The following is a 130,705-nucleotide window of genomic DNA, read 5'->3' on the forward strand; positions in this document are numbered from 1 at the left end:
ATTTTCAGGGAGGGCTTATTTTAGCGCATGTGCTCAAAAGCCCGATTGGGCTTCTTATCCGGCAAGGTCTTATTTTGGGGAAAACAGGCTTTGAAGAGCATGTTGTCTGAGTACAATTCATTTTGAATAATAAAGGCAATACATATCTAATTTTACATGTCTGAACAGCAGCAAGAGTTGTTTTTGCACAACGGTTTAAAAAGGGAAAGATCCCTTCGGATGGAAGCGTTATAAAAAAAATTAGATTGTGCAGAGATGGAAAGACTAACACTAAAAATAAAGGAAAAGGAAGAAACAATACTTTTTAACAGGGAATTTGTTTTATCAATGGCTAACTAACAGAAACAGAGGTTAGAAACCAAAAAGGATGAAGAGAATTATATTTTAAAAAGTTTTTTTTAATACGGATAAGCTACTATGTGACTATGTGATTATTATCAATTATATGCATATTATGATTATCTTTATGTTTATCATCTTTCTGTTACTCAAAATGAGCATTTTTTTACCAGCACTGTACAATGAAAAGTGATCCTGCTAGGGTAGAGTGGGCAAAAAGTTGGGTTAGAACTGATCACCCTCCCTCGTAATTCAGATCTTCGGTCATAAAACTCAGTAGGTGACTCTAGACCAGTTATGTGTCTGAAACCTTTACCACAGATGGTGAACTTGAAGCATCCATACTGGACTGCACACAGGAAAGCCAGAAAATCAATGTAGCAAACACTTCTGTTCAAGTTTTCCAAGCAGCAGAACTGAATTATATTGAGTAGCCGTCTCCTGTTACATCTTCCACAACTTCTCCCCCAAAGTACTGTAGATCCTCCCTTGATGTGATTCCATAAGTCCATGAAAGTTGTTTTAATTAGTGACATTTTCTTCTCTTGGTGTTTTCCATAGAAACATTTCGGAAATAAATGCGAGAGCCAAGCAATAAAGAAGAGTTTTATTTTTGTGTCCTGCTTCTTAGCTTCTCCTTGGATCAAGGTAGCTGCTAAAGACATTCAACTTGACTCCCAACTCTTAAGCATATTGTTCAGCCTGGACTCATGAAAAGGCCCTTGGGAAGCACCCAAAGAATGGAAAGTCAATGCCTGTAAGTGATATAAATGGCAAAGAAGCTGCTGATAAATGTTGGATAGTTGTACTGCCATATGGGCCATTTTTGATGTCCACAAGGAAATGTGTCAAATGGAATGGAATTGAACGGAACAGAATAGGATAGAATAGAATAGAATTCCTTAGTGGCCAAGTGTGATTGGTCACACAAGGAATTTATCTTTGGGGCATATGCTCTCAGAGTACATAAAGAAAAATAAAATAGAATACATTAATCAAGGATCATAATATACAACACTTAGTGATAGTCATAGGTTAATAATAAGCAATCAAATTATTCCTTATGGGAAACAACCAGACAGGCATTTCTGCTGTTCCCAATCTTCCCTCAACCCACCTTCCAAGCATATTGAACAATTCAAGGTGTGCCCATTTTTCTTTGCTCGAGACAAAAGCAAACACAGGCAAGGCACACCTAGGATTATGCAAGCTGTTTTCATTCAAGGTGTAGTAGGAGAGGGTTGAAGATATCATAATACTGGGAAACCTGTTAGGTAGCTAGCTAGCTAAAAGAAAATACGACCAGACTATCTTAAGGACCACCTATCTCTCTTAATTTCTGCCCATCCTGTATAATCAGGCAGATCAGGCATAATCTAATGTTATCAGTGAGGACCAGGAAACACACTTTTCTCTCACAGCACTTGTCTCTGAACAATATCCTCTCTGACATCCCTATAGTCCACACCCTGAAAGTGCTTAAGAGGTATTTGAAAACCTGGCTGATTCCACAGGCCTTGAATTAAGATGAGAGGCATGTCTGTCATTGAATTTTTTAAAGTTGCTTTCAATGTTTCTCTTCTAGACAGGTATCATTCTTTTCCTTGCTTTATTATTCTGTTTTGAATGTTGTACACCAGTGGTGGGATTCAATTTTTTTTACTACCAGTTCTGTGGGCGTGGCTTGGTGGGCGTGGCAGGGGATGGATACTGTAAATTCCCCATTCCCTCCCCACTTCAGGGGAAGGTTGCTGCAAAATCCCCATTCCCTCCCAATCAGCTGGGACTCTGGAGGTAGAGAATAGATGGGGGAGGGGCCAGTCAGAGGTGATATTTACCAGTTCTCTGAACTACTCAAACTTTCCGCTACTGGTTCTCAAGAACTGGTCAGAACTTGCTGAATACCACCTGTGTTGTATACTGCTCAAAATCTTTATGGAGCTGGGTGGCCTTCTAAATTTGACAGACAAATGAACAAGACACATTGGTTCAAGAACAATAATTTAACATTGTTTGAAGCAGGACAGGTTTTTGTTATTTTATGTGGTTAAAAATTATGATTTAGTGTGATATGTAAAGCCATGCAGCCTGAAACAAACTCCATTGTGTTGAATGTTGAGAAAAGAACATGATTTGATGTTTGCAGCATAACAGATGTCTGAATCCAAACAGGCTAAACTACTATTTCCAGGTAGTCCAATTTGTACTAAACATATTCAGTAGCTGTGGAATATTAAACCGAAAACAAAAATAGAGGAAGGATGAGGAACACTGCTTCTATCTCTTGAGGCTGAATGGTTCCTTAGTTCCCCAAGTAACAGATCTGCTCAGGGTGTTGGTACAATATATTTTAAAACAGATCCATCTTGTACATTCTAGGCAAAGAGTGTTGTTCTTTTAGTTTCACCTGAATACATGGGGATACAGGTGAGCGGATAATGTTCTCCAGCCCCTGAAAGTGAGATATAACTCATTGGCAGTGGCGTGATTCAATTTTTTTTACTACCAGTTCCATGGGCGTGGCTTGGTGGGTGTGACAGGGGAAGCATACTGCAAAATACCCATTTCCTCCCGATCAACTGGGACTCAGGAGGCAGAGAATAGATGGGGGCAGGGCCAGTCAGAGGTAGTATTTACTGGTTTTCCAAACTACTGAAAAATTTCCACTACTGGTTCGCCAGAACTGGTCAGAACCTGCTGAATATCACCTCTGCCCATTGGCCTGGAAACAAATACCTCTCTTAATACCATTTAAGAGTAGTGTGGTACTGTTAGGTCTCACGGTACCTAACTCTGGTCTCAGGAAAATAAATGTGTTGAGAAATTGCACAAATCAAAGAAAGGACACCTCTAGGTGCTCTAACCTATCTTACTATATTTGAAATTATTAAACAAAGAAGCAACAACAAGAATCCATCCTTATCTTTATTTTCAGAAATGCCTTTCGTCATTTTTAGAAGATGAAGAAGGGTGGCAGTGATGCCTCATTTGGAAGGGATTGAAGGGAAATACTGTATATTCTTGAAGGGACTCCTGAGTGCTGGACACAGTGATGGACTTAAGTTATGAAGACAGGAAGGCAGTCTCTACTGTCAAACTGACTCCAACAAAGAGTTATTGGGATACTTTCAGTTGGGTTTCTACACCAAGCAGGAAATTCAATCAAAAACAAAGGATGAAATTTAAGGAAATCTACACCAAGAGTCCTTAGTGGCTTTTTCTATACATTCTTTAGTGGATTTTTCTATACAGTTCAAAAGGTCTTGGGAAATGGGAGCAGCCAATTTATTTTTTGCCTTCATAGAATCACTGAATTATCCTTCTAGTATTAACTCTCCCACTAAGAAAGCCTTATTTTGAGGGAATGGTATGACTCAAGACATCCAGATTTTGCAAAAGTGATTTTGATCCAAGATTAAAACATGTCCTTAGTACTGACAATGGTGCCTGTTCAATACTAAGAAAATCCTCTGCTCACTAAAATAATGCCCAGGATTTGCCTCTTGAGATGATTTTAATAAACTACCCTTTCTGAATATCTATCTCACTGATGGGAGGATCTTCCATTTGGGCAAGTAGAAATTTCCACTGATTCCTCAGTTCAAAATCTGTTTCAGAGGCATAATTGCTTTTGGGGACAGCAGCAAATGGTGACGCATCACTTTAGGAAAGTGCTGGATCAGATAGTTTTTTCAGACAGGATATGGCTTGTATCCAATGTAAATAGGAACTAATATCAGCAACACTGGAAGTTTTAAAGAAGAAATTGGCTAACCATTTGTTTGAAGTAATGTAGGGTTTCCTGCCTAAGCAGGGGGTTGGACTAGAAGACCTCCAAGGTCACTTCCAAGTCTGTTATTCTCTTCTCTTCTTATGGAAAAGACATTTCCATACTGAAATTCTCTGTTTTTATGTGAACTTTGCTTTGCCCAAAGAGTTACAGTATTCCATTTCTAGCCTGACTTTCAATCAAGGAACATCAAGATGGTAGGAGCAGCAAGGTCCATGCAGCTTTCTTCCAGCACTATCCAAAGCTCCTTATTGTGAGTTGTGTACAACTATGTTCCTGGTGCCTGAGGTCAGTTTATTGAACATATGCAAATGTTTCCTTATACTACTGGAAGGTAAATGATTTTCGTGTGTGATGCTCAATTATAATGTGCTTTAAGCTAATCATTATGGCTTGGCATGAAGTGGGAGTCCAGCTCTCGCGGTTTATGCAACAAGTAATAGCTTAGTGTGTGATCTATGAATCCAACCCCTGGTCCATCTGCTTAGAGGACTTCAGCCTAGGTTCAGGCCTTAGGTTTCTCTCCGCAGTCATTTAATGAGAAAGAAGACAAGTGAAAATAAAAGTCCTAATGCTTAGTGTTTATTATGAAAGTGTTTTCAAATCTAAATTCACAATATTGATTGATTGATTCCAAGAATTTCAGAAGAATGGTTATTTTTATATTTACGACAAAAAAGGAGAAAGAAGCAAAATCCAAGGCTACACACATTGTTCTCTTTTTGACCATGGAATATGCCAGTTAAGTTCTGATAGTTCTAGGAATTTCTCAGACTCTTCGATTGTCTTGAAATCTCAGCGGGGGAAATTACCACTTTTGGTCCTGAGCTGACCAACTGAATATGGCACAAAAAGGATGTTCCCTTTTGCGGTAGGTTGCACTTTCCATGCACACCTGTTGTGCCCCCCCCCCACCTCCACCGTATCAGATTTGCTTGAATCAAACTTCGTTTTGATCTGATTGTCATTAACCTCTGATTAGGATCACCTTATTGTAGCACTAATGGGCAAGGCTAAAGCGAAGGTCGAAATAAATACTACCAACATGAAAACAAAGGGAAGCCATTTCCCAAGTATGCAAAGCTGAGCCAGGCACTTAATTTTCATTTCAGTTAAAAACATGCTGCGATGGAACCTACACCAAGAAAGCTTCTCCAAAACCTCAAAGACAATTCCGAAAGAGAGAAACTAAAGCTGGGCAGTTTAGCAGCAGCATCCCATGTATCCAAGGAAGACTCTTGTAGTAGAATAAGAGCCCTTTTGATTGTTTTTTTATTTCCAGATGGCTGGATTTGGAATATTTTGGTCATTCCCACAGCAGCATACAGAACTTTTAATTTATGAGAATCCAGGAATACAAAGAACATAGCAAACAATAATGAAATAATTATTAATAACAAGAGAGAAGAAACTATTCCATCTGCTTCTTACAGAAAAACAAAGTTTATGTTATGGTGAATATGTGTACATATGTGTGTGTGTGTATGTGTGCTTGCACACACACACACCTGCACACACACACACCTATTAATCTGTGATGAGAAGAATGCACATTAATAGACCTAAATGCCAACTTTTGGCATGTATTGTTAAAGTGATGACAGGCTGTCTAATTGACCTGCACCATCAGCATACTGTGTAACGTATATCTTTTTATATAGTGTGTAAGACAAGCTAAAGAAACCGGCATTCAGTTAGATAATAATTTGCCCATCATTTATGGGAAACTATAGCATTCATGAGCACACAACCACGCTCAATTCCAGCTGTGGAATAACTGGAATCAAAGCATAGCTTCATAGGCCATCAGTCTGAAGAAGGCCCTCTAGGATCCCAGAAATGTATTGGATCATGTGTGAAAACGGATAGTTAATCTCCTGGTCTAATAATCCCAACTCGAGTTTTTATTCTGCTAGAAGATGAAAGAGACCTACCTCCATTTGTCAGATACAAGGAAGAAACCCGCTTCAGCATGTGACAGGAGTAGGGAGGAAAACACATGTTAATGCTTCTCAGAAGAATGGCTCCTAGCTAGATGTCATTAGCGACTAATATCTAATATTTTCTCCTTAAACAAAATGAGGAATGTGTATTTTTTTGTGTGGAATGTGCAAGGAAGAGAGAGGAAGTGAATTCTGGGATGTATGCACCTTTCCCTCCATTGTACATAAATTTTCAGTATGAACTAGTGCATGTGATTAAGCTCCAATTAATGGTACTATTTAAAAACAGTAGAAATTGGGGATATAAGAGAGGAAAGGAGTAAGTTGTCTGTGTAAGGGCTGAATTACAAGATGAGTGCAAAGATAAAGTCACCCAGACCTCTATGTTGGATCTTAGGTAAACCAATCCTATAGGAAATGGCAACCTGCATCAAAGAGGCAATGAATGAGAAAGTTACTTGAACCAACTCAAAAATGACAACAGATATGTGTATAATTTCTTTTTGGCATTTTTAATCTGGCACTCTACAGTTTGGATTGAAACTGCAGGTAAGGCGTCACACTTCCAACTTAACTGGATGTACACCAAAGAGACGTTCGCCTTTCAGATGTGTAGCCAATATTTTCTTTTCTTTCTTTCTTTTTAAAAAAACACACTGTTACTTATTTTAGTGTGTTCCATTGTTATTTGATAACAGAATAAATGTACACAATTATAGATCTTACTTCACTACTCCAGGGCTGGCTACTAAAACATTCAGTCAATCTAAAGGCTACTAACTCCCAGAGAGTTTTCTTCCATTTTTTTTCCTATTCTACACACTCCAGCCACTGCATTTCTTACTCTAGTGCAAAAAGGGACCAAACAGCTTTTACAAATAAGACCTTTTAAACTTGGGTTGTTTTTTTTTAAATAAAGAAGCTACATGAAAAAATATTGTTAGCGGCAAAGGAATACCAGGTGGATTCTAGGAATTCTTCCTGGGAATAATTCCTTATTTTGACTTGGGCTCTTTGCAGGCACAATCATAGGAGAACATTGAACTTATATACTTGTGAACACTATCCCCATTTTCTTACAAGCCCTAGAGTGCAAGAAGGGGCATCTTTCCAGTGGAGTCTTCATGGCATTGAGAGAGACCAATTTTCCTGTGACTTAACATTGTTTACTTATATTTTATAGCCTTAACACTCTACTATCTAACACTTTTTTAGTCCGTGAGGTGCCAACTAGTGAAGTCGGAGCCTCTTTCTTTTATTTATGTAATTGCAATGTTTATATGGACATGGGATTAAACAGGCCAACCCTCTGAATTAGTGTTCACTTTCAATACTAACTACCGTAACTGAAAGAACATCAAACGCATATTTATTTTGATAATCTAACTTTATCACGACTCAGGTTCTATTCTTGGTGCGACCCTTGTAATCTATCTGCTCAAAAGTCTTCAGCCTAGCATCAAAGAGTTGAGCTTGAGTCAAAGGGTGACAGCTTTGGAATGACAATATATAAATAAAAATAGAAACTCTGGGACCAATTAAGTTTTAACGGATGTCCGGGAGGGTATTAATACTAATTCACAACTCCTGTTAATTTCCCCTTTCTTAAATTCTTGAGGACAGGGCTATTGATGGGTTACGTAGAAAACATAAGGGAATGTTTTCAATATTTACATTTCAAGAGATTTTTGGCCACACAAGTAACTGTTTTTTTGTTTTAGTTTTTTGCCAATGTATTTGAACAGAATAGTCAAGTGACCAGAGTCCATCTTAAGACTTAAAATACCTTGGGGCCTGTGCAACAAATCAAAACATCTGGAAGATTGGGGACCAGCATACCTACAACTGTTGGGAATACCAACCGGGTTGGTTTCAGAAACAGTCATATGAACACTTTCTTCATATAAATGGTAATCAATAAATTATTTTGTCTTCTTTTTCCCTCCAAAGCTCTTCCCATATAATAAAGTCAGGTAAAATACTATTCAACTTTTCTCAAGTTATAGATATGCAGCAGCAAAAAACTAAACAAACAAAAAGATAAAACAGACCACCTTCCCAAACTGGCTTACAATTCATTTCTGGCTCGTTTAAATCAAAAGCAAGTGCCTCTTAAGCAGGAGGTTTTTGGTAAGATAATACCCATTCAAATGAGCCACTCGTCTTGCCACACCAACAGTAAATGTAAAAAAATTGGGCATTTTACTGTGATGCATCAAAACTAGCACTATGGATAATTCAGCCTCTCCTCTACATCATGCCTCTAGAGCCCACATTATTTCTAGAAAGACATTCTTTCCAGTTGCTGTTCTTTCCTTTGTGCTAGATCTTTCAATGCTAACTTTGGCGCAGGTGGCTTTGGGCCAAGCTAAATGTATATCTTCTAAAATAGTTTTGAAAAAGCATCAATGTGAAATTCATACCATTTGTTCCAGATGTGACCTGTGCAACTAACTGGCAAAGCAGATTCTGCACTCTTACTCACAATAGCCCACAAGCCGCTCCACCAAAAAAGGCTACTGAGATGGTTGGCGCTATCTTTGATTGACAAACTACTGTAAGTCCTGGTGGAGCTGAAACTAGGTATCTACAAACTTTGTGTGGAAGCCCTATTTGTGAGTGCATTTCTACTTAGAAAAGAAACCCCTCTCCCCATTTCCCTGACTATCAAGGTCTCTAACCCTAAGGTATTTTTTTTCCTATAATACAGCTATGAAGATAATTGAGGGGGACTGCTCTCCCTTCTGCAACATAAAAAGCTCCAGAAGAGCCTGGTTTCACTCTCTTGCAAAGGTGAGTTTGTGTTAAAAAAAATATCACAGGAATGCATGTGAGATACAATCCTCCTGATTTATCTACAGTGGTACTGCTTCTACCTGTGCCATGTATGGGTAGTTTTCACTTCAGCTAAATAAATATATAAATAAAGGTAAAGCTGGGAAAGGAGTGACAGTCTCCCAGCCAACTCTGGGCTGACTGGAAGGACTAGCAACAAAAGAACTGATTGGTAATTGATTGAATCATCCCAGCTCAGGTTGTGGCTGATACGCAGGACAAGGCAATGGAATGGTTTCATCAGACTCCACACAGCATTTTTGAACATCTGGAAGGGCTACCAAAGGAAGGAAATGAATATTGTAAATAATAAGAAAGTAAAAGCAAGAAATAAATATTATAATTATTATAAGCTGGTGCTTATAATACCAGTTCGATTGCACATGCTTGAAAAATGGATCCAAACAGAAAATTTGAGGTAATCTGCAAGATAGGAACCTATGTTGAAGATAAGTTAGTTCATTTAGCTGGAAGCCAAAACAAATTTGCCACTAAGGGTTAAATCAATTAAAAATGTGTTCTTATAGCACGCATAGTGAACGAAAATGAATGGTCAAACTGACTCTGTTACATAAAACTATCAAGATAACATTTTGAAATGGAAGAGGAATTAACAATTGTGATTGTACCAGCAAGTTCTAAAGTCAGCATCTTTCATCAAAAAGAAACTTCCCTCTCATTTAAAAAAAAATATCTAGAAAGAATCACAAACTTGTGTGATTTTGCAATAAGTGAAATCTTAGCAGGCAACTACAATATCAGAATACTGGCTAGAGAAACCAAGCACAACCCTCCCGCCCCCATCTTTAACCTGGCAATCTTTAATCCTAATGAAGTCCAAAAGAGAATCTTAAGGAAGTTTTCTTTTTCATTTGGAAGTCATCTCAAAGTAAGATATAAAGTAAATAATACTCAAAAACTACTGAAGAAAATACTGCTCCCATCTGGTCAGAGAGATATATAGATAGATACAGCATGCCTACATACAGAAAATCATGTGGCGCTGTCATTTACAAACAGGAAATAAAGCAGTGTGGTATTAGAAGCTTTAAATATTCCAAGTGTGTGTAGATATTTTTTCTGAGATTTAAACCCCCCTACACAGAAAAAAGAAGGAAAGAAGAACAAAGAGAGAGAAAAAAATCAACTCCTGCATTCACAACTTATTTGTTTTCTGTAGCAAACAGTTCACGTAGCAGTGTATACTCCAAGGATTAATATTCCTCTGCAGAATTGCTACCAGTGAGATACCCGTTTGTTCCGTTTGTCCCATTGATGGTAGCTGAGCTATGGGAGGTCTTTGACTGAAGAGTAGAGGTTTCCTCATCTGAACTGGACTCCACATCACTTCGGTCATCTTTTGCCTGCAAAAGGTGTAAGAAAAGGGGAAGTGGAGAGAAACCTTATTGGTATCAGTGGCATAAGAGAAAGGAGATCAGCTCTCTGTTCTGTTGTTTATTTACTTGTTATATTGCCAACTATCAGGAGTTTATGGCAGTTTCTCTGCCGCCATTCAAAAGTTGGGAAACCAACCGGCTTCCAGTTACATCTTAGCTATTTGCTTCTAAAGTGCTAAACCAGAGAAATTGAAGGAAAATTGCATCAAACTAGTAGGTACTGGGTGAGGACCAGGTTCTGGGATTTGTGGTAGAAAGAACACTTAATTGAGAAGAGCTTAATCCTTTCCCCTGTTCCTGCTACTTTACCTTCTACATCTGATCAGTTCAGGCTTTTCTCTCTCCCAGCCCATCTTATATCTGGTACTATAGCTCGGCTGGGAGGAAAAAGAGCAGTTTATAGAGTTCAAGGAGAAGTTAGAGAGCAGACTGATTCATTTGTTAGACTTGAGAATTAGGTTAGACTCGACCACCGGGTTTTGCAGTATTGCATATACGCCCAGTGGGACAGACAAAAACAAACAAACAAACAAACAAACAAAGAAAAGTGGCTGGATACCTCTAGTTTCATCCTTTCTCCCTTATGCTGTCTCCTAACCTCACCTTTTTAACTTCTATAGTGCAGTCCGTCCTTCCTCCCTCCCTCCTTCCCTCCCTCCCACAATGTCTCCCAGAATCTCTTCACGATATACTTGTCTCAACTTCTGTTGCATCTAAAGTAAGCTTTACCATTACTTTATTCCTGATATCACTCTGCATGTCCCTTGTCAATAAAGCTAATGCAGTCTGACACCCGCTTTGAGGAAGGCATGGCAGATAATCAGTAAATCTGATCCATGGATCGACAGCTTAAGCTTTCAATTTTTCTCCCTCTCCATATAGAGAGAGGAAGAGCAATAAAGGCATGTTATCACTTCTTGTACAACTACACTAGTTTACAGTATTGAAAGCTTATACCAGATATTCGTCTTGCAGTTGTTATTGCTTATGCCACTAGATTTGCCAAAATAGCTGTAAGAGATCTCAGCTGATAATTTTGATTACACTTTCTTTGTCTAGAGTTTCCATAGGTAAATACATTTTTGGGGGACAAACCAAGCATTTAATTGGTAATATCCCTAGTAAAGATATCAACAGTAAAAGAACAGTTTGGGTGTTGCAGAAAAGTTGGCCTCAATAAACAACAAACAACATAGGAAGCTTCTATGGGCATCACCAGTCATGGCTTCAAACTGGATTATGAAAACCAAAAAAACCCCCAACAACAACAAACCACTTGCTATCGTAGTAAAGGAGGAAAAAAACACCAGGATTTGGGATTCCAGAAAGCATGCAATCGTGCTTTTGACTGATCAGAAGAGAGATCAGAACTGGAAGCCATGTCTGCAGTGGCAGTCAAGATAAGCAGGAGAGGGTATGTGCCAAGAAGCAGCAGCAAAGAAAGTATTGCAGTTGAGAAGGGCATGAACACCAAGCCATTGATGTAAAATGGGCAATTTGTAATCCAACCATGTGGCTCTCAAATTCTTATTTTTAGGGTAGTTCTCAGAGCTACCTCTAATCTTGACCTTGAATGGTGCACTCTCCCCAAATTAGTAGTTGCCTGCCATATTGAGGTAGGAAATATGAAGACCGCATTTTAAGAGCTTATATAATCTTAACTTAGTTAGTCAGAGAAAACACATTGTAGAAAAATGGGGAGAAATCTGTAAAATTCCAGCCCCAACTGTATTCTTAATACCGTTCTGTTTACTCTGCCTCTCAGCTCTTCCCCAAGCCCCACTACCAAAAGGCTCCCTACTCATGCATCAATGAGAGCTCAATATACTATGAAGTAATGCACTATATAATAAAATCCCTGATCATGAATTGCATTTGGCATAACAGCAGGCAGTAAATTTTGAGCAGCAGAAAAAAACTAACTGCTAAACAGAAAAAGGAGCCTCAGAAAAAGGCCAAGCAGTATCAAAAGTGACAAAGAGATGGAGGGTTGAGTGAAGCTGCAAAGGTGTGAATTTGATGCATATAATGAATTTTAGTACTGCATAAGAAAGGAACACTAGCATCTAAAGCAGTGTTGGCGAATCTTTTCGGCACCAAGTGCTGAAATGGGAGCATGCGCGGGTGAGCGCTGGAAACCGGAAAAGCAGCTCCATGGCACGGATGTGCAAGAGTGCTGGAAACGGGAAGAGCAGTTCTGGAATCGGAAAAGCTGACCTTCCGGTTTCTGGCTTGTGCATATGCGCAGGTCACCTGGTCTTCTGGCAAGCATGTGTGCACAAAGATAAGCTGGCTGGCACACATGTGCGCACCGGAAACTGGAAACTCAGCTTCCCAGCAGGCATATGTGCACCAGAGAGCTGCTTTTCTGGTTTCCAACTTTCCCGCACTCACAAAGCTACGTGCCAAACCCCAGAAGAGTAACAGGCAAAGGCTGGCATGCCCAGAGAGATAGCTCTGCGTGCCACTTCTGGCACATGTGCCATAGGTTCGCCATCACAGATCTAAAGCCTCTGAAGTCTTGCTGGATGTGCATAGGGCACCTTTTATTACATGGCCAAATAGTAGATTGTTTAGGTTATGTATATTGAATTCAAATGTAGGAGGTAAGCCACTGACAAAGCAGCAATAAAATTCCCTGCCGGTTACTGTTCTTATGCTCACCAGACCAAAGGAAATAAATAGCCCTATCTAGTAACATTCCATAAAATGTTCACATGGGTTTGTGGGCCATTGCAAATACTTTTAATGGTCCCTCCGGTAAGTTAATGGCAGGATAGAAATAATAAGCTCAGCTGGAGCCAACTCCAGAAAAAAATCCCTCTTTTTCATCTTTAAATGCTTCCATCCTGAAAAGCTCCTTAGAACAGGAGGTCAAGAGAAGAAGAGTCAAATAGCTTTACATTTTTTCTGTCTAGGAATATGCTAAATAATGGTTGACTTTAGCATGATGTCAGGCTCATTCAACAAGCCAGTTGGTCCATTCATGTCGCGTCCAATGGATCAATGCTCAGTTGATTTGAAAAAAAAAAAAAGCAGACCCTGCCCTTGTGGAAAAACACTAAGGAAGAAAACAAAAACAATTTGCTGGCTGTAGAGCTGCAAAGAGCATGCAAAGTGAGTAGTCAGCTGAACAATTAAAGGACACAGAAAAGAAAGGAGAGAAGAGGCAAGCCCATAGAAAGAGAGAGAGATACTGTACTGTGTTCTTCCTACCAGAGAAACTTACATGCAAAGGATTCCACTTCCCAGCCTTCAGAGACAGCAAAAACGAAATTATGAAGAAGGTTTAGAAAGCACGTGCAGTTTTCCCATGAAACAAGAGGCTGCCTACCACAACATCCATGAAATACCTTCCAGTATGCGGCTCAGTCTGGAAGGCACAGAAACCGTACAGAACTCCAGCCATCAGTCTAAAGATGAGATGTCTGGGTAGATTTCTGGTTTCAGATTCTGCAACTAGATTCTCAGGACTATTTTGCATACTGCCTTTTTAATGTTATTGATTTGTTTGGTTTTATGTATTAAGTTTTCCACACGTATTGCTTTTTTAAAAAAAATAGAAAAAGACAACACATAAAAATCAATGCATGTTTGTAACTGCACAAGTGCTTTCAGAAAGAATTGAAAATACCCCAGACAAATGTACACATGCACAGGTAGAGAGATTTCTTCTAATCCTAAGAAACAGACCTGGTGATGAACTAAGCACAAAATTAAAACAACAACCCCTCAAACCAGAATAATATATTCAATCTAATACTCAAATAATAAATACATATTCAGATGGTCAAAAATAAATATTTCAGACTCACGGTGGCTAAACCACATGCAAATGTTTGCTTAGCCAGGGTTCATTGAATAAACCACAGTTGGCTGAGTTAGCACAACAGTTTAAACTACTTCCAGAAAACAAGGCTGAAGAGAAGCGCAATAGGCTGTTTCACCTTCTACTGCAATTGGGCAGTTTGAAGGAGCAGTTCAAAACAATCTTTCACCTGGAAACTAGAATTTAGTTCAGGAAACAGGTAGATAAATAGGGGGGAAAATACAGACAACTTAAAATACAAGAATACATGGCTCATTTGAGTTTCCTTATGTATAGAGCTCAAAGCTCAGCCTTTGAACATTTCAGAGAGTGGGATATCCACCTACAGATTCTATTCTGAGGTAAAACAGTCCTGGGTAATTATTTAGAGAAGCACAGTTTACTAGCTGTGTTAGTTGAATTCATATAATGTACCAAGATATAAATATAACAAGAACTGAGCTTATGTTTATCGGAAGAATATGTTTATTTTGAGTCTCTTTAGCAGCATATTTAAAGTCAGAAATCCTAACAGACTTCCACTGCCGAAAAAGTCAATAAAGCATGCAAGAATATTCACAGGAAAACTAGATGATTAAAAGACATCAAGAAAAAAAAACCCATCGCCATTGATCTTACCTTGCCTTTCAAAATAGCTTTATAGGCTGCCTTTATTATTAAATAGGACCAAAAGCAGTGGAGAATTTGAAGTATCAAAAGTAAAATGACAAAGATTGATAAGCCGGGAAAACCACCAACAATTTCAGGCAGTTCGAAGAATACGGTATTCAGTATCCTGAAAGAAATGGGGAAGAGTGAGATGCACAGTCAGGAGAAATAGATCATTTACCATCTATCACAGACATAATTAGCAGTCAAGCAGGTAGCAAGGGAGATTTCACACAGCTTCTATGAACTTGGAGATGAAACCATCAAAGGTTAGTTTTATATTCATGCAGAATTTACACATTTGATTCACAGAATTTATTCCTATTTGTTTAATCCCCACTCCCCTTTCCCTTCTTTTTAAAAAAATCTTTCTTACAATTATATCCTGCTTTTGCTCCACCTATTTCAAGAACCCGCTATAGAATCACACCCATTTCTGTTGAATTTGCTAGCCTACAACTACTTCCATGTGAGCTGCTTGATTGACTTCTGTTAAAATGCTGGTTCGCAATCTATATTTATACCACATCTATTTCACAACAATATCTTTAAGCAAGAAACAAAAGATTAAAAAGCAAAACATAATGTGTAGCGATAAGATAATTTGTTGAAATAAACTACCAAAGACTAAAATATATGCCTGAAGTTTAAAACCATGCCACATTCACAATCAATTATTTTTTTTTAAAAAAAGAAACAATACAGGCTGTAGCATGAGTCCAAAAGTTCAGATGAGTAAACCTCTGGTCCCAGTGACCGGCCCAGATCAGATCTTGCAACATTATCCAGGGACATGTATATTTGCCTTCATTTGTGGGGGGAAAAACAACTACCAACCAAATCAAAAGTATGGCTCATTTAGCACTCTAGCCTAAGTGCCAGAGGGAACAATGAGGTCTCTAATGTCTTCTATGAACGGTCAAAAGAGTCGAAACTATCGTCTTGGGAGGATGGTGTTCCACAGGATAGGTGTTATGACAGAGAAATCATGACATTTATTAGAAGGAACACAGAGCATGCCCACTCTTTTGGTTCTAGTGGGGCAAGCACAAGCAACTGCCTACAAGTGATCCAAGTAATTTCCTGCCAAATGTTGTCCTATTTTGCTTTAGGAACTTATTTTATTTTGCAACAATTCTTCACTGAGACTGCTCTTTTTTATCTTTACTTCTCCAAGATTTTTTGTTTGCATGTAGAAGGGCATGCATTATCTTGAGGGTAGATATTTTTAAAGGTATGGCTGAGTTTTAGATTTCTTTTTAAGAAATACATCAAACAAAAAAATAAATGTGGCATGAAAGACTAAGTCATATTTATTTCATTGAACTTGCAGGATCATTCATTGTGTATTAATTTTTTTTCCCTCCAAGGAAATGTGGTAATGGATCAAATATAACCAGCAGATGGCATCTTCAGCAAGTTAGCTTCAGTAGTCCATATTATGGTTTTTATTTTAGGGGGAAAGTCTGCGACACCAAGAAATGTGAAGTGTTAATTTGCTTGTATTTGTAATTCAATATTTGTGAGGAAACAAAATCTGGGGTTGCGTTGAAAAGTGGAACTGAACTTTATACAGGATGTGACTGAAGATTCCAAAAGTGGGAGACACAAATGGGAGACCCATCAGTAGAGTCCAGAAAAAAAGAGGGAGGAGGATGAATGAATTTCATTCATGAATTGCAATGAAACTAGAAGCAAGGAGAGAGATACTCTTACATAATGATCTTGAACGTTCTGGACTTAACACGAGGAGCTGCTAATCTCTGAGAAAGAGAAAGGAATATTTTCAAAAGGATGGTTAAATGAAATCTGATAAAATGAGTCAGATTTTTCCCATGGTGATATCTTCATCATGGTTCTCAATTCCAACTTGCTTTAATTCTAGTTAACATGGCTGGAAATGGAAGACTCAGAAGTTCAAAGAGAGACAGTTGAATTAGGCAGTGGCCTAAAGCAGAGGTCTTCAACCTTGGCAACTTTAAGACTTATGGACTTCAACTCTCAGAGTTCCTCATCCAGCTTTGCTGAGGAATTCTGGGAATTGTAGTCCATAAGTCTTAAAGTTGCCAAGGTTGGAGACCCCTGGCCTAAAGTATACAATAATGAGAAAAGGTAATGCAGACAGAAGTTGAAAGGAAGCAAGCGGAATTGCTAGGATCTACGATTGCTAATTGTTATGAATTAAAGATCATAGCTTTTCCTCAATGCACTAATTTCCATCAACTTAATTAAAAGCAAAATGTATCATCCACAGTCTTAAAAGACTTATGTTTTCAATGGTCTATGCAAACTTTTCAAATTTATCAATAAATGCCCATAAATGTATGAGGAATAATGGCATAACTGATACTCTATGTGAGAATGGGGACGATATATGATATATAATATAGATAGATGTTCCACTGGGGGAAATTGTGAATGGTGGAAATAATATCATGGGGGGGAAAAATCAAACATATTGACCTGGCTCACAAGTGGTACTTTGCTTAACTACTGTTCACTGAACAGATCACAATTAGCATTTCATACAATATCCTAAGGCCAAATTAAGGAATCCACCTTCTGGCTTGCCTATGATTGCACTCACTGTGATGGAAGAAATTTCTAGGTTCATGTTTTTAATGTTTCTAAGAGAAACTGAGTACACTTTCATTCATATGAAAGAAAATATCTGACTTTCTTATAGCTACAGAATAATATAGATTCACTGTTCAAAATTGTTTCAATTCTTAGCTCTCCGCAGAAATGTCAGAGGAAATGCAATTATATGAGTTTGAATCATATACTGTATGTACTTTCTTTAATTTAGATTTAATTATTCTATTTTAACAACTAGTATTAAAATCTTTGATAAATCCTACTGGAAAAGATTTCCTTTCAAATGCATTTTTTTTGCTTTCCATTTTTAAAATATAATGACTAAACACTTTTAATTACCCTTCATTCTATATGAAACACAGAACACTATGTAAGTATAAAAATACAGGGTAATAAATAATATAAATGCTGATACTAAAAAAGAGGTGAAACAATAAGATAGAAAATATCTAGCTGCACTCTCTTAATGGAAAGTTGTTATAGTTCACAGATAAGTTGGTTTTCATCATAATTTTGTCCCTTAGGATTAGTTAATTAAAAAAATATTTGAAAATGTGTCCAATTACTTCATGATACTTAATTAAATGCAATCCACAGAAGATTTAATAGCATGTACCTTTTTTTTCTGTCCATATAACTCAGACAAGAATGGGTAATATATTTATATTACAAAAAATACATTTTGTCTTTCCCAATTAAGTAGCTGCTTATTTAAAATTAACATTTATATGACAAAACGTACAGGAATCACCAAATCTTAATTTGTTAATTGCCCTATTAATTAAAATGGTTTTTGAACAACATTCTTCACAAATCTTTAGCACTGGTTGGAATTTATATGAATTGTAATTAAAAATCTAGAGATCAGGCCAGTTACCAGATTTAAGGAAACATTGTTCTGAGCGTAGCCAATTACAAAATGCTAATTTCCCAGAGGAAAAAGGTGAGATTAAAAGCAAACGTAACAGAACACAAAATTAGCAATCCGAATGCTGTTTTTTTGGTTTGTACATATATACATTTTTTTAAACCGAGTTGCTGAATATAAAAGACCTTGTTCCAAATCTCAATTACTTTATAGAAAGAGATTCTAGCCTCAAAATACACACCACAACTTCCAAAATCTAAGCAAACTGCAAAGGAAGTGTGAGGTTTGATAAAAAAAATTGTAATCCAATCTATAGCAGGGTGTCGGGTTGAAGGAGATGATACACTTTAAATATTATTCAAGCGCATATCTTAGATCAATTCTGCCGCAAACATTTGAATGTAGCTGAAAACCCATCCTCTACAGCAATTTTTCCCCCCTGCTGAGTAATCCAGTCCTGGTGACTTCTGCCATTTTCAAAATGTAATTGCACAGAGAGGAAAGCAGCAAGGAAAAATAGAAATCTGCTACTGTGCTTCCATTGAATCTCAACAGATGGATTAGGGAAGAGAATGAAAAATCCAGGCATCACCCAGTCATTCAAACTTTTATTACGGTCAAAGGCAGCATAAGGAGGGTAGGTACAGTCAATTAGAAAACATTTAAAATATTAATCATTATATAAAGCTAAAAGATATAAAATAAGCAGTTGAATATCTAAAAGGAGGAGTAAGAGCATTAGATGGCTGCAGGGAAGCATAAACTTTAGTATGGGGCAGATAAATCTATCAAATTACAGAGCACTCTAGCATGATGAACTAGATGCTCATTTAGTCTCGTTTTTGGCACAGGTGCACCACTGCACAGAACCTGGCAACATTGTATGTTGTAGCAGGGTCGGTATTTGAAAGCAGAAGGGAAGTATAGAATTACAACAATGATGAATGTCTCTGTAATATAGGCGCTATGCTCTGTTGTTTCATGTGTCCAGAGTCATGGGGCATTGTCTCTCTTTGGGTAGGGAGTCTCCCTGTATTGCCTTCAAGGACAACTTGGGGAGTGGGGGGGAGCATGAAATCAGAGTATAGGGCACACAGAGTTTTAACTTTTCTTAAAAAGAAATGAGAATTTATCAAGCCGTTGGAGTTACTTTTAGATTTGGTAAAGCTGTAGGGATGTTTAGAGGCTCTTTTAAGGTTAGGCTTCAGGTGCATGCCTTTCCACAATTTCTGTTGTCAGAGAATACAAACCCCATCCAATTTCTGTAACCTGCCACCAAAAGAAGTGGGCAGGGCAGAGGTGGTATTCAGCAGGTTCTGACCAGTTCTGGAGAACTGGTAGCAGAAATTTACAGTAGTTCAGAGAACGGTAAATACCACCTCTGACTGGCCTCACCCTCATTTATTCTCTGCCTCCCAAGTCCCAGCTGATTGGGAGGGAACAGGGATTTTACAGTAGCCTTCCTCTGGAGTGGGGAGGAAATGGGGATTTTGCAGTAACCTTCCCCTGCCATGCCCACCAATCCACGCCCACCAAGCCATGCCCACAGAACTGATAATATTTTTTTTTGAATCCCATCACTGGGACACAGCATCAAACTCCAGCAAGTTACACCTAAATGGTCACCTAGCTGAGAGTCACATCTTTCCCATGTTATTGTTGCCATAGTCACAACATTATAAAGCAATCTGGAACACCATTCCCCTAGAGATTAGAATGGCCCCTACTCTAACACTCTTCTGGAAGGCACTGAAGACCTGGTTCTGCCAGTGGGCCTGGGGAACTCAGAGCGGGATAGAGCCCATTAAATGGCTCATGTGATGAGTTGTCGCCTGAGGTGGGGGTTATTTTATTATATTATTTTATTAATTTATGATTCTCTTTTATTAGTTTTATTGTTTTTATCAGAGGTTTTATATTCTTATAAGCCGCCTTGTCTGAATAGGTGGCAATATAAATTTCCAAATCAATCAATCAATCAATCAGTGTAATAAAAAAGCAGATGTTAATTGGACATCTACTATTTTACTCTCTTCCTGTCCGGATTCACACTATAAAAAAAAAAAACTACAGTCCTGAAAACATTGCTGGCAACAGACCACCAACAGGTTTTTCCTACATAATCCTTGAACAGTCTTCCATAAAACCTGCTGACCATGTCTGGCAGAAACTTTGAGAACTGCAGCCCAACAAAGCCACGGGTTCCCAGATTGAGAAAGGTTGTTTTAGCATATGCTATCGCATGAGGAAAAAAAGTACACTTACTTACCATAAAGGATATATTCCAAGTCTAGTAATAATGAAAATAATAGCAAACATAAGAAAGAGGAAATCGCAGAGTTTTTGAAACTTGCAGTAGTTTGCCATTTTGGCTGCCTGTAAAAAGAAAAGAAAATAGGTCACTTTCTCTTTAAAGAACTTGCGCAGAAATTGTATCATATAAAATATTCAAGTATGCACTGTCAGTATTTGAATTTGTTACTGCCCTTACTACTTCTGCTCTGAAACTTTGTAGAATATTGAGAGGGCAAAAGTTGACGCTGCCCATTAACACTTCTCTTTTTTTTTTTATGTCTCTACTGCTGTATGCCATCTTTATTTCTCAATTATAATAAATTATAATATTGTATTTTTGTTTTTTTGACACTCCAAACTTAAATAAGCTTATTCAACACAGTCTGAATTTAACAAGATCTAATTCTTAGAAACAATTACTAGGATTCTTTTTTTCACACTTTTTTTTCATAATTTTTTCTTTTAGTCAAAAGAAGTTAACATATAAAACTCCCCAAAAGACAAAAAAAGATTTTTAAAAATCTCATTAATACCCCCCTAAAAATTGAGAATTTTGAAAAAGTGCATTAAAAAGAAAAAAAACCAATACATATACACACATTATCCCCCAAATTGAATGCTGATTAATATCTTGCTACAATATTGGTTCCCAACTCTTGTGACACAGGTACCCCCAAAAAATTTTAAACTAGTAAATCAATTTGCAAATTATTGACCTGTCTTCTACATACTATATTAATGACAAAATAGTTAATTGGAAAAAGAATAATAAAAATGTCAAGGTTAAGTTTTCAAAAGTCTCTGTTAACAAATTGTTATTGTAATCCACTCATAGAAAATTTTCCACTGCGTCTTATCTATCCCAAATAGAAAAGGGCGGCATACAAATAAAGGAAATGAAATGAAATGAAATGTGTGAATTACTGAAAGGAGAGATCGACAAACTCGAACTCTATCCCAGACTTCAAAATATAGATGAAAAGGGGAGAAAATTTGGCAGAAACAATGAGAGCAATTTTGGCAGAAGCACCAATGATAACCAAAGGCAAGATGATGGAAGGAACAGATGGAGGGTTTCAATTCTCTATAAGATATGGAATGAACAACAAGTTGCTAAGAGAACTCCACATAAGACTTATCAAGAAAACCCTTAGAATACAGATTCTAAAAATGGCAAGAGTTATTGGACTGCCATACTACTGGAAGGATACTGGATGATGAAATAAAATGTTACAATAAAATCAAGTTAAATTTAGTTAAACTTTGAGTATTATGTATAAGATAAAGCAATAATTGTTATAGTCAAATAAATGATTAACAATGATAATAATGCATTTATATATACTAGATTGATAATATGAAATTTTATATAAAATTGCAAGTGGACTATGGAGATGAGGTTGAAAATCTTTTTATAAAATATAAACAATTTTATATAGAATAGAATATAAAGATGTAATATCATTGGATGATTTTAGGACGACGTAATGAAATGCCATAATATAAATTTACTTAAAATTTAGTTATGCTTCACATAAAAAGAATGTAATAATAGCTATACTCAATGAATGTTTAATAATTATAATAATTGTATACATATGTATTAAGTTGATGATATTAATAATGGAAAAAACATGGATTTGGAAATTATTAGACAATGTTACCAATACTAAAATAATAGAATGACTTAAAATAGGATATAAAAATACTTTATTATTGGATATATTTAAGATGATTTAATGAACTATTATAATATAAATGAATTTATATTTAGAATACCTTGTTTAAAATGAAGACACAATAGTGATAATCAAACAAATGAAGAACTATAATAATGTATACAAACATATTTGATTGATGACATGTGACTTTAGATAAAGTTTAAGCTAATGACTATGGAAAGGACACACAAAAACCTTGTAACCAATCCACACACTGTACATAATTATATGTCTTGTTTGTTTATGTTTGTTTAAAAATAATATATATATAATATATAGGAAGATGGATTTGCCTAGTGACTTTCCTGATACTTTCACAGGGAATCTTCAAGAAATCCCCTTCCCAAATGGATCCACAGCCATCCAAAAGTCATCTGTTTTGCTTTTTCTTTTGTACTAATTCAATCACACCCTTGTTATTTGATCTCTTTTATATTTCAAATACTGAATACTTGAGCTTACATAAAGTTTTGACAAAGTCATTGTAGTTGATGACAAGTATTTTAGTTCTCCATAAAGCCCCTATTTTCTTGCAATGAGAGGAAGCTGGGACTAGGAGGAGTTTGAGCTGAGAGAGGTAGCTAGAACTTCCTCCTGACCAGTAAAATGTTGGCTGCAGGTTCTGAGAATATCAAAGATTGCAGAAGCAAATCTTGGGAGAATGGATAAAGAGATGCTGCCTAGGGAACAATCAAACAAGTGACAGCCTAGCTTGCACTTGCATAGTGGGTGGAGCAAAAGGCTCAAGAGGGAGTCTCCCTGAGTTATTGGGCTGTATAGTTGACAGTGGGAGAACTGTAACTTCAAATTTACAAGGTTCTTTAAATGTAGCTTTACAATAAAAAAGAATTAGTTTATCTGGTCATTTCCTGTCTGGTTTAGCTGCTAAGAATGATAATAGGCTCCATATCCTCTCCTAAACACCTGGGAGAATAAGAACCAACAGGGTAAAATTAGTCAGAAACATACCAGCAAAGATATCAGGAATGTTTTAATTTTTTTCAGCGCTGCTACATTTAGTTGTGAAGTTTTAAATTTGGTCACATTTTGCTTCTGTGGTTGCTTGCCCGCGTTAAAGCTTGCTCATATAATTATCTAGCAGTGTGTTTTAAATGAATTTCGATAATGACACAAATTATTCAGGATGATAAAAATAAACAACAAAAAAGGATTCTGAACAAGGTGCAGAAAGTCAATCTCACTGTGTTTATGAGTGCCACTGCCAAACAGTCCTTTAAAACAAATGTCAATACATTATGTTCCCAGGGTATATTGCCTGTTCCAGGTAGATACCATTTTGGACAGCAAAGAATTATTACAAATAACTCTCTCTTACCTCCAGCACGACATCAACAACATCATGAAGACACAAAGCCAGGGTTCCAACTCGTGTGAAGTTGACTACGTAAGAGATAATTAGTAACATGACTGCCACAATATGGTGTGTAAACATGATGCTAAAATCCTGGAAGATAAAGAGAGAGAAAATAAAGTACCATCACATAAACTAGTTCTAGTTTTCCATGTGTCTTTATTCCCTACCTTTATATTTTTGAAGAGTGAGGAAGTCAAATTTTTCTTTGGGTCAACCCATTCTCAACCTATCCCTGCCACCCCACATTGCCTCCAGCTGATCTTTGTGGCTGATGCCAACTGAAGAAGTCATGCTCAGCTGAGGCAGCTGCTGCCCTTGATGAGAATTTGGGGAGGCTGCATGAGGACTTCACGAAGGCCAGCAGCTATCTCAGCTAGATGCACCTCATCAGCAGTGAAAGGAAAAGAAGTGCAAAGGTCAGCTGGGGCTAACAGGGGTAGACAGCAGAGAGCAGGATGGCCAAAAGGGCAGAGATGTGGGGGGAGATTGGTGGGTGGAAGGAAGACACAAATTGTGTGTGTTTTATATATGTATATAGGAACTTGGCAGAGTTGTTAAGAGTCCTCTCTTCCAGGTATTCCAGACAGTGGTGGGATTCAATTTTTTTTACTACTGGTTCTGTGGGTGCGGCTTGGTGGGCGTGACAGGGCAAGGATACTGTGAAATTTCTAGTCCCTCCCCAATCCAGGAGCAGATTACTGAAAAATCCCCATTCCCTCACGATCAGCTGGGACTCCGAAGGCAGAGAATAGATGGGGGTGGGGCCAGTCAGAGGTGGTATTTACCAGTTCTATGAACTACTCAAAATCTCCTATCTGCTAGAGCCAAAATATCTATGCATGCTCATAAATACTTTTCACTTTCTTCAGGGATTGTGGACTTCAGATGGGTGTTCACCTCTCTCCAAAAGCAAATTAAAATTAAAAGGATCTGCTCTTTTCTCTCTTCACTCTTACCTTAGTGCAGATTGAACAATTTGCACCATCTCAAAGGCTGCAGCAGGATGTGCAGGCATGCTTTAAGGAGTTATAAATGGTGAGTTGACTGGCTCAAGGATTAAAAGCATTCATTTTGCCCTTTAAACTCCCCAAATTCTAAAATCTACAAAGAAAGTCAACATTTTTGGCTCCTTGTTCTGGGAGATGGCTTCATGGAATGGTGGATGACCAGACAGTCTGGATTTTTTTTATTTTTAAAATTAATACCTAGGAATATCAATGGACTTGATAAAGTGCCTTGCTTTTCATATATGATTTTAGTGTTCTGGGAAAGACAGTGTGGGTTGGACTCAAGTTCAAGTATACTCTTAGCTCAAGGGGGGAATCTGAATATAAATCTAACAAATAAAATAAATAAGCATATGGGGACATTCCGAGACTGCCCCCTGGTGTGTTTGATATAAAAATACACTTTATCCTCTTTCAGATACATGGGATATGGGAAGAAAGAGACACATATTCTTTTTATGGCATTATTGCTGCCATAATAGTTTAAGTTTCTACTATGCCACATTAGCAGGATTAGCACTGCCAAAACTGTTTCTCTCTAAAGATGACTGAGTCATTCTAATTATTGTTGGTTTAAATCAGGTCCCAAGAGACAGACAGTGTTCTAGGATATTTTGATAATTTTTCAGAAATCTGGAAAAGAAAATTACACACATGCACACCTCTATGGTACAGGGTAATTAGCAGCTACTGCAGTTCCAAAACTGGCATTAGCTATTCCAATACTTCATAAATACCTGTGCAAAGGAACAAATCTACTGTAGATTGCTCTTGGCTAGATTATGATTTGAATGTCAGTATTTCATCTGCTTTTGCAGGAAATTTATTTATTTTATTTTTATTTATTTAATTTGTCAATCGTTTACAAGATAATAGTTGTAAGAATAAACATGAGTATGAATGAAATGGGTATGAATAAATGGGGACAGTAGGACAGGAATGATAGGCACAATGATGTGCTTATGCACATCCCCTTTACAGACCTCTTAGGAATGGGGTGAGATCAATACTTGATTGCTCTATAGACGAATCTAAATTTCTTCCTCTCAACTTAATATTTTAGTACACCAATAACTTTATCAAGGTAACCCTTTTCTAAAATCCTTTAAATAATGACTTTAAGATAAGACTCTAAAAATAATATCTGGCAAAACACCAAAGTGTTTAAAGTTACACTGGTAAATTTGACTGATGTTTAGGTAAGATATTCTAGGACAATCATAAACAAACCCTTAATTCTTTTTGTACGCCATAAATGTAGCATAGTGCTACATAGGAAAATGCTAATTAAACTGCCCACACATGCCTCTTAAGCATACACAAGCTCCACATGATGATAGCCAATAATGATAATTCATCCCTCATGGCTCATTATGAGCTATACAAAAAAATAAAAAATGGCATCTGTTCCATTAGGTTATTTTTTGCAGAAGGCCAATCTGATCATATGCACCGGATTTGTGGATCCTGTTCATGAAACCTCAGCTAACCTAGTGGAATAAACAGATCAATTACTAAAAGACGCTTTGGAGAATCAAGAAGCAGTTAAATTGGAAGACACTTTTTTGTCAAGAGTTTGCTACTGCGTAGGGTGAGCACACCTGTCTTTTCAATGCAATGTGGTGAACCATTCATAACGTAGGATTATCCAGTGGTCAGATGCTATGCCTCCCCTCCTCAGCTAATATACAAAGCTGCGATGTGAATAAAACCACCAATATTAATTCCAAAAGACAGGTTTGGTTTGTTTTTTTTAAAAAAAACACAGTTGCTATGAAGATTGTTCAGTCTGTAATTCTGCTTGTCAGACTGCTATGGTTTTTTAACAGATGGAGGGGAAAAAACCTTCCATGTTCTTCCTTTGCGTTTCTTCCTTTTTAGACTCTTTGCCTGCATGACAATAAATTGACTTGAGGCATTCTTGCAACAGAAAAAAAGATTCTCTTCCCCATCACTTTGGCAAAGGCAGCATACAAGAAACCTGGACCTCTTGTAAGTCAAAGCCCAGGACAGTATGGCTGACACTTCAAACTTCCACAGGTTTGGTAGGGAGGAATGGAACAGTTCTCCTCCCACTCTTGTGAGGAAACAGCCTTGAAGCTTTTTCTGGTATATGAAATTCATGTGAAAATCTTCGCAAAAGAAGTCCTCAGGTTGTACTCAAGCCACAAGGGCCTATCTATCTGTCTGTTTGTCTGTTTGTGTGTATGTATATGTGTGTGTGTGTGTGTGTGTGTGTGTGTGTGTGTATGTATGTATGTATGTATGTATGTATGTATGTATGTATGTATGTATGTATATGTAATATTTGTGCTGATAAATAAAGGGAGACTAGTATAGATCTATTTCAAGCTATTTAGCTCTCATCAGCTAGCCATACCCTTACTGGGATTCGAACCTGTGGTGTATTGCATCTTAGGCAGACGTCTTAGCCATTAGCTTCTGCTGATAAGGAGGAGAGCCTGTGGCTTAATGGCTAAGACGTCTGCCTAAGATGCAATACACCACAGGTTCGAATCCCAGTAAGGGTATGGCTAGCTGATGAGAGCTAAATAGCTTGAAATAGATCTATACTAGTCTCCCTTTATTTATTTATCAGCACAAATATAACACAAATATAACACAAATATAACACAAATATAACAAAGGCAACAGTAAAAATATTTTTATTTAAGATTTATCTCTCCTCTTTTGCTTTTTTTTAGCCTTCCAGATTCCTTCACGCTCTGTATGGGGATACTGGTATGGACCTGATCCTACCATTTCAGAATTATATTACAATTATAACACCACTGCAGTTTTGATGTTCTGCTCTTTCCCCTTCCCGCTCATATTGTTTCAAACTTTGCACAGAATTGGGAGTGCAGAATTAATGTGAATTACTGTGGTCATAGGACAAGCTGAGTAGTTTACACGATTGTGCGATTTTGACAATGCAATAGAATGATAGTAACCAAGGCTGATTAGGAATGTGAAGGAAGGGGATCTTCCTGAATCAGTCTGAATTGACCAATATCCACTGCTCAGATCCTGAACCCCAGTGGCCACCTTATTTTGCCTATGACTTAAATTGGTGGTGAAACATGATTAAGTTTATACTCCTTCTAGATACTGCTGGATACTATTGGCTTAACTGCTGAGGAGTAAGATAGATGAGAATGATTTAAATCTGTCTCCCCATGGGTTAGAGCAGTGGTAGTCAACCTTTTTCTACTTACCGCCCACTAATGGATCTTTCTTGATGGAAAAATTTCCTTATCGCCCACTAGTTTTTGCGCAAGTGCGGAACATGAGCATATTTCTTTTTTTCAGATATGGGTTCTAAATTTGTTTCACAATTTAACAACTACTTTTACTCTTATGTTTTGATCTGCGCTCCACACAGTGCTTTTTTCCCTCCTCTTTTTCCTTTTATTACAAACACAAAAAACAATGCTGTATTAGGTGCCAATTTTTATTAAGTGTCACCATCAAAACAAAATTCCTTTTCCTGCCTTCTTCTTCTTTACCTTTCTTATAGTATTTCACTATATCAAGGATCTCTTTCTCCCTTTTTTATTTTCTCCTTCTTCCTTTACTTATTTCTTTCTTTTATTTTATAAGATAAAAAAACTTAATTTATGAGCCAGACTAAACACTGCTTACTCTCCTCCTTTATTTTATCCCCTTTTCTCTATTTTTCTTCCCTTTTTTGTTATTTTTTTATCTTTTCCTTTTTATCTCCTTTTTTACCTTCCTTAGGGCAATGTACAAAAGTAAGGCTAAGCTAGTTAGTCCACTTATTATTATTAGCTAACAACAATTCTCCCCTGCCTATAACTTTTCTTTCTCCTATTTTGCAACTGCTCTGCTCCGCTTTATTTTATAAGATAACAAAACTTATCTGCCTGTCCCTGCTATCAGTTTCCACTCCTCCCCTTCCTCTTCCCACGTGTTTGCTTGTTTGTGTGCACGCGCATGTTGATTTATTGATGTGTGCGCTCGCGCTTGCCCACTCACTCAAAAGGAGGTTTTAACCTCCGAAGTCCCTACCGCCCACTTGGAATCACAAAACGCCCACTAGTGGACAGTAAGGACCAGGTTGACAACCCATGGGTTAGAACAAGGGTGAACAACTAGGGCTCCTTTGCAACCTATGGGCTTCAACTGCCAGAATTCCTGGCCCACAATATATTGGTCAATTCAGAATTCTGTGAGTTGAAGTCCACAGGTCGTAAAGGGGCCCTAGTTGCCCATCCCTGGGCTAGAGTAAACAACAATCCAAGGATGAAGTATTTAAACAAACAAAAAAACACACACACACACACACACAGAGTGGATTTTACATAATTTTATTTCCAGTTTGCCACGCACCAAAACTGTGAGTGAGTGCATGCATGCAGCCTTCCAAGCATGCACTTTGCTCACATGTGCAGCTTGCACACATGCGCACAGCTTAGAAAACATGGCTAAATTGGATAGCATAGCGCCGGGGCAGGTGGGTGGACCCACCCCTATCCACAAGTCTCCACTACCAGTTTGCTCGAATCAGTCCGATCCGGCTATGACCCACACCCAAAAACTTGGTGCCAACCAGTTCTAATATGAGTGTAATCTTCTCTTGGGGGAAAAACCAAGTTTTAAAGCCTTATGGAAGGCTAAAAGGAAGGCCTGCCAAAAGACAGGGGACCAGGTGTTCCACAGAGCAGGGTCTGCCATGGAAAACAGTCACTTAGTTGAGTTGGTCGGCTACAGAAATGGAATGAATAAAGAAATAAATAAAACACACTCTTCCTACCTTCCCATCACATGATAATATTTAGAAGAAGGGAACCAGAGCGTGTCCACCCTATTTGACCCAGTAGGATAGGTAGATGTCCCCAGGGACATCTGGCCCTATAGAGCTTTAAAGGATGATGACCAGAAGCTCGTACTGCACCCAAAGTATGTCCATTACAGTGCAATTTCTAACTGTTTCAAAATTATAAATTATTCCATGAAATAATTGGAAAAATCTGTGACACCCCCCCCCCCCCAAAAAAAAAGGCTGTGACAGGCCTGAGAAGGCTTTGCAGCAACATCCAGCTCTGCAGCATATCTTTCCTTTCCAATGCTAGTCTTGGGAATTGCTGTGAGCTCTGAAGAAGACAACACTAGGCAGCTGAAAGTGAATACCCATTTTTATTCCCACTGGGATCATTTTAAATTCTGCTTCCGAGACCAGACATGCTGGGACATGTGTAAGATTCCCCCCTTCCCCTAGGTACAGTTGTGCTTTCTGATAAAAAGCAACAGTAATAACAAAAACATTACTAGGCTACCAATTATATAAGGATGGTTTTTTTTTGTGCCATGGAAATGAAAGCCACCCAGAATAGCCCCAAGGCGAGCTGGGCAGCAAATGAATTTAACAAAACAAATACGGTAAATCCAACTGCTAAGCAACCAATATGTTTTCATGCAACCTTCCTCAACCTGGTGTCCAAAAGTCAACTATGAAGATTTCTACCACCATGTTGAAGTTCAATATTGGAAGAATGTCATATCGAGTTATGCTACTATAAGTTATTTCTCAGTACATCTCCATTATTAGGTGTCCTCTAGATCAGGGGTCCCTGTTGTGACTCAGCAGTTCTGCTGAGAGGTTTTTCGGGATACAAAATTAAGTGTTGTGATTCAGCAGTTCTGCTGAGAGTTTTTTGGGAGGAAGTTTGGGAAATAAAAGGAAGGATGCTGCCACGCCCCAGTGGAGTCAACGTCGTTCCTTCCTGTGTTCAGTGTCTGGTACAATATTGCTTGCTTATTACTCGTGATTATGCCTGTTACCCTTGGATAAGTGCTTTAGTGTTTTCATGTAAACCTGATCCGTGGAGACGGTGGAAGAAGGGCAGCGTTTGTAAGAGCTTTTGTTTTGAATTCTTATCAGAGATTTATGTTTATGTTATTTCTGGGCTCGAAGCCAGTTTGAACTGAAAACTGATAAAGAAAAGTCCTTTTAAGTTTGCCTGCCTGCGTTTGGTAACGAGCCATCAAGGTGGGGGTGGTCAGAACACGTCCCCAACCCCCAGGCCACAGCCTACTACCGGGCCGTGGCCTATTTGCCAGCAGGCTGCATGAGCTGCAGGCCAGCACACATGGGCAGCTCAACTCACGCAAATGGCAGGCTGGCACATGCCCGTGCAACTCAACTTGCAATCAAGCTGCATGTGTGCGCATGCCAGCCTGTCACTGGTGCGAGTCAAACTGCACACGTGTGCATGCCAGCCTGCCACTCGCACATCCTGGTTTCCCTCTGCCCCCCAACCGTGCCACCAAGGCACAAAGGCTGGGGACCACTGCTCTAGATGAGTTAATTTCAATTCCCAAAATTCTCAGCAACGGTTGTGGAAGATAGAAAGACCTTTTATTTATTATCCTGCCTTTATTGTTTTTATAAGGGATGTGTGGACGATGGAATTCTGGGTGCTGAAATCTGTACATTTGAATATTTAATGATACATAAATTATAAGTATTTCCTAGAATACTTTAATAGAATCTGAATAAAATGGTCAGTATCATACTAATGGACCAGTGATCAATATTGCTATCAGTTCCCCAAAGATATTAAAACTACCTCAGCCTAGTCCAATAATGCTAGCAGATTATGCAATCTGACGGTATATTGTTTTCTGAAAATATAATAACCATTAACAGTTGCAGTCTTAACACCAAACGTATATTGCCCTGGACAATTAGAATTAAGATGCTGCTAATAGGGCAGTGCAAAGCATTCATAAAAGTGCTTTGGAAAGCATGTTGGCACAGATGAATTACTTATTTTTCTATGTACATGCAGACAATGTTTTTACTGGGATTATCCACAAAATAAAGCAACTATGCATATGCAGAGAGGTTGAGAGAGTTGGGAAACAACATTTAACTTAGTTATATTTCTGCCTTTATATCACTGTTTATGTTTTTATTGTAAATCACCCACTTAGGTGAGATGGGCTGTGTAGAAATGTGATGAATAATAATAAAAAAAGATGCATAAGTCTTGCAAAAGACATGGCTGGATTACTGCTTCAAATGGCGATACTGTACTTAGTGGTTGAAATGCTTTGCAGTCCCATTTCAATGCATATGTGTCAGTCAAAACGATGTTACACAACTGTAACAAACAGCATTGTTCTTACAAAAATGATTGTTCTTACCTTTCTTTTGATGTCAATGAACTGAGAAAACATTACGGACCAATAGAATGCCAGTTCAAGTATATAGTAGTAATGAATCTCAGGCATCAATGGCTGGAGAATAAAAATAAATAAATAAATAAGGTGTTAAAACCTCCACCAAGGTAAATTCAGTAATTTGTGGTAGGGGGAATCTTTATTAAAAATAGATTTCTGCATAACAATTTTGGAGATTTGGTGGATTAAAACAATATTTTGAACAAGGATGTCATTCAGTTTTAAAACTTGTTAAACTTTTAAACGGTTTGATGGGATCCAATTTAACATTGCAGGCGAAGGCAGTTCAGAATCACTACTTTATTGGAGCTGCAGCATGGGGGGAAAAGTCCCTGGCATTCTTTTGCAAATTCAGCTTTGATTCAAAATAAGTAGAAGTAGAAGACATTTACATAAATAGAAGACACTCTCATTGTGATAAACCTTCATTAATATCCCATAGGTTTTCCCTCCATTGAAAATATTGGTCAGTTCATCAAGGTCACTTTATTATTTTTTTTCTTTTTACTATCAAGTGAGACCAAGCTGTAAATCTGGTCGAGGTCAGTTATGATTTTACACTAAGATATTTTTTTCATCACCACTGCATAACAGTCATATTGAGGTTCAGATCTGGTATTTTTAAAAGAAGGTTGGAAGAGTCCTTGATCACCTTCCCCCTCCCCAGCCACCCCCAAGGGGTTGAGGGATTTGTAGCTTCCCCTTCTGCTTTGTCAACTCCAAAGCTTCCTCCTGAAAATAATATCTGACCTTGCCAAATAACTATTGTGAAACAGGAGATGACAACAGTGAGTGGACAAATAAAAAAGACCCTTCCCCAAGCCCCAGCTCTTCCTCCCTTCCAATATCCAGAGTCCAAACCAATGTTTTTCAAATTTAGCAACTTTTAAGATGTGTGGGATTCTGGGAGCTGAAGTCCACACATTTTAAAGATGTCAGGTTCAAAAAACACTGATCTAGACTGAATGAACGAAGTGAAAGATTGTATTTAAAGATGGCAGCTACAGCCATTTGAAAGGATGCCTGTACGTTTTCAACATTTTACATTCATGCTATGCAGCACAGATTTTTGTTGTGGTTTTACCTGATATGGGTAGCCAATCCAGCACTGCTTTGTGTTCCACAGCCAAGAACTCTTAAACAAAAAAGTAAATAAATAAATAAGACAGAGAAAAAGAAGAGAGAAAAAAACCAATAGATTAAAATGCTTCTAGAGCAATGCAACCAAAAGTCTTTTGGATATTTGAAACACATTCATTTGCCTTCCAGAAGGAATGAAGCTGGGTGACTTTTGGGGAAATCACTTTCTCTGAGCCCAACTGGTATGTTCTTCACCTTGAGTTATTAATTAATTAATTAAATAAATAAATAAATAAACAAACAAACAAACAAACAAACAAATAAATGTGTGATACAAACAAACAGCGAAACATTTGTCTTAACACGTCATATGAACTTAACCATTATGATTTGTAAATTAAAGTTTGTGGCTTAAGGTTTTATAGGATTCTAGCCAATTATGGTTTATTTAGCAAGCCATGGTTATTTGAAACATGACTTTGCACAATTAAATAATTCAGTATTACTAATACCATACCTCAAAGACTAATTATTTTCACTTTCAATGTTTTGCTTATGTCTCTGAGGTACTTCATACTCTAGATCTCATTATAAACTAAATTCTGCTATGTTCAATGATACTGAGTTCCATTAGTCCATAATTTTCTTTCCTAAAGGCCTCAAAAATAAAAAGTGGCAGTAATGGTTGATCCTTGATTTTTGTCCAAATGATTGAACTTAATTAAGCAGCCAGGCTATGGATCCATTTAAGAAATGAAACTAATAGCTATTGGCAGTCCTAAAACATGTATATATTATTTCGTACTAGAAGACATTCATATTCTGCATTTCTTATGAACCTTGTATCAACTACACAAGTGGGAGACATAAAATTAATAATCAAACTACCACCTAGCAATATGTAATACTAGTAATATTTACTAATGATATGCAGCTCAATTTTTTGTTACATTGTATGCACACTATATCTACCTACATTTACAATGAGAGAAAGATAAATGTATTTTTCTTAAGCTATAAATGATCCATTATGAAAAAAGTTGAAACCTGAAATTTGAAGTAAACGTGAACGTTTTATTGACTAAATTATCTTAATTTTTAGGATTGTGAAGTACAAAGTATTCAGTTTAGTAAAGGGCTAATTATTGATCTGGGCTGCAGATATGATTATCAGGCAACAAATAAGCAAGCATACAATGCAATGAATAAAAAAGGGAAAGCTAAAGTAATATGCATTTTTAGTTCTTTTTAACAGGGCGCTCAAAATTGAAATGTGTAACAACAAATAGCTATTTTGAAGCTTGCCATTATTTTCTTGGTGATTCCAGATTTTCAAATCTGAACGAGAAGAAAAATCCTCAAAAATTGTAACATAATGTTCTCACTGGCTCAACAATCAACCTCAAAGTACTTTTGCTTAGTTAAAACCTTGCAATCAGTCCAGTGGTGGGTTCTGGATCCCGCTGCAACTGGTACGGTTGCAACAGGGCCTGGCGTCTTCCACATAAATGCGCACAGCGCGCGCATGCATTGTACCTTCCAGCGACGCCTCCGTAAGCCTCTGCGGTGCTCCAGCTACTTGGAGGAGCATCACGCAGGCGCTGTATGCACCATGCATATGCATGGAAGCGCTGAAGGCTTTAAAGGACAGGTAAGAAGTTTGGGCAGGCAGGTGAGCTCTCCGGAGCACCGTTCTGGAAAGATACCTGGTGCTCCAGGCAGGCTCCGGTACACCCTTACCGGGGCGTGCCGCCTGCAACCCACCATTGAATCAGTCACCAAAAGAAACTGGTATAAAACTAACTGATAATTCTACTTTCATATAGGTCCTGGTCCAGTTTCCAAACATCATCACTTCACATTTCTGGCAATAGCAATCTGTCTTTTCCTCTAACTTGAAATAAAGAGGATAACATAAACATAAAGAAGAGGGAACAAAAATAATGGGCACCACCACCAACCACTAGTGCAATAATACTATTTCCATTTATTCATTATAGAAATGAAATGGTGCCAGCAGTGATATTTGCAGAAAAGAAACAATTTATGATAATTACTAATCCTTCAGTAAATAACAACAAAAATTATTGGGCTAGTAGATAATAAGGAATTTTGTTAAGATGGTTAAGTTCTGATTCATCAATATGTAGAAAGAAATGCTGAGTTTGCAATTCACCACTTGTTCTTCCTCTGTAAAAATTTTTTGTTGGTTTCTTCTATAAAACTATTTATGCATTTACCTTAACCAAAATATGTTTTAGAAAATCGTCCCTGATACTTAAAAGTTCTAAATAAATATTTTTTAAACTACTCAAGGCCCAGGCAAATGGCCAGGCTGAAGACCTATCCATCACCAAAGAAGTATAGATAGTCCTCAACTTATAACCATTCAAAATTACAAGGGTGCTGTTGTACTTCTGCAGTGGCCACATGATCACGTGATGAAAATTTGGGCAAGTGACATGCGGCCTTCTTGCAGAGGCCACTTTGCACCATTCTGAATGTGGCTGCAATTCTTACGACCTCTCAGAAAGGCATGGTTTTCCCAAAATGTGAGATTTGGGGGAAATTTTCTGAAGGATTAAGGGAATGGTGCCCACTTCCAGAACGATGGGAAGCAGCCTTTGTAGGAAGGTCACAGGTCATATCAGCTGGACACTCTTTTGGAAAGGGGAGCTTCAGAAACTCTCTGGTAGATGTTATTCATATCTGACAGCAACAAACTCCAGAGTTTAATTACAGGTTCCGTGAAGAAGTATTTATTTATAGGTCCTAGAATCTCGCTGCATTTAATATTATTGGACAATCCTAATATTGTTAAGAGAAGAAGAAAAATGCCCATTAACATTTCTCATATTATAGTATGCACAATTATGTATAAGTTTATCATGTTTCCACCTACTCTACCTAAACCATACTTATCATCCTTCTGCTTTAAACTTGCCTCCCAGGGGAGATGCTCTAGCCCTCTAATTTCCATCTTCTTACTACTGTACCTCATCAGAAGAAGAATCCAGCAGGCCCTGGCAGTTTGTGCCTTCTATGGGAATTTTTTAATTAATGAGTTGGGTATATTAATGGATTGGATGTATTAACCCCCAGGGTATTGTCTCTTTTTGCTTTTATTGTGTTGCATAGTATTGTACACCACCCAGAGTCATTATAAGTAGGCCAGCCTATAAATAAGTATGGGTAGTCTTCAACTTACAACTGTAATTGAGCCCGGAATTAGTCATAAATCATTGTTAGCTCTGTACATCACAGGCATCATGTGATCAGATGCAAAATTATGACCATTTTTTAAATCATAGTTAAGCTGCAGTTATTGAACAAATCCATTTTTCCTAATGGGCCTTTTTTTTTTACTAGAAACCAAAACTAAATGTGAGAAATTGGCAAAAAATTTTTTTGGCAAGTTGCAGACACATAACCGCAGGATGTTGCAAACAACTGTAATTGTGAGCAAGTTGCTCAGTGGCCAAAATACGATCACATGACCATAGCGTGTATGTGTATAGTTGTAACTCTAAAGTCGTTAAGCAATTGTTCGTAAGTTGAGGATAATCGTACTATGAACTATGATAATCGTACAGAGGGACAGTTGCTCAGTAATCACCTTCTGCTGTGAATTATCATCTTTTGTATTCCACCAACATCTGGATTTCTATTCTCATTTACAGTAGGCTAAATTTCCAGTATTCAGAATAAGAAATAAAATAAAATGTTGGCTTTCTAGTTCTATCTTCCTCAAAATGAGAATACCAGGAAAAATATATAAATATATGCATATGCTAAGCCTTGCATTTGCCAATGTGATTCAATCACTGATCTGCAGGACAAAAAGGTGATTTACATACAACAGTATTTAAGATATAATTGACTCATTCTGCTTGATCTTTATTATTTTTAACAATAGCAGAACCAATAATTTTTTTTCCTTCTTTCTTGACTTTTCCTGCTTAAGATATATAATATTAAGCCTAAGTGTTGCTAATTCTTCTCTTTTCTTCCACATGTTTATAATCCTCAAAAAGATTATTCACATTCTAGGCTTTTAGTGTTAAAATGTCTGTAGTTCATAATCATGGAATAATTTGTATCAAGCTGGTATATTACTGAAGGTCCAGGTTCTATCTTTTTTTCTTTTTCTTGGCCATTACCCTTAAATGAACAAAGAACTGACAATTCGTCAAAAAGCATCAGTTTAAAATAAAAGTGATAAAAGAGAAATCTATAGACCATCTCTAAAGCGATTTAGCATTCAGATAGATTTAGTGCTGACTCCAATGCTTTTCACTTATAGAAAAAAAGAATTTTATTTTCTGAAAAGCCCATTTTGAAGCTGTGTATTTTGAGGGAAAGTTTAGGAACATTCTCAGAGGAAGGAGAATCGGGATGTAAACAATTAATAGGCTTATTTGAAAGCAATGTATTTTTTTAAAGTGTAGAGACAAGCATCTTTGTTCTAAATCCCATATGAAAGCATTTCCCTAGGTAAAGTATATTTAGAAGGCCAATAAAGAATGTATGCTGCAGAATCATATCTTGTTTCTATTTGAAAACTACACACACGGTTCATCATTTCAGAAGTTCTCTAGAAAGTGTAATGAAGAGGTGAACCTCAGGATGGAGGTGTTACATTCCAGAGGAATAAGAGGCAACTCGATCCAGACATTATGTGTGAGGGTAAAAGGGTGGAAATCACCTCTCCCTAACAGTTCACAGCTCCCTAACATGTGAATAGTAGAGTTTTCAGTCTGAAACAAAAATTGTCTATAGATGTAAAATGATAAGAACTCTGCCATGTGTCATTCTGGGTTTTGGGCCTAACAGAAAGATCCTCTTGAATGAAGTTCAATATGTGAAAGCAACAAAAGGATAATAATTCCTCTGTTTCCTGTTTACCAAGAATCACAATAACCTTAGAAGAAAGCAGGAGACCTATTAGCTTTATTCTAATATATGTCTTAAGAACCAATCATGGCTCTCTTGTAGAAAATGCTCCAGAATACTTTTGCAGCATAGAATTCAGACCACTCAAATTCCAGCAACAAGCTTTAGAATTGATTGAAAATATTAAAATGATAGATAGCTTCTGTCTTTTAGGATCAATAATCAACAGTAAAGGAATAAGTGGTCAAGATATATACCACAGAGTAGTGGTGGTACACCAGTGAAGGCTTTGGAAGAGATATTCAGAGGCTGTGATATGTCGATACTTAACAAAGATCAAAATAGTGCAAGCCATGGTATTTCCTGTGATACTCTAAGCCTAAGGAACCAAAAAATGGACTTGGAAGAAGAAAGATAGGAAAAATATTGACACAATGTCTCCAGAGTAGGGTAATTTGAGCTGCTTCACTTGTGCCTTGAATGAGAATTTAGGCTGATTTGTTCAATGTTCCATTTGTTTATTTTCTTGGCTGCCCACATATTCTCGGGAGCCTGCTCTAAAACACCAAAGTTTAAAATTGTCGACTATTGGGAGTGGGACTAGGAGCAGCCCTATGATGATGAAGATCATTACTTGTCCAAGAACTAGCACCACAATAGCAAACATATAGCATCATCAAAAAAGAGGCTATGATGGGCTGTTGAAGAATTTATATCTATTTATGGAGGGAGAGAGTGTTTCAAGTAATCATCATGCATCAGCACTCACAAAGGATAGCACCTCAAAGGTTACTAAATGGTACTGATTATTACAACCATATAGGCTTACCATTCAGCATCAAGCTGGAAAACAGTACATCCAGCAGACTAAATGTCTATGGAGATTCTCAGTCATCCAGGTCAAGGTTGTCCCAAGGGTGTTTTTTCAAGAGGCAGCTGGATTTTCTTGTTTTTCTTTGAAGATATTTCACTTCTCATCCAAGAAAAGCTGAAGAAGCTTCTTGGATGAGAAGTGAAACGTCTTCAAAAAAACCACCACAAGAAGGTTCATTTGCCTCTTGAAAAAGGACCTTTGGGACACCCAGCCGACTACTTATCATACTGTGGAATGAGCATAGTACTTCAAGCCATATGTTAAACAGCTAATGTAGACAAGGAACTGAATGGGACTATGACCCTTATTAAAAAGGGAGAAGGAATGTGAAGAGAAAACCTGGCAGTGACTAGCATAAGCATTTCCTTCCCCTTTGTTTTCTCCCCTGGGGACTTTATAGCAGCCTGAAGGACAATACACCACACGAGGTCTCAATTATAAGGGCAAAATGTTGAAAGTTGCAGGGTGTGAGTCTGTAGGTACATTTGGAAAATGATTTGAGTTGGGTAGAAGAACCAAAAGGAGATATTTGAGCAGTTACCAGCTCAACAAGGATAAAGGAGGAGCAGCCAAACCAGTGACGGAGAAGCTGGAGGGAGAAGCAAAGCCTAACAGCTTCACCACTCCAGCAGGAAAGCTGAGGAGCTACACTCAACCAGTCACTGGTGAAGCATCTTTCTTCTTTCATTTAGCACAGAATGAGAAACTGCACATTGGCAGTTTGGAAATGCAGCTGACAGAAGCCGACCTGCAGGTGGCTGGAGACTTTGGTTCAAGTTCAAGCAACAGATAGTGTGGGAATAAAACAGAGGCATAGATGGATATTAGTACAGATATGGTATAAGCCTACTAATAAGTACATTTGTAACATTTTTGTAATAAAATCTGAGAAGATTTTTTAAAAGTCTGTCTATATGGTGTTGGCCACTCATGGGAAGCTATTCAAATGGAGGCCCCATAGTAGACAAAGCTGGGGGGTGGGGGGTGGGGGTAAAAAAAATCGGTGAAACAGCAGAACCTTAAGAGTCTTCATTGGAAGCTTCTTCAAAATCAAACATAGGAACTCATGCAAAATGATGTGTCAAACCAGGCAGCAATTTAGAAGTCAGCCACCATTTCAACTGAATAACTTCTATCCTCTCTCAAAGGGACAGCAGAGAAAAACTTGAAATATATTTTAGGAAGGGATGACATGAAATATTTAAAAAGAAAACATCCAAATTTACTTCTCCCTCAGTAGATTTTGGTTAAAAAAGCACCAAATAATTGACCTGTATGAACTACTGCCATTATCTATGGCAGTGATGCCTAACCTTTTTATGGTTGGGTGCCAAAAATGCAAAGCTGCATGCACAGTAGCCCATGCGCGTTCTGGCACCCATAATCCAAAGGGCACCCCCACAAAAGAACTTCTGGTCGGTCCGTTGGGCCTGTTTTTCACCCTCCCCAGGCTCCAGAGGCTTTCCTGAAGCCTGGGAAGGGCGAAAACGGCTTCCCCCAGCCCTCCGGAAGGCCAAAAATCAACTGGCCGGAGCACATATGCCCGCTGCAGCTGACTGTTTGCATGCCAGCAGATATGGCTCCATGTGCCACCTGTGACACACCTGCCATAGGTTCGTCATCATGGATCTATGGAAAAGGAAAGAGAACCAGGCCAAAAATAGTTTTCAGCAAGAGTGTTCAGTTCAATAAAACACCACACCACTTGGATCCACACATATACTATGACAATATATTACAACATCCATGGTTCTTGGGAAGAACTCAATGTGTGTATGCAGGCCAACACCAGCTAAAGAAGCTGGCATCTGTGACTTCTGAACATTGTACTGAACAGATAATAATATTTGGGCATTTTACAGTGAGATAATATTGACCATGGACAAATTTAAATTTTGATTAGTAAAGAACACTTCCAAAGGGTGAGAAAAGTGCTAATCACAAAATTAAATGGTGAAAACACCATTAAAAACACCAATACCTGGGCCACAACTGTGATAATATATACTGTTGGAATTATTAAATGAACATAAGGTGAACTGGAGAGTTTGTACCAGAATCAAGTATAGTCATTATTCCCCATGCATTACATCTCCGTAGTGATATTAATAGATTAAAAACGGAGGCAGAAATTAACTTCAAGTCAAACAAACTGTTGAATAAGAAAAACTGGCATTTGCTGATTATGTAAAAGACAACCAAGAACAAGCATTGATGCAAGTTAAAAACTGGATCTTATTGAATGTACACGAACAAAATATGAATATCAGAATAAAATAATAAAAATAGGAATAAAATATTGGCAAGGAAAAGCATTACACAATCAATTTCTGCAAAAGATATCAGGGAAAGTGGATAAAGATAAAACCTGGCAATTGGTGACAACTGGAATGTCAAAAAAAGAAAGAAACTGAAGTCTTGGTTTTAGCTGCACATGAGGGGCACGTGACATGGACTTTGTAATTTGTTAGTTAACATAGTTCCTTTGTATTTTAATTTGATTTATTTTCCATGTTCAGGCTTATTACAGACTAGAATGTAAAAAAAAAGCTTTTCTCCTCTGGTTGTATGGATTAACTAGGTAGCTTTTAACATTCCTAAACTGAAAAGATAATTTACAGAATGATGTCTGGAGACTATTTCCAGATAAGAAAAGCAAGGAAGGGTTACTTTTATCTTGTCCAATCAACTTTCCTCTTTCATTTGTCTTTGTTGTGTTAACTATAAAAAAGGAATGTAAAATGGGTCTTGAGGCCTTTTCATAGAGACCCTCGGGCCAGGCTATCAACAAGAGCAAGTTATTTGAACTCATTCAATCAAGTCCACAGTTAAGGAAATCTTCAAATGATCAAAATAGATTATGCAGGGAGGCTGAGAGATAATAGATTATGCACTCGAAAGATTACATACAGTGATGATAAAGAATGACATAAAACAATTACCAAAATGATATAAAATTATGTTCCAATAATGAAGAATGAGTAACATTGTGGGATTATCAAAAACAAACTAATGAAGTCTTGGCTAATAAAACACCAGATTTAACTGTGGCTGAAAAGAAAAGGTGGATAATTGATGTGACAATACCAGGGGATAGTAGAATAAAAGTAAAAGAATTGGAGAAGATCCCAAAGTATCAAGATGTGTGAGGGGGGGGGGGGGGGGAGAACTGGAGAAAATCACAAAATACAAAGATCTGAAAATAGAATGACTATGGCAAAAGAACCAAAAATAATACCAATAGTAATAAGATGTTTTGGGTGCAATTCTAAAACATCTGGAGGATCATCAGCAATGATAAAAACACCATTAACCAAACATTGCAAAAGGCAAGTTTATTTGGAATCACTTACATCTTGCAACACCACCTGTAATATTATTAAACACATCTGCCACTTCTACATCTTTGAGAAGGGCTCAATAGGTGGACCAAAATGCCAAATCCTATCTAAAAATCCGGCTGATTGTGTGATCAATCATAATGATAAGTCTGTTTTTAAACTCTTATTATAATTTCTTTTTAAAGGGTTTATCCTTGAGAAATGTACTGGGGCCACTAAGAAATATTTGGAGCCACAGTTTTACTTCTTTTTGCTCATTTTTAGCCTCCTATTTCCCAAACACAATGCCCATTTCCTGTGAAATGTATCTGTGTCTTTTGGAAACTTCTAAACTTTCTTCATGAGAAAAGAGACTGCAGCTACTGAGGAGTCTACAAAAACCACTAATTCCATATTACTCTTATATTTTTGCTGCTAATCCATTTTTATCAGCATGTCCAATTCTTTCTAAATCCTTTAGTTTAGGGGTGGATGGTTATTTGGTATTGAGAGCAAATTTAATATGATTTGGGAGAACAAGAGCCGGGTTGGGGGGGAGGTGTTGTTCCAAGAACGATATAAGTAAGCAAGCAGATGAAACCAAGATTGTTTGCTTTTCATTCAATACTTGCTTTTGGGGACAAGGAAAGGAAGACTTTTGCTTAAGATTATGGGACACATTCTTGACTTCCAGGGAGAAATGGGAATCTGATGACCTTGGTGGAAGGAAGAGCTGATAAGTAGACTGGCTCTTTATAATTCCTTGAGAGCTCACTCATTTTTTGTCTTCACTGTGAGTTGTATTGTGTTGGGTGTGTGTGTGTGCACTGAGAGAGCTCAACCAATCTCATTGTACATATGTTGTGCACTGACAAATAAATAATTGAATTCAACTCACAAGTTCTCCAAAGGAGATTGCAAGACAGTTTGGGAGACGAGGGAGAACTACCCTTGCTCCAAGCATGTTGGACACCTTTCAGTAAAACACTGAGTTTGCATATCTCCTTTTCTAATCCCTTTTGGAAATTGCTTGTTAACTTTTTTTCAGATACAAGGAATCTTTGGATTAACAGGTTTTATAGCACTCGGTGAGTTTCATTCAACCCTTAGTAAAAAAAGTTTTAAATACAAGTTTAAAGAGTTTTCCCCCCTTTTTCAAAAAAAAAACCCCTGTAAAAGTGTCCTTAAAGCTTTGATTTGAGAAGTTACAAATGGACTAGGGTCCAGATGAATTTGAAATAAAATGGTGGCATTAATTGTAAGGATCCTTCCCATGGGAAAATTCTTTTGTTTTGAATTCTCTTTAAAAACATGACAGGATGAGACTTTGAAGGTTGGGTACTAGAGATTAAGCAGAAGTAATTAAAGATTACAATGAAAAGAAAAGAACAATTACATTTGATTTACTAGTACAGAATTGAACAAAATATTTTAACATACAGAGAGAAGTTAATTTAATTTAAGAGTGTTGTCTCTATAGATAGACTGTATTTAAATGATGTTATGGAAGAGGAACAAGTTTTATCTGCCATGATTGAGACTGATTTGAAAGTGGATCTAAGAATCATATGCTACAAGCATGATATGAGGAAAAATGATACACTGGACATAGAAAGTAGAGACACTGTTCTAATGGTTAGAGTATCAGCTTAAAAACCCTCTAAGGTATGAAAACCAGCAGGATGACTTTGTGCCAGTCCCTCTCAGCTCAATGCACTCATGGGATTTTTGTGGGAAAAACAGAAATAGGAAGGAATATTAGGTATGTTCACCATGCTGAGTTATTTATAAAAATTTAAATTTGGGATTATTATTTTTTAAATAGAAACCATCTATCTTAAAAATTAAAAGAAGTATACAAACAACAAACCAAGAGAGTGGCATGGATAACTTTCTTATATTAAATTTACAAAAGAGACGTTAAAGGTGATGTACTTTTTTTCATCTTACTGTGCCAACTGAGAGCCTCTGAAACTTTATAATGGAAGAAGGACAATATTGTTGTATGGGATGACAGAGAATGAATAGCCAGTAATTCAGATCAACAAATAAATAGCCAGAAAAATAGAGGTAACAAACCCTCCTTTTTAAAGGAGTATGTATGTAGCTGGCAAGTGGCAAAAGCAAGATGAAGGGCAGCAACGAGAGGCAGTAACAGCAGGCATAGCAAGAAGAAAATTGTGGTAGCAGAAAAAGCAAGGTGGAGAAGTTGGAGCCGGATGATAGAGCAATGGGAGAGTCACAGGAGAGCAAATGGAAAAGATGGTGTGGGTAGATCGGTGTAGATGTATCTCTTTGAAGGAAAGATTTAAGCCTATATTTTTCTAGGGAAGCTCTGCGAGGGAGTCCGTTTGAATGCACGTACTCTCTTTTGCTCTAAACGCGTGTGCCTCTCAAAAGCTTAATCCGCCACCTGGAGCACCTAAGGACTAAGAATACCTGTTTAAATTAAGATGACCTATTAAGATGAAAGACAAAGCTTTCAATCAATCATCTAGGATTATATCTTCTTGTCAAGAGTGTTTTTTTTCCTCGTGAGACCTTTAGAAGATAATTTTTTTATTCTTCAGTCCAGTCGTGCCTGACCCTCCGCATCTGCAACTCCATGGACCACAATATGTCACCCCACCACCACCTTCTTCCACTATCTCAACCAACCAGTTCATCCAACCCATGATCACCATGTCAATGGCATTATCTAACCATTTCATCCTCTACTGTGCCCTTCTCCTTTTGCCTTCTATCTTCCCCAACATCAGGGCCTTTCTAACAGGTCTTCTCTTCTTATTTGCTGAACAAAATATTTGAGTTTCAGTTTCAGTATCTGTCCTTCTGAAGAAGTCAGGGTTGATTTTCTTTAGGATTGACTGATTTGATCTCCTTGCAGTCCAAGGGACTCTCAAGAGTCTTCTCCAATACCACAGCTTGAAAACATCAATTCTTCAGTGTCTTCTTTATGGTCCAAAATTTTTCTTCTACTTTAGTCTATGGAGATTCTCAGTCATCCAGGTCATGGTTGTCCCAAAGGTGCTTTTTCAGGAGGTAATTGGACTTTCTGGTCAGAGCTGAAGAAACTTCTTGGATGAGAAGTGAAACATCTTCAAAACAAAGAACAAGAAAGTCCAGTTGCCTCCTGAAAAAGCACCTTCCTTGTACTTTGTACTCTCAGAGTACAATTTGACCCAGGCTAATAGTGTATACAGTTGCAGGCAAGAAACTCTCATGTTACTCTGAACAAATTGTTTCATGGGTATTGATAATAATAGCCTTCTGACTACTTCTAAAAGAATGTAGAGGCTAAATGGCCTAGACATTGATATTTGAAGATAGATCTTTTTAATATTTATATTGTGTTTTACTAATCAATGGAAAATCCAGGCAAGATTTTACTAATCTTGGTAGTCCGTGCATGAAATGCCATATGATGGATGAATGAATTAATGAGAAATTTAATCTTGGAAAAATATGAAAAAGATACTGTGAGTAGAGTTGGACCAAATAAGGCACAGTCTTGAGATAAAAGGAAGAAGGAACTCAAAATAATCTTGTTGTGACTTTGTTTAATATGAGATAGAGAGAAACTGATAAGCCTTCACAATTTGGTCATGCCCTACCAAAATAAAGTAATATTCCTGGAATCCTTGTTCCTCTGTTTCTTGATACAGCCAGCCTTGAAAGGTTGATATCAATCTTGAAAGCCTGTCCAAATATCTCTCTCTTTGATCTTCTAATAAACAAAAGCAGGGCAGGATTATTTCTTTCTCACCCTTCCTTCTATATCTGCACTATGCACTATTTTATCTGCACTAGATATACTACTATAATCTGCTCTGTATGTACTATCCATATACCATACAGTACCCTATGGATATGGATGATTTTGGACAATCACTTTGAATAAATTACTCAATAATTGCATGTTTTCAAGGAAGGTTTTCAAGTAGCCATATGCCATGGAAATATTTTTACAGTTTCCTTTTCCCCAAAAAAACATAATGGTAAATGCAAAGACAGATTTCACTACAGATTTTCTGGAATGAAAAAAAGGTGTTCCATTCATTACTTAGAATATTTTGATATTTTTGAAAAGATTGGCCATTTAGGGCAGGGATTTTAAAAAAAGGAAGATGTGTAACAATTGACTGAATTTGGGCCTTATGATGTCTGGCAGTTGGGAAAATATATAGCAGAAAAATCTTTCACTGTTCTGTATTCCCGCTCCCTTCACTGATCTTGGAGTACTGCCTGTCAGAAACAGATTTTACTACCCACTCAAACAGCTAGGAGAAGATGCCAAAGAAAAGTAGTCATGACATTGAATCTGCAATGTTCATAAGGAGATGATTCCTTCAGGTCAGATTATTTGCCCATAGACTCCAGTATAGGAATAGTTTTCCAAAGTCTCAGATAAGGTTTTCAATCTGGAACCTTTTCCATGAACAGTACAAATTTTAGGGGGGGCTTCCATAGAAAGCAGTAATGTATTCTACGGACCTGTGGACAGGCTCCTTTACAAGCCCTCCCAGAGATTTTAAGGCATACATAGGTACAGACACATAAGAATATTCTCCACTTAAACTCTTGAAAGATGAAAACTACATTTTTCACAAACTGGTAATTTAGTGGCAAAACGAGCATAGCGCCAACATAATAAAATCATAACATTCCCAAGTTGTACATAATTCACTGTATAATTAACTAGAGTTCAGGTACTGAACTATCTTCAGGTACTTGGAAGCTTCCAGAAAAACAAATAATTACAAGTCAATTTACACCAGAGCCACTGCAATTAATCTTATTTGAAGGCTCCAGTTCTCACGCAATGATAAATTTAAAGTTACTGCAGAGATGAGATAGCCTTAGTAATAATGATAAACAGCTTCTATAGAATTTAAGCTTCTACTCCCAAGAGTGATTGTTTTTCCAGGAGGCAACTGGACTTTCTTGTTTCTTTTGAAGACATTTCACTTCTCATCCAAGAAGCTTCTTCAGCTCTGACAGGATAGTGGGAAATGGAAGGATTATCTATCCTGTCAGAGCTGAAGAAGATTCTTGGATGAGAAGTGAAATGTCTTCAAAAGAAACAACAAGAAAGTCCAGTTGCCTCCTGAAAAAGCACCTTTGAGACAATCATGACCTAAATGACTGAGAATCTCTACAGACTTTTAGCTTCTACTATTTTTTAAATCTGTTTTCTAGCTTCTATTCTTTACAGAAAAAGAAGCAGGATTTCTTTCCTTTCCCACATCAGACTGTATGAGCCCATTTCTCAGACACAACTGTTGTAGGTACCTGCGCTGTTCTTACAAAACAGTCTTGTCTGCTCCGAGGTTCCTTGTTTCCCATCTTGCCTGCTTTAGTCTTCAGATTAAAGAATCATCTTTTCTATCTCATTGCAGCTGAGTAGAGACAATTACTGTCACACAATTAACTTGTGCTTTGCACTGTAACAAAGATGCATCAAGGAGTGCGCTGAAGCATTAAAGGGGACAATAATGTTGGATATCCTTATTCAGAAACTGGCAATCTCACTAGATTTTTCCCAAATTATATTTATATTTGCTTTTGTTAGAGGGATAGGTACCTGGATCTGCATGAGAATTGTGTGGTGGGATTGTTGATTCCTAATCTTGTTTTATTAGATATTGCATTGGTCTATACAATAGAAACATAAAGAACCCAAAATGTTGTGCTACAGAAGTGTCCCATTTATAACTGTACAGGTGTCAGGAATGGGATAGTAATCTCAATTTCTATCCTAGAAATATATAATAATTGTATAAACATCTACTGAAAGATTCCAGAGAATCAGTTGTTGTAGCTCCCAGTCCCTTTCTAGTCAAAGACTAACTGTCATAGCAATTGAAATAGGCTCAATACCAAAATGAGGCCTGTGTTTGGTTTAAACAGATGTGAAAATCAAAATGTTTAGAACTTTAAAACTTCTAATCAGTTTATTGCTCATACTCCATAAATGTGTTCAGTGTCTTCCTTTTAATTGTTCTTTAATATGATGTCTGAATTAAAATGCATATTTGTGTTCTGGCAACAGGACTTAGTCAGAAAGCATCTGGAATAATGCAAATTGATACCTCTGACTGTATTCAGAGATGCAGCCCTATTGCCACTGGATTAATCGAAAAGCCCCCAAACATAAGTAAAAGTATAATCTTTTTTTTAAAATTTGAAAATACTTCTATATGAGGGTTAAGCTTTGCCTATGTGCAGCAGAAAATATTTAGCCCCAAAGAGAAAGCATCTTACCTTTTTTAAGATCCGGGATCCATAGGTGAATATGTAAAGATAAAATGTAAATCTCCACCTGCAAATAATATAAAATAGATAATCTTAACAACCTTGTGGTAAGAGAACTTGAGAGTTCAAGATACAGAACAATATAGAAATGTCCACAATAGTGTATTCCAAAGTGCCCATGCGTTGTTTCGAACAACACACTGATTATTAGAAGCATGTATCAATAAACAAGAGAGACCAAATTTGTTTGGATACCAAATAAATGCAGAATGCAAGATTTCATTCGCCAATAAAGCACTGTTTAATAACCACATTAAAATGCATTTAAATTAGGTCAACCTAAGTTTGTGTTTTCTGTTAACAAAGTGGCCTAAAACAGCCTATCCTAGGGCAGCAGCACAGTGTTTGTTAGAAGCCTTGGCCTTTAGCTTCCAGTTTTGATAAATCACCATGGTCAAAGGCCACAAAAATGGCAAAGGGAATATGCCCCAAAGCAAGTAACCAGGGGCAACACACCTCATATACTCATATGTATATCTCATTGGTTTTTGCATCTGTTTAGTTTATAAAACTATAAAGCTCTTCCAAAAAAGGGAGGGAGCAACCAATGATCCTCTGGGCAATGACGTTAACCACCTGGAGCTCTATCCTATCTGCCACTGTGCAATTTGCAAACCATACACAGGTGCAGTAAGTTAAAATACTCTCTATGGTGCAGCTGTAGAAGGTCACCAGCAGCTTTTCATTCAGTTGTTGTTTCCTGAGAAGTCTCAGGTAGTATAATCTCTGCTGCTGGGCCCTTTTGAGAGGGAGCCGAGGTGGCGCAGTGGTTAAATGCAGCACTGCAGGCTACTTCAGCTGACTGCAGTTCTGCAGTTCGGCTGTTCAAATCTCACTGGCTCAAGGTTGACTCAGCCTTCCATCCTTCCGAGGTGGGTAAAATGAGGACCCGGATTGTTGGGGGCGATATGCTGACTCTTTAAAACCGCTTAGAGAGGGCTGAAAGCCCTAAGAAGCGGTATATAAGTCTAACTGCTATTGCTATTGCTATTGCTATTGAGCAGTGCTGCAATGTGAGTGCCCAGGTCAGGTCCTCTTTTATGATAACACCCAGAAACTTAAAACTGACCACTTGCTCCTCTGGGTTGTTGTTCTCGAGGGGAATGGCGATTGAAAAACTAACATTTCCTCTAATACAAAATAATTCCTGGAGTCAAGGTTCCATGTAAGCAAAGCAGTAGAGGGTAAGAGAAACCATAGACTGTTTCTTTTTTTCCATTCACAAACACATTCACAAGAACATCAACTGACCTAGTTTTAAGAGAAACCATGAGTCATCTTGGTGCTATCCACAAGCAGAGGCTCCCTAGCTGATTTTGAAGCATTAATTCAGTGGGCCTGGGGAATAGGTCAATATTGACTAACTCTCTATAGTACTTGGGGAAGAGGGGGAAAAGATCACTATGGGAAAACCTACTTCATATTAGACAAAAGGAGAAAGGGGGAATGTTAATCAGCTAGCATTTAGATGAACTGGAAGAAGCAAGAAATTTTATTTTGTCTAATTTAATACAAATAAAATCTGGGTTGCACCATACAATCTTGAGCACACTAATTCAACCTAAAGATGTGTGTTTCATTATTACAATCACCTTGCATTTTAGCTGTGACACCATCTTAGAGGCAAAAACAGAGAAATCTGCTTAGCATTCGAGGCATTGTTATTGTTTATATCACTGATGTTAAGACATTTGCTTCCAAATAATCTTTGCAACAGCAATAATCTTTTCAAATCAAGGCAGGCATAATATTAAAGCAATTAATTCATTCACTTCTATTTGGTGAATGCAAATCAGAAACTCTTTGTTCAATATCAGTTTTGAAGTCTAACGGTTGCAGGAACTGAGTATGTTTAGTTTAATGAAAAGAAGGACTAGAGGTGACATGATAGCAGTGTTCCAATATCTCAGGGGTTGCCACAAAGAAGAGGGAGTCAAACTATTCTCCAAGGCACCTGAAGGTAGAACAAGAAGCAATGGGTGGAAACTAATCAAGGAGAGAAGCAACTTAGAACTGAGGAGAAATTTCCTGACAGTCAGAACAATTAATCAGTGGAACAGCTTGCCTCCAGAAATTGTGAATGCCCCAACACTGGAAGTCTTTAAGAAGATGTTGGATAGCCATTTGTCTGGAACGGTATATGGTTTCCTGCCTAGGCAGGGGGTTGGACGACCAAGGTCCCTTCCAACTCTGCTATTGTATTATTGTATTGCAATGTATTGTATTGTAATTATATGTTCCATGATTCTCACACATCATGGCTATGGTACAGTTTGCTGAGAATTACATTACAATAAGCTGCACCCCAATGTGTGTGTTTTAAAGCTTACATAAAACCTACCATGGTGTGCTGAAGAGAACATTCTGAATGGAGCAATCTGTATTTAATTTTTGTTAAGCCACAGATTTAGCAGAAGAATTTGATACAAGTCACTTTTTTAGTCCTACCGCAACAAATGATAGTTAGAAATAGAATCTTAGGTTTGCATTTTTTGACTGGCTTTAAGAGCCAAATTAGAAATATTGAAAATTTCTTTCTTCCTCTTTTTACTACACAGTCTTTCATATATATATTTCATATATTTTTTGGGAAAACAGCAAGGTTTAAACGTAATACACAGTGAAATGTAAGATTGCTCGGCTTTGCTTCACATCTGAAGAAATTGCAGCCTTTGATACGAAGAAAAATTACCTTGCTTCTCTCGATCAGTCCTGTTAAAATAATCCACTACTCCCCCCCCTTGAGAAATCCTTTTCCCTGTGAGCTACTGCTCACTCTTGCCAAGAAGCTGGGTCCCAACACACATGTACCAGCAAAGCTCTACAAAAAGGCTTAAGAGACACACACGTTGACTCCAGTGTACTACGGCATTATCTCTCTTTTTCCAGGGTGAAACCGCGTACAAACCTCTGAGCTAAGCCGGACTTGGCCTGCCTTTGCTCTTTGCTGGCTGCCAAAGGCCTGCCTTCCTGACAGAAGCCTCCGTCTAAAGACTAAAGTCCAGTACATCACGCTAAAAAACACTGCGCAGCAGTTGGAAACTGCTGTGCGCCGTTTTTTGTCACGTGCGCGGCCGCACAGCTGTGCAGCTTAGAGGGAACATCAGTTAAAGGAACTGTCAGGTGTGACTTGTACTAAACAGATAATAATATCTGTGCATTTTACAGTTAGGATAATATCAAGGATGGATATGATAAAAATGTGATTAATAAAGAACATAACCAAAGAATGAGAAAAGTGCTACAAACAAAATGAAGTGGTGGCAATAGTATCAAAATCATCAATACCTGGCCAGTGATGCTAGTATTAAATGGACATAACTGAACTGGAGAGTTTGGACCAAAAAACCAAGAAAATTCACTATGCAGATGTCCCCATAATGATACTGATGGATAGATATAGAGACAGATATTAACTTCAAGTCCAGCAAACTGACTTGAAAGAAGAACAGCATGAATTTGCTGATTGTGCAAAAGACAGTCATGAACAAGGAGGTTAAAAATTGGAACTTATTGAATGTACACAAAGCAAAATATGAATATCAGAGTAAAGTAATAAAAACAGGAACAGAATGCTGGCAAGGAAAAGCATTACACGATCAATCGCTAAAAATGATATCAGGGAAAGTGGATAAAGATAAAATCTGGCATGGGCCACAATTGGAACCTAAAAGAAAAAAGAAAAGAAACTGAAGGCTTGATTTTGGCTACACAAGAACAAGTTATTTGAACTTATGCAATCTAGGTCAAAGATTTAAAAAAAATCATCAGTTGATCAAAGTAGATTTTGCAGCAAAGCAGAAGAGATAGTCGACTGTACACTCAGATTGTGCAAGAAGATTGCCTAAATTGATCATAAACAATGATACAATTACCAAAATGATTTATTGAAAGCTGTAAAATTATCATATGTCAGTAATTGTGGGATTTCCAAGTACAAACATAAAGTCTTGGCTCATAACACACCAGATTTAACTATGGTTTGAATATAAGAAAATGTGGATAACTGATAATGGGATACCAGAGGACAGCAGAATAGAAGACAAAGAATTGGAGAAGATCACAAAGTATCAAGATATGTAAATTGAAAGAAGAACCGGAAAACCCCCACAAAATACAAAGATCTGCAAATAGGAGTTGAATGGGTCTGGCAAAAGAATCTAAAATAGTACCAATAGTAATAGGTGCCTTGTGCAATTCCAAAATACCTGGAGTCACTTGAGGCACCACTGGCATTGACAAAATCACCATCAGTCAATTGCAAAGGGCAGCTTTACTGGGAACAACTTACATCCTCCAATGTTACTGTACTTGTATTAAACAACAACAGCTGCCTATCCCAGATCCTTGGAAAAGACTCGATACATGGACCAAAATGCCAAACCCAGTCTAAATATCTGGCTGATTGTGTGATCAACCATAATGATAAGCATGATTTAAAATTATTATTATAATTTCTTATGAAGGCTTGTCCTTGAAAAATATACTAGGGCCACAAAGAAATATTTGGAGCTATGTCCCCCTCCCCCCACTTTTTTTTTGCTTATTTACTGCAGAAGTGAAAATACTGAGAGATGCTGCATGAGTCAGGGAGAGTGAAACAAGGAAGAGACACTTTAAAATCTCTGGCTGGAATTGTCTCTGGAGAACTGTATGTGAAGTCTCTTAGCCCAAGGCCATTTCATTTATTAGAAATATATGGAGAAATTCTCTACTTCAGGGGTTCTCTTTTCTTCACAATGGACCCCTTTTAATACCTTTTGTGGCCACAGACCATGGGCATGGACCACCAAGACTTAACTCAAGATTTATCTCATAACATTTCTTCAAGCCATTACGGTCCCCCTGTGACAACATCTACTTAAAAGAACCATGCCAGGAAATCCTGAAATTTAGAGATGAGCGTAATCCCTGCTCCTCCCAATGTCTTTATTGAAAATCTGTGATTCTAATGTAAGATTGGGGCACAGCAGAGATCTGCAAAAGATGAGACATTATTTCCCCTTGAAGTCTACTTAACACTTTAAGGCTACCTCTGTGTAATTACAGCTAAGTATGTTTGAATGCGTTCATCTTGAGCAACTAATCAATTTTATAATTATTTATTTATTTTTCTGGGAAAAGAAGCAAAGCATTCTTATCTGCCAGCTCCTCAACAGCTTTCTGTAAACAATAGGATTAAGAATCAGAATTTAAGATTGATCAAAAGGAATTAAGAAACAAGGGCAAACCCAACACATCATGCCAAAGATCCAAGATTACAATTCCTGAAAAATTTATTTAGACCTTACAATAAGTATCAGAGTAAGTTACATATGAAATGTAACTTACTCTGATACTCCTCTTTCTTTGCTGTAGCATAGCTTCAGTTCACTAGCACAACTTTACTTCTCAATAGTACATTTAAAAGAGATCAATTCTTTTTGTTCATCAGCAGGAATTAAAATTCCTTAATATTTTGATAATCTGCTAGAATGATGTATAAAATCTAAATATTCAGATTAAAGTACACGACAAGCCTTTTTGACGGAACATGATATTTCTGCAGAAGGATGATTCTAATCCAAATATTTAAAGCAATACATACAATGCAATTGGGAATCTTCATTGTGTGTCTATTTGATTTCCTAGCTGGCTGAACTCTGATATTCTCAATATTTAATGGTCATAGCATTACTTGCGATGAATGCTTCCCTAAATCTGCATGATTCCTATGCAGCTTTGAGAACATCTGAGCATAATTTACTAAAAAAACCCACCCCCGTTTTCCGATGCTAAACGCCATAAATACAAAATGATTGGACAGGTGGCCCAAAAACAAAGATATATGCTGACTAAGTAAGAGTGCAAGTAGCTTTGCATTTTGTTCACTTGTTGTATCATTCTTTTGTTGAATGGCTGTCAGCATTCGGAAGAAAACAATTCAAGTTTCATAAAAAATTATATTACTGTTCTAGGAAATATTCTGCTGGATCTTTTTCTTGAATAAAATAAGCAAGAAAACAGGCCTAGGATGTTCTTTGTCACAACTCCATCATCCTCAGATTAGAGCATTTCACTCTTTCAGATAAAGAGCTTCCAGAAGACAAAGAAGCATTTCTATATTGCCAGATGTAACAAGCTGCTATTGTAGCAGTATTTTTTCACTTTCAATCAATGTTGTGGACAATTCTCATCATACAGTTATGGCAATAGACATGTGTGAAAGGAAGTTTATTCTTGCTTTACTTCCTTTAGTGCAGGGCTGTCAAACTCCTGGCCCATGGATCAGATGCGTCACGTGCTGTCCATGCCCATGCCCAGTTTAGAGAAGGGGAAAACAGTCCCAATATGTCACGTGACACCGCCATGATACCACGAGTTTGACACCTTTGCTCTAGTGTGTGCTCTCTGCTAACAGTTCCTCACAACAGCTACAAGCCCAGTCCCCAGCCTCTCTGATGCTTTATGATGCTTTAACAACTTATACAGATGTGACTTTGTGAGCATAACCTGTTTTTCAAAGGATTAAGGAGTTTCTATAGGATCATAATGAGTATCATGCAGGAAGATGGGATTCCTAGGCCAAATGAAGCACAAGTTAATTATTGAAAAAAAGTTCAAATAGTGGTTAAAGCAGAATTGAACACGCCAGGCTTTCCCATTTGCTTAAACATTTAGCAAGAGAGACAGCAATGATTTTCTCCTCTCTGTGCTGGATTAGGATTTTCCAATCATTTTTCCCCCTGAATGTCATTTAACTCATATATATCTACTGTGTTTCCCCCAAAAATAAGACAATAGGGTCTTATTTTCTTTTGATCCCCAAAATAAGCCCTTGGCCTTATTTTTGGGAAGGTCTTATTATTTTTGAGGTGAAAGAGGCAGCGAGCGTGGTCACCTCAGGGCTGCTGCTATGCTGCAATATTTTAGGGGAGGGCTTATTTTAGAGCATGTGCTCAAAAGCCCGATTGGGCTTATTACCAGGGAGGTCTTATTTTCAGGGAAACAGGGTTGGCTGCAGATGGCAGGGGAGTGTTCTTCAAAATGAGAGGTTCTGATTCAGTCAACGTACCTTTACAATAAAGTAGAATTAGTTTGTTTGATTGTAATTCCTATTCAGTTCACCATGTGAGATCAATATCAATCTTGCAAACCTGAAAGTACACGTCTCCTTTAGAGCTGGGAAAGTAGGGAGGGTCTCTTCTGAGCCTCTTGCCCTGCTCACTATCCACTTGCAAGCTATGCTGTCTCTTTTCTGCCCATTCCCTTCGCAACATCTCTTGGCTAAGTTTCAAAATCTTTCTCACATACCATCACATTGCTACGCCTTAGAAATTCCCTGAAGGATTCCCAGCCCTGTATTAAGATGATTGATGTCCTTAACAAATCACATTCTTAGCCTTCCAGTTTCCCATCCTGATGTAATTGCTTATAGTTTTTGAGAATATTAAGATAACAAACTGAGCAGGTAATGTAGTGGCTTAGTGAAATGAACTAAATGAGCCCATCAATCAGATTCAGAATTACTCCATATCATACATGAATTATTATCATTCCCTTCCAATCCCTATTAGGGAGATTTGTCAAAACTAAATGGAACGAATAAACTCTATATATGTCACAAAACAAGAAATAATTCCAGTCCTTCTACAGTAACCACTTTTTTATGATCATTTCATCAGGAGAAAGTGGACAAATCTATTTCTTAAATTGAACTGTCCATATGCATCCTTTTCTCCCTTCAGTCCTGAGCCCAAATGTTCTTTGCCTCTAATCACAACCTCCCCAGTTTCTTCTTACCAAAAATAACTAAATGAATCTTCAACAGCTCTTCCTACGACAGGGCCAGTATATGCTTTCACTAAGCAGTTTGAAATGCCCTAAACCAAAGCCTCCCTTAAGTTTTGTTTGTTTTGTCTTCCTATCTTCCTATGCCATCTGATACATCTATCGCATAGTAAGCCTATCGGAAAGGATGACTCCGCTTTATAAACTTCGTATAGGACCTAGAAAATTTTGCTTTCTAAACAGGCAAACCACAGGCATGTGGTTTTTTCTTAAAAGGAAAAAGAAAAGTGTATCCAAACATAATTCACATTACTTGCAATAGGAAATAGGCACACAGTAATTTTTAAATGGTGCAAGGTTTTTCTTGGAATGCATGCTATTTTATCTGCTTTAGATGTGCTGCATTTAGGGCCATCTGAACTGGTTAACTACCCAACGGGTTTCTAAACAGGAAGCAGACAATAACTTTGATTATAAAGAAGCTGCTCCAGCAGAACCTGTAGAATGCCAACCTCAGGACATACAAAGTAAAGAATCACATGAGGCCGATAAACACGCAAGCAGCCATTTAAGCACTGGAAAAGTCAGTTAATAATAATGTGAGGCCTCCTGGTCCATGCACCTAGTGAGTAGAGAGGCTTTCAGAGAAGAGATGTTCTATGAGGTTCCTTGCCAAGCAAGGGCATAAAACTCTTGATCAGAGACAGTTGTCTTCTGCAGTCTGATTTAAGAGTCAGCCCTGACCTATGATCCAGTTTGAAAGTACACCTCTGGCCTCCAGCTGTTGTATATTGTTTGTAGATTCTACTTGGGAAATTTCGACCTTTTGAATGACTGACAACTCTCCTTAGTTTTTAGAAATCTGGACTGGATTTGGAGTATTTTTCTGCGTACTCCTGTTAGAGAAAACCCATTCACACAAGTTTCTTTCAGAGATTCTGTTTTAGCTTTCATTATTTGTTTGCTATTATCTTTTTGACCATGAGTGTAATAAAGTGTAATAATCACTATGTAGGACAGACATGCAGATTAGTTGACCACTCCTAGATGTCAGAAAACATGATTAACAATTCCTTGATTTCACAACATCTGGACAAACTGTCTATGGAGATCATTAGTCACCTAGGTCATGGTTGTCCCAAAGATGCTTTTTAAAAAAGCAACTGGACTTTCTTTGTTTTTCCTTGAAAACACTTCACTTCTCATCCATGAAACATTTTCAAGGAAAAACAAAAAAAGTCAAGTTTTCCTAATGGAAACGGTGATCATCCTAGACCAAGCTAAATCAAAAAATGCTAGGGAATTCCTGGCGGCTTTGCATTTAGGCAAATTAGCCATCAATAGACTCCCAGAGATAAGCCACACATATACTATTTCAAAAAGGTACAGAAACAAAAAGACCAGAATACATTCTCTCCAGATAATCAAGAAGAAAATAATACCCTAATCAAGGAACTACCAAGGAGAAAATTACATCCCACCAACATTGGCAGAGCAAGCTAATGTCAAGATAATGATAATGGAAAAAAACAGCAACAGAGGAAAATAGGAGTACCATCTTCTCTGTCTTCTGTTTTTTATTTTCCTTACAGCTGTGTGTAAGTAACTGATAGTTTGGCTTCTGTTAATGAAAGTTAAGTTCCTTTACAGACATGGGCCAAAAATGATTGGGTTTAAAGCTCTCATAAACTTGTGAAAGAATTGTATGTTTCAACAATTACTGTTGATTATAAACGGCTACATATAAATTAGATTTTCAGCTTTCTTCTGCTGTCTTCCAGGTCTCTTACCAGGAAGCAAAGAGAGAGGACATGAATATTATAAACCCCTTGAACTAGCAAGAATGTTCAATTGAAAAAGCAGCCTTTTTCTGGCAGGGCATCTTAAAGACATACTGAATAATGAAGGAACAATCTGGAATTCCTGTAGCTTGCAGAGAAGTTATGCTCCTGCACATTTATGAAGACCTTATTAGTATGCAATCTCAGGGTGGTCCAGCCTAGAATGAAATTATTTGATGCCACTCCTGCTGTTCTGGCAATCAGTTTGTTTGATTCATAAGTGTATGTGTTCCAAACATTCATTTATTATTTTAGGTATCATAGCATTTTAATATAGAGTCTCTGCCTTAGAAAGCTTTTGTATGTGGACTAGGATACTTAAGATGCGTGTAGTACTTTGAATAGCTGAAAATACTATTAGACATGTATTTTTTCAAGAGCCGTGGTGGCGCAGTGATTAGAGGGCAGTACTACCTCTGCTGCCTGCCAGCTGCCTGCAGTCTGGCAGATCGAATCTCATCAGGCTCAAGGTTGACTCAGCCTTCCATCCCTCTGAGGTGGGTAAAATGAGGACCAGATTGTTGGGGCCAGTATGCTGACTCTGTAAACCGCTTTGAGAGGGCTTTAAAGCACTGGGAAGCTGTGTGTAAGTCTAAGTGCTATTGCTATTTTCACAAGGATTTATACACAAGGTTCTATATATACGTGTATGTGCATTTATAGATAGTGCCATGGACTGCTATAACATCCTGTCCCTGAAAGTCTGTAGAGATTCTCAGTCATTCAGGTCGTGGCTGCCCCAAAGGTGCATTTTTCAGGAGGCAACTGGACTTACTTGTTTTTTTCTTTTGAAGACATTTCACTTCTCATCCAATAAGCTTCTTCAGCTCCGACAGAATAGTGGGGAATGGAAGGATTTATATTTCTTGCAGACAGCTGGTAATCTGTATCTTTTTAGAGGGTCGTTAAAGCACTTGGGGATTTATCTGTGTACTCAGGGTCACTTGAGTGGTGCTCCTAGTTCCTATAGTCTGCAATTTCCCCCCCCTCTGGAAATCCATTCCTACTCCCACACCATTCAAAGGGTGCTCATCCCAAATTGTATAGCTAAAAGCAAATTGTATAGATTGAGTGACTGAGAATCTCTACAGACTTTTAGCTATAAGTATAACTATAAACTTTATTGTCATTGTACTTAAATACAACGAAATTTGTTTTAACCTCACTGGTGCAAAATTATAACAGAAACAAAAAAGAAAGAAAAAGAAAAAACTAGTGTGTGCATGTAGTATTTAAAAGTCTGACAGTCCAAGGATAGAAACTATTTTTAAACCTGTTTGTTCGGCTGGCTATACTTTGATGTCTTCTGCCTGATGGTAGAAGTGCAAAGAGACACTGAGCAGGGTGTGAATCATCTCTGAGTATCTTCCTTACTCTGCTAAAGCAGCGAGATCTGGCGAAGTCATCCAGTGGTGTCAGAGGGAAACCAATGGTTTCTTGTGCCGAATTGATCACTCTGTAGTGCCTTCCTGTCCGCAGCTGTTAAACCAGCATACCATACTGTAATACAATATGTGAGGACACTTTCTATGGTGGAACGATAGAAAGAGGTCATCAGCCGTTGTTCCACCTGATTTTTTCGTAGGACTCTAAGGCAATGAATATACAATACATATACTATATATACTATACAATTTGGGATGAACACCCTTTGAATGGTGTGGGAGTAGTAGCAGTTCTGCCCAGATTCCTTCCTTGAGTGCATTGACTCAAAATTCTGATTGAAAATTCAACTCATATTCTGAAATTAAACCAAAACCAGCAAGCGATGCCTGATGCTACTGAGATAAAATAGGCAAAGAAGAAGCTATCCCTTCCCTAGAGCCTGATAAAAAATACAAAAATCTTTTCAAACACTTTTTTAAAAAGTATCAATGACATGTACTAGTTCTCTTAAATTACCCTCCTCTCTAAAATCTCTGCCTCAAGATACTTTTGATTCAATGGTACATTGAAATATACCTTTGCTGGGATCTGTCAAATAGTCTTTAGCTAACAGATCTGGCAAACCAAATGAAACTGCGGTACAGGAATGAGGGCTAAAATCATTTTTATTGAGATAGTCTATAAGATGTTGTTGTTGTTTGTTTATTCAATTTGTATGCCGCCCTATTCCGGAGGGACTCAGGGCGGCTAACAAGCAGAGGGGAAGGGGGAATACAAACAGGAAAACAAAAGGACAGACATATTAAAACAAAGCAACAGTCGCAACAATTCAACTGGGGCTGGAAATTCATTAGTCCCAGGCCTGCGGAACAACCAGGTCTTAGTGGCTTTGCGGAAAGCCAGAAGGGTGGTGAGGGTCCGGATCTCAACGGGGAGATCGTTCCAGAGGGCTGGAGCAGCCACAGAGAAGGCCCTCCCCCGGGGAATTGCCAGTCGACACTGGCTAGCCGATGGAATTCGGAGGAGGCCTAATCTGTGGGATCTGATCGGTCGTAGGGAGGTAATTGGCAGGAGGCGGTCTCTCAAGTATCCAGGTCCAATACCATGCAGGGCTTTAAAAGTAATGACTAGCACCTTGAAGCGTGTCCGGAGCCCAATAGGCAGCCAGTGCAGCTCGCGGAGGATAGGTATAACGTGGGTGCACCTACGATCGCTTGCGCGGCTGCAGTCTGGACAAGCTGAATACTCTTCAAGGGCAGCCCCATGTAGAGCTTATAAGAGATTCTTACATGTCTGATTGCACTGTACCTCTTCTTTTTATAGCTCAGTGGGTTAGGGAGGCATCTGCCTGAGCTGCACTCAAACATTATCTCATTCTGGACTTTTTAAAAAAAATGTTCCTTTTGCCAAGGCAATGCTTCCTGCATATCTCTGTCAGGGCCGCCATCCTTCCTCTCTAAATACGTAGATCCAATGGGAAGCCACCACTTTCTACAGATGCAGAGCCTAAGACTGAATGGAGGGCTTTTCCCCCCACAAGAAAGGAATAAACATTAAGTCCTGCCTTCTAAGTAGAGAAAGCGAGTTAAGGTCTTCGTGGCAGTAGAGACTTAGAGCAGTCTGATTCAGAAGAGAAGTTTAGATCTGGACAGGGACTTTATGTCTTTATTTTCTACCCTTTAACGCCTCTAAATCTAAAACAATGAAGTGAATTTAAAAACAAATGGAAAATTTGGCTCCACTGACTCTACAGATTGTTAAATCATAGCAGCCACACTACTCAATCACATAAGGCCTATTCAGAATGACTGAAAATAACTTTTTAGAGCAATTTCTTTATAATAGTTGATTCTGTGTTTAAATGTGGGAAAGAAATCCTTATTCTATTGGATTCCAATTTCTTTAGACAACTGTAACTTACTTCTCTGTTTCCAAAGAAAATGTGTTTCAATTATATTAAACAAAAGCAATTTGGAAAGGGGAAGAAGATTGTACCCATTTTAGCAAACAATATACAATATTACAGTGATCCCCCAAAATCCATGAGACTTGAGATGAAGAGACTTCTCTTCCATCGAGACATGAGTGAGGAAAAATAGAAACAAAGAGGAGGAAAAGAATTCCTTACAAGCTCTCGCAGAATTTCCTAAGAATGCTTGGTTTTTCCTGGTTGCGTCTCTGTCGAAACCAACGCTGAATATTGCGCACATCCCAGTCTAGCTGCTTGGATAGCCCTTCCAGCCTCTTCTCGTCTGGATGCTTTCAAAAGAATAATAATAATAAAAATAATAATAAAAAGAGAGTCAAAAAGTTACTCTTCTGAGAAGAGTTCACTAAATTCCAATTGGTATTTCCCAAAAAAACTAAGCAGTAAGTTATGCATGGGGAGTGGGCCACCCTTTGAAATGCCGGCTTGCTATCCAGACTATAAAACAACTTATGTAAGTTAAATAATTGCTAGATTCTTGTTCAGTTTTTATTGCTGTGTAGTTCGTGTTATTATCAAACTGCCGCATATGACCCGGACACAAGTAATTAAAGAATCTTAAGACCTCTAGATTTCTGCATTTTGCATTAAAAATGCCATTGTGCCAATGACACCGTAACACACACTTTGATTCCATGGACAATTTTCTGCTGTTACCATACTTTAAAATATAAACCGTGAAGTTGCTTGGGTGGTCCTTAAATTTTAATAAAATAATTGGGAATAGCGAATACGGGTCACCGACAAAACCGCGAAGCCCTTTTCCGCGCCGACATAACCACGGACGGCAAATCTGGGTCGTCCGAAGCACTAAGGAAAAAGGCGACCCTAGCGCGCCGACATAACCACGGAGGGCAAATCCGCGCCCTCCGAAGTGCTCAGCAAAATGCTTTCACTAGCATTCAAAACCTAACCCTAACCCTAACCCTAAACATAACGCTAACCCTAAACCTAACCCTAAACCTAACCCTAACCCTAAACCTAACCCTAAACCTAACTCTAACCCTAACCCTAACCCTAACCCTTACCTTAACTAAAATCGGTTTCTGTCGCCACGCTGTTGTCGCCGCGGTGATGATGTCGCGGTTTTAGCGACGTGGTTTTGTCGGCGCGCTTTTGTCGTGTGCGCTTTTGTCAGGTCACGGCGAATACTCTATTAAATCATACTTTCAATTGTATGCTAATTTTGCTGTCTTATTTGCTCCCCTTCTTATGGAATACAGCTCAAAACGTTTTTGTCTTCTGTTTTTTTGTGATGTTGTTTTTAAATTTACTCATTTTCCACTGGGCCTATTGGCTAGAAATTCGGGGACCTGTAAACCAAATACTCTGGATAGCTCCAGGATGGGAATGGCTACTCACACTTGTTTATTTTTGCTTCACTCATACACTATACTTTTTAGGGTTTTTAAAATCTTTACAGCTTCAGGGTACCCATCTCATAAAATGGTCACAAAATACTTATTTTTTCATGGAAGATTCACAATTCTACTAATTACTTTTCCAGAGAAGAAAAATGTATTAATAATAAAGGTCGACCTCGCCTATCGATCCTCATTTAGTGACCATCCTAAAGTTACGATGATGCTGTAAATGGAGATTTACAACTGGTCCTCAAAATTTTGGATGTTGCAGCATCCCAGCACTTACGTGGGACTGCCATTTGCAATTTTCACAGCTGGATTCTGACAAGCAAAACAACTGGGGAAGCTATCAGGAAGTTGCAAGTCACAGTCACTTAACTACTGAGGGCGATTCTCTTAATGAGCCCAGCCAGCAGTGATATCATAAATTGACATGGTCATGTGGCATGCTTAATGATCACACACTTAGTGACAGAGTTGGTGGTCCCAATTGTGATTAGCAAATGAGAACTGCCTGTTTATTTAAGCTTCATTATTTATTGTCCTAAAATAAATTTTGATAAAAATATCAAAATGTAAGTTTTGGATATTCTCTCCTGTTGTTTCTTAAAATGTTCAAGATTGTGGAATGCTACTTTTTCAATTAAGAATACCTATAATTCATTTTGTTAAAGGGGGAAAATCAAAGAAATAAAAAGATATTCTATATACTCTGGTACATTTAGTTTATAAATCAAAGTGGAGTGCATGAGCTTGCATGTTGATATATTTAAACAGAGTTAAATATTAAAATACATTAAAACCCAGTGGCATATTCCATCCATTTCTGGAGTGAGATTTGTTAAAAGTTTTACAATGAGTATAACATTTAGTTTATTTTTGTATTTAGTTTTAGTTGCAGGGAATGTTAAAGTTCAGTTTTTAAATAATATATTGAAGGCAAAGAGAGTTGTCCTTTAAATGTCTTTTCACTTAAGCTCATATTTTATTTTGGAACTAGCTTGTGGTAAATTGTATATTTACTTGGAGAATGTTGGCGTGCTACTGAACATGGTTTAAGAAATGATTTGTATAGAACTGAAATCTAAATGTTTACAGAGAACAAGTACCACCAGGAGGCGGGGGGAGGCATCTAAGTTACTTGTGAGTTGTAGCCAAGTGGATAAGTGTAATAAGCAATGAGAATATGATGGGCAGTGAGAACAATCCTGGAAGACAGGAGAAAGAGCCAGAACCTCAATTCAGGTCTATAAGTGGAATCAGAGTTCAACAAAAGGATGAGAGTAAAGATGGGGCCCTTCCCAATTCTCTGGAAAATAAAGGAAGGGGGGGGGGATGTTTTCAGACTTCTAAGATTCTGTTACTGTAACCTTGAAATAAAGGGAGTTTAGTACGCAGGATTTTAGTTTCCTGTCTGGACTACCTTGAAGGGCTGACAGTGAGTCATCTGATAACAATTATGTGCTTGTAGGCATGGCAGGGCATGAAAGAGAAAGAAGGCAGTCAACTAGCAAGCGGCAGCCAGAAAAACAATTATGAGCTGGGTCCAAATATGCATTCTTTTCAACTTCTTGCTTTATAAATTGTGTGGTTCATAGGGGAACAGTTCTTTTGACACCAGGTATTATTTATAACCAAAGGGAAAAAAAGGGATAAGTGATTTTATTACTATATAAAGTTTGTCATGTAAGTTTGAAAGTTTGAAATTGCCAACAAATATATGATAGTAGTGGTTATTGAATGTTATTGGTAGAAGTGAAGGTTATGAATATTTTATGATGGTTTTTAAACGTCTATTACTCTCTATTACTCCATGACCATTGTTCATATGATGACTATTACCCTCGATTTCAATCCCCAAGATCAATTGTTTCCATGCCTCCACTTCTCTCATAAATTATACTTGTGTTTTAATATTGTTGGTCTTTTTTTGCTCAGAAATTTAGTATTAAATTTAGGTATTATAATCAAGATTCTTAATCAAATTTATATATACACCAGAAATTGATACAATTTTTAAATACAAAAGCTGGATTGATACAAGAAGCTAACCAAAATCAAGCAATCTTTCCAATTGAGCTAAGATTCTAGATAAGCCTATTTTAATGATCAAGTGTGTGTCAAGTTCTCTGGTGTGGTATGTTTCATTCATTTTCCTTTTTATTGCTTTAATATTTCCTAGCAAGCCTGAATTGCTTAGCAGATAGTCATGTAATTTGAAATAAATAAATATAAATGGAATATTCTGATACAGCATATTTGGAATTGGCCTGAGAATGTGATGACTTACTATATACATTCCAGCAACAGTAAATGGAATTGGAATTGGGAAGCATCTTAACATGAGTGTGATGTCTAGCACAATAGATAGTTTGTTTGGAATTACTTTGAAATCAATTCAGTTCCTTAGTTGAAATAGTTAAAGGCAGACACCACAATACTTTAGAATTTTGGGCAGTTTGATCTTACAATTTCAGAAGACAGGAAGGTAACATAGAAAGTCAATTCTATCTAATAACCTGTTTGCCTGCATATTCCAGAGATCAATGAAACATTCAGCAGAACTGCCCATTAGAACATTGGGCAAAACCCAAGTGCCTTTCCAAAGCTTTGTGGATTCCTCAGGCCCCTCTGGTAAGACAGGTGAATTTGTCCATCCTCCATGCACAAGCTGGTGGTTTTGGTGAACTCATAGTCATGAACTAATGGAAAGGTTCCAAGCCCTGGTCTTATGTTGTGTTGTAAAGACTAGATTACACAATGGAAAGCATCCTCACTTATTGCATCACAGTATTGCATGCTGGTTTGACAGCCGCAGATAGAAAAAAACCTTACATAGGGTGGGAAGCACAGCATAAAAAATCGTGGGCTGACCCCTGACTCCATTAGATGAGATTGCTAGGGCTCGCTGCCTTAGAAGAGTGAGGAAAATCCTCAGGAACGATTCACACCATGGTCAGCACTTCTTTACCCTCCTACCATCGGGAAGGAGATATAGATATAGGAGGCATAGCCAGCCACACAAACAGGCTGAAGAACAGTTTTTATCCGTGGGCTGTCAGACTCCTGAACGTGAAATAACATCATAACTAAGTAGTACGATGGACTTGCAGGACCGGCGGAATGTGTAACATGTTCACACTGGTGTAATAGGACTGTGTGTTTGTTTATTTATTGGGATAGGGATTTTTTTTCTCTTCATTGTGAGTTGTATTGTGTTCGTGGGGGGTCACTGAGGGAACTCAACCAATCTCATAGTACATATGTTGTGCACTGACAATAAAGAATTGTTATTATTATTATTATTAAACATACGGCCAGTTTTGTGGGCTGGAGCTGAGATGAACTGGGTCAATTCCTCATTCAGTTTTGACTTCAAAGACGGGAACTTAAAATCACCCAGGACTATCAACCAAGGGAATCCATAACCACCTTTGAGTGGCTCATGAAGGGACAATGCTATGCAGCCCTGAGGATGGTACCCTCCTTCCCGAGTTTATTGTTCTGGTCCAGTCTCACAAATACAGCACTCCTCACACAGTTGTATGCCAGGGTCTCCTGGTATACAACTGCCATGCCATCTCTCCTGCCCTGAGTCAAGACTGATGCAGCATATAAAACCTGTATGAATAAATCTCAGTGAGATGTATTTTCCACTCCTGATAATGAATGGGATTGAACATATGACAGACCTGGCATTCCAAAACACTGGCCTGTGCACAACATGCCCAGACATTTGATCCATATGAGATGGGACTGGAGAGCCTGATTGGAAATGTAGTACTCTGCAATGACTTACTCCTATCTCTTACTACAGTAGCCCTCAACCTTTTGGGCATCAGGGACTGGTTCCATGGAGAAAGGCTTTTCCACAGAGCAGAGGGAGTGTGCTTTTAGTGCTGCCTGCATTTCACAGATGGGACTTTGCTTGTTTGCACGATACTGTTGCTGGCATGTTGTGGACTGGTGCCGGTCCACGGACCAGGGGTTGGGGACCCCGCCTTATTTTACTTCTGTACCTCATATTTGTCCCTCTAAGCTATTCATCTCCTCTGTCACAATCCTAGGCCTGCACTGGGTAATCATATATTGACTTCAGACTTGCTACACCTGGCAGCTATAGTCAGGCACAGCCAGGCTCCAATGGAGGTGACTCTTGAACTACACAGTTACAACTTCCAGATTCCTCCCCCTCCCCTTTTTCCCCCTTTTTTTCAATATCAGTTCTATAAATAGAGGTAATCCTTGGCTTATGACCGGTCTCTTTTAACAACCATTCTGAAAGGGTAACTTTGGAAATTGTTCTTTATAGCCCATAAACACTTCCAGCCGTGTAAAACCTCCCCTCCCCCTCTGCAGTCATAGGAATGCCATCTGAGTGTCTGGCAACTTGTTTATGCTTACAAACAGTTACCAAGCGCCCCATGATCACATGATCACTATTTGCAATCTTTTCTGCTGGCTACCTCAGAAAGTCAATGGGGAAGCCTGCAGGGAAGCTTGCAAGCAGCTGCTGCCTACTGAGAAGACTTCCTCTTCTCTCTGGGGGCCGGCTGAAAGAACTGCCTGCTGGGGGGAAATCTCAGCTCTTTGTTGAAATTCCCTCCCAGCAGAACAGCTCCTTGGAGAGAGAAAAGGCTGTCTGTTGGGAAGGAATTATACTCTGCATGGAGCTGAGATTCCCCCCCTCCCCCATCTCAGACCTGCAATATCCAGTCTGACAAAGGATTTATCCTCCTTTCCATCCACAGGAGGCAAATTAGAGGTGGTATTCAGCAGGTTGTGACCAGTTCTGGAGAACCGGTAGCGGAAATTTTGATTAGTTCGCAGAACCGGTAAATACCACCTCTGATTGGCCTCGTCCCCGTCTATTCTCTGCCTCCCGAGTCCCAACTGATCGGGAGGAAATGGGGATTTTGCAGTAACCTTCCCCTAGAGTAGGGAGGGAATGAAGATTTTACCATATGCTTCCCCTGCCACACCCATCAAGCCACACCCATCAAGCCATACCCACAGAACTGATAGTAAAAAAATTTGAATCCCACCACTAAGGCAAATCCTTGGTTGGGCTACAGGATTTTAACTCAATTCCTGGAGCCCAATAAAAGCTTTTCCCAAGTGGAGGCAGAAAAGAAATCCTTTGTTTCCAGGAGTGCTGGGACTGTGGTAGTCATGTGGCATCTTGCTTAACAACCACTTTGCTCAACAACTAACATTAAGGTCCCAATTGTGGTTGTAAGTTAAGGATTACCTGTAAATCTTTTTTCCAGTCAACTCGGTCCAAACACTTTTTTCCTCTTTTCTTACTCCTGTCAAATGTGTCTTGCCATAATTAGTAAGTACATCCTTCAAACTAGCACAGAGCTACAAATATATCTAATCTCTCAGATCTTATGTAATAACAGCACTTGGATCATTTGTGGGGAGAAATTAGCAGGATACTTCTATTATTCATTACAATAGCTATCAAATTAACATGCTAGCGAGACAGCTATTCCTAATAATTAATTGCATTGTCTTTGATGAACAACCTTTACATTTGCCCAAAGTAAATAAAAGGATTTTAAGGAACAGATTGTACCTTTGTGATGGCAGTGAAGACTTTTTCAAGAATAGCATTAGGCTGAGCCTTCTGTGGTCCATTGGCTTGGACTTTTAAGCCTAAGGCACATGGCTTAGCTATAAACCTAAAATGGAGATAGAAATAAAGAAGAAAAAGAAAAAAAAGGAATTAGGTACATATGACAATAATTACAAAGTAGGCCATTTACTTCTTCAGCACACAACTCAAATGATGAAATTATATTGTCTGCAAATGAGTATGCTCAACACCAGTACATTTAACTTGTGCTTGTGCGTGTTTTGCTTCCCAGTAGAGAGACTGCTATCAATATCTCTTCTTATGTAATTTTGGTGCCACGTAACTTTTAGAGTTTATTGTCCTGCAACAGTCTCATGATTTGCTGTGGTAACACATTCCATAAGGCTTTTGCTAGCATGCTGGTCTGCAACACTGATCTAGTGTCATATGAATAATAGATTTAATTGTTTTAAAAAGCTGATCTTGCCTCGCACCTGCTTCAAAAGCAACCTATTGAGAGGAACATTTTGCCAAATACTGATGCCTGCAAATACATGTAGATAAATGTAGAAAGAGAGCTATGTTAGCCTACGATTGCCAAAAACTCAGAAAGACTTTGTTAGTGTGTTTACAGCCCAACACATTTTATTGAAAGGCATAAGCTTTTCTGAGCTACAGCTCATTTCAAAAGATACATAGAGCAATGGTGTCAAATGCACGTCGTCACGGCAGCGTCATGTGACGTATAGGGACTTTCCCCCCTTCGCTAAACTGGGTGTGGGCATGGCCAGCACATGACGCATCCAGCCTGCAGGCCAGGAGTTTGACAGCTATGGCATAGAGTGACTAATATAGGATTTAAATTGGGGCTGGGAGGGGGAAGGGAAGACCAGATAGTTATGCAGATACAGGTTAGCAATAGCAATAGCAATAGCAGTTAGACTTATATACCGCTTCATAGGGCTTTCAGCCCTCTCTAAGCGGTTTACAGAGTCAGCATATTGCCCCCCAACAATCCGGGTCCTCATTTTACCCATCTCGGAAGGATGGAAGGCTGAGTCAACTCTGAGCTGATGAGATTTGAACAGTCGAACTGCAGAACTGCAGTCAGCTGAAGTAGCCTGCAGTGCTACATTTAACCACTGTGCCATCTCGGCTTCCAGTGACATGTGACAACAAGTAAAACAAGTACTTTATAAATTAATATTACAATAGTAAAGTACCAGCAAAGCACCTTTCTGCAGTAGGATTGTACAAAATAAGAAATAGAAGTTTGGCATCAGAACAAAAAAATAAAGACAAATAATATGAGAGCATTTAACTTCCTAGGGTACTCCCCTAGAGATCTCAAATGAGCTCTTTTGGAGCAAAGAAATTCTATCAGCACAGTTGAGCAAGAGACTGCTGAATTATCATAGAGCAAAAGATCACAAAATCTCTTAATAAGCACATCATCAATTGATCAAGCACTTGAAGTCTGTCTCACAGGTGATTCACATCTATATAACCACCTTGACTAACCTCTCAGCCACAGATCAGGAAACCATAATACGTATGGACAAGAAATAGACTATTATTTTCTTTGCATCCATTTGTATGTTTGTGTTAGATTCATATTTTGATATGGTCAAATGACTAAATCAATAAATATTCTATTCTATTTCTATTCTATAAATGATAATTATAAGATGTAACTCAGCTTTTTTAATCCCAAGGTTCTAATCTATTAAAACCCCAAAACCCAAAGAGGGGAATTCTTTCATATATTTTTTTTGATGAGGAAAAAAAGGAGACAATCAAAAGTATTGGATTACAGAGGCAAAGGCAAAAATGAAAGAGGCTATATTGTTGGATTAAGTGGAAAGGGAAAGGAAAAAGAAAGAAAAAAGAAAGAAAATCAAAGGAGCTTGCCTGATGTACAAAATGAAAAATACTTTAAAATTAGTAGAGAATCAGTGTCCCTATATCCCCTCAGGAAAGGAGTCCTTGCCTTACAACCTTTTGTTTAGTGACCAAATTACAATAGCACTAAAAAGTGATTAATAACTAGTACTTAACACTTATAACTGTGGCAGCATGTCTAAAGTAACTGATTGGGTGTTTAGCAACCAGCATTTATTTATAACAATTGCAGCGCCCCAGGGTCATGTGATCGCCATTTGCAACCTTCCCAGCTGGTTTCCAAGTAGCAAAGCCAATGAGGGAAGCCAGACTAATTTCACAACTGTATGATTCACTTAACAACTTAACAAGCATGGCCCAACAAAATTGTAAAAGCAGGCATCCCTCAATAAACAACTACTGTACTTAGCAATGGAAATTCGAGTCCGAATTGTAGTGGTAAACCAAGCGCTATCTTTACGCAGGCAAACAAAAAGTTATCTGGATATTCCCTAGCTGTTTTGCAAGCTTAATCTAATTTCCAAGGACTAAAGCCCAGAAGGTGCAAGGTGGATTGTGTAACATATTATTTTCATCAGGGTGAATAAAAATTAATGCTTTAAATAACAACAACAACAAGAACAACAACAATAATAATAATAATACAAAATTTGGATTTTTAAAATTTTAAATAGGATTTTTAAAATTTTAAATAGGATTTTTAAAATTTTTATCAAATTTATTTTAATAAAATGTTTTTGAAGTAAAAATTTATCTAAAGATAGTTTTCTAATTAACATACATTAATAATTTAGTTTATTCAGCATGAAATGGAGCTTAATTATGTAGCATGAGGCTGTAAATTCTGCAATATTTACATTTTTGGTAAACTCATTCAATGAATCCAAGCTCTGCATGCTGAGATAACATGCACTGCATTGGTGCATTCATACAATTTCACAGTAAGTATGAGATAAATCATAAAAGAAAGTTCAGGAATATTCCTTTATCCCATTGCTTTGGAAATCTATATACACTACTAACTATATGATTGTTTGAAGAGAAATGCATCTGTAGTCTAAGAGGAAGGGCGAGCAGTAAAAATGAAAGTGAAACTTTCTAAGCAGCTTATAAATACAATATTAAAGAGCATCTGTCATTTAGGATCCATCATGGTAGCAGTGGTGGGTTTCCATTATTTTTACTACCAGTTCGCGTGCGCACACAGGGGTGGGAGGAGCCTACTGCCGCTGCCACTACTGTTTGCCTGAACCGGGCCCAACCAAGAGCAACCCACCTCTGCATGGCAGTGCCTGGTAGCAGGCATCCACTCACCAGCTGCCTGCCACATCCCTCATCTTGTTGTGTCACTGCCGCATCACCAGACGTCCCATTAAAGTGAATGGGACTGTCAGTGAGTCAACAGCGGGTCAGACGAGGAGGCACTGTGGGATAGAGATGACAGTTGCTCTTTAAAAATTATGATTTAAATCGAGTTGATTTAAATCAAGCCTTTTTACTAGTGTTTTAAATCATGATTTTAATTGTGATTTTAATTGACTTGATTTAAATCAAATCCACCCTGATTTTCATGAAAGAAAATAAATATGTAATACATAGCAATTGATACAAATCCGAAGTCAGAAACATACGGAACACTCTTCTAACACTCACTGATCCCATGAATTACGGCCATTCGTGAGGAAAAACGGGGCTATAATCTAGCAAAAGAGGATCATAGATTCTCCAACTTGGTGGAAAATTTATTTGTTGTTATACTTATTAAATTTATATACCGTTTAATAAATATTTTCTGGCAATTCTGGCCATTTGGCAGTCAGTGATGGCCATTAAGAGCCTGTTAATTATAGAAACAATACAAGACTATAATTGTGTATGCTAAAAATCTGCCTGAATTATATAATTTGAAAACTATGGTTTTATGAAGCTCAAATAGTAGTGAAACAGAGACCAATGTGTAGAAATATTTTTTCTCACATGCCTTTTGATATTTTGTAAAAAAAACAGTCAGCCCTGGAGGCCATCTTTTTATTTGGATCTTCAGTGCTGCCACACTTAGTGCTATGGGAAACTGGGAGTGTGGATTGCAGAGTTGCGGGGATATCTAGCCATAACAACATTCCTTTCTCTGAGAGCCAAGGTCATTTGGCCTGCACCTAGAGTAGCGTGACTGGGAGACATCTCCAGTTGGGATGGTGCATTGATTGGACCATATGATGGACATGTCGGTGAAGGGGAAGGGACCTGGGCTTTCTTTTGGGTGGGGAAAACCTGGAAGCTTTCAGATTTGGGTTTCCCCAGATGTGCCAATATGACACTATGAGGAACTTCTAGTCTCGGAGTCTCCTTGCATTGGAGCCTGGAGGTGTTACTTGGAACCCTGACATACTCATTGTTCTTCCTGACTATTTTCACAGATGATGATTTATTCTCATTGCCTATGTTTTGTTTTCTCTTTCAGATTTCTTTCAGAGTTTTTCTCTGATTCTGTCTTTCTGAAGATCCTTGAAGTAAGTGTGTGTGTGTGTATAGTGCAAAACATTTTTAGTTCTATAGTAGCAAATCTATTTTTATGATGACTATGATCATGATTGATCACTTAGACCTTTTATGTACACTGAGAGCTTATGTACCGAAGACAAGTTCCTTGTGTGTCCAATCACTGGGCAACTGACTCATATTTATGACAGTTGCAGTGTCCCAGGGTCATGTGATTCCCTTTTGCAACCTTCTGAAATGCAAAGTCAACAGGGAAGTCAGATTCACTGAACAACTTAACAGCTGTTATAACTTAACAGCTGAGGTGATTCACTTAACAATTGTGGCAAGAAAGGTTTAAAATGGGGCAAAATTCATTTAAAAACTGTCTCACTTAATAGCAGAAATTTTGGTCTTAATTGTGGTCATAAGTTGAGCACTATCTTTATTTGAAGGTATATCTTCAGGAGTTAACTCCAGGAACAATATATTTAAATGTTAACATTATTTGAATGGCAGTTCATATCCCCTAGTGTAGTCCTTCAATATTTAAAATATTCAAAAATATGTAGTCCTTCAATGTTTATTCTTAGTTCAAAAATATAACAATATTATACTGCTTTTTAAAGGCTCTATTTTAAAACAGCATGATTTTTAGAATACAGGTGTATTGCAAATTCAAAAATAAATACCTCACAGCTGGCTTGTCTGATGCAGTATCCAGAAATAATTCATTTCTAAGCTCTAGCATTTCCAAAAGAATACGGGTAGACATGAAATATTTGCTTATTTACAGTAGACTGGAAACCAGACTTCTTACATATTTAATAATATAGCATAAAAATGGATATAGCTGATGTTCCAAGTAATTTCCATTTGTTCTTCTTTAGTGAAAGACACCAATATACCTTCCACATAAATTATCAGCCACTAAAAAGCACGGTACCCCTGTTTGTGCTATGAGAAAGCATCTTATCCCTCCATTAGATAGCAAAACATGGATGGCACTCCCATACAATATAAAATGTACAATACAGCAAAGCTAGCTAGCCCCATACAATATAGAATAATGACCCTGTGTGAAGTGGAAGTTTTAAAAAGTTATAGAAGTGTGAAGAAAATTAGCAGCAAAATATAGCTGGGGAAACTTGGAATAGTTTACTTTAAAGTGAGACTTTATATATACCTTGGAGTTAGGTTCAACTGTATAATCTGAACACAGCTACTTGAAACACAAGCATGTAAGATTTGAAGTGCCAAGCAGACCATATAATTCACTGTGCTGTCCTATCAAATTTCCACTTATTTTTGTCAACCATTTGGGGGCGGGGGGGGGGGGGAGAAAAGATGTTGGAAGCATTCCATTAGAATTGTGGAAGAGAGTAATAAAGCTGTGATTTTGAAGCTGGAGTAATAAGGTAATTTTTAAACACTGGCATAGAGTATTTCTAACAGAGGAGGGAGCACTGAAAAGAGATTATATGATATCCTTTGGAAACATGGTCAGGAAAACATTTTAGTGCAGCTCCAAAACACACTATCCATTTCATCCGCAATTAATTCCAAATACAATCTTAAACCTAACTTGCATTTCCTCACTTTGTGTTTTTTAACATCTGCTTGCAAGTGTGATGCTTACAGACAATACCATTAGCCAGTTATTACTTATTCTAAAGTAGCCAGTAGCTCAGTCTAGAGAACACAAACAGCTTCACTCTTTCTCCTTCAAATATGTCAATCTTTACATTCACTGTTTTCCAGTTTCCAACCTATCATGAAATAAAAGCCATTCTCTTTTCACAGACACAAAAGAAGCAAAAATATTCTAATTTTCCCTTGCAGGTACATCACCCAGGCATTTGTCAATAAAGTATTAGTCTGCATTTGTCTGATGGTTTGCAAAAGTATTTCTTCTACTAAGCTGACCAAACTGCAAGAGAAAGGAAAGTTTCAAAGTCAACACCAAATGCTGAAAAACTTCAAAGATCTTTCTTCCACTAGATCAATAAAATCTCCTAAATATTTTAGAGCAAGTCTAGAACTATTACATCAACTTTTACAAAGACCAAAATTCATTTTAACACTCAACTTGAATGAATGATACACAAGCTATAAGTTGAGGACTGGGATGATATGGAAGACAATCTCCATTCAAAAATCTATAATCACAGGAGAGGCATTCTGGCATGACTGCTCTATCAAAATCTGAAATGAGAGAGAAAACAAGTAGCAGAGAGAGTATTTCAATACAGTTTCAAATGGTTGCGTCTTGCAAATGACTTCTCCCCACTTCTTTACTTGTATACTCTCTTGGGAGGGGCCAAGCCACAACCACCTGGGCTTAATTATCATCTTTGAGTCTGCCTCCACAGCTGCTGCTTCTGTTTCTCTGCCCTTCTCTGTCTGGCATCAGGAGCAAACTGCCTTGAGTCCTCCCCACTGCTCATGCCTCAGGCACCTCCTGGTGGCCAACCAGCCTCACTGGTCCCTTCTCGGAGTCTGAACCCTGCCCAGGGTCCTCCACATCTTTCCTGGCAGACTCATATGGTTCCTTGCTATCCGAGTCTATCAGCAGCTCAACCGGATCCTGCTGGGCCACAACAGTTACCCATCTTGTAATGTGGGAATCGTATAATATTCAAGTTTAAAAATAAAGAGTATGAAAACAAATATTTAAAAACAAAATCAGAGATAATGGAGATAATTAAATCTAAATTCATACAATGGTGTTTTGGTATGCAACTGCTTTGAAACACAGTGAATTTGGTAGTCAGTGCATTTTGATGTGAATCTTTTGTCCCGGTACTCATCATTTGTTTGGTACTCAACACACAAGCTAGAACTTGTCAGAGTTGGCTTTCCCCTTATGGGGAAAAATTGTTTGGTACTCATTGTTTTTAGTACTCATTGCTCCTCCCAGAACCAATTAACGATGCATACCACTGTATCCCAGAACCAATTAACGATGCATACTACTGTAAATCTAAGCCCAAAGCAGAGAGAGAGAGAGAGTGTGTGTGAGTGAGTACTCTAAATAGTAGCGCCATCTATACAAGTTTCCCGTTCCTGGCATGTAAGCCTGATGGCATAACCAAGTCATGAGAGACCTCCAGGACATTGAAAAGAATGGAACTAGCCTAATATCCAGAGGGAGAATATTCCATAAAGGGGGCACCACAGCAGAGAAGGTCTGTCACCTGAGAAATATAGGTCCTGGCAGATGTTATTCCCAGCATGTCCTCTCTGTCAGATCTAATGGTCAGTGTTGATATAATCAGGGAGAAGTGGCCCTTCAGATAATTCAGTAATATTGTATTGTTCAGCGTTTATAGATATTGTTATCAATTCAAATTATTTGGAATGTTATCTGAAAAGTATCCAAGGTCATGAGAAGTAATAAAAATGACGACGAACAATCACTACTTAGCAAACAATTTACACCCAGTCATTTGCATTTTCTTTTTCTCTAATATAAACACAACAGTGCACCCCAATCCTCAATGACCAACATATGTTTTCAGAAAAAAATGGTGTTTGCTTTATAACTGAAGCAGCAGGCATCAGAAATACTGAATTAAGAGACATCCCTTTATGATGGCATTGCTGGGGATAATTATGACCACTTTACAAATGCAAACAATTTGTAGACTATCGCGTATTGCTTGTAGCAAACACTTTCACTAATAACCTATGGTAAGATGCCAACAGAAATGAAGCCAAAATGGGACTACTAAGAAACAGGAGAGAAATCTTAATATACAGTACTTTGAAAATATCCAGTCCTTACACAAGTAAACATGGATTAAATATGCTCATTATTGAAAGGATGTTCTTGTGGAAAAAAATTGAATGCCCTGTTTTTTGCTCCTTAGAGACTAGATTGTGAGGATGTGTAATGTTTTGCTTTGGGTCCTAACTATATTAGTGTATTCTAAAAAATCCAAATTTAATATCCTGTTTCTTGCTGGGTTTTTTTCCTCAGAATAAGAGGAGGAGGAATGATGACTATGTCCTCCTTTGTTGAATACATTTGGCATGTTCATATCAGCCTTGGTCCTCTTATCCTGTGACACATACTGTCATTCAGATATCCTTATTGCCACTCTGAGCCTGGAACATCTGTCCATTTAGCTGGAAATATCAGTTCTCCAGCCAGCACTATTTCCTTTTGCAGGGAGAAAAATCTCTGAACAGCTGACTTCGGAAGGGGTGGAAAAGCTGCTCCTTTGATCTTGCCAGTAAAAAAAAGGAGGGCGGATAGGAAAAAATTTCCTAGCAGTCCGGAAAAAAATGGGAATTCCCAACCATACAAAAATGTCCCACTCTAATGCTCAAGAAAAACGTGCAAGAACAGAATGTTTTCAAATTTCCTCTTGAGCAAAAACAAAGCTAAGCTAATAATTAGTTAAACCCAGTTCTCACAAGATCATTGGGACAAAGAACAATGATGCCAAATTCAAATTGGTGTAGCTTCTGCATGTGGTGAAAACTTAGTAATAATTAAACAAATAGTAAAGATTACATACATTTTTGACTATTGACTATTAAATAACGCAAATGGTAAATTTTATTGATTGGATTACTGCTAAAAGCCACAAGGTTAGTCCTTGACTGAGATAATGACTATTTGAAATTATACAAGGCTCTGGCCCACAACAGGTTTCCATTGCTGGTAGGCTCTGGGTCTCTCAGTGCTTCCTCCATTCCCCGAGGCACCCTTACGCAATTGTTTAATGACCTCTGCTGGGATAGCTGGAATTGCGGTCATTGGGTGAAGTGATCACATGGGCATCTCGCTTCTACACTGGATATATTGATAAATAAACAAAAATCAAAATAAATACTGCATGTGTGTATCTATACATATGGGGAGCAGTGGTTCAGTGGCTAAGACGCTGACTTGTCAATCAGAAACTTTGGCAGTTTGGCGGTTCGAATCCCTAATGCCGCGTAACGGAGTCAGCTCCCATTACTTGCCTCAGCTTCTGCCAATTTAGCAGTTCGAAAGCATATAACAAATGCAAGTACAAAAATAGGGACCACCTTTGGTGGGAAGGTAACAGTGTTCTGTGTGCCTTTGGCGCTTAGTAATGCCGGCCACATGACCACAGAGACATCTTTGGACAGCACTGGCTCTTCGGCTTTGAAACAGAGATGAGCACCACCCCCCTAGAGTCAGGAACAACTAGCACATACGTATGTGTGAGGGGAACCTTTACCTTTATATCTATACATAAATTTTAAAAACCCTGTGCTAAGATTTAAAATTATGACTATTTAAGGTTGTACACTAAAATACTTGGATAGTTATTTCTGTTATACAAATATATAAGAAAGTTTAAAAAAATGCATACCAAAGTGAATTTGCTTACTAATTAATTTCAGTTTGGGCAAAGAAAATTAATACCAGAAATATATGATTGTAAAATTGCAGCTTATAGAAATTACTCAGGCTGCAAAATCAGCCTACTCTGTTACCTGGATTATTTATCCAATTATGTTTTAATTTTTGTACCTGTTTGTGTTCAGGAAATAATTTGCTTTAAAAAAATAAATTTACATTTTAAATATTAAACTTTAATGTTATTAAATTATAACATAATATCAGCATAACATAATTAACCAATTAACAAAACCCAACCAGGTTTTGTCACAATAAGTATATTCATTACAGACCTGAAGCTAATTATGGCTTCCAATACTTTGAAGGCATATATCCTAATATTTTTGGTGCACTCCTAAAATGCACCAGCTGGTTCCACAGATGTTAACATTTCAAAGGAGTACAAGTAATCCTTGACTTATGATCATAATTGAGCCCAAATTTTTCACTGCTAAGTAAGACAGTTGTTATGTAAATTGCATGTCACAGGAGGTAAGCAGAAGTCAAATGGTACTATTAAAACTGCAGCTGCTACCCTATGTGGACATTTGCAGTCATTCAGGTCACAGTTGTCTCAAAGGTGCTTTTTTAAAAAGGCAATTGGTTTGTTTTTTTCTTGAAGAAGATGACATGCTGTTTCTTATCCAAGAAGCTTTATCGACTCTGGCCAAAACTGATGAAGAAGCAAAATGTCTTCTTCCTCCTCAACAAAAAACCCCTGTCCAGGCTGCCTTTGAAAAAGCATCTTTGAGGCAGCTGTTGCTATCACTGTTATGAATCTGTACAAAGCCACACTTTCCACCTCCTCATCAAGCAGGAGCTATGAGTCCATGGTGAAATACCCCACCTCCCTTCAGTGCCTAACCAGATGTTAGTAAAGTATGCCAAGTCAGTTCTTTCATCCACAATCAAGTCGGATTATGAGAAATATGACATAAACAGGGATCAGTAACAGAAAGTATTCTACATGGGCCCAGGTAAAATAAGAAGCACCTGAGAAGTAGCGTTGGCTAGAAGGGATACCTACAGAATACACAGGATCAAAAGGCAGGACCAAGTAGAAAGTGTACCAATTAGAGTCTATTGGGTTTTCTTTTAAACTTCTATGTGGACAAGAATGTCCAAAATGTCTGTTTATGGATCTATCCATCATGTGAGTGCTAAAGTCCCAGTCCCTGATGACTTTACACAAACAATGCCTGTTTCTCAGCATCATATGTATGTTAAGCATCTGTGTCTACAGGAGCCTTTGCATACCCCGCTTTATGTGTGGTGGCTTCCATCAGCAGGGTTCTGGCTCATGGGCAGGCAATACAGCTTTTCCACCACCCTTTCTAATAGTGCATTTCTCCAGGGGAACTATTGTCAGTAAAACCATGTCCACAGGGGTTATTACGTGTGTATTTACTTTGGTGGTTGGAATTAAATTAAAATTACAAAATTAAAATAGTGTTAATAAATGAAAGTCCAATCTTATTTAATCTTTGGATCACACAATTACAATTCAACAATATACAAGTGGAGATATGTGTATAACATGCCAGCAACACAGCAGACACCTATATTGATGACAGTTTTATGCCGTGCAGATCAGAGGTGGATTCCTACCAGTTTGGACCAGTTCGGCCCTGCATTGGTTCTCCCACTGGCAGCTACAGCGCCATCTTGTTTTTTGCTTCTACATGCACAGGTGCAGTGCGCGGTCACAAACAAACCAGCAGTAGTGACTGCTGGAACCCACCCCTGGTGCAGATGAGAAAATTGAAGAACTGTGTGTATATAATCTAATGCAACATATTAATTTTAATAATGGATTTAATTCATGACTGCTCATATTTTTACATAAGAGAGAGAGAGAGAGAAGAGAAGAGAAGAGAAGAGAAGAGAAGAGAAGAGAAGAGAAGAAGGGGGACTTTTCTAGATGAAAATAGGAGTGCATGTTCTACATTTCCTTTTAAAAATAAAACTTTTCATGAAACCTAAGCTATACTGCTAAGCAGATTGACAGAACTAGGTCAAATACTTCTCCAGTAGATCTGGCCAATTTCAATCAATTGGCTAAAAGTGCACCTGAGACCAGCCTTTTAAAAAATCATTTTTGGAATTCAGATCCCAACATGTTATTCCTATTAGAGACAGGTAGAGAATAAAGGATGCTATACCAGAACACTCTTTTTTAACTTGACAAATCTTATTGTTTCTAAATCTTCTATTATTTTAGCACTAGACAATTCTACTTTGCCAATATATCTCTTAGGTGATACAGCAGACTAGGAGGGCAGATAAAATAGTAAGACAGCTAATTAGCCAAGTGTATGATGAAAGCAAACAAAAAAAATTCTGTACTTGGTCAGGCGAAGGCAGCTATACATCCTTTTAATACTGTTTTATAGATTTGTAGGTAAAGAGCAGGATAATCACACCTGTATTTCAAGATTTACCCTCAAAGCCAGAGATTCTTTTAAGGCTTAAACAACAGAAAATCTGACGGTTTGGCCAATCACAGAAGCATGGATCATGAAGAACTTGTAAATAAAACCATCTCTACTAAGACTGGGGTCCCCAATCCCTGGGTCACGGCCCACTACTAGGTTGCAGCCTAATTACAACCGGGCCATGTGAGTGGCGGGCTGGTGAGCATGCATATGCACACAACTTGGTGCATATGCACCAGCCCATCACTTGTGGGAATCAAGTCGCATGCGCACTTGTATGACAACCCGCTCCTCACGCGACCCGGTTCCCTCTCTCCACCCTCAGCCAGGCTGCCAATCTGCAAAGGTTGGGGACCGCTAAGGGGTGGGATCCCACCGGTTTAACAACTTGTTCACTGCGTGCGCGCTTCTATTACTTTTTTTTTTAAAGCTTAAAATGTAACGTCTTGTTACAGTATCAGAACCAAATGACTATACGGATGTACCAGAGACAATGAAGCTAGCAGCCCAGCAGGCAGGACTGAATTAAAATCAAACACCATCACATGTACGTCCTTTTTCAATGGAAGCCCAGATTGATCTCACAGCTGCTGTTGAAACAGCTGCCACTTTACCCATCTCAGCCCTAGAAGCTACTTCCTCACCAAATATAAGGGACATTTTAGAAAATTCTTCACCTTTCTTGCTCAGTGTCAAATGTGCAGCTTTCTTTCCTCTGCCTGAATCTATGTAGGATGTGTATGAAGCTAATGACAGAAAGAACAACAGGCCCTGATTTGAACAATTATGCTAATTTTGTGGCAGGTTTCACTGCTCATTTCGGGAATCCTGTCAAATAAATGATAGTCAACTGTGAGACCCATCACAGAGTTTCAGTTGCTAATCAGGAAAAGGCTGGAATGGAAAAGAAAATGTGTGCTTTCAAATCAATTTGGACCAGTGGTGAAATTCATTTTTTTTTTTTTACTACTGGTTCTGTGGGCATGGCTTAATGGGTGTGGCAGAGGAAGGATACTGCAAAATCCCCATTCCCTCCCCACTCCTGGGAAAAGATATTGGAAAATCTCTATTCCCAACACACTCTGGGGCCTGCCAGAAGTGGTATTTGGCGATTCTCTGAACTACTCAAAATTTCTGTTACCGGTTCACCAGAATCTGTCACAACGTGCTGGATTCCACCCCTGGTTTGGACTCCTGGTGACTGCCTGAACAACTCCTTTTAGTTTTCTTGGCAACATTTTCAAAAGTGAAATCAATTTCCTAATACCTAGTCTGATGTCTGATGTCTTTAACATATACACCACATTTTTGCCTTGGGGGTTGGGAAGAGAGGGTTTCATCAGTTCCAACAGAAAACAAGCATCCCTGCTATTTCTAATTCTAGGCAGAGGGAGGGGGGGGGGAATACAAGTAGTCCTCAACTTACAACATTTCATTTAATGACCGTTCGAAGTTACAATCGCACTGAAAAAAGGGACATGGTCATTTTTTCCCCAGTTACAATCTTGGCAGCATCCCCATGATCACGTGATCAAATTTCAGATGCTTGCCAACCGGTTCTGACTGTTGCAGCATGTCATGTAATCCGCTTTTGCAACCATCTGAGAAACAAAGTCAACGAGGAAGCCATTAACAACCAAGTTACTAATTTATCTTCTGCAGTGATTCACTTAACAACTTGGGCAAGAAAGTTCGTAAAGTGGGGCCAGACACCCTTAACAAATGTCTCTCACTTAACAACAGAAATTTGGGGCTCAATTGTGGTCTTAAGTTGAGGACCACCTGTTCCATAGCTTCCTGCTACTCTGAATCAGGAAGAAGGAAAGGTCCTACTTGGTATTTCCAAATACATAGAGACCAACGGGAGAGCCTTTTATTTCATTCCATTTACAGTTTAGTTTACTGTAATTAAAATATAGTTCACCCGAGTGCAGGTAGTCCTCAAGTTATAACCATAATGAAGCCTGCTAGTATGGTCATAAGAATAGAATAACAGAGATGGACGGGACCTTGGGGGTCTTCTAGTCCAACCCCCTGCCTAGGCAGGAAACCCTATACCATTTCAGACAAATGGCTATCCAACATCTTCTTAAAGACTTCCAGTGTTGGGGCATTCACAACTTCTGGAGGCAAGTTGGTTCCACTGATTAATTGTTCTGTTAGGAAATTTCTCCTTAGTTCTAGGTTGCTTCTCTCCTTGATTAGTTTCCACCCATTGCTTCTTGTCCTATCCTCAGGTGCTTTGGAGAATAGCTTGACTTCTTCTTCTTTGTGGCAGCCCCTGAGACATTGAAACACTGTGGTCATATCACCCCTGATCCTTCTTTTCATCAGACTAGACATACCCAGTTCCTGCAACAGTTCTTTAAATTTTTTAGCCTCCAGTCCCCTAATCACCTTGGTTGCTCAAATTGAGACAGTCGTAAATCAAGTCACCCACACGACTGACCCACTTTTATTATCTTTTTTGCAACAGTCATAAAGCAAAGCTGGCAATCTTTAAGCAAACACTGTGATCATTCGGTGAACCCCGTTGTCACGTTGGCTGAAAACATGCTAATTTTGGGCAAAACCATCATAACATGCAGTCACATTACCACAGGATGCTGCAAACAACCATAAATGCAGGCCAGTTACCAAGTGCCTGAAGTGTGATCATGGGCGGGGGTTGCCACTGTGAACGTAGAATCGGGTTGAAAGTACCTCTAGGGAGATCTGTTGTAATTTTGAAGTGTCACTAAGCAACTGGTTGCAAGTCAAGGATAACTCATACTTCTCAATTATGCATTTTATATCCCCTCCCTTATGTCACATTAATATAGTATTGTAGCAACTAGTAGCACCAATGAAAGCTTGGGTGGAGGGGCTGCTTGTGTAACTATAAACTCATTTTTTGCAGCCAGCACCTAAGGAACTGAGTGTCCCCCCCCCCCCAATTCTATTCCAGGTGGTGTTTCATATTTTTATATTCTTCAAATGAACTCCCAGTGATGCATATGTCTCGTAGTCTCTGTTTTCTGAAGACGACATCTGTGAGATCATTCTGGCTAAGAAAGGCCGTGGCTCAGAATCATCCAAGGGGTATCATGGATTCCTTGTCCTAGCTCAGAGATGTCAAACTGGCGGCCTGTAGGCCGGATGTGTCACGTGCAGGCCACATCCACTCCGGCTCCGCAAAGGCAAAAAAAATCACGACACGTCACATGATACGATCAAGTTTGACACCTGTGCCCTAGCTGAACACATTGATTATATCACTATCTCTACTGGTTGAACATCCAGTACTTAACACTGTTTCTTTAGTTTCAAGGCAAACACAGTACTATATCAGTTTTAGACTCAATTTAGCAACTCTTCCCTCTTACATAAAAGCAAACATATGGAGCTTGTTAAGCAATTTGCTTCTATACAATTCTTATGTGCAATTAGTCTTTGTGGAAGAGTAATTACTCTAAAACATTATAATGAAAACTGGATTTTCACAGATGTAATGAAAAGAAAATCTTTGATGAAGTGCATTCAGGTTACTGAAGACTAAATACTTAACAGTACTTGGGAGCGTTCCACTGAATTCAGCAACACATATGCCAAAATAACCATGATTAAAGTATTTAACAAAAAAGTACAGTGATTTTGCCAAGAAAAATGAATCATACTTGCTTATTAACAGTTCTAAGGCAAAAAAAAAAAAGCCACAATCTGGAGCTTCTGCTACATTTGCATTACATGATTTAAGCAATGGAAGCATTTAAGGGGCAAGATGTTAAATGTACTGTACTACAGTGTGGGATAATGAACTGAGATCACAGCATCTGATAAGTATATCTACATATGCTTATCAGATTCTGTGATCTCAGTTCATTATTCCAAAATGTATGGTGAAGTGAAGTGAGCAGCATTAAATGCTATATCTCAGAATTGATATAGCATTTAATGCTTTTTTTAAAAAAAAAACCCAGAAAAGTGAAAGTCTTTTTTCCCCAAAATGCTAAAAGGTGAACGTCTACTACATTTCATCTATCTGAATTTCAATAGCTATTGAACGCATTTGAAAATTATGCTAAACCACATTGAGACTTGGTTTAACATTTGAGAAACTTGGAACTTAGTTTGGACCAGCACTTTTCCTGTGCACCACTTGGAGAATCCAAGCGATGGGTTAAATCAGTCTGGTTGCCCTGGGACTCACAATCTTTTTCCTTGGCCACGCCTCCTGGTGTTACTTGGCGCCAGAATTTTTCCTCAGTCTGCCCGTTCAGGACTTATATTTGTGACCTTCAGCGTAATTTATCTAGGCTTAGACTCTCCTTCTAGTATTTCCTTTTCTTTTTTCTTAATTTGTTTTTCCTATAATTAACAGTTCATTTGTCTCCCCTTTTTGCTTCACGTCGTTTGATTTCTCCTAGAGACTCGGAGGTAGGTGTGGTGGTGGGTGGTGCTCCGCTTACCGTGCTGCCTTTGGACGGCAGCGGAGAGCTGCCGCTTTTCCTTTAAAGCGGGGCAGGAGTGGCGAGGCTTCTGGCGGGTGCTGCAGTTTCCCTTTTTTAGTTGGAATTGTTGTTTTTTTGCGATTCCCTCCCCCATCAGAGGGCGTAGCCTGCCGTGGAGGGGTGCACGGCCGCTTTAAATCGTGCGGCCGCCATCTTCACCTCCTTCTTCTCCCTCGCACCGGAATGGTGGCCAATTGGGTGTTCCCGCTCAGCCACGCTTCTGCAGATAGCCGCAGGGTGGTTAGCTGGCCTTGATCGGGTCTCTGGCTAGGTCACTTCCACCCACAGCATTTCCCCAAGTGGCGCTGGTGTCTTGGCCACCTGGTGGTCATACACTGGCATAGGGAGGATTTTTTGGTAATTTTGTTTGCCTTTTATCCACTGATTCTCCCTAATCTAGCTGCCTGGTCTTGCAGCCTCGGCTGCTTTTCCACCTTCTCACCTCCCGTCGAGTGTCTGGATTCATTGGACTCATTGCAGAGCCCCAGTTTTACTCCCCTGGATTTTTCCCTACAAACTGTTCCTGCTTCCACAACATCTGCATGGCTTCTGATCCAGCACCAGCCACCAGAGTCTCCATCTCCTGACCTCCACCTGTATTGGCCTATTGTCTGAAGTCTGTGCCATCAGGCCATGGAGCATCCTAGCCCATATGACTCCCTTAATGGTAGACCAGGTCCCTCTCAAGCTCCTAGCAAGGGAACTTCTGCAGGCAGGGGCAAGGGGGTAAGGAAGGGCAGGGTGGCCAGTCAGGATAGCCATCCCTATCAGGCACCTTCCACGGCGGCGACTAGGAATGCAGAGAGGCGGCAGCGGGCTCTCGACAAACAATTCGAGAAGACCCAACGCCAGGCTGTGAGGGAGTGCCCTCTGCCTATCCCTCCTGTTGGCACAGTCATTCCACCATTCCCAAGGGGGATTGCCTGACCGTAATTGATGAGGAAGTGGGCTCCCAGGACCTCTCCCCGGATAGGTCTCTGGCTGAACTGGGCTCACTTGCTTTTTCATATGTTTCTGAGTCAGGGCTCGCCCCAAGGACTCTACCCCAGGGGGCTCACTGATCCCATCCTTGCCCGGCATGTTCCTCCTCCTTCCAGGAATCCCGTTGGTTCGGACTCTGCCAAAGCTCAGGAACCTAAGTTATGTGCCCACATGCATGGGCGGTGGTCGCCCATGCCATCTCTCAGGGCATTGCCCAGGGGGTGCAGAGGTGTGACCAAGCACTAGACCCTGTTCTCTGCCCCTGCTACTATACAGATAGCAGGAAGATTAGTATATTAATCTTGTGGGAATCAAGACACTGGGAACCAAGGCACATATACATTCATACATACAGTAAACTCCATAAATGCAACTTTGAACTTCTAAAGAAAACAAGAGACCTTATCAGAGGTCATTCAGCAGATTCTGACCAGTTTTGGAGAACCGGTAAATACCATCTCTGACTGGCCCCATCTCCATCTATTCTCTGCCCCCCCGAGTCCCAGCTAATCGGGAGAAATGGAGATTTTACAGCATCCTTCCCCTGGAGTGGGGAGAGAATGGAGATTTTACAGTATCCTTCCCCTGGCATGTCCACCAAGCTACACCACGCCCACCAAGCCACGTCCACAGAACCAGTAGAAAAAAAATGAATCCCACCACTGGACCTTATATATGATTGCTTAGAATAAATTCTCATTGCCTTCAGTATTTTCAAGTAATTATGCAAGTAACATTACAAGCAAATGGCGTTGAGGGGGGGAATTGGGGGAGTTTTGAGTCAATTATGAATCCTAGTGATTACCCAACTAGTTCTTGAAATTTTTTTAGCAAAGTTTTTCAGAATTGATTTGCCCTTGCTTCCTTCCTAGGGCTGGGAAAGAACGCCTGGCCCAAGGTTACCTAACTGGTTTTGTTCCTAAGACAGGACTAGAATTCATGCTCTCCCAGTTTCTAGCCCGATGCCTTAACCATTGCACCAAAAACAGATCTAGTAGGATGCTAGCAGACACAAATTACAGTCAAGAAAATATATTGATTTTGATATCTATTAGAATTATGAAGATACAAAAACCAAATTTCATCTGAAGTGGGAGAAAAAACTTGAATCTAAACCTGTAAGAAACTAGGCAATGGTGATAAAGAAGAGTTAAAGTTACGCATAGGAGCAATGGTTCATAATAATGAGGCTGATTATTAACCCAGAGTTTGTTCATTTAAATCCATCTCTCTAATCGCATAAAATGAACCCAAAGAGGCATTTCTATTTAAATATTTTTCAGAAGGTTCAAATAGTTACATATGCATCACTTGATTTAGCAGCATGTTTTTATTGCAAAACAAACTGAAAGCGGCATAAAGAAAGAATTTAAGTGTTTAAATAAATTCTAGTGAAATATTCCCTGGGATTGGAGAAAGCGTGTGATGGGATGTTGGTTTACCTCAAATGCTGTTTATTGCAACTACTGTAGCAAATGTAAATCTCTTCCACTTGCAACCAAACTCTTTTAATTTGCAGGTGTGGCATTACGGAACAGTTTTTAAACTACAACCCAGTAATTCTGTATGAAGAACCTTTTAATTGAGAATTACCATAGCCTATTCTTCTCCCTAGACAGCAATATTTCAGACAAAAATGCCAATTTGCAAATTCATCTACTATTTGATGTTCCAGGATGAATAGTATTTATCAGTAAGAATAAATTGTATTAGACAATTTCAGGTTCAAAATGAATTTAACTGTGCTCCATCTAGAAGCTGCTCTAGTATCTTGGCTTAGAAAAGTCTCAGTGCATCTGGCATGAATTGATTTGCTTAAGTTCTATAATAAGTTCTTGCAAAAAGAGCTCACTTAATAGTAGGATACATTTTTCATGAGTTAAGTATCCATCCTGATCCAAACCAGAACAACCTGATCTAAGCTGCCTTGGTGAAGGTTCTTCTTCCACTCAGCCTACTGTATATGTTTCCAATGTCTAGTATAGATGTTATTGATTATGCTAGCAAGACTTACTGGGCAATAACGGGCTGGAACATTTTTAGTTCCCTTCTTCCAGATAGATAGACCAGGGATGTCAAATTCAAGGCCTGGGGGCTGGATCCGGCCCACAAGGTGCTTAGATCTGGCCTGCGGGGCCACCCTGGAAACAGCAAAGGATTGGCCCATGGTGCCTCTGTCAACAAAAACAGCCAATATTTTCACTGGCAGAGGTTATAGGAGGCATCACAGTCGAAAATGGAGCTTGGGAGCCCATTTTTACTGGCCGAGCACTCCAGCCACCAGACATCCCCAACACGAGAGATGTAGATCTGGCCACGCTCACCCCGGTCCCCGGAGGTCAAACACAATCCTGATGCAGCCCTCAATGAAATTGAGTTTGGCATCCCTGAGGTAGACAAATAGATTTTCACGGTCCCTTCCAAATATTTTTTTCCAGTTCTAGTGAGAAGCAGCCCATCTGTTACCAGAAATCCCTCATCAGAAATGCCTCTCATTATCAAAAAATCCAAACTATTCTGATTGGCCCCATTCATAGCCAAATGTTCATTTCTAGCATTTTTTCTCCCAGTTCTAAGTCCTAGAACAGGAAGGAATGGAAAATAAAATATCACCAGTGTCCCTAGATTCCTCACTCTCCTGCACAGTATTTTGTGGTCCCTTGCAGCATCTTCAAAGGTATGTCTGGCTGTGCTATTTGTTTCCACATAGTTCAGTAGGAAGAAGAACTGGTCAGTGGTTTGAAAAAGCATAATATCTCAGCACTCTGGCTCATATTTGCATTCTTTTTATGCCTGTGCTGTATTTGTACACCAAGATGGAAGCTTATATGAGCAAAACTTATTTTACACAAAGAGCGAACTAAGTATTTCACAATGGTAGAATTCACACATCACATTAAACCATGATGGAGCTTATTTAATTTTTGATCAGTATCTTGTAGGAACCAAGGCACACATTTATAAACCTTGGCTACTATAATCTATGAACCCAATCAATTATGGTTTATTCAATTTGCCATTTAATGGCAAATTGATATAACAATTGTAGATGTTTAAATATTTTATTCTTTGTTTTTATTTATTTCTTCAATTTATAGGCCATCCAATTTCTAAACAACTGTGGGTGGTTTACAACAACAACAAAAGCCTCCATAAAAAGAATACAAGAATACAATCAACTGGAAGAGCAAAATATCAAAATAGAAGCAAAATAGATCAGCATAAAATGGAACAACACAAAATAATACCTCCAAAAAGGAGGAGGATGGACAATCAAGGCCTGGTAGAGTAAGTTTTTCAATAATTTCCTGAATGTAAGGGTAGGAGCCACATGAATCTGTAAGTGGAAATAATTACAAATATAAAGAGAAATGTATTGTTTTTGTTTGATTGAAAAATTAAAGAAATGTAAAAAATATTTTCTTTCTTGCAAACATGATCACTTTTAATTTTACATCATACTATTGCAATTACAATCATATATTTATTGCAACTAATAAATGAAATGAGAAAATCATTATTGGGACACTCAAATTGATCCAATATATTGCAAGCTACTAATAGTAGAGTTTAACCATTTTTCCAAAAACCACTATTTTCCAGACACAATATTTTTCTATTTTATTGATTGAAATGAAATAAATTATTGATAATATAATTAAAATATTTTACAGATCTGGTTGCCTAAAATGGTTGCCTAAAATAGCAAATAAAATATTACCAATTTGTTGAGAAATACGCAATGTAATAAAAGTTGTGCTGGCATTTTATCATTTCCCAGGTATTCTTCCATCACAGTTTAAAGCTACTATAGTTGAAGTTTACTATTTTCATAATTCAGTACCATTTTCTTAAAAACGACCCTGCTTCCCCAAAAAAAGACCTCCCCAGATAATAAGCCCAATCAGACTTTCGAGCACATGTGTTAAAATAAGCCCTCCCCCCAAAATAAGCCCTCCCCGAAAATATTGCAGCACAGCAGCAGCCATGAGGTGACCATGCTCGCTGCTTCTTGCACCACAAAAATAATAAGACCTCCCCGAAAATAAGTCCAAGTGCTTATTTGGGGGGGGGGGTCAAAAGAAAATAAGACCCTGTCTTATTTTGGGGGAAATACGGTACTATAGTTAAAGTATACCTATTTCATACTTCACCATCATTTTATTCCTTTGATTATTTATAGCCGATTCCTGGAATACATTGAAAGATTAATTTTCATCTAGGAGCTATGTTTGCAGAACATATAAAAAAAAAATAAACTGCCATCTTGTATCTGTCACTATTTTATTTACAAAAAACTCATTTTGTAACCAAAGTATCTCATTCCAGTTATTTGATTTTATTGCACTTTACTTCACTGCATTGTACTGTACTACATTCATTTTTACTAGTTTTCAATTGCTGGGCATACCCTATGATATCCAGATATAGAAATTTTGCTCATGCAGTCACATATACAATGGGAGGTTTTTATCTTTGAGGAAAACAATATTTGCCTCTTTATTTAAGTAAATCAACCAACAATTTTGCAAAACCACATGCTAGAGCCCCAAATAATACTGAGATCCAGACTGGAGAATAACTGTAGCATGCAGAAGCCATCATTTCATGGTTTGGGACCTGTTAAACTATGATTTGCTACAAAAGCATATAAATTTCTTGTCTCCTCTCACAAGCACAAAAATCCATAATGTGTAAACCCCTACTTTCTCATTTATTCAATAAAGAATGGTTAAGCAAAAAATGTTGCATGAATGTAGCTTGTGTATACTTTGCATACACATTATATTTTCCTGTCTTCTTGTTTTTAAACTTAAAAAGCATGTGAGATACGGACAGGCCAATAGAGAAAGAAACACAGTTTAGAATGCAGTAGCCTTTGCATTTGATCATCAGATTATAAGCCCCATTGTCACTGGGTTTACACATAACACTAAGTCATAATGTGTTTTGTTGGGCTGTGCTTTAATGTAGGGTACGAATCCATCCACTGAGTTTATAGATGGTAGTTTATGGCTTTATTAAATAAATCATGCTTAAATAAACCATGCCTTTGTCTCTGAACCAAGGATTTAATACAATACAATACAATAGCAGAGTTGGAAGGAACCTTGGAAGTCTTCTAGTCCAGTGTTTTTCAACCACTGTGCCGTGGCACACTAGTGTGCCGTGACATAGTGTAAGGTGTGCCGTGGGAGAATTACTTTATATATAGTCAATATAGGCACAGAGTTAAATTTTTTTAACATTTTCTAATGGTGGTGTGCCTCGTGATTTTTTTCATGAAAAAAGTGTGCCTTTGCACAAAAAAGGTTGAAAAACACTGTTCTAGTCCAACCCCCTGCCTAGGCAGGAAACCCTATACCATTTCAGACAAATGGCTATCCAACATCTTCTTAAATACTTCCAGTGTTGGGGCATTCACAACTTCTGGAGGCAAGCTGTTCCACTGATTAATTGTTCTAACTGTCAGGAAATTTCTCCTCAGTTCTAAGTTGCTTCTCTCCTTGATTAGTTTCCACCCATTGCTTCTTGTTCTACCCTCAGGTGCCTTGGAAAATACTGTATATACTCAAGTATAAGCCTAGTTTTTCAGCCCACTTTTTGGGCTGAAAAAAGCCGCCTCGGCTTATACTCGAGTCAGTGAAAAAATTTGCCCGAAATGGAGGAGAAAAAGGGGCGGGGCCATGCCGCTGGGTGACACTCGTGAATGGCCCAGTGTCCCTGTGAGTTTCCCCTCCCTCTGTGTCAGTTTGCTGCGCAGCGCGCACCGCACCATCCCCCCTACTCACGTTCTAATGTAATGCAGGACTGTCTTACGATTCCCCTTCCTCCCCCTCCTGCTGCTCTGCAACGATGTCCCACCTCCTCCTTGTTATGGCAAGCAGCCACATAGCGATGTCCCACCTCCTCTGGTACAGTGATCCAATGATAGGAATCACTGTGCCGTGTGTCATAGGAGGCGGGACATCGCTCCCGTGGCTGCACGGGACATCATCATCACAGCGGGACATCAGCATCATGAGGTGAGTGAAGTATTTCATTGAATATACTGCTAGTTTACTGTTTTTCTTTGAAATAAATATTCAAAAACATTATTGGTATCTATTTTTATTTTTGAAATTTATCGGTAGCTGCTGCATTTCCCACCCTAGGCTTATACTCGAGTCAATAACTTTTCCAGTTTTTTTGTGGTAAAATTAGGTGCCTCGGCTTATATTCGGGTCAGCCTATACTCGAGTATATACGGTAGTTTGACTCCCTCTTCTTTGTGGCAACCCCTGCTATCATGTCTCCCCTTGTCCTTCTTTCTATTAAACTAGACATACCCAGTTCCTGCATTTACTACTTCAGTACCTTCTCCTTCCAGAAATTTTCATTCACAAAAATTAACATGTTCAGAATTCTGGAGAGGAAGCAGCATCATTTTGTTCTGTCCTTAAAAATTAGACAGCAAAGAGGCGCAGGACAATCTGACAAGGTTTACAGAGTATACTAGGCTATACATTTGATTTTGATTTTGGCTTAGCAGTGTGTGTGAATCTAGTCACTGTGATTTATAAACAATGGTTTATGGCTTAAAATTAGGAATTCATTCAAATTGTGGCTTAGTTGACAAATCATGGTTAAAACTCTGAATCCAGGCATCTGTGCCAAATACACAAGAATTGGCTAATGTAACTTTATAAATAAAATAATCAGTTGTTTGATTCAAAGTTTCCTATATTAATTTAAAAATAAACAATTTTCATCCAGAGCTAATTAAAGTTCAGCTTGTAACCCTAAACTTAACATATATAATTTTCACATGAATTTCCCTTGTCCTCCTCATGCAAACATTGAAAATCTGAGTATCCATCTTTTTATAAAAAGCAATTGATATGAAGTGCATACAATCACTGAACATGCAGTTTCTTCTGAAATTGAATTATACAGTACTCCCCAGAAGAAATCCTTCAAGTACACAAAGCCCAAAAGAAACTCCAGGTCATACAGTTTACCTTCCATTGTAGACAATTAAATATGTTTGCAAAGTGTTTGCTTCTTATGTATAAAGAACAAAAGGACATTACTGGATATTCAGTTTTAGCTAATAAAATAAAAGGCAACTTGTTCCTTTCCAGAGCAAACTGTTATGCAACAATGAAACTCTGGTTGCTTAGCTTTAAAATAAAGGAAAGGGGTACTATTTCAATAGCCTGTTTCTCATCTTACATATTCCAAATAAATTGGTTTTTTCCCAAATATCTTTCAACTTATAATAGTTCTGTCCTATCAATACCTGTTCATGACATAATTCTGTCAGTCATGTTGCTCAATTTTCACACCTTCTATCATGATCATTCTGTCATAAACTGAAAATAAGGGACAAGAACAGAGTACATTCAGTGAGTTCAGAACAGAAGATAAGTGCTGTGGTTATGGATTACCAGAAATCTTTTTGAAAAATGGAGATCAAAGAATGTGATTAGAGATGAGGGAGACAAATGTATCTGTAGCATTACCCGAAGATGAAGTTCTGTTGCATCCACTATAAGTGGTGATGAAAGACATTGCTGCCTTCTCTCAAAAGGAGTTTATTCGTGGACAAGGAGCACTAGGAAATAAGGCTAATAAAGAGGTGGGTTGTCCCGTTTAGCTGAACCAGTAGTGGAATTCAGGCCTGGGTTGCAGAACCGGCAGCAACCCAGGCCTGCCACGCCCCCAAACCGGTTCCCTTGCTGCCGCTTGGTCACCGCCATTTTGGATTTTAGTGACATGCACGGAGAACCATTTACATTGAACTGTGCACGCACGCACGTGCAGAGCGAAGCACACATACACACACGTTGCAAAATGGCAGTAACACCGGCAGCAACACCTGAACTAATAGCAGCAGCATTACCTTCGGGTATGACTATGCTCAGCAGACGTCTTTGGCACTGTTTGGCCCAGTCATAGCTTCAGCTGCTAGATATTAACAGACATTTTTCAGCTAGGCAACATCTTTTCTCCTTTCTGTACTTTCTTAAACAGAGCAATCCTAAAATATGTGGAGAGAGAGGAAGGAAAAAAGGCAGGGAAATTTTCTTTTCCAATACATTGCCAGCTTGTGGTGACAGCGGGGAGGGGGGAGGCATAGTTCCCCCCCCCTTCTTTTCTATTTGACTATTTTTGTACCTTCCTACTTTGTCCTTCCACAACTTCTAATCAGAGGGAAAGGAACTCTGTCAAGGCTAGCACAGAGTTCTTTCTCCATAGAGTATAGGAAAGTACTGGATATTATGAATCTATCACTTCTGCTGGCTCACCTCTGGCATGTGTGTGTCAGAGTATCACTGGCTACAGACTTTTCCACAGGCACAAGAAAGATGCTTGCAAGATCCTTTCAATACTGATATTTTTTAAACAATGGAGAAGGTAGAATTTGAAAGATCTCATGGCCCTTGGAAAACCCTACCATGGACACATAAACTACAGTCTAGAATAAACAGTCTTTTCTTTCCAAATCACTTACTTACCTGTTTCTATCTGTTGCTGCTATTCAGAGGAAGGCCTTAAAAAAACTTTAAAAAGCATGTAATGTTTAATGGAAAAGAGCAAGTGATAAAGGTCTTTCATCCCCTCTCTTAAAGAGCTTCTATGAAATACCTTGACTACATTGGGGAAGTAGACAAACCTCCCCCCCACCCAAGAACTCAAGCTGAAAAGAGAGGGGTGGGATGAAGAAGAGGAGTCAGGGGATTGAAAGTAAAAATCAAGTAATACAGAAAAAAAGGGTCCATATACTGTGATCAACCTCATCCTTTTATCATCTAGTATGTCAGATTAAGCAGCTTTGATATGTTATACACAATCAGTATATTAAATAAATCAGTGACAAAGAAAATCTTAACAATTTGGGCTGACTATATCACCTGGAAACCTGGAATAAAAAAGTAAAATTCTAAACAGTATCAATCCTAAGGGATTGGGGAAAGAATTGTGCAGAAGTATACCTAAGCAATTCTCCAACAACAAACAACCCCTTTTACTGTATACTATCTTCATTCTATGGATTGGGTGACATTTACAATGTTTCGCCAGTTTACATTAGGATTTAGGAACTATAATTTATTACATTGCTAATTTGATCAACAGACATTTTACCTGTGGTGAAATTTTTTTTATTTTGAGTTGAGGACTAAAAACGAACATGAATTGTACCTTCATTATTAATGCAATCTAGTTTATGACAAGAACATATTACTCTTTTAAGTAAATTCACAAGCCTTATCCTTTTTGTTTATTAACTACGACAATATACAAATCACTTGCTTATAAAAAGTAGAGATTTATTTTTAGAATTGAACAATATTGAAAAGTTATTTAGGATCTATTCTGATCCAAGGTTCATGACTCTATTTGTTTTTACCTGCTTGAAATTCTATAGCTTTAGCCTGGAATTAAACTAGTTATTTTAAAAACTCATTTAAGGCTATGGCTATGTAAAGAAAGCATTTTCTTTTCTTTCAATGGACTTTATAGTTTCTCCTTCCTAATCCTGCTATTAGAAAACAGTGTTTGGAGTCCGAGGGCCTATCTTAAAATACATTCCACTGAATCCTATAATATTTATCTGAAACACAAAGCCATGAGGTTGTTCAAAAGAAGTTGATTGAGCTAACAAGAGACAAAGAGTTTTGCTTTTTCCGAAGCATATAAATCTCCACAAGATAAAACCACACACAAATCCCCATTCTTCCAATCTTGAGACCAACGGACTGGCTGATACCTGTCAATGAAATTTTGCCTTTGAATGCCATCATGTGGGCATGTTGCCCATCGCAAAACCGCCTGCTCTGATACTATGGAAGAGCGGATCTACCATGAACTCAAATGCTCCCCAGCCAAAATACAAGGTTTTTTTGTTGATGATGTTTTTTTTTTTCTTTTTTGCTTTAGAAATCCAATGATCACACCCTGGACTAAAATGTGCCTACCGTCCCTGTCCTACTGTCCCCATTGATATGTACTCATTTTATGTGTTCCTGGCCATGTTATACTTATTTATATCCATCTATTTGTACCAATCTCATGCAATAATGTCCATGTCTATTCTAATACCTGTTACCTTGTACAGATTGACAAATAAACAAATATAAAATAAAATAAATGTTAAGGAAACCACATTTCCCTCTCCTCTCTCTTCTTTTTCTTCTGGGAAGTTTGATCCATCCATCCCACAGCCCTAACTCCAGAGACTAAATTGGTGTGTGTATGTGGGGAAACATGCCATAAGGGTTCTTTCCCTACCACATACATACATACTACACATATAATATATATGTATATGTATATGTATATATGTGTATATATATATACATACACACATACACACATATATACACACACACACATATATATATACATTACATATATACATACATACATACATATATATACAAATACATATAAATTAATACACACACACACATATATACACACACAAATACAACAGGCGCATCCGGCTGGCTGGGGGGGGGGGATATAATATATAATATCTTCAGGCAGACACCAACCAACCCCAAGAGGCCAACGCGACCCCCGCCCCCCGTCCCCAGCCAGCTGGGTGAGCCTGTTGTTCACGGGAACAGCGGACTTTTCCCACCGGAGGCTGAGGTGAGATGGTGCGGAGGGGGGAACGGGGAACGGGGGACGGGGGAAGGAAGGCGATGCCACCTCACCTTTCGAAAAGCATGCGGATCATGAAGATGCAGAAGGCCAGGGGAAAGGCTAAGTAGAGGTCCTCCACCTGAGGGAAGGTGGCTTCTTCGGTGTTCTTCAGATCCGCCCAAGTGACATTGTGGGGCAGCCAAAACCTCTCGTTCCAGAACCAAGCCAGGATCCCTGCCATCTTTGCTTTGTCTGGCTCAGCTTCTTCCCCCTCCCACCCCCACCTCTCTCTGGATATTTTTTTGGGGGGTTGCTTTCCTTCCCGCTTGCCGCCGCCGAAGATGCTCAGCCGCGCGCGGGTGCCCGCCGAGCTCAATGTGCCTTGAATCTGGCCGGTCAGCGCTATGGATGCTATGCTAAACCCCTCCCTGAGCGGCAGCGGCAGCAGCAGCCACCGCCGAGCTGGGCCCCGCCCAGCCTTGCCAGCTTGCCAAGCTTCAAGCCAAGGGGCCGCCCTGCCTGTCACAAGTCCTTCAAGGAGGCGCCCCCTGATTGGCTGCGGGAGTTGTCAACCAGCCGGACGCAGGCGAGTCCTAACGCTCTCCGATGCAGCTGCTTCTGCCCCCCCCCCACTCCTCTCCCCCCCCCCCATTCGATCGCGGAAGGAACGAAGGGTGGATTCCGGCCGGGCAGGTTGCTTCCTTGGGGTGCTGGAAGTTGGGGTTGTTGTTGTTGTTTAACGTGGGAAGGGGGGGGGTCGAGATCTGATGGAGAGTTTGTGTTGCTTGCAAACGAATCGAACCTTCTAGCTCTCTTTGCAGGAAACAACAACAAAACGTTGCCTTTGGGAATATAGGCATGTGTTGAAGAGGTTGGGTGTGCAAATCACTAGAGTCATGTCACACTGTGGAGAAAATAATAGCACATCAGGAAAAGTCAGGAGCCCATCTGGTTTGAGCAAAATATGGAACATATTTGTTAGGTAAGCTCCCCGTTGGGAGAGCGAGTATGTTCAGAGAAGCGTTGTGAGTGTTGTTGGAGAACACACAAACCAGCGTACAGAGACACTGCAGTTTAAATAGGCTTTTACTTTCGTGGAAATAGAGGTATCAGAGTCCATCAAACAGTCCAAGTCATACAGGGATAGGACAGTCAGTCATCAATGTCTTTCAGTTAAGGGATAATCCAAATAACATAGTCCAGTATCATATAATCAGGTCAGAACTCAAAGTTTGCTAGTAGTTGCAAAACTTACAATAGCTCACAGCACTTTCTAATAGCCAGCTTCCATAACACTCAGATCAGATCAGCCCAGCATCTTAACAAACAGAGAGGTAACAGTCATTCTGGCTCCCTCTTATGGCTGATTGAGGAAAACAGCAACCAATCACATTTTACAGTATGATTTAAAGAAACAGGTACAACATTGTTACATGATTTATATATTGCCAACCCAACTGTTAGATTATATTCCTAACATTCTCCCCTTTGGGTAGGACAATATATAAATCTTACAATCTTAATCTGTATTCCTCACAAAAAAGTTTATGCTTTATATTACCTTGGCCTTAGTATAATCTGCGATGTTATCCTCGGACAAACAATACTCCAGTGAAACTAATTTACTATTCACACTTTGCCTTAAGTTCAGATATCTTATATCAGTGTGTTTTAACCTAGTTTTTACAGCAAGATTGGATGCTATCTGAATTGCTGCTTGATTGTCTTCATATACAACTATAGGTTCTCGTATGTCAATCCCCATATCAAGTAGGAGTTGTTTATAGCAAACCAAATCTGTACATAATAATGACAGACATGAGAATTCAGTTTCCATAGTTGATAGACTTAAATGTTTTTGTCTAATAGACCGCCATCCAATTAGTGCTTTTCCCAGGAATACAACAAACCCTGATGTTGATTTCCGTGTAGATACATCTGTAGCAAAACTTGCATCAGCATATGCAGTCAAGCTCAGATCATCTCTAAGTTCTAAATACATTGCATAATGCATCGTTTGCTTAAGATATCTTAGCAGCTTGCCAGTGCCTTTCAGTAGGTTCAGCATTAAACCTGGCTAATTGGTTTACACTATATACTATGTCGGGTCTTGACCAATTACTCAGATACGATAAACTACCAATTAATGATTGATAAATACCCTTATCAAACACAGGGATTTTTACATCATCATTGCTAAATTCCTGGCCCATTGGAGTTTTAGCTGGTTTACACAGTGTCACGTCCATCCTGAACGTTCTGAGTAGCTGGTTAATCTTCTCAGTTTGAGAGATTTTGTATCCTCCCCTAGTTTTATCTATCTTTAGCCCAAGATATAATGCCTAATCTCACCAAGATGTTTTATACTGAACTGCGTCCTTAACAGTGTTATAATCCTCATAGCTTCTTGATCAGTTTTAGTGATTAATGCTATGTCATCAGTGAACAATAGTAACAATGAAATCACACCATTACTTTCTTTTTTAAACAAACATGGATAAGCAATGCCAGCTTTAAAACTTATCTTCGTTAACTCTTTTACTATACATTGATTCCATTCATATCCTGATTGCTTCAAGCCATACAGATTCTTTTTCAACCTTCAGCAATCAGTTTTATTATCAGTTTTGAATCCTGCAGGCTTCTGTAAATATATAGTATGTTGCAACTGTGCATGAAGATATGCTTTCTCTACATCTAAATGATTAACTATATATTCATTCTTAGCTGCCCACACTAATACTGCACGTAACGTTGTAGCCTTTAAACTAGGTGCAAAGACCGCATCATAGTCATTGGCTGACTGAGCAAACCCTTGTGCAACCTGGCTGTAACCTAGCTTTATAGGTTACAGTCCCATCTACACTATTTTTAAGTTTGAAAATCCATTTACAACCAATGGCATGTTTACCTGGTGGTTACTTTATGTTTTCATACACTTCTAACCTTTGCAATGATTTTAATTCTTTTTCCATTGCATCTTTCCAAGGTTTCTGTTCCTCAGTTGGATATAGAGTTAATTCTTGGTAATTAGCAGGGACCTTATTTGCCTGACATGCTATAGACGCCTGATACCTGTCAGGTGGTCTCGTTACACGGGTTGAACGTCTAGGTATTTCAGGACTCACCAGGGGATCTCCTGTATAACCTGCTCTTGTTTTCTGGTTCGTCATGTACTTATTCCTTAATTTCTTTAACTACTGGTTTTACTACATCATCATTAGGGACTACTTGAGTGTTGATAATTACAGTATCATTTGTTTCTAATTTATTCTACCCCACTTGTTCTATAAACCTAGCACTAGCGCTACAGTGAACCTTAGCTGTGCCCTTCTCCCAAAACCTAAATGATCTATGGTTAGCCTCATATCCTACAAAAAATAACTGTCCAGCTCTATGTTGCCTTTTTAGTCTCACTTGTGATGGTATATGCACCCATGCTGGGACTCCAAATGTATGTAGGTAACTCAGATTTGGTTTTCTGCCATGCTACCTAGTGAATGGCAATTCACCGGTTGTTGTATTCACCACATTATTTAAAACATGGTTACTACACATCATAGCTTCACCCCATAGTGTTTCCGGCAAACCTGAATCAGCTATCATAGTTCGAGCCATGCCTGTAATGTTTGCCCCCTTCGTTCTACAAATGAGTTATGTTGTGGCCTATAAGGAGCAGAATGTTTGTGCTCTATTCCAGCTGTTTTTAACATTGTTTGGAATTTATAATTGGTAAACTCCGTCCCATTATCAGTAAGTACAGTAATAACCTCAGCCAATTAAAAAAATGCTGAAACGTTTCTGTTTTGTTTTTCATTAAGTAACAGAAACGGTATCGTGAATAATGATCCATGATACTCAAAACATAACAGGCACCTCCCAAACTGGGTTTCTTAGGTCCTATTAAAGCAGCAAAAACAACTTCCAGAGGTTCCTTTGTTTTAAAACTATTTAGTCTGTTTGCTGGAGTAACTTTGCTTTTCTCCTGATTGCAAACATTGCAGTTTAAATATTTACTGCATGGTTTTAGTTTTAGTCCTTCTGCCAGCTTAACAGTTTGTTGCAGCATCTTGAAATTAATGTACCCATGTGTCTATGTAGTAAATGTATACATTCATCTTGGGGTTTAACATTATGATAAGCTGTATTAGCCATCCAGCCATCCGGTATAACATGCAAACTTTTTTTTTAAAGTAGCAGTAACCCTGTTACCCTCCTTTTCAATAATACAGATATCTCCCCTAAAGGTTACCACATAGCCAATGTTAACAAATCCCTAACTGATAGTAAGTTGAATTTCATATAACATTGGTAACTGCTCATTTAGGAATGATCAATATGCATTACCTTCACCAGACGCCCTCACCTTCCATCCATTTGCCAAAAATACATGTTCCTTGCTCGTGGTCATTTTTACAAATCTTTTTCTATCTAGCAATGCACTGTGATGCTCCACTATCAACAACCCACACATCATGATTTACAGGTGCATTACTAGACATAGCCAAAATAGACATAGCTAAGTTGACATTAGCATTTTTTCTAGCTCTTCCGGCATTCTGTTATTTTGCCTTTTTACGGAACCTAGCTATATGTCCCTTAGCCCCACAAGAGAAACATTTTCGAACAGTATAGGCAGTAGAAGGTGACTCCTCATGTTGTGGTGGTTTCTCTCTTAGTTGTTCTCTTTCCATCCTTCTTCTTGACTCTTCCAACAGTTGTGGAGTAATGTCAGTCAATGTTAGTTCATTTCGGGTTAGGACTTCAAGAGAAGCTACAAAAACATCATAACTCTGTACTGCCAAAATAGGTTTAATTTTTCTTTGCTGAATAGAATAGAATAGAATAGAATAGAATAGAATGCTTTATTGGCCAAGTGTGATTAGGCAAACAAGGAATTTGTCTGTGGTGCATATGTTCTCAGTGTATAAAAAGACAAGATACATTCATCAAAAATAGGGTACAAATGAAGAAACACTTCTTTTAAACGCCTTCTAATCAACTGGAGCCCCAAGGACAGGCCAATTGACTCAGCTAAAACGCTTATGGATAAGTTTAGGCATGGTGCAAAACATGTTTTGTAACCTCCATGAGGCAAGAAGAGTTGCGTTTGTGGCAGATGCTGGGAGATCCGGACAAAAGGGAGTTTGCTCTGTGACATCAGGGCTATCATTTTATTCCTGGTTTGCTGCAGATGCTGTGTGTGTTGGTGTACATTTAATTGCATGCTAACTCACCAGCTGTGTTTGCCCAACACACTAAGCACCTATAAAGAATTCATGATGGTGTCCCCTGAAGCTATTTTATTATATAATTCATTAAAAGGGCAGAAACCTCCCTGAGGCTCATGATGTTATCTGAATGGGGAGCAGTCCTGGTTGCTCATTTGCAGAAACTGGAATTTAAAGACTTGTTTAAGTTTCAAATTGAAGTTATTCCTCAACCCAAATATTATTTATTCTTGGAGCTATTTAGGGTTTCCCTCATTCTACTAAGGAGCTTGAGACACGGCATAAAACTCACTCTTCCAGTTGTTCCTGCTATAACCCTTGGAGCACATTGGACAGTAATTCAGTCCTAGTGCAGAACATTCTCCACTAACTACTTTACTGGAGTTATTTTCAATTGGATTGGCATGCTGAGCTTCAGGTAAATTTTTTAACTTGGACCAATAATCACAATGAAAGTTCAAAGAGGAGTAAGATTAGTTCCTAAGCTTTCTTGTTCTTCCTTTCTGGTACAGCATATATAGAAACACAGTCATTGTCTTGAAAGTTGTATCTACTTTATTTTGGAATCTGTGAACTAATATAATATGACATTACACTACTCTTCAAAATTGTTGGTTCTTCAGTTTAGGGTAGGATAGGATATGATAGGAATTCTTTATTGGCCAAGTATGATTGGACACATAAGGAATTTGTCTTCGGTGCATAAGCTCTCAGTGTACATAAAAGCTGTAAGTAATAAATCATGATCATAGTCATAAAATACATTTGGTACTGTAGAATTAAAAGTTGTTTTGCTATCTATCTATCTATCTATCTATCTATCTATCTATCTATCTATCTATCTATCTATCTATCTATCTATATCTATTTATCTATCTATCTCAGGGATCTCAGGAAAGATGGAATCTAGAGAAGAATACAAATGCTGTGTTAAATCACCTGTTTAAGAACAGCAGAAACAGCTGTTCAAGTCTAATTGGACTTGCTTGTGTTTCCAACGAAGTAACTCTCTTTAAGCCTCTGAGAAATCCAGAAGGACACTCTTGAATATGATAATGTAATTTAATTTTGAGAAACATATGTGAGTCATGATGTCCTTTTTATTGGAAGAGTGCACACTGACCAGTATTCATGCTGGTGGCGGGTCCCTATGCCATTATCATTTCTATCGGCTGTAGATCAGAGATGATATTCTATTTTCTTCGCTACCGGTTCAGTAGCGGGAGTGCGCACGTCTGGGCATTCAAAGAAGGACTTTGATGATGTCAGGTTGGGTGGGCGGAGCCTCACGCCGCCGCCACTACCAGTTGGCCCAAACCGGTGCGAACTGGCAACATACTACCTCTGCTGTAGATACTAATATCTTTTCCATATACAACATCAGTTGCACTGATCTGTATTCTTATGATTCTGCAGCTTCTGGAGGCCTTTACAGGCTGCGCGAATTAATTTTTGGTTCAGCTAAAAATGATAGTTTTGCAGTGTTTTCTCTGGAACTATGAAGTGTAGCTATTTTTGTGGGAACTCTTACCTTTATCTGCTTCCTAGCATTTAGGCTGTCCTTTCTTTGAACTAAAGTGTCATACATAGTACCTTGCTGGCTGCCAAACCATGTTTTGAAGTATTGCAGTAGTTGCTTTGCCATTTCCCCTCAGCCAATCATGTTTTCCCTTACTATAAAAACAAATATAGTGAGAAAAGAGACCGAAAGCTGCTGGAATGTTTGTTTTCTGCTTCCTATTGGCCAGCTGGATGATCCTCTCCCTTATTCTCCACAGCCCAAGGGGAATAGCAGTGAAAGCATTACTATAGTTGCATGAAAGTGTTGCATGAGGTTTGTGGTGCTTTGGACGGGCTGTTAGTTTCCTGTTTAGAGTATTTTATTGTTCTTTCATTGCACTTCAAGTCTGTTTTTTGTTGCATTTTCAATTTTTTTTTAGCATGACTGGAATGTAATTTGCAGACTAATTTTGCAGTGCTGCAAAATTTTAATTGCAAAATATTCAAGCATTTGGAAATGTCTGGCATTTTGGTTGTGTTTCAGAATGTACACCTGATTTCTGCAGGTTTGTCTGATTTCAAGGAGATGAGGCTGGATTCATGCAATATCAAAGACTGATTTCTACAAATCGGAAATGGTGGTTACAGGAAGCCCTTGACTTACGACCACAATTGAGCCCAAGATTTATGTTGCTAAGTGAAACATGTTAAGTGAGTTTTGCTGCATTTTACGACCTTTCTTACCACTTGTTACCACCTTTCTTACCACTTGTTACCACCTTTCTTACCAGTTGTTAAGTGAATCATTGCAATTGTTAAGTTAGTGACATTGTTATTAAGTGAGTCTGACTTCCCCATTGACTTTGTTTGCCAGAAGGTCACAAAAGATGAGTGCGGGACATTGCAACCGTCATAAATGTGAACCAGTTGTCAAATATCCGAATGTAAATCACGTAACCATGGGGATGCTGCAATGGTCTTAAGTACGAAAAATGGTCATAAGTCATTTTTTCATTGCCATGGTAACATCTAATACTCACTAAATGAACTGTTGTAAGTCGAGGACTAGATGGACAAGAAGAATGCAGCTCTTTCTTTTCTACATTGCAATCGGCTGTTTTGATAATTCAAAAGTATTTCATTTCAGAACATTTGGAACTCTTTGAAATAATCAGCACAGCCTGTTTTGTACATGAAAAAAAAAGATCTGAACTCAAACCAAAGCATTTCAAATTTAAACCATCGTAAATGTGAGTCAGTTGCCAAGCATCTGAATTTTGATCACGTATCAATGAAGATGCTACAATGGTTGTAAGTGTGAAAAATAGTCATAGGCTATTTTTCTGTGTTTGTAACTTTGAATGGTCACTAAATGAACTGTTGTAAGTTGAGGACTACCAATATTCCTGAAAATATTGACTTTTTTTTTATAGACAGCAGCTTTCAGTTTGGGCCTTAGGACATACAGACAGTTTCACTGAAATCTGAATTTGATCCATTTGCCTCTTTCCTCCTTCCTCTCCCCTCCAGCTAATCTTTTAAGACCCTGTCTCGTCTCTTTTAGATCAATACAAAAACTCCTTGCAAATAAATCAAATACTTATCATATTTTTCGGACTATAAGACACAGCGAAATTTACAGGTGGAAAACAAGAAAGAAAAAAGATTTTGGCCTTCACATGTCGCATTTTTGCCCTCCCTGGCCCCCAGAGGCACTCTGCAGTGGTCCACATGGCCCATTTTTGCCAAAAACAGGCTCCTTTTTGCCAAACACATGCCTGTTTCTGGCCTGTATTAGATCTCTAAGATGCACCTACATTTTCAGCCACTTTTAGGGGGGAAGGTGTGTCTTATACTCCGAAAAATAGGGGAATTCGACCAACGATTTCATGCTGTATAAAGATGCATTGTATTATGCTTTCTTCTGTTGTGTGAGGATTTCTTGTTTTAACTTTTTCATTTAAGTTGTAGAGCCGGGGGTGGAGAAGAGATAATTTACCTTGGGTCAGCAGATGGATTATCTTTTTATTCCGAATAACACATTTTTTTTTCAAAAAGAAATCTGATTAGTTTGGAATATCACTTAACAAAACTCTGACAGAAATCTGCCCTTTAAGAGAGAAAGAGAGAACAGAACGTAGGCGATGGGAATAAATCATCATCTGTGAAAATCTGTTTTTCTTTCATTGCAGTTCAAGTCTTTCTTAGCTGCGTTTTCAAGAAATCTTTTTTTGAATGGAATTTAACTTGCAGACTAATTTTATAATGCTGCATGGGCAGTTAACAGTTGCTTAAATCTCCATATATTTTAACTGCAAAATAGTCAAACATTTTGAAACGTTGTGGTTGTGTTCAGAACGAACACAGTGAATTCTGCAGGTTTGTCTGATTTTTAGGAGATAAGGATGGATTCATAAAATATACTTGTAAAGACTAATTTCTACAAATCTGAAATGGGGATTACAGGAGATCCTTGACTTACGACCACAATTGAGCCCAAAATTTATGTTCCTAAGTGAAACATTTGTTAAGTGGAGTTTTTCCCCCTTGTATGACCTTTCTTGCCACAGTTGTTAAGTGAAACATTGCAATTGTTAAGTTAGTGACATTGCTGTTAAGTGAATCTGGTTTCCCCATTGACTTTGCTTGGTAGAGGGTCACAAAAGATGATCAAATGACCCTGGGACACTGCAACCATCATAAATATGAGTCAGTTGCCAAGCATCTGAATTTTGATCACATAAGCAAGGGGATGCTGCAATGTTTGTGAGTGTGAGAAATGGTCATAAGTTACTTTTTTCAGTGCTGTTGTAACTTTGAATGGTCATAAATGAACTGTTATAAGTCAAGGACTGTCTGACATTCAGACAACATGGTAATCATCAAAATCATGCTTAACATAAGTGGATAATGGGAAATGATCTGACCCCCCGCGTCCTACACCAAAGCACGCCGAGACAGAGATACTTCAAGGATTTATTAACACACAGACAAGACCTTGGCAGCAATCCAGCACAGTCCAGATGTTAGCAGCAATCCAGCACAGACTAACCTTGGCAGCAATCCAGCCTGCCAAGCTAGCCACGAGAGTTCTCCAGCTCTAGTGAACTCCTGCCACGAGTGTGTGCACAATCATTCCTTTTATAGTCTTGAGAGGAGCCTAATTACCACCAGCTGAGTGCAATTATCTCCTGTAACTGCGTAACTGTTCCTTACGCCTATTAGCCAGGCATCCAAGACCAACTCCCTTGTCTCCTCCCCACTGCTCCAAGGCTCAGGTGCCTCCTGGTGGCCAACCAGCCTCTCTGTGCCCTGTTCGGAGTCAGAACCCTGTCCAGGGTCCTCCACATCCTCCAGAGCCGACTCATAGGGCCCCTCGCTGTCAGAGTCTGATGACAGCTCCAACGGCTCCTGCTGGGCCACAACAGGGAAGTAAGTTGGCCCTGAGGTTCGTGGCTTAACATGTCATGTAGACAGCCAATAATTGGCTAGTAAGAGGGTGAGGTGGGGGCTGAAGTGTTAAAGTTGAGTTTGTCAATATATTTGGCTAAAATCTAATTGGCTAGTTCCGTGATGGCGAACCTATGGCACGTGTGCCACAGGTGGCATGCATAGCGATCTCTGTGGGCACGCAAGCCGTCGGTCTAGGTCAGCTCCACCACGCATGCGCATGTACCTTCTACCAGCCAGCTGATTTTTGGGGTTCTGCTTAGATATGCGTGCATGAATGGGGGCAGGTGGACGGATCACACGCACATGCATGGGGTGCAGGGGGATATGGTGCTCCCCCCCACGCCCCATTTTGGGCCTAGAAGACCTCCTTGAAGCCTCTTCGGTCCAAAAATGGAGATTTCCAGGAAACTTCAGGGAGGCCTGCTGGGCCCTAAATGAAGTGCGGGGGTCGTGTGTGCATGCGCTGGGGGCGAGCGAGCATGGGGTTGGGCATGCGTATGGGATGGGGCATGTGGGGGGGCATTGCATTATTGCTGTGGGCACATGCACGCACGCATGCACGCAGACTCAAGCTTTTAGCACCCAAGGAAAAAAAGGTTAGCCATCACTGGGCTAGTTTATAGTCAGGTCTATATTCAGTAATAACATGCATTTTTACTTTGAGCTGAACAATTAGCAAACAGAATCAAAACTTAGTAAAAGATGGACCTAAAGACCATGGAAACAATGGTTACTAAGATTTAAAAAAGGCTTAGACAGTGGAGAGCCCATTTGATGAAGGGGTAATTGAGTTGGCTTTAGAAAGCTATGCGCAGTAATTATTTGAACAGAATCATGGGACTCGGAAAACAGAGCCGATTTGTTTCTCATTGAAATCCACTGTTTTCTTTGTATTTTGATCAGGGACACACAAACAAAAACTTGGTTAAAGTATGAGGCATAATGTGTTTTAATTTGATGTACACCTTTAAAATATTGTCTACAACTGTGCACTGCTGTGATCACCATTTTCATTTTCTAACAATCCGGCATCACCCCCATCTGCTGGCCTTTTTGATGTGTTTTGATAACACAGATGAGAGTTGCATGGCAGACATCATGATTTCCCCTCTCAAAAACATTTGGCGGATAACTGATTAGGGATTTGGAGACTAAAACATACGATGAGTAGTTGCAGGAATTGGATAAGACTAATGTAGTGAAAGGGATGTGGTGGCTTAGTGGCTAAGACACTGAGCTTGTCAATCAGAAAGGTCAGCAGTTCGAATCCCTAGCGCCACATAACGGACTGAGCTCCCATTACTTGTCTCAGCTTCTGCTAACCTAGCAGTTCAAAAGCAGGTAAGAATGCAAGTAGAAAAAGTAGGAACCACCTTTGGTGGGAAGGTAATAGAGTTTGTGCACCTTCGGTGTTTAATCATGCCGGCCACATGACCACAGAGACGTCTTCGAAGAGAGCTGGCTCTTCAGCTTTGAAACGGAGATGAGCACCGTCCCTAGAGTTGGGAATGACTAGCACATATGTACAAGGGGAACCTTTACCTTTAATGTAGTGAAAAGAAGGACCAGGGAAGACATGATAGCAATGTTCTAATATTTGAGGAGCTTCCACAAAGACGAGGGAGTCAACCTATTTTCCAAAGCACCTGAAGGCAAGACAAACAGCAGATGGAAACTAATCAAAGATCCAACCTAGAACTAAGGAGAAATTTCCTGAGAGTGAAGATAATCTACTAGTGAAACAGCTTGCCTTCTGAAGTTTTAGATGTTCCCTCACTGGAGGCTTTTAAGAAGAGACTGGACAGCTACCTATCTGAAATGGTATAGGGCAGGGGTGTTAAACTCGCCACAGTGTTGTCACATGATGTATTGTGACTCCCCCCCTTTGCTAAACCGGGCATGGGCGTGGCCAACATATGATGTATCTGGCCCACGGGTTTGACAGCCCTGGTATAGGGTCTCTTTCTTGAGCAGAGGGTTGGAATAGACTTGCAAGATCCCTTTCAACTCTGATAGTCTATGTTCTTTGATACAGTTTTTCTACTGTTTTATGTACGTGATTTTAAAAATGACCTTACTAGCTGCCTCATTCTTTTGTGTGTGAACAAGTTAGTTGCTTTGGGAAATAGGTAAATAAATAACATGTTTTGGTTTCACTGTTATAATTGAGAAAGAGAAACTATACACATTTTTCCTTTTTAAAAATAAACAGTTTATTAAAAGAACACAAAAACTAATGAGAAAATAGAAACTGTAAAAAAGAAAACAAGCAAAAGTTCAAAAAGAAAGAATAAAAGATAGAAGCTTCCAATTTCCTTTGCAATAAATCTAATTATAAATTTCAAAGTTATGTCTTACTTTATAATAACAAAGCTCACTTTTTTCTATTCTCCAATTTTTTTCTCATCAAAATTATAAATCATAATGTAAAAAAAGTCTATAAGGGTTTTTTTTCATGCAAAAAAAGTCTATAAGAGGTTTCTAGTCAGTCATAAATGTAGATATTGAGGGTTTTTTCCCCTCTAAGCAGAGAAATTAATTCAGCCATCTCCACAAGTGTCATCATTTCCACCATCCATTCCTCCATTGTGGATAGAGTTGAACGTTTCCATTTTGGGTCTTGCTGCAGTTGTCATCCTTAAAAACAGAATTCCCAGAGAACTTACGCAAAACTCTCTAACTGGAATCTGTGGACTGTTGAGGTATTTATTTATTGTGCTTTTAAGTTTGTCAACACATAGGAAAAATTAAGAGAGCTTGCAAAATATAAATGATCTAAATGACATATTAGGGAAGCAATGCTTTCAGATAGATATTTATTTTTAACTTATTATATGTGCAATATGGCCTAAATTGGGGTAAATGCAGATCATCATAATTTTGTTGAAATCTTTCCTAATATAGTAGTTGGGTGGGTTGATTACCAGCAAGTACTTACAAATTCTAAGTTTAGATCAGGGGTGTCAAACTCAAGGCCCAAGGGCCAGATCCGGCCCGCGGGGTTTTTAGATCTGGCCTGCGGTGCCACCTTGGAAACAATGAAGGACTTGCCTGCGGTGTCTCTGCCAGCGAAAACAGAGCTTGGGAGCCCGTTTTCTCTGGCAAAGCGCTCGGGCCACTACAGGCGCCTCCGACACGAGTGATGTCAAGCTGGCCACACCCATCCTAGCCACGCCCACTCCCTCCCCAGATCAAACACAACCCTGATGCGGTCCTCAGTGAAATCGAGTTTGACACCCCTGGTTTAGATGATATAAAAAGCAAACTAGCAAAGATAAATTATTTCTAGCCAGTTGTTTTCTAACCTGTTAGTTCTTTAGTCCAAGATGAAATACTTCTGTAAGGTATTTTTTAAAGCAGTGCTTCATATTCAAATGAAAAAAACTGTGAAAGTAGATGGTGGGACATTCAGTCCAGCGTTTTCCTGTTCAAAATACAGGAGCAACATTGAAGTTTCCAACAAACATGTAAAACGAGTTAAATGTTTTTTAAAAAGAGTACTTGTGATGTCTGCCCACTGCTGGAATATCTGAGTATTACTGTCCATTTTGTGAACTATTATGTTAGCTTGATGTACAGCCTGCATTCATACATAATGTCAAGCCAGGTTGTTTTTAATTGATCTGTTGAATATGTCATTCTGACCTGGTTTGGACATAAAACTAAAACTGATGTGAGTTTGTATATCCTAAGCAAAATCAAGCAAGCCAAGATTATAGCATAGCATTACTCTCAATCAGTCAGACTTTATGTCTGTTATTGGCTGCTGTGGCTTACTTTAAACTGGATTTAGGCCAGCAATTTATAGAAACTCGCCTATTGTAGTTTATCAACCACAGGTTATAGCTTAGCATTATGTGAGCTTAGCTAATTCTGTCCTATTTGGCCAAGGGTAATTTATTCAGTAAACAAGCAGCTGCTTGCCAAAAATAGGCTAAGCTCAGACATTGCATATTTAAAATAGTAATATAAATTTGCAAGAACATGGTGAAATACATTATCTTTCTGCTAATGCATTCATATTAAAAATAATTTACTGTATATCATCATATAAGGCAGATTTTTGAAACAATATCCTTGCTTAGATAGTCTATATTTGAGGATAGTAATAATATGTGTATGTAATCAGAGATATAAGAGTTATATTCAGTGATTACAGAAGCACATAATTTATCTGTTCCATCAGTTTATAATATGGCTTGTGTACATTGAGCATTGAATTAAGGATTGCAATCTAAGCACTTTACTGTATTAAAGCAAAACAAGTATTTTTGTAAAGTTATTGATTTGACTTTTCATAAATTTTTACAGAAGACGAAGGCATGATGAGAAAACAATAAGGAAGAAAAATGGAGGGTTTTGATCAACTGCAATCTGAAAACCAAGCTGAAATGTTATTAAATGTAAGATTCCTGGCATGGACTGATTTCCAGATGGACAAATTCAGAAAAGGATGTGCACCATCATATGGCAATAGCATTTTAGAGAGCACTCTGAGCGGTTTACTGAGTCAGCATATTGCCCCCCCCCCAACAATCTGGGACCTCATTTTACCCACCTCAGAAGGATGGAAGGCTGAATCAACCTGGAGCCAGTCAGGATCGAACTACTGACTGTGGAAAGAGTTATCCTGCAATTTTGCATTCTAACCAGGGGTGGGATTCTACCAGTTTCGACCAGTTCGGGTGAACCGGTAGCTGCGACGATCAGTTGGGAGTGAACTGGTTCAGTCTGACGATGAAGTGGGCCCGCCCACCCCGCCCACCCACCCCTTCTTTATCTTCTCAGTTGAGTCACGGAGCAGAGCGGATTGTTGTGCCTCAGCTGTTTTATCTCCCCAGCGGTAATGCGGAAGGTAAGGGTTCTCAAAATTGCAGCAAAGCTTGCGGTCACCCAACCAGTTGTTAAACCGGTAGGATCCCACCACTGATTCTAACCACTGTGCCACCATGGCTCCTATTTTCAACTCATGCTTAAACTCATTCATGGTCCTGTTTCCACCACACTCTGGGCCAGCTCCTGAAAAGGTTTAGGGATGTATGAAGCATAGAGTAAATGGAGTTAGAATCTCAAACTATATAGCTTTACAAGAGCTGTTTCTACTAACTGATTTACTTATCAGTCTTTAAATCTTATAGCAGTGGTGGCGAACCTTTTTTGGCTCACGTGCCAAAAGCGGGGGAAGTGCAGGGGGGTCATGCGCAGGCATGCCACACCCATGCTATGGGCATGACGATAGTGCGCATGTGCACACGACCAGTGCTCCCCCCCCATTTTTGGCATGTTTTTTTCGCCCTCCCCAGACTCCAGAGGCTTTATAGGAGCCTGGAGAGGGCAAAAACACCCTCCCCCCCGGGGGCCCTCTAGAGCATGAAAAACTGGCCCTACAGGCAAACCCGAAGTTCAGGAACAGACCTCCGGTTTGCTTGTAGGACCAGTTTTAGCCCTCCGGAGCACTCAGGGGCCTCCAGGAGAGTGAAAAATGGCCTCAAAAGAAGGCCGAAGTCAGCTGGCCAGCGCACACAAGCCTCGCGTGGCCTGACAAATGGCTCCGTGTGCCACCTGTGGCACGTGTGCCATAGGTTCGCCATCACGGTCTTATAGCATTGTCCTGAATTTGTGCTTAGACGATTCAGTAATATCTTTTACAGTCTTGCAGTGTTGAGTTGTGGGGTGGTTAAATAAATTATTATACAACATTGGAAGGACAGGGCCATATTGTTGGGTGCAGCAATGGAATTTTGATAGAAGTGATGGATCTTTTTTAAAAAAAAGACAAAGGATGTAAGAGAAATTTCAAACAACTAATCATCCTCCTGTATCCTTCTTTTCTTCTCTATCTACCTTTGAGCTTGATTCAACATAATAATACAGTTTTAGGGGACTAGTAGTATCGCTGCCACCTTCCAGGAGATTTTTTACATTCCAGTTTAGCCCACAATCCCAGTATTTCATAATGATAACCAAATACTTACTGTCCTGACCTGCTTAGCTTTCCAGCTCAGATGGAGTTGGCCAGGTGCTGCCACCTACTGATAATTATTTTCAAAAGATGTATTTCCAGCCCTGCTTTCTTCCCTCCAATACCGGTAGTCTTTGAATTACAACAGTTTGCTTAATGATCGTTCCAAGTTACAACGGCTACTGAAAAAAGTAACTTGTGATCATTTTTCCCACTTAAGATCCTTGCAGCATCTCCATGGTCACGAGATTTACATTCAGATGCTTGACAACTAACTCACATCTATGACAATTACAGTATCCTGGGGTTATGTGACCTCCTTTTGAGACCTTCTGGCAAGCCAAGTCAATGGGGAAACCAGATTCACTTAACAACCGTGTTACTAATTTAACAACTGCTGTGATTCGCTTAACAAATGTGGTAAGAAAAGTCTTAAAATGGGACAAAGCTCACTTAACAAATTTCTCACTTAGCAACATAAATTTTGGGCTCAGTTATGGTCGCAAGTTGAAGACTACCTGTTTACACACACACACACACACCTCAATCGAATGCAGTTTATGATAATTGAAAGCAAAATGATTAAATGTACAACTTCAATAAAAGAATAAACATAATAAATCCACTTGATAAAAGAAAAATGCTAACAATGCGGTAGATAACATCTAAAGGTTTGGAAGAAGATGGTCCTTTTAAGGTTGCACTTTGATGGTAACAAGGAGACCTCAATTTACTATTTCTTTATATATGTTTTAATTTTCTTCAATTTTTTAATCCTGTAGTATAGAGACAGCGAGACACTGCTTTCAGAATGGTGATATAAATCTTGCAAACGACGCAGCTGCATTAATGCTTTAAAGAAAATAGTTTTGTTCATGTTAAGTATCTCTTTCAGATGTTTTGCACAAAACTAGGATTTATAGTGGCTCACCCAAATTAATTAAAGGTAAGGCAGGAGAAAGACTTATGATATGTTATTTGCTGCACATAGAAAACAAGGAAATGTATATGATGTAATACATAGTTGACAATGGCTGTAGCAGATTCATATGAAAAATCAGAAAAAGGGGGAAGCAAGCAGAGAGAAAGACAGGTAAGCAATATTATACTATTTAGACAATTAGTTTAATAGGTATTTATAAGTACTAATCATAATACAGTTATGACTGTATTCCTACAGTACACTGTCATAATTTACAAATTTTAGTTGTTTTGTTCACCTAAACCTTGTCTTACAAATTGAACCATTAACCTTGGTTTATAAATTATATTAGCCAGGTTCACACAATGTTAATAAACCAACTACAGTTCAACAGCATGTTGTTTAAACTTAGCTAGTATCAAATCAGTGCTTTTTTAAACTGAGAAATGGAATGACTAATGGTGATTATGGAAGACCTTGTAAGCTGATGAAGCCCAAAATATGATGCTTACAAGAAAAATATACTGAGGGTATATCATAAATACCAATAGTACAATAAATCAGAGAATAGATTTAGATTTAGATTTATTTTATTTGTATGCTGCCCTTTTCCGGGAGGGACTCAGGGCGGCGAACAACTCAAGGGGGGAAAGGGAACATAGAACACAAGTAATTAAAATAACCAAGAATCACACAGCCACACAGGTCGAGAGGGGAGGGGAACTCGTCAACCCCAGGCCTGCCGGCACAGCCAGGTTTTGACGGCTTTCCGGAAGGCCTGGAGAGAGGTGAGGGTCCGAATCTCTGCGGGGAGTTCATTCCAAAGGGCCGGAGCTGCCACAGAGAAGGCCCTCCCCCGGGTGGTAGCCAGATGGCATTGGCTGGTGGACGGAACCCAGAGGAGGCCGACCCTGTGTGATCTAACGGGTCTTTGGGAGGTAATTGGCAGCAGGCGGTCTCTCAAGTACCCTCTCAAATATGCTCTAGAAATAGAGCATATTTTAGATTCTGTAACTCTACTGTTCATGGCCACCTGCCTTGTCAAATATACAATTACCAAATAGATAATACACTTACAGTATCTAATCTTTTGAACTGAATCTATCTGGGAACTTCATTAAAAGTTTAACATGAAGTTTGAGACACCCAGGTAACTTATTAAGCTACACAGTTTCTAAGTTAAGAATAATATGACCACAACTCTGCTTACAAGCTTTCCTTTTTCTCCACTTTTGGAATGCTTATCCTTCTGCTGGAATAAAGAGCAAGAAGAGAATTAATGTTTAGATTTCCATTCATTAGGAGGAAGGGATTACAAGAGAGTAAACAGGCACACAGTGAGAGGCATGCAATGGGAAATACACATAGAAAAGAATATGCTAGCATCAACTCTTTTACCCAGCACACTCCTGGCACTTCAGAGCCCCAAGCCACTTCCAAGGTAAAAGTATGAAAATAATTAAACTCTTGTCAGTTACTGGCAGCAATTGTGAGCCAGATAATTAAAGTCACAGCTGAACTTGTTAAGTTGCATTAGCACTTTTGGGGAAGTGATGTGCTGGGGAAAAAGCAGTTCTGGAAAATATTACTTGCTCTGCAAGAGTTGTTAAAATAAAGATCAGGCAGGACAAGCTGTGCTAACTTTAATGGCAAACTTATGACTAAGAGAAAGATGCTGTGAGGATAATAAATGCATGTCCTGGTTGCAAAGTTATATTTTTTCAATAACTTTGAATTGTCTCTGCAAAAGGCAGGTAGTACACAAAATCTATATTTAATGAGGAACACAGACTGATGTGGGTAGCAATATAATTTGCAAAAATAATCTTCTATATGTGGCCTTAAAGTTGAATATTAGCATCCATTCCCTTTTGTAATATATACATTTTATTAGGAATTTTGAATAAGAGTACAGTTAAGAGAGAAAATATATAAAGAAATTACTTTACAACAGCTGTAACAAATTTAGTAACTTTACCCACTCCAAAGTTAAATTAGTTTACTTTATTGATTAGCCCTTGGGCCATATCAAAGTGCAGAGTTCCAAAGATAAATTATTACTAAAACTTGACAAAAACAATTTAAAATGGAATAGGAATGAAATACATTTTTAAATAAAATTGGAATAAAATACAATTTAAAATGAAATTGGAATAAAATACAATAATTTAATATATGGATAAATAAAATATGATAAAATTATATTTCAGTGTCCCCCTACAATCTACCCCAATCACTCCCACATTTACCAATCTCAACCAAACCATTTTGCTCAAGTACTGTTCTGTATTAAATGTTTTCAACTTCTGGCTTCACATAAGGTAAGTTATTTTGATATGGGGTGCCCAATGAATCATTCGTTTAGTATATAGACCGAGGTGACTGTCTCTCACTTTCTTACACAGGCAACAATAAAAGAGGATGCAGAGGCATCCATTATAGGGTATAGAATGGAATCTCCCATATCTGACCAAAAGTTACATATTGTCATCCATAAATAAATCCATCCAAAAATCATCTTTTGTCCTCGTGTAAGCGTCCCTTCCTAAGAGTAAGAGTAATGGCAGCAAAATGACAAAACATCCACTTATAGTGCTATGTTAAGGACAAGTATGTTAGAAGTGGAGTTTGCTGGCATGTTGTGACACATTTTTTCCCATGGACAGCTGTGAAGATGAAATAATGGTTCTGTGACAAAGTCAAAGATGTGAAGAAAAACATCATCTGGTTATAAATAGCTTGAATGGTAGTTACCTCCACACTTTAGTAGAATATTAACATATTGACAATATGTTAACCATTGTGGCTTCTGAGTGCATGAGTCAAGTCCTTATGCAGGTAGTCCTTGATTTACAATCTTTTGTTTAATGACCGTTCAAAGTTACAGCAACACTGAAAAAAGCGAGTTATTATCATTTTTCACACTTTAAACTGTTGCAGCATCCTGATGATCACATGATTGGAATGCAAATGCATGGCAACTGGCTCATATTTTTGACGGTTGTAGTACCTCAGGGTCGTGTGATCGCAACCTTTTGTCATGGAAAAGCCAGATTCATTTAACTAATTTAACTCCTGTGATAAAGCTCGTAAAAGTGTTAACTCATTTAACAACTGTTAGCAATAGAATAGGATGTGAGCCAGGTCTTCTACCTGTGCCACTGCAGAGGCATCCATTATAGGGTTTAGAATGGAATCTGCCATATCTGACCAAAAGTTACATATTGTCATCCATTGTGATCGTATGTTGAGGACTACCTATATGCAGTGGGATTCATCTGGTTCGCACCGGTTCAGGCGAACTGGTTGTTGGAAGGACCTGCTGGCTCCGCTCACCCTGCCCATCCCAGAGTCTCCGGAGCCCGGGGAGGGTGAAAATGCCCCCCACCATGGTGCAGGAGGCCAAGTAGGCCACACCCACCATGGCCAGGCCCATCTAGCAACCAGGCAGAGAACTGGTTGCTAACATTTTAAAATCCCACCACTGCCTATATGTGTGAGTGATTAGGTTGGTATAACATGGGACTATCAAATGGTGAACACACACTGACCAGGTTAATGAGACATCCTTAATTGGGTCAATGGATCTAGCAAATCACGCAAGTCTCAAGCTCTGTCAATGGGCCCTGCAACCCTGCCAGAATGTGAGGCACCAACAACCAGATCCACACATGAAGAATTCAGTTGGCTGTTATATTGCTCAAATCATTTCAGCGGATGGTTTGCACCTGGGTAAGTCTAGATAAGGTTCAACAGCACTGGGAGGGGAGGTCAGACTTCGCCCTCTTGTGCCCATGTAGGGATTCCAGACTAATTCCCAATCGGACTCCTCCCCCTAGCTTGCCCAGTCTCTCTCCAACACAGAATAGATTAATTAGGGGCCAAAACAAGAGTCTAGAGCTGTCCTATACAAATAGAGCTGTTGGAGGTCCTTTGTCATATTTGGTTTTGAAACTCTATGGCCATTGAGGGAATATGATCTGTTCACCTTCTGTCTCAATCAGGCTGTCATTAATTTTCATCTAATGTTTTTAAAAAAGGACAGGAAGGTGAAGCAGGCACCCAAATGGATGGGATGCTGCCAAAGGACTGTCCCTGAGATAACTATAGCCATCATTTTCTTAGACTGGCATCAAATAAATGAATCACTTGATTATCGGAGATCAAGCTATACTGGGCTAGCTGAGTCATGGGAAAATAGTCAATGAATCACAATCTATCCACATGTCAGGCCTGCAGCCATATTCCTCTTGGATCTTTGGCCTGCCACACTTTCTGTTATTTTGCTATGCCTTTTCTGTTGTGGGAAAATGGGAGGGGGGATTGTATGGCATTAGATGCTATCTAGCCAAATCAAAATTACTTGTAGAAAGCCAAGGTCATCCTTCGTCTCTGCACTGATGAGAACTGGATGGGTAGAACTGCCAGCATGGCAATGGAAGATTGAACCATGTGATGGGCTTGTGGGTGAACTTTCAAGTGGGTGGGGAAAACTGGGAAGTTATCAAATTCAGGTTTTCCAGATGTGCCAATATGTCTCTCTTAATAAATTGGAACTTTGAGCAATACTTTGCCTTGGACTCTGATTTAATTTTGGATGCTATTTGGAACCCTGACATCACATTTGAATCACATGGTAGCTCATGGTTCATTGTATTGTGCTAAATTGAGAAAACCGGACTCTGTAAAACCATGGTTAAATTAACCTTGCATAAATCTGTAAGGCAATCAAAATAACAATCATATGCTTTTTTTCTGTGTAGGTTCAGATGCAAAAATCTGAACAAAACCCAGGGCTGAGGGCCTAAACCAAATTATTGATTTTCTACTGTATAAAAGAAGAGTAGGATTTGGAAAAATGAACCCTCTCCCGCAAGGTTCAAACTGTTTATGATGAAAAATACTTCATGAACCTTCTCCCTCCAGGCTCAAACTGTTTATTTCTCAAGTCATTGGAGCAGCTAAATCTTATGCTTGTGATCTTCACAAGATCTTACCTAAAACTGCTTTCATCATCTTGATAGACAACTAGCCAGGGATGGGCTTCAAAAATTTCAGCAATGTGTTCTCTGCCTGGTTGCTGGGTGTGTGTGGCCATGGTGGGCGTGGCCTAGTCAGCCTCCTGCACCATGGGGAGGGGACTTCCTCAGGTTCTAGAGGCTTTCCTTGAGCCTCTGGGAAGGCGAAAACTGCCTCCCCCTCCACAAACTGGACATGGGCCTGTTTCCAGCCTTCCAGAACTTCTGGGAAGCCCATTTTTCCTACTCCCCGAGCCTCTGCGCAGACCCTGCACTTACCTCGCATCCAAAACGGGCCATGAGGAGACTCCTTGGAGGAGTGAGAGGGGTGGGGTGGGCGGGGCCCGCCAGGGATGGGATTTGGAGGTCCCCTGCAACTAGCACCAGATTCCATGCAACTGGCAGAGGCCAATACCATCTTTTGCTCATACTCCAGGGGAAAAAAAATCACTAAGCTGCAAATCAGAATATAGAATGCACAGTGGGGTTCAGGTCACTTTGCACATAATTTGCTTAATGAATATGATAAATACAGCAATATTATGACGATATACTCTGAAGCAGTGGTTCCCAAACTTTTTCAGTCCACCGCTCCCTTTGTGCTACAAACTGATCCTCAGTGCCCCTCACCCAGTGGTGGAATTCAAATTTTTTTACTACTGATTCTATGGACATGGCTTGGTGGGCATGGCTGGGGGGGGGGGGGGTGTCATATGACTGGGCGGTTTGCACGACAGAAAGAAGATAGTAACAATAAAATTCAAAACTGTAACAATCAATTGCACATTTGTTCCAAATCCAATTTAAAAAATTTTTTTAGTTAATATTAATTCAACAAATTGTTGAACATGATCCAGTGATACCAGGTTTTCAAAGTCTGATAGTCATTTATCAAGAACCTTAGTAAGTAGTAACTTAGTAAACTCAGTAAAATTTAGTAACCACTGTTCAGTAAATTCTGTGTAATACAGTACATGCCTGTTCATCCACACACACTGCTGCCTTTTGTTTTTTTCAAAATAACAGGGTGGGGTGGGGGTAGAGAAGGAAGAACCACTTTGTTCCATGGTATCTGCCATTTCAGAAATGCTCATTAGACTGCCCCACGTGATCAGTCTTTCCATATTCCTCAATATATTGGTGCCCAGCAGCTGGTCAAAACCCTAGTAGTACTTATGGAGCTGTAGATGATACTATGGCAAAATACAAGCCTTGCAGCTCATGTATACTCACACAGCATAAGAGTGATGCCATTATCCAGGTTTATCTGTGACAAAGGTCTCACTGCATAAATATCAAGATAGGAAGGACACTTTATTAAAAAAACACTGCAGTGTTTTGACTCCATTTGGTTATAAAACATCTTGTTTGGCATACTGGGAACATTTGGACAGCATTTTCTAATATGGGATGTTGTTCTATCATAATTTTGTTTTGCTTTGTTTTTTCCTGTATGTGACAATATCCAACTTTAGACAGTAATTAGACCACTTTTTATTTACTTTTTTAAAAACAGTATATGTTGGAAATGCTTATCTCTTTTCCACAATCTCCTCTATATTTCAGCCTTCAATGAGATTATTTTGCAACTCAAAGTTTGAGAAACCACCCCGTGCCCTTCCTTCCACTCCTCGCTTTTCAAGACCACTCTATGAATGGAGCGAGGAGGCAGAGGGGGCTAGCCTCTCTCTCTTCCCCCCCCCGCCGCATGTTTACCTGTGTTACATTTCTAAGGTGGAAGGGGTAGAGGCAGGCAAGAGTGGCGCGTCCATGTGGAGCGGGTGCAAGAGGGATTGGGGGGGTGGCTCTGTTGCACAGGCATGCCGTGGGGCAATCCTCGCAGAGATGGCTCGCAGTGCAGCCCCGGAAAGGGAGTCAGAAGTAAAGCCATTTATAAAAGCGCAAGAGAGGCAGGCAGGCAGGTGGGCAAGTGCTCTTGTGCAGTGACATCAGACTCACTGCGTAATGCAGCGCCAATTCCCAATCCCTGAAATGCAGGCCCAAGGACAGCCCCATTCAATCCCGCATCTCTTCTCCATGCACAGCACATGCAGTCATATCAGAGGAGAAATGCAGGCAAAAGACTCTTCTCTTCTTTCTCTACCCCTCCCTCCTTTGCTCCCCTCTGGTCTGACATGCTTGTATGCCTCCTGAGCGAGCAAGCAAAAAATCCTTCCAGTCTTTGGGACGTTAGACTGAATTTCACCCCTGCCCGAAGTGCTCAGATGACTGGCGGCCAACAGAGCCCCAGATAGAATTGCTCCCTGTGAGGGGGCCACCTCCAGCACTCTTCTGTCACCTCCCTTGCCTCTTAGTGCCCCCCCCCTGATGCCCCCCTTGCCTCTTAGCGCCCTCTGCCACCCCCCTTGCCTCTTAGCGCCCCCGTAAGCCCCCCCAGGGGGGGCAGTACTGCCCACTTTGAGAACCACTGCTCTAAAGGGAAGGATGCCAGCCAATTTATGGTCCCAATGATGTCTCAAATCTGAGACATCTTGAAATTTAACCATAACATTGATGGTCCTCTCGCTTCAATTCTGCGCAAGGCAAACTGAATTGAGTGATGATAACATCTGAAAGGACAAAATAAAGGACTTTAGTCTTCAGAGCACCTAACATAATATCCTCCATGAATAATAATGTTGACGGCATGAATTATTTGAAAGAAACTGATTTTTTGAGGCTCCCCACACAACTACGTAATTTGTGGGGAAAGGAAATGTCATCTAAAACTGGCTGAGCAATGCTAGCAGCACACTAAATCAATGCAACTGTCTTCTCTGATTTATGGGGTACGTGTCAAACTTCTGGAGCACGAACTGATTACAGCTTATTTAATTACACTAGTTGATCTGTCTGGAAACAAATACACTGAATAAGCATTCTCCAACTTTATTTTCAGTAAAATTGTATACTTGATTGATTTTAAAGTCTTGACATCTTTTCTTTATGCCGGTAGAAATAAAGCCTTCTATTGCAGAGTTTCAGTTTGACTCTGCATACCATCCTGAAGCAAATCTCATTTTATTCAGTTAGATTTACTTCTTCAAAGAATTGTTATATTAAATGTTGGTATTAAGCTGCCAGGTTACAGACTTAACATGCTTCTCGAGAACAGCTGCCTTAACACAGCCTAAAGGGGGAAAGTTACTGCTGAAGGTTACGTAGGCCTAGTGAATTATTAAAGAATTGTTAAGTAAAATGTTGGTCCTTTAAACAGAATTGTTTAGTATAAAATAAAATGCCTATCTTATGCCTACCTCTCTAATAATGTTTCTACACAGAATATATTTCTCCTAGAAGATTGATGCAGAATGCTTAAAATAGGGAAGGGGGGGTGGGAACAGATTCACAATATTCACTGCACATAGAATAGACTGAAAAAGATTTAAGATCTTTGAAAACTTGTGTTTTGTTCACAGCCACTAGAGGGCTTTGGGAGCCATGCTAGCTCAGACCCAGGAATTAAGATGTCTATCTTGCAAGTCACCTTAAATCAGATAAATATTTGTCTTCTAGATTCAAATCCATGAGATGCTTCTGTGTGCCTTACAACTAACAAAATGGAAAATACCTTTTTTTAAAAAAGCTCCTACTGTGACATTTTAAGAATTTTCTCCTTGTCACTTGCATTTATTTATATAAAATCTTAATTATTTTAATAAAACAGCTAGCATGTCTTCTTTGTCAACCAGTGGGATTGGTTTTTTTTCTTTCAATTATGAATTTAAATATGTTGTATGACCATTATTAAGAGTGGACCAGCAGACACCTTTCACATTTTGCCTGGCCTGCCTGTTTATGGTCTAAGACAGGGGTCCCCGATACTGGGCTGCAGCCTGTTCGAAACTGGGCTGCAGGAGAAATGGACACACATGTGTATGTGAAGCTCTACTCATGCAAGTAGTGGGTAAGTGTGCGCACACATGCAAAGCTCCATTGGTGTGAATGGAGGGCACTCGCGCATAAAGCTCCATTTGCACGAATGGAGCTTTGCGCGAGTGCTCTTTGTTCGTGCAAGTAGAGCTTCTTATGTGAGCACATGCACCCTCCACTCAAGCACCATCCATTCATGCAAGTGGAGGGCACTTATGTGCTGCTCGCACAAATGGAGCTTTGCATGTAAGCCAGTGGTGGGATTCAAAATTTACTCTAGGGGAAGGTTAGTGCAAAATCCCCATTCCCTCCTGATCAGTTGGGACTCAGGAGGCAGAGAATAGATGGGGGCAGGGGCAGTCAGAGGTGGTATTTACCGGTTCTCCGAACTATTCAAAATTTCCGCTACCAGTTCTCCAGAACTGGTCAGAACCTGCTGAATACCACCTCTGGAGCCAGTCACTCACACGCCTCCCTGCTCTTCGCTGGGCTGGGTCACCAAGCTGGAAAGGTTGGGGACTGCTGATCTAAGAGAAGCCTACAGGGAAAATAAGTCAGATTGGAAAGGATGTGAAAGTGATGTTAGAAAGTATGTTATTAAAATCTGCTCAATATGACATAATGATTTCAAATTTAGACAGGATTTGCCATGTCCTTGACTTACAACAGTTCATTTAGTGAACTATTCAAAGGTACTGAACTGCAGCACTGAAAAAAGTAACATGACTTTTTTTTTTCCACACAACCATAGCAGTATCATCATGATCACATCATCAAAATTTAGCTGCCTGGCAACCGATTCATAGGTATGACGGTTGCAGGGTCCCGGTGTCATGTGATCACCTTTTGTGACCTTCTGACAAGCAAAGTCTATGTGGAAGCCAGAACAACTTAACAACAGTGTTCTTAACAACTGCAATGGTTCACTTAACAACTGTGCCAAGAAAGGTCATAAAATGCGACAAAACTCACTTAACCACTGTCTCACTTAGCAACAGAAGTGTCGGGCTCAATTGCAATAAAGGACTATTGTTCATATCGATTTATAGTCACATGAACCATTTGGCTAAGTATGGGAGTGGCTTCAGGAATTGGAGGTGGGTGGCATTGGGTTATGCTAGTTCGCCTCTTTCTTCCAGGGTTGCTTTCAGTCGGTGTTGATGGGAAGGAAGAGATCTAGTCCGCAGTCCCTACCTTAGGGCTCAGTTCTTCTTAGCTCTCCTATTTAATATCTATATGAAGCTGCTGGGTATGGTTTAGATTTAGGTTTAGGTTTATTAGATTTATATGCCGCCCTTCTCCCAAGGACTCAGGGCAGCGTACAACATTAAAAGAAACACATAATACAAAAGTTAAAAAAAAAATAGAATATCCCAAACCTAATTAAAATTGACAATGACATTTTTTTAAAAAAAATTGAATTAAAATTAACAGTGATCAATAATTTATTTTGTTTTGTTCAGGCCAGGCTGGTTTGCTGGAAAAGCCAACTTTTTAGGGCGCGTCGGAAGGACCGGAGGTCGGGGATTATACGAAGCTCCGGGGGCAGCTCATTCCAGAGGGAAGGCGCTCCCACAGAGAAGGCTCTCCCCCTGGGGGTCACTAGCCGACACTGTCTGGCCGACGGCACCCTGAGGAGGCCAACTATTAAGGTGATCTGATGGTTTAGGTAAGGTATCACCGGTTCCACCCCAAAACTGCGGTAGACAAAAGCGCGGTCGACGAAAGCGCGTATGTGACGTCATCACAGCGCGACGAAAAAGATCGAAAAATGTAAAAATAAAGCGAAAACCTTACCCTAACCCCCCCAAACCTAACCCTAAACCTAACCCTTAACCTAACCCTAAACCTAACCCTAAACCTAACCCTTAACCTAACGAAAAACCTAACGCTAACCCTTAACCTAACGCTAAACGTAACGCTAACGCTCTAAACCTAACCCTAACCCTTAACCTAACCCTAAACCTAACCCTTACCTTTATGTGAATCGGCTTGCTGTAATTTAATTTTTATTTCAATTTTTCGATCTTTTTCGTCGCGCTGTGATGACGTCACATACGCGCTTTCGTCGACCGCGCTTTTGTGGAACGCGGTTTTGACGGGTCACGGGTATCACCAACATGCTGATATGCCCAGCTTTTACCTCGGGCTGCCTCAGCAATGCCTAACCCAGTGCCTGAAGGCTGTGAAGGGTACAATGACTCAACAGACAGAGTGGCTTTGGATATTGGGGCTTTCCAGTGACAAGGTTTTTCTCCTGCTAGTTCTGGATGGGGTGCCACTTCCCCAAATGAACCCAATGCGCAATCTGGGCCTTCACTTGGACTTGCAATTCCTGCTAGAGCATTCGCTGGCTGGGGAATTCTGGGAATTGAAGTCCGGACATCTTCAAATTGCCAAGATTGAGAAACACTGTGCCAGAGGAATAGGTAAAAGAAGAGTTTTGCACCCCTTAGGGTTGTGCACCAGTTGTGTCCGTTCCTGGAGCAGAGAAGCTTTGTTCATGGTCTGACCTAGGCTTCCTGATAAAGCATAAATGACACGCTTAGTCCCCAAAACCCTCTTTTATTTAAACAGCTGTGAATTATGGTTATTCCCCGCCCAGTAATGAGTCGCAAATAAGTCTGTGAAGACTTATGCCTGCTGGGGACTTTCAGGGTAATGCTGATAAGCACCCACCTTTATCTCCCTTGAAATGCTGCCAGAGATCTAATTACCAATTAGTTTTGTAAGGCCAAACGGAGCTTCAGAGTTTGAACCGACAAAAGGCTCTCGTCCATTTGCTCCTCTTTTATGTCTTATGGGAGGGGCCAATCATCTCCAAGCCTTACTCCCGAGTTGCCCCTTTTGTCTTAACTGTTTTTGTCTTCTGGTAGCTCTGCGCATGTGCACACTGGGAACAGGCTCGCACTGTTCTTCTGCCTCGCTGATGTCAGACTCCAGAGGCTCCGTAGGCAGCACATCACTACCAGATGGCTTTGGTCCCCTCTCTGCCTCCGACACAGAGCCCTCGTCTGAGCCTTCCCCAGTCTCCAGGACTGGCCCATGCTCCTTCCCAACCTCCTCACTGTCCGACTCTGCTGCCAGTTCCGCAGGCTGCCAGTGTACCACAACAGTTCATAGTCAATCATGCCCTCTTGTCTGGATTACTAAAACACATTTTACATTGGGCTGACCTTGAGTATTTAGAAATTTCAACTGAGGAAGAATGTAATGGTGTGGGAGTAAAGAGTGTTGAATATTTGACACATGTAACACTAACGCTATATGAGCTGCATTCGCTTCCAATTTGCTTCGGGTGCAATTCAAGGTGCTGGTTATCATTTTTAAAATTCTTCATGGCTTACGGCCTAAGGCAGGGGTCCCCAACCTATGGGCCGCGGCCCACAACCAGGCCATGGCCTGTTGGCCACTGGGCTGTGTGAATTTGTGCACACCTCAAACACTCAAGCATTGCACAGGTGCTAGAGTCGTCATGAGCGTCATGTGGCCGCTCATGGCCCCATTCGCACATGCACAGGTAAAGGTGCCTGTCACTTTCCCCCTCTGGGCCGCCAACCCAGAAGGGTTGGTGAATTCTGACCTAAGGGACCCTTCTAAGAAGTTGGGAATGTTATGGGTCCTTTCAGCCAAGGAAAGTTGGCTAGTAGGCTCTTGGAGATGTGTTTTGTCTACCATAATTACTGCCCTCCAGAACAGTCTTCCTTCAGAGATCAAATGATACTCGCACTGTTGGCCTTTCTTAAGATGGTGAAAATTTAGTTTTGTGCCTGCGCCTGGGGATCTGAGGGTGTTAAGGATGCCATTTCTTGACTGAACAGGCAGGTGTGAAATTCAGCAGGTTCTGACAGGTTCTGTAGAACCAGTAATGGAAATTTTGAGTAGTTCGGAAAACTGGCAAATACTACCTCTGGCTGGCCCCAGAGTGGGATGAGAATGGAGATTTTGCAATATCCTTCCCCCTGGAGTAGGGAGGGAATGGGGATTTTGCAGTATTCTTCCCCTGCCATGACCACCAAGCCACGCCCACAAAACCAATAGTAAAAAAAATTGAATTTCACCACTGTGAACAGGTAATCCTCTACTTAAGGTAAAGGTAAAGGTTCCCCTCGCAGATATGTGCTAGTTGTTCCCATCACTAGGGGGCAGTGCTCATCTCCGTTTCAAGGCCGAAGAGCCAGCGCTGTCTGAAGACGTCTCCATGGTCATGTGGCCAGTAAGACTAAAAACCCAAGGCTCATGGAACACTGTTACCTTCCCACCAAAGGTGGTCTCTATCTTTCTACTTGCATTTTTACGTGCTTTCGAACTGCTGGGTTGGCAGAAGCTAGGACAAGTAACGGGAGCTCACTCTGTTACAGGGTGCTAGGGATTTGAACCGCCAAAGTGCTGCCCTCTCTGATCGTCTTAGCCACTGAGCCACCCTATCCCCCGATCCACTACTTATGTTAGTTTAAAAATAGTACAATGGCATCAGAAAGGGTATTTTATGTCCTGTAAAGCACTTCTAGGCATCACAAGACATTGCCTCAGGCATGAATGCGAGGCCTGGGGCAGGAAATGTATTGTTGTCTCTTCGTTCAGGGGCTGGAAAATCCTGCTTGAATTGCATCAGGGAGGGCTTTTAGCTCCTGAATATAGCTTCCTTGGGTTGCCTGCATTCCTGAGGCATCCTGTTCAACATATCTGGGGTTCCATCTTCTTAACGACTTTCAAGATTGGTTAACAACTGCAACTAGGAGTGCTAGAATTGTGGTCATTAAGCAAAGCAGTCATGTGACATCTTGCTTTTCTGCTCAACAATTGAGGTTCCAGTTCCAATTATAGCTGTAAGTTGAGAACTACCTATATTAAACATCCATGGAAATAGTTCCACTCAGTGACCATATATATTTTGTGTTAATTTTTTTAATTTTTTAAAAGTTTTATGATGTATGTTGCCCTGAGTGACTTGATGGGTGCCTATAAAGATCAAATAAATACATGTGGCTAGCTTACTTAATTATTATGGTGAAGGATTCTGCAGATATCCCTTACAAAACAGGTCAAAAGTACCATGCGAAAGATATGGAACAATTTCCACCTTGAGAGGAAGGACCAATAGTAGTATGTCTTAGTCTCCTTGAGAAGAATTGTCCATTTGAGGAGATTCTAATTCCATTTGTTCATCCCATTTCTGTTCTAGTAGGAACGGGTGGGATTCAGCCGGTACGGTATGGTTCGGGCAAACTGGTAGTTCCGACGATCAGTTGACCCCACCCACCCGCCCCTGCGCTAGTCTGTCCTATATTCCTTTGTTTGAAGCCCAGCTGATAGGCACGGCAGAGTGTATTGCTGTGCCTCAGCTGTTTTACTCACCGGGGCTGCAGTAGAAAGTAAGTTTTAGAGTGGTTTTCAAATGCATTGCACACATGCAGAGTGTGCGTTTGGCACGTGCGTTGTTATACCGGTTGAATCCCATCACTGGGTAGGAAGATTCAGAACTAGACACTTCCTTTGGCTTGCTTGAGGTTCTTTGTTTCCTTTTTTCACTTGCATCTTCACTGGAGCTTCCTATGCCTATATATATATCAGGTTTTTCCTCCTTCAAGATGTCTGCTGGATTGTTTGGTGGATACCCAAGGCCAGGTTATCTTATTTCTAGCGTCTTTACCGTTTTCAAGTCTATCTGCTCCTTTTCTTCTACACTTTTAGATCTTCACAGGTGATCAATATAGGGTGGACTTTTCTTTAGGAGTGGGGGACAAAGGTGGTATTCAGCAGGTTCTGACGAGTTCTGGAGAACCGGTAGCAGAAATTTTGAGTAGTTTGGAGAACTGGTAAATGCCACTTCTGACTGGCCCCGCCCTCATTTATTCTCTGCCTCCCGAGTCCCAGCTGATCTGGAGGGAATGGACATTTTGCAGTAACCTTCCCCTAGTGTGGGGAGGGAATGGAGATTTTACCGTATCCTTCCCCTGCCATGCCCACCAAGCCACTCTACACCCACCAAGTCATACTTTTAATCCCACCACTGGGGTGTGTGTGTGTTAATGTATTCCCATTTTAACCGGAACAAGTTTTATTATGGTTCCCCGTCTTGATGCAAGGGCTTTTCCTCATTGACATTGTTCAATCTAAAAATTGTAGAGATCTCAGTGTTTCTGATACTTTTTTGATATCTGTTTCTTTCTATTGAAACAGTGGTTCTCAACCTTCCAAATGCCGCAACCCTTTAAAACAGTTCCTCATATTGTAGTGCCCAACCATCAAATTGGTGTCTTGGTTCCCAAGACCATCGAAAATACGTGTTTTCCAATGGTCTTAGAGAACCGCTGTATTAAAAGACCATGATGCACAGAAGAACCTGAGAATTTTTACTAGAGATCTACATTGATCTTTCTCCAAAAGCTTTTGAAATCGTTTGCAATTAGGTCGAGGACCAATTTTCCATCCCTCTGATTTGGAGCCTCCAATGCAACTGGACATCTACTGCCCCTATCTTCAAAAATAGACCATTGGCAAGGATTTCACCAGCAAGAATGCCTCCTTCACTGTCAAACGAAACCAATGGTTTCTCCCCCCTCCCCAAATGAAATAAATAAGACAGTCCTTGCAAATGGACAGAAGATAACAATATCAAGTATTGTTGAAACTTGGAAAATATATATATTAATGGAAGGTATTTCAAAAACATGGCCTAGATCAGTGTTTCTCAACCTTGGCAACTTGAAGATGTCCGGACTTCAACTCCCAGAATTCCCCAGCCAGCATTCGCTGGCTGGGGAATTCTGGGAGTTGAAGTCCAGACATCTTCAAGTTGCCAAGGTTGAGAAACACTGGCCTAGATACAACTTGCCAAGATGTTACTTTGTAGTAGCAATAGCACCTACACTTATATACTGCATCATAGTGCTTTACAGCACTCTTGAAGCGGTTTACGGATCCATTTTACTGACCTTGGAAAGATGGAGCCAGTGAGGATCACACTCCTGGCAGTGAGCTGAATTAGTCTGCAATACTGCATTCTAACCACTGCGCCATCACCGCTCCAAGTAAAGACTTTCTAGCTCTAATTGCATACAGTAATATACCACCCCCACCCCCTTTCCATTTCCAGACAGAATCCATTTATTATAGGATGCTCAGTGCATGGTGGCTGAGATTTGAACATAAAATGCATTCTTTTCTCCTAATAGCTGCTCACATATCATTCTTTAATTGCTCGCTATTTTGCTCCATTAATTTATAAAAGGAGATTCATATATACGCAACCAAATGAAAAGCAATCAAATAGACTCCCTTTCTTTTGCAGTGGCTGAATCTGAGGAACATATATCATTTGAAAAACTTATACAGCTCAATTATTTGAATATAAGCCAAACAGCACAACATCTTAATACTTGACTATAGCAAATAAAATGGGGGAAATTACAGTTGCTTGACAAAATATAGGGCATGTTTTATTAGTACAAATTTCTCATAATATTGCATCAGAATCTCTTCCTTCCTTGTCAGTGAAAAAAAGATATAGATCACGTAAATAAGGTAGAGCAGACTAGTACGTTCAGACTTAACACACAATTCTGGATATATTTTCTCAGAATAAATCTTGCAGGGTTCTGGGCTACTTTATAGACGAAGCAGTTTGTGGACTTCCTTCATGTTAAATACAATAACAGATGTTTAATAGAGGGATTTGAAGGTTAGTGTAACATTTGGGCTAACCTGTTGACTCCCCACCCCTATTTTTTACATATATATGATGATTAGATATTGGGCGGATTTTATTATTAGACAGACACTTCCCCATCTGGAATATTTGTTTATTTAATATAGTATTTCTATTAAACATGGATGGGAAAGTTTATAAATATTTGTAGCTTGTTATATAAGGGCAAGAGAATCCATCCGCTTTTTTAAAATTTTCTTTTCAGCATCCAGCTGGAATAGATTATGGTTAATGTCAGATTTATTTGACATTTGGGTCATTTTTTGTACACAAAATTGTGTATTAAATTGTTGTTAGTGTTGTATTTGTTTGTTTTCTGTTTTGTATTTTACTCTTGTTGATAAAACACTATATATATATATATATATATATATATATATATATATATATATATATATATATATATATATATATGATGTATATGATGTATATGTATATGTATATGTATATGTATATGTATATGTAT

At 39.1% G+C, this 130,705-nt stretch overlaps 1 protein-coding gene across 5 annotated transcripts; it reads right to left on the reverse strand.

The window, feature by feature from the left end:
- Positions 1–4,695: 4,695 nt before the first annotated feature.
- CERS6 (ceramide synthase 6) lies at positions 4,696–96,862 on the reverse strand. 5 transcript variants are annotated; one of them, XM_087709458.1, is made up of 11 exons: positions 96,641–96,862; positions 68,266–68,371; positions 61,462–61,592; positions 48,286–48,343; positions 32,939–32,989; positions 31,819–31,911; positions 23,600–23,728; positions 20,517–20,623; positions 14,752–14,908; positions 13,534–13,557; positions 4,696–10,271 (listed from the first exon to the last, which is right to left on the reverse strand). In XM_087709458.1, exons 1-11 carry the CDS (start codon positions 96,808–96,810, stop codon positions 10,122–10,124), a joined length of 1,176 nt encoding a protein of 391 aa, XP_087565584.1. In that variant the 5' UTR covers positions 96,811–96,862; the 3' UTR covers positions 4,696–10,121. The 5 variants fall into 5 exon arrangements, 4 of the variants coding, with proteins under 4 accessions (XP_087565584.1, XP_087565592.1, XP_087565575.1 ...); XR_015695952.1 differs by having other exon boundaries at positions 10,161–10,271; positions 13,534–13,849; XM_087709466.1 differs by lacking the exon at positions 13,534–13,557.
- Between the last annotated feature and the right edge of the window lie 33,843 nt (positions 96,863–130,705).

This window comes from Thamnophis sirtalis, unplaced genomic scaffold (assembly GCF_051295495.1).
Source record: "Thamnophis sirtalis isolate CommonGarterSnake01/CBP01778 unplaced genomic scaffold, rThaSir2_p1.2 scaffold_1, whole genome shotgun sequence".
Classification (NCBI taxonomy): domain Eukaryota; kingdom Metazoa; phylum Chordata; class Lepidosauria; order Squamata; family Natricidae; genus Thamnophis; species Thamnophis sirtalis.

Bases quoted from the DNA above. Each gene is read 5' to 3' on its own strand.
- CERS6 (XM_087709449.1), bottom strand. From the start codon at position 96,810: ATGGCAGGGATCCTGGCTTGGTTCTGGAACGAGAGGTTTTGGCTGCCC. The intron at 68,372-96,640 runs GTGAGGTGGCAT...TCTCCATTTTAG, and splicing joins ATCCGCATGCTTTTCGAAAG to GTTTATAGCTAAGCCATGTG. The intron at 20,624-23,599 runs GTAAGAGAGAGT...TTCTTTTTACAG, and splicing joins TTGTTGATGTCGTGCTGGAG to GCAGCCAAAATGGCAAACTA.